This window comes from Theropithecus gelada, chromosome 4 (genome assembly GCF_003255815.1).
Source record: "Theropithecus gelada isolate Dixy chromosome 4, Tgel_1.0, whole genome shotgun sequence".
Classification (NCBI taxonomy): domain Eukaryota; kingdom Metazoa; phylum Chordata; class Mammalia; order Primates; family Cercopithecidae; genus Theropithecus; species Theropithecus gelada.
This window is the reverse complement of record NC_037671.1, coordinates 9,463,738-9,607,916: the sequence shown is the minus strand read 5'-3', so window position 1 is coordinate 9,607,916 and position 144,179 is coordinate 9,463,738. Positions and strand designations below refer to the sequence as shown.

Sequence of the window (144,179 nt, the reverse complement as noted above, 5' to 3'; positions counted from 1 at the left end):
AGATCACTCATAAGGGCTCTGCTTAATCTTCCCAGTCTCCTGGCTCTCATTAGCTAGAACATAGGCCTGCGTGTGGAAGGGACCCCCAGCATCTCTGCAGCAGCTGGGGAGGGCCGTGAAGTGAGAGGCAGATGGAGCTTCCCTGCTGCTGTGCAGCTGTTTGCTCACCACTTCCCCTTGCAGGCAGCTCCCTGCGGCTGGACTAGGGATGTGCTGCTACACAACATGGCCTTGTGCTGCGGACGGATGCTAGGAGCCACCTGGCCTGTAATGCAAGTGCTACGATTAACGGGAGCAAGTGTTTCACTTTGCATTCAGGCCCCAGGTTTTTTTGTTTTGTTTTTGAGACGGCGTCAGGCTGGAGTGCAGTGGTGCAATCACGGCTCACTGTAGCCCCGGCCTCCTGGACTCAAGTGACCCTCCCACCTTAGCCTCCTGAGTAACTGAGACTACAGCCACCATACCCAGCTAATTAATTTTAGTTTTAATTTTTAGCAGAGACGGGGTCTTGCTGTGTTGGCCAGGCTGGCAGGCCCCAGTTTTGCAGTTGTATTTGCTGACCTGGCACATCGCTTCTGCTGAATCTTCATGAAAACATTCTTGGACAGGGATGAGTCACAGATGCTTTCATGAAACCCATTTCAGAGCACTGTTGGCCCAGGTCCTCCGTGGATGCAGCACTCTTCCCATGGGCGCACGATGGCCATTTACTCCTGGAAAAGGACCTGAGGAAGTAAATGTAGGAGGAATGTCACATCTCGCTTTTTCTGCTCCATCTCTGGCTCTGCTGCTTTTGTTCTTATTTTAAGAGACAATATGACATTCTGCTGGAGAGGAGGTTCCTTGGGGAGTCATTTTCAGGGGGAGGAGATGAGGACACTGGCACAAGGAAAACCTGCTCTAACTGCAACTAGTTTTTCTAGACTCTTTTCTACTGTGGATTAAAAAGTTGGAAATGCAGAAACTCTTGGGAAGACAGGCCATGTGCTTTCACGGTACACAAATGGATCTTAAAACCATCCACCCCCCAGCTCATCTGTGTTGGAGAACCGTGAAGCCAAACAGCACTAGAAAAAGCGTCCTATGCAGCCACTCTGCCTGATGCTGCAGCTGCCAGCGACCCCTCTTTGGAAGGGCGGCTGCTGAGCGCTGGCACCTGCTGAAGTTACTGAGAGCCATTACTGTTTGCTTTTGCATGCCTCGTAGCACCTCCCAAAAAGAAAGTGCTCAGGTGCTGCGTTTGGCCTCTCCTCCTTCCCTGGCCACTTCCAGGCCTCTGCTGTGCGTGTTCTCTTACTTCCCTCTAGAACTGGGCTGGCGCTGGTTTGGGCAGCACAGGAAGTGTGTGGCACCCAGATGCGTAAGCGCCAGACGGAAAGAGGAGGCTGGATGGCGGAGGTGTCCCCTCTGCCATCCTGCCCTGCTGCCTTTGTCTCCCCGGCCTCTCTTCTGGGCACTTAGCACATTCTGCAGCAGATATCCACACACCTGGCTAAGTTCAGGTCCTCAGGGCACAGACTGGTAGGGTAGGTGCAGTAAGGCTGAAGTCCTGGACATAGCAGCCTCCCTGAGGCTCTCCCCAGCTCCTGGCGGAGCCCATTCTCTGCTCTGTCCAGGGCTTGTCGAGGACGTCTCCCGACTTCTTTGGGAAAGCAGTTTGTTTGCCTTTCTCTTTCAACACTCACCCATTTATCACAAACCCACAAGGGTTTAGACAGCCATGCAGCTCCTGCCTGGTTAGGACACATGGGGAACGGAAGAATTATGACTTCAGTGCCCCCAAGAGGTGATGCAAGTTGAAAACATAATCGGATGCAAAAAAAGGTCTAGATTGATTCATACGTGCTAGTGCCTGAACATTTTCAGGGGGACCCAGGAATTCCTTCCATCCAAGCCTCTGCTGTGTGCAGAGGGAACAGTAAGGCGGCAGCAGGTCGTTCACTGCTCATTCACTCCATAGAGGTTGAGTAAGCAGAATTCCAACTAGCTGCATTCATTGTGTCATCAGGGACCTCACAGTCCAGGAAGGAGGCAAGCTGCCTGCCCATGCATCTGGCAGGAGGGGTAACCTGCTGGAGGCTGGGCACCCAGAATGAAGCAGGCCCTTCCATGCACCCTGCTCCCAGGTCTTTCTTCGCAGAGGCTGAGCACAAAGGTGCATGAATCAGATTCCAGTCTTGAACAGTAATATGTGTGCTCACCAAACAACTCCTGTGGGGCTGAGCCTGCGTGGATTAACAGGGCGAAGATTTGCGGGGAAATCTTCCCTCACTCACCTGTCTCTCACATTCTGTGCCTCCTGGAGATGGTTCAGAATCTCTCTCTGTCTTACAGCCAAGCCTCCTGCTGTGTGGCTCTCTCATTCTCCCTCCCCTTTGTCAACCTCAAACCACATTTCCCCTGTCTCCCTCAGCCCCGTAGACATTTTCTTTACTTCTCCTTCCTTTTTTCAGTAGGTCTCAGTTCCCTTGCGAGTTCTTTCCCACCCCTCCCCCATCAGCTCATGGAAGCTTGGAGTGGAGCACAGCAAACCAAGGGGCCTCTTTTGGGACCCCGTGACAGTGCAGGGCTGCACCTGAGCCCTGTGCCTCTGGAAGACAGCCAAAGGCAATTGCCCACACTTGTATATCAGATGTCTCCCATCCTTTTGTGTTCCAGGAAATGACTTACTGCAAAGAATCACTCTTTCCCATGAGACTTCGAGAAGACCCACTGTCACGGACTGAGTTGTGTCCTCCTAAAATGCAGATGTTGGAGTCCTAACCCCCAGTAACTCAGAGTGTGACCGTATTTGGAGAGGTCTTTAAAGAGGTGATGAAGGTAAAATGAAGTCGCTAGGGTGGGCCCTAATCCAGCGTGACAGGTGTCCTCATAAGTAGAGGAGATGAGGACACAGACACACATGGAGGAAAGACCATGTGGGGAAACAGGGAGAAGACGGCCGAGGAGAGAGGCCAGAGGAGGAACCAGCCCTGTCCGTGTGCTGACCTGGGATTTCCAGCCTCCAGCATGGTGAGACGATGCATCTCTGTGGTTAAGCCTCCACTCTGCAGTACTTTGTTATGGCAGCCCTACTAGCAGACCAGTAGGTCCGTTCATAAATACTGTATACTTGTTCTTGCGATTTCCATAACAGTCATGGGTGATCCCCTTGTTTCCTGTGATAAGGACACACAGAGACCCTCCAAATTACCATTCTTTGTTTCTTAAATGATTAGCTGAACTATTTGTTCCTCCAAACAAGCTAGAAACAGAGCTAGATATTCCAGCTGATTGACAGATGCCTCCTGATGACATGAACATCCCAACTGTAAAATCACCCCCACTTGGAACGGGTTCACCGCTCCCTATGAAAGTCTAGACAAAACCAGCTGCCAGGACAGACTGGAAACCCATCTGGAGCCCCGTCTTCTCCACCCAGGGAGTGAGACCCCTTGAGCTCGTCAAGCTCCTTCTGTGACTGATCGGAGATCCCACTGTGAGTCCAGCTCCTGGTCCCGTGCTCCGGATATCGGTCCTTGGCAGCGTGGTAAGGATTTGATTTTGATATTTGCTTGAGTGCTCTTCGGGCTTTGTTTTGTAGTTGGTTTCTGTTTAACCTTCATACTATGGAAAATTCTCAATCCACTTCTCCCCCGCCTCCTTTAAAAATCCCTTCCGATGATATGTATTCCACTGTGATGAAAATTCAGTTCATTATCCCCCCAAAATGGCAAGATTTCCCTGAGGACAAGTCGGAACTGCAGTGACCCCTCTGAGGCACCTGGAATCTCCCTAATCGTGTCCATCTACAGCCCCCTTGAAGATCTCGTCTCTTCAAAGGTCAGCTTATTTTGCTTGGTATGAGGGCGCTGAAACATGAGGAAATGTCTCCAATCTACTTCAAACTGAGCAGTCCCTTAAGCACATCTCTCTTACTACCAACCTCTCCTCCCACTCCTTCTCCACCCTTAATGAAACCTCTCAACACTTCTTCCCCCCACCCCTCTATGGGCCCTGCCCTGAGGCTTTCCCCCTCCACCCAATATTCCTCCTTAGTCTGAGGGACTTCTTTTTTCCTCCTTTAGCCCCTGCTCCCCAAGCTTCCCTGCTCCCACTTCCCTACCTCATCCCGATTTGTTGGTGCTTCCCCAGTATGATGGAAAGCCCATGACCCGAGGGCCCAACTGAATAAGGACTCACTCAGGTCCATATGCAATTGTTAAGGGCTTTTCAGACAGTGAGAATAGGGAAGAGTTTAGTAATCCATTCGGTCTGGTCCTTGGGGTATATTCTCCTTGGTTCCCTGAACCGTATCAATTTTTGCAGCTGTGAATGGGTACCAGAGATGCCACTTTATGTTTTGAAAAAGCCAGATGGGTCACTCTTCATGAGGACTTTCAAAGAAATCAGAACACCCGGATGCAGGCCAAAACTCTAGGGGAGAGACTTTAGAATCCATTCCCACTGTCTCTCCTCAAAAACTGGTCAAAGATAAAAGATGGCAGACAACACAGAGATGAATTTGCCTCTCACTATAGACATAGATTAGAAAATGTTAGAAAGGATGACATTTTGATAGAGTCAGTTGAGACAGTTGCTAAAGTTTAACAAAATATATGATCTCATCTTATATTTGATGACTGAGCCACTTTTGCTTTTATTATTGCGTTAATGGCTTCTGATCAGAAATCAGAGCTATTACCCCAAAACAACGTAAGCAGGCAGAACGCTTCTCTCTCTGAAAGCGTACACTAGCCCAACATCCTGAAGACTCCATGAGAGAAGAGGCCAAATCAACACAGTGCAAACTGATGGCTACACAACTTCACTGGCCAGGAGGAAGCAAACCAGGCCAATCTGCTCATTCCAAACCCCAACTTGTTAGGCACACGTGCAGATATAAATAAAAACAATGCTCGGCTTGGGATTGCCTGGCTTTAAAACACAAAAGAGAGCAAGAGCTTAAAAATTCATCTTTTAATGACTTTCTTGGAGGGGTGTTCCCCTTTGTGTCCACACTAACTCATAAGAGGAGAGCATCTTCCACATCAATGGGCACTCCACTCCCTTCCTAGTGGACCCAGAGCAACACATCTCACCATGAACGCCTCTTGCCACTCTCCCTAAGAGCACACAAGTCATGCCTGTGGTGGGACTTGATGAGCATCCATGTGCTGCTTTTATCAGAACCTTATTCTGTCTTATTAGAGCCCTCCCCACCCAGTACAGCTTCTTAGTTCCACCACTCACTAACCCTTCTGGAAAGACAGTTACTTTCCAACTGGACTGCCAGTAGTTTTGCTCCCTTGAAGGCTTCACCCTTAAGAGCCTTGGGTCCCAGCCTTGCTTCTTTGCCCTTTCATGGCTCTCATTGACCATCACACTTTTCTTGCTTCTGTCAAAATCCCTGATCCCCCTTTAAAACCTCAAGTACAAACTATGCTAACTAAAATATCCAACTGCCTTCGAGCTGGTCACTTCACTGACACAGGCCAAATCAAGGAGGCTGAACCTCTCAAAGTAGAAATAGAACATTCCATGCCACTCTCAACATTACTGTAATATCCTAAAGACAAGAATTCTCCAAGATCTTCAACTTATAATTCAAGGTGTCCTTCACAAAACACTCCTAGTCTCCATGTCTAATTCCTGTGATACTCCCATCCCCTCAGTAAAGAGGCTCAATGGGTACCAGCTAGTCCAAGGCTTGCAAGCAATTATTCAAATAGACAATGCCAGGCTTTCTCTAAGGACCCCAACACCATTCTGGCTTCTCTCCATGCCACACTATTCATCTCATAGTTATCAACTTATGTTCTGTTTTTTTTTTTTTTGGACGGAGTCTCACTCTGTTGCCCAGGCTGGAGTGCAGTGGTGTGATCTTGGCTAACTGCAACCTCCACCTCCCAGGTTCAAGCGACTTTCCTATCTCAGCCTCCTGAGTAGCTGGGATTGCAGGCACACACCACCATGCCTGGCTAGTTTTTTTGGTGTGTGTTTTCAGTAGAGATGGGGTTTCACCATGTTGGCCAGGCTGGTCTCGAACTCCTGACCTCAGGTGATCCACCCTCCTCAGCCTCCCAAAGTGCTGGGATTACAGGCATAAGCCACTGTGCCCAGCCATGTTCTGCTTTTATCAGTATGCTTTTCAACCCTGACTCAAATATCCTTTTGCCTTCACCTGGAAAGGTCAATAATACACATGAACTGCCATGCCTCAGGGGTTTACTGAGGCCCCCACCTATCTCTCCAGGACCCCTTTCAGGCTATTCTGGGCACTGGCTGTTGAGGAGAAATGCCTTGGATTCACAGTTTTCCAGTTTATTTGTCTATAAAGCCCTAATGTGAACAGTCTTTTTCTTGATGAGTATTTTCAATGACAACCAAATAATCGAGTTTCCCCTAGATCAGTGATTCTTAACCGAGGGTGTCTTGCCCCTCAGGGGACAATCGGCAATTTTGAAAGGAGACACTTTTGATTGTCACAAGTGGAAGGGAGGAGATGCTACCAGTGCCTCGTGAGTGGAGGCCAGGATGCTGCTACACATCCTGCAGTGCACAGGATGGTCCCCACATCAAAGAGTGATCCCACCAAAAATATCAGCAATGTCAAGGCTTAGAAATGCTAATCAAGACAATGACCCTTTCCAATCTTATTTAATAAATAAAAAGAACTCAACCAGTTTGCTTTAGTGATGGAGGATGGTTCTCACAGCAGTGTCCTTCCTTTCAATTGTATGAGCTGTAGTGTAGAAATAGAAATGGAGCAGTTATCTTTTTGTCTAGTTTTCAGACAAAAAATTGGTCCAGAGCACACCATGAAGGATGATTCTGGGAAATCAGATATTGCTGATGAAAGAGAACTTGGCTGGGGACAAGCTCTGGGTTCTAGCTCTGGTTCCAATGCTACCTTGTTGGGTGTGTGGGACTGTCACTCTCCTCCGGGGGTGGAACTAAAGCACCTTCAGAGTTTTGCTGCCTGTAACAGAGTTTCTTCTAGAACAAGTCTATGCATGAGTCAGTTGGGAGAGTTACTAAAGTTTAACAGAATATAAAGGAATAAGGAAGAAGAAACCACCCCACCTCCGGCCTTCCACTTCCGTCTGCAGGGTACGTCCACTCATAGCACGGGCTCCCCGTGTGACCCACTTCCCTCTTCTGCATGGGCTTGGGGGAGGAGGAGGCCTGGCATGCCGGAAGGCTGGCCAGGGGTGAGGTCCGTGCCTGGGGACTGGTGATGTGAGAATGGGCTGAGCAGAGAGGAATTCTGTGGCATCTGTTTTTAAAATGGAGTCCAGGGGTGAGCAGTGGCTTACGAATGTTCTCAAGAAAGAAATGGTGACTAGCCTCGGACATTTTGATGTTGCTCTTTGAAAACATCCATATTCTCTTTTGGGATGAATTATAGTTCACTTGTGATATTTCTTTTAAATATATTTTTTAATCTTTAAATTTATTTTAATTTTAATTTTTTTTTAAGAGATGATGCCTTGCTCTGTTGCCCAGATTGAAGTGCAGCGGCACCATTAGAGCTCACTGCGGCCTCGAACTCCTGGGCTCAAGTGATCCTCCCACCACAATTTCCCAAATAGCTTGGGCTACACATGTGACTTACGATATTTCTTCTTATACAGGAAGCTGAATCTTTTTCTTTAACTTGCAGGAAGAAGTCTGTGGCATTTTTAAAATTTATTTTTGTCTTCACAAACAAGTAGAGTAAGTGATTTAAAAATGTATACATGTGAAATCTTTTTCATAGGTTATCCATATTATATGGTAAGCAAGTTAAACGCATAAAAGGCTGTAGAGAGACAAAAGGAGTCCTCCTCCCAGCTTGGGGATGGGTGATCTTTGTTTTCTTATCACTATGGTCTTCGAGGGCATTGAAGAAGTTGGAGAGTTGATGCCATAGTGAAGCATGCACCAAACTGAGAAGGCTCAGGTCTTGGGACAGCTTAGGAAAAGAAACAGTCTTCATGCAGAGGCTGAATGGGACGGCTGCCAGGAAGATGATATTCTGTTCTGGATGTACATTTCCAGGGCAATAAATGACTGCACACGCTTGAGGCAGTTGCCCTTCTGCTCTGTTGATGAAAGAAGAGGGGACAAAAATCAAGGGACAGGAACAAGGCAAGAAATTGAGGCTTTTGGAGTTATAGGCTGGAATTGTGCTGATTTTTCTTCTGAAATAGTTCACTAAGGTATATTAGCTAACCACTTATGTCTTTCCTTCTGTGTCATCATTTTCTTTTCTTTCTTTCTTTTTTTTTTGAGACGGAGTTTTGCTCTTGTTGTCAAGGTTGGAGTGCAGTGGTGTGATTTTGGCTCACTGTGACCTCCCCCGCCTGAGTTCAAGTGATTCTCCTCCTGCCTCAGCTCCTGAGTGGCTGGGATTACAGGCGTGCACCACCACGCCCAGCTAACTTTTGTATTTTTTGGTACAGACGGGGTTTCATCACGTTGGCCAGGCTGGTCTTGAACTCCTGACCTTAGGTGATCTGCCCGCCTTGGCCTCCCAAAGTGCTGGGACTACAAATATAAGCCACCATACCCAACCTATGTCATCATTTTCGTGTAAGTAGTTGTCTAACACGGAGAAGTAACACGTGTTCAAAAGAATAGAGTAGGGTTGCTTGATCTCCTGTGTTTTCTTAGAGTCCTACTGTTTTCTTTCTGTGTTCAGAGCAAGTTCTGATTTGGACACAAAGCATGGCTTCTGGGGCTGTCAGTGCTGCCACGTACTTGGTCGTGGGCTTACCACGCTTACTGTGCTGGCTTTGAGTCTCGCTGATTCCCATGCATCGTGGGTCCTTGGAATTCTGTGCTCATGGGGATCCCCAACATGACCTGTGCGTGGGACAGCAGGGAAGGAGGACATGTGCACTGCATAGCTCCCCTCTGTTCACATGCATCTCTACTGTCCCACAGGACTTCACTCATAAAACACAAGTTCACAGGTAAGACTAAGAATGTTAAGACGGTGATGGCAGAGCACTAAGCCAAGTGTGGGTCCTTCTAGGCAGAAGGCCCTGTGCAGCGTGACAGGTTGGCCACCATGAAGTGGACTCTGCCGATCTGGATGTGAAACCAGGAGGGCTGAGGGGTCTTGAAACATGAGATGAGCTGCCTAAGGCCAAAACCAATTCTCTGAGGATGGTAGAGCCAAGAGCTGGAAGGCATTTATGATAACAACGCTGAACCACTGGTTTTCATTTCCTTGGAACTTGCTGAACTTGTTATCTGAGATTAGAATATCCTTCTTTTTAAAGGTGGTTTGAGCTGAGTGTCTGTTACTTGCAGGTGAAAGCTTTCTGATGTACACAGAGGACATCTTGTCCATAATGAGTGAAGGCCATACTACTTTACCTTTATTTTCCTTACCAGGCTCCATCTCCGTAGCCTGCTTCTGACAAAGGTGGATACATAATTCTAGGGGCCACCTAGCTGGTTCTAATAAGACTCTGGAAGTCAAAAGCTAAAGAAGACCAGGAGACCAAGCTGGAAATCAGGCTCTTCAATCAGATTCCAGAGGAAATGCCAGTCCACCCAATCACCTAGCCACAACAGTTCCCTTCCTTCAAGATGCTGCGTTTACATGCACTGCCTCTTTAGGCAAATGGATTACCTTGTAAGAGTGACCTGTGACCTGAAAAAGCATTAGCCCAGTCACACCCAGGCTTCATTGAGCCATTTGAGTCTCACTGCCTCTCTGTGTTAGTTCCTCTTGCTTTCAGCTAAAGGGTCCTTCTGTTTAGGTGGTGAAAAAAATGATCGTTAAAAACAATTAATAAACCCGGGGACCTCTGATACTATGAGCCCAGCCAGAGATCTGTGTCAAGCAAATCCTTGCAGACAGTTCTGCCAGCCTGCAGATGTCTGTTTGCCTCTCGTGGATTTGATAAGTGCTCATTTATGCCAAGGTGGCTGTAATCATAGTACAGAGGCCTCTGGGAGATATTGTTCACGCTGACCTTGCAAACGGAAAACCATTATCTTTTCCTTACCTGAGATCCTGGGGAGTAGTCAGCTCACTCCCTGCCAATGGCCTAAGATGGTTGCTGATGTCATGGTTGAGGAATATCTAGGAGTAATAAACATAAGTAGCTGGAAAATGCCAATTCTGACAATTTGACAACATCGTTATCAACATTCTTAAGTACTTACAAGTCTTTTCTTTTCTTTTTTTTGGAGACAGAGTCTCACTCTGTTGCACAGACTGAAGTGCAGTGGCATGATCTCGGCTCACTACAAGCTTTACCTTCTGGGTTCAAGCGATTTTCCTGCCTCAGCCTCCTGAGTAGCTGGGATTACAGGCACACAGTATGGTTCCTGGCTAATTTTTATATTTTCAGTGGAGAAGGGGTTTCACCATGTTGGCCAAGCTGGTCTCGAACTCCTGACCTCAGGTGATCTGCCTGCCTCAGTCTCCCAAAGTGTTGGGATTACAGGCATGAGCCACCATGCCTGGCCATGTAATACTTAGAGTCACAGTAGTTTGTGGTTAGAGAATTCTCACAGAGGTGACCTGGTTCAGCCCTACCACCAAGGTCATTGAGACACTGGCACCTTGCCCAAGGTCATGCCAACCTGGGATTAGGCGTTTCCTGCCTGATGCCCTTTCCCCACTTCCCACACCTATTGTTCATACCAATTTATTGCAGGTCTTATTTCTATAGTCTTCTTTAATTGCTTTATGTTCACGGGATACTCTCTTCAGGATAAGATTGCAGGTATTTTTTTTTTATATTACTTCCCCTCGTCCCTGATGCTGTAGGGTTTCGAGCTGAAACCGGTCAAAAAGGACTTCCTGCTGAGTGACTTTTGCCCAGGCAGCAGGGCTGAGGAGCTGGGGACAGAGAGACCCTGGCTGTATTCTTCTGATATGTGTTACACATCAGGCTTGAGTTAATTTGGTCGGGTTCAATAATGCGCTGCAGTTACTCTGTACATACCTGGAATCATGGAGGGTCAGGTCTGGAAGGAGATTTAAAGACAACGTGGTCTTATGGTTCTCTAACTGTGCTCCAAGGAACCCTAGGGGCTCCTGTGTGGGGGTCGGGGGGTGCCTTCTGTTCAACCTCTAAAAGCAGGTGGGCTGGAGAGCTGAGCTGACTTAGGCCTAGGCCTTGGCCCCTTTTCTTGAGATATTTTATTTAATGGTGTGGCTGTATCAGATTTCTTGTAAACAAAGGGCTTGGATGATAGAGCATTGTTGACAGCTATGAATCCAGTCCAGCTCTTTCATTTTCATTATGAGAAAATGAGGCTTGGAATGAGGGAAAAGGGACTGGATGACTGCGTGCAGAGCTGCACACCTAGCTAGTGACAGGAGCCAGGATGGAAACTCCTTGCAGATGTCCCCTCCATACCTTGCAGAGATGGCCTGGTCCCTCCAAGAAGCTGTGTTTTTGGCTTGATTGAGAGGTTGAAGTACAGAAACCAATTCTATGGTGGCTGCTCATCTGGGAAAAGAAAGGGACAAAATCTACACTTACTGAGTGACTACCGTGTTACAGACATGGAAAATACATTGGCTCATTCAGAGCAGGCTTGTGGAGCGCCTCCTGCATAGCAGATGCTGCCTTGCCTGTCATGGGTCCTCTTTCCTGTAAACCTCCCAACAAGTCTGCAGGGGAAGCTCTCACATGCTCCAGAGCTGAAGGCTCTCAGGGTTACGCACCTCGCTCACCAGTGGCTGTTCACCACATCTGAACTGACACCCTTTGAACTCCAAAGCTGCTATCCCACATCACATCCTAATACGCTTTTAATTTTTTTTTTTAATGTCTCCAGAAGTCAGCGGCTGTCAATTGCATATGAGCTTTCCAAAGACTTGAAACTCAGTTTAAAAAAAAGAAATGTGAGTTTCCCTTTATCTGTTTGGAAAATGGCCGGGCGGGGAGTGGGCCCTCGGTGCCTGTTCTCCTGGGGAGATTGTCTTCGGTCAGCAGAGCTCCCTTAGAGTCCTAATCTGTTTCCTGATTTGGGCTTTCATGACTGACACACATGCAGCTTTACCCTTGTCTCCTGTTCACGGGGAAAATTCTGCTCGTCTTGCCGCTCAGCTGCAGGGCGGGTCTGGGAGCAGCTGTCCCTCGGGGAGATGGGTGAGGCCGTCTGAATGCCAGCGATGGAGAGATAGCAAACTGTGGTGGAGGGAGAAACTGTTAACGTGCACGAGGGCACCAGCCTTCAGTGGTGCAAGAAGTTTTCAACTGTCCTTGTCTTTCAAAAGACACTGTGTCTCAACCGAGTGTCAGCAACTTCTGAAGCCATTTCAGGCTGTATTTGTTAATCACATTTTAGAATTCTGCTTGGGTGGGCTCTGCCCAGCTTCTGGTGGTGTAAATATTAGAAATGAGACTGATGTGGGTGCTGGGAGGGGAAGGAATTATGGAAAGACAACATGAAGGGAAGTTCAGGGGGGTTTGAGGCAAGCTGTGTAGGATCTGGTTCAATTGTTCTGTCTCATACTGGGAATATGACGGCTACCATTCCTTGGAAAATGTGCATTTTCAGCATTAGTACACAGGATTTTTTTTTCCCTTGCTCTTAGAGTGTGTTGTTAAAAGTTAGTGGTAGTGATGGTTTTATTTATTTTAAAAATTTTTTAAGGTTTTTTTTGTTGTTGTTTTGTTTTTTTGTACAGATGAGGTCTCCTTATGATGCCTAGGCTGGTCTTGAACTCCTGGGCTCAAGCAGTCTTCCCACCTCAGCCTTCCAAAGTGCTGGAACTACAGGTGTGAGCCCCTGCACCCAGCTTCATTTTTATGTTATTAATTGAAGAGTATATTCTCTCCCACTAAAAAGTGGTCTTTTTCCAGACTACCTTTAAAGAAGAATGAAACACCTTCCTCTTCCAGGCAGCTAAATCTAAATATTATATTCTTTTTTAAAGCAACTCCATAGCAAAGATGTGGCAACTGCGGGCGAAGTATCTCTGAGCAGGAAATCAATGCAAAAATACAACTGGGGAGGGGGCTCGGGGGCCAGTTTCAGGGAGGTTGGAACTGCTGTGTTCTCATCAGCAGAAGTGGCTCCTGCCCACCTCCATCCCAATCCGTTCTCATGTGGGACGGGGTCTGTGAGCACCCTCCCTACTGGGTAGGTTCTATGGCAATGTGGGCACATACCCTGGGGCGGGGGGCCGAGGGACTTACTCACTTCGTGAGCGCCAGTGTAGTAGTGAAGGGAATGCCTGATGAAAACAACATTCTACCAGTATGCGCTGCTTTCTAACCTACAAAGTGCTTCTGTGTACACTGTTCCATTTGAGAATTCTAAGTAGAATCCTGAACAGGCTGGAGCAGATCGCCCACTCCAAGGGACAGATGTTGGCTGGTACTATTGGTATTCATGGAAGATTCCTTCTGACACTCCCTCCTTTTCTGTAATTGCCATGAACTTGAGCACTGGGCCAACATAAATCATCCAAGGATGAACACGCTGCACACGGACGGCTCCCCTTTGTTTGGTTTTGAAGGGATTCCATCTCTATTCTCTTGCCATGTGCTCCTTCACCCCCCTCTCCGCCCCCGTCTTTCATTTCTTTCTCTCTGGAAAAGATATTTCAACTCACAGGACTGGGATGTTGAAACGGACACCCAAGAGTATCACAGATGGGCCAGGCCTGGACCTCTTGGGACAACATTCCTCACGACTTTTAGAAGAGATTAGGGATTTGGGACTGGTGGCAACTGGTAACATTTTCAGTGTTTGGTAAACAGCCAGGGTCCCGAGCTCTGAGAACAGCCTGATTTAGCTCTTTGTTTAAGTTTTGGGTTAGAGGCTCCCAAGAAGCTGGTGCAGGGGAAAGAAATTAACAACCATGGCTCATTCACAGCCAGGCAGCCAAATGGACAGCTCTATAAGACTCAAGCTGACAGTGGAGAGAGCGCAATCGAACAGCCTTGGCGCAGCTTTCAGAGGAGAACGTTATTCACCCCAACTGCTCTGCATCTGCCTGGACGTCTGCCAAGATCTGTGAGCACTACAGCGTTGGTATGCTTTGGGTGAGGCCCGTGGCCATGGCAACGAGTTGGGAGCAACCCGGTCCCTGGGAATGAGAACAGTGGCTAAAATCAGGCAGGCGAGGGGTAGGGAGGAGAGGTAAAGGTTGGACTTGCCTGAAGATGGAGCCGTTTTATTGTTGTGGGTAAAGCTGCTACCGTCAGGGGCTGTTTACAGAGTAGGTGCAGCTCAAGCTGGGAGCATGTTAGACTCAGCGACTGCGATCAACCTATTGACTTGTTCCCATGAGGCAGAGTAGATGAACTGCTGCAGTACTGGTCATGTACCACCAGCCTCCTGTGAACCAGCCCTCATTGAAACATTGATGTGAAAGGCCATGGTGTTCCCGTAAGAGGATGCCTGTTATCTCCCTTGACTAACTCTTCAATATGCCTCATTCTCACACACTGGTGTGCAGGAAAGAGTCCAGCATACCCCATTGGCAGAGATGCTCTGTATGTGCAAAGTGTTCGAGTAGAGCACTGGGCTCAGGTTTGAAGATGTGAGTTCTAATGCCAGCAAGACCATTACCTCCCAGTGACCTCATGTCTCGATTTCCTCAACCACAAAACAAAGGCATTGGTGAGGTGACCTCCAAGGCCCCTCCGGTTCTCACCTTCTGTGTCTCTACAGACTGGAGAGTAGAAGATGATGAGGCACTTTTATTAGTTGAGTCTTCTTCATTTTCTGTTTCCATTTCTTTGAAGTCATCAGCTGGAGTTGAGGACAAGTTTTAACAATAGATAGGTTTCTTTTCTTTTTGTCTCTTTTTTTAAAAAAAATTTACTTAAAAAAATAAAGGCTGAGCATAGTGGCTCATACCTGTAATCCCAGCACTTTGGGAGGCCAAGGTGGGAGGATAGATTTTGAGTTTGAGACCAGCCTGGGCAACATAGTGAGACTCTGTCTGTACAAAAATTTTAAATTAGCTAGGCATGGTGGTGTGTGCCTGTAGTCCTAGCTACTCTGGAGGCAAAGGCAGGAGGATCGCTTGAACCTGGGAGGTTGAGACCACAGTGAGCTATGATTGTGCTACTGAACTCTAGCTTGGGCAACAGAGCAAGACCCTGTCTCTTTAAAAAAAAAAAAGACTATTTTTTTAAGAACAGTTTTAGGTTCACAGCGAAATTAGGAGGAAGGTACAGAGATATGTCACATGCCCCCTGCCCCATGCATGCACAGCTTCTCCCATTAGCAATGTCCCCACTCAAATGGTGCCTTTGTTATAATCAATGACCCTCTACTGACACATCATCATCATCCAAAGTCCATAGTTTACGTTAGGGTTCACTGTTGGTGGTGTACATTCCATGGGCTTGAACAAATGAATAATGACATTATCCACCACTGCAGGATCATACAGAGTAGTCTCACTGCCCTAAACATCCTCTGTGCTCCACCTATTTGTCCTTCCCTGCACTCTAACTCCTGGCAACAACTGATCTTTTTACTGCCTCGATAGCTTTGCCTTCTTCGGAATGTCATGTAGTTGAAATCACACATCATGAAGCCTTTTCAGATTGGCTTCATATCGTTTTCTTTTATTTCCTTCCTTCTTCCTCCCGCCACCTTTCCTTCTTTCCTTTCTGTATTCCTAACTCTTGGATGTATTTTCCAGCATCATGACTTGATGGGACTTTTGCTAAGGTAGGCAATCATAAAAAGTCACAAATCTTTTGTCAGCCTTATTGCCTCATCTCTGAGATGGTCCCAACACTCTTTAAGGCTCACTTTTCCAATCCACAGATTCCCCAGCAGAAGTCCAAGCTGCTGAGCCTCACATCTTCTTTTCCGCTAGTGATCTTTACCACTACTTCACTGGAGTATTGTAGCATTTGAAAATCTTCATATGAAGCCATAGTTCTGGGTTTGTTTTTTTTTTTTTTTTTTTTTTTTTGAGACGGAGTCTTGTCCTGTTGCCCAGGCTGGAGTGCAGTGGTGTAATCTCAGCTCACTGCAAGCTCTACCTCACGGGTTCAAGTGATTCTCTTGCCTCAGCTTCCTAAATAGCTGGGATTACAGGTGTGCCACCAGGCCCAGCTAAACTTTTTGGCATTTTTAATAGAGATGGGGTTTTACCATGTTGGCCAGGCTGGTCTGAAACTCCTGACCTCAGGTGATCCGCCCACCTCGGCCTCCCAAAGTGCTGGGATTAAAGGTGTGAGCCACTGTACCTGGCCTGAAGCCATCGTTCTTAACCTCAGTTGTGCAATAGAATTATCTGGGGAATTTAAAAATTAGAAAAAACCTACACCTGAAGATTGTGATCTAATTGGTCTTGCGTAGGGCCTGGGCACTGGTATTTTTTAAATGTTTCCCAAGTGATGCTAATGTAGCCATTCTGCAAGCCACAGTTGAAAGGCTTATTCAAGCATCCTGTTGCTGAATGCATGTCATCCTTACCATTTGACTCTGGAGGTTGTTTTCTTGTCTTCTGATGTGGCTGCCCTGTTGAGGCGTGCCCCTTAGTTTGGAGACTACTCCCTGCAGTAGGTCGCCTGGAATATGATCCCCAGTGATCCCTGCTTCCTGGTATTCTGGCCCTGGTGTGATTCCCTTCCCTTTAAGCCTGGACAGGATTAGGGACTTGCTTCTAACCAACAGCATATGGCAAAAATAAATGTTTATTGTTTTAAACTTCTATGTTTTAGGGTCATTTATTTACACAGCAAAGATAACGAATACACTTCTGAAAGAAGAGATGGCTCCTTAGGAACACGTTCCTGCGGGGGCCAGACCTTATGTTGATTTTGAAGAATGGAGGGTCTAAGAGTGTGTCCCCAGGGGAAGTATTAGGCAAGGCCCAGATTGCGGGGGTTGGAAAGGCAGGTGACAAATAAGCGGACTCTTGCTGGCTAGACTGGTGCCTCTCCTATGCGCACAGACACAGGAGAGCCTGGGCAGTCCTGCTAAGATGTGGAATCTGGTTCAGCAGTTCTCGGTTGTTGTCCAGGAATTATACAAGCTCCCAGGGGGTGCTGATGCTGCTGGTCTGGGGACCATATGTTAGGGGATAAGGAACTGTTCTAATTGAATTCATGTTTCTTTCTATGCTTACTTCCTTTTTAAATACAGCAGTCTTCTTTATTCCACCAATGACTTCGCTCGCGGTGCTTCCAGAAGCCAAGAAAGTGGGCTTTGCCCTTGGGGATTTAGGAGGCAGAGCGGCGCCCCCTGGAGGCCACATGGTGGAGGCGGCTATGAGGCCTGGAGTCTACAATTTAGATTGAATCACAGGAAGAAGCTATTTACACAAGTCAAACATGTTTCAATGTTGGCAATTTCATAAGATTCCAATCCTTAAGGGATCAAAGCCTGGCCACCTGCTTCCACCGAGAGGTGTACCTTTCCATGCCAGGCTTGGAGCGTCCCTCTTTATTTAAAAAGGAGAGGATTCCAAAGCAGAACTCAGGCTCTTCCACCCAAATCCCCTCACCACAGGGACAGAAGTCCTGTGCATGCAGCCTAAAGCAGCCAGGAGAAAAACTTTGACCTTAATTTTTTAAATGATTTCACATGAATCAATGGAATGTGTTTATGATAAAATCATCTCCTCCTGAAATATATGTGTAAAACTACTGCCCCAGTTAAATGCACTTAGTCTAACCAAGCCCTAGGATTGACCTCTCCAGCATGAGAAGCATTGCCAGCACTCCAGCTCCCAGGTCCCACTCTGGGATCCCACCTCCTCAGATCCTCCCACTTCCTCACACTCTCTGGCCTCTCGCTTTTGACCCTGCTCCCACCACGCTTCCTTTCCTCAGAGTCCATCAGTCCTCTCTTGTCTTCACCTTGGTCTCTGCCAAGTGTGGGTCCAAGTCACACATGTGGACTCTGATCACAGGAACTCCAAGCTCCAGACCTCCCAAAGCACCCTATGGAGAGACCTTACCTTCTTGGACAGACCCTCTCCCCACAGCTAGATCTCACCCTCTGGGTAGACCCATCTCCCCGACTAGAACTCACCCTCCTGAGTAGACCCCATCCCCCCAGCTAGATCTCATCCTCCTGAACAGATCCCATCACCCCAGCTAGATCTCACCCTCTCGGGTAGACCCATCTCCCCAACCAGAACTCACCCTCCTGGGTAGACCCTTCTCCCCAGCTAGACCTCATCTTCTGGATAGACCCCATCCCCCCAGTTAGACCTCACCCCTCTGGGTAGACCCCATCCCCCAGCTAGACCTCACCCCTCTGGGTAGACCCCATCCCCCTAGCTAGACCTCACCCTTCTGGGTAGACCCCATCCCCCCAGCTAGACCTCACCCTCCTGAGTAAACCCCAACCCCCCAGCTAGACCTCCCCCTCCTGGGTAGACCCCATCCCCCCAGCTAGACCTCACCCTCCTGAGTAAACCCCATTCCTCCAGCTAGACCTCACACTCCTGGATGGACTCGACCCTCCTGGAGATACCTTCCCCTCCTGGATAGACCCCAGTGGCTATACACCCCTCCTTCCACCAGCTTTCTCCCCCAGGGTTCTAGGCAGCAGAGTGTCTCTGTGAAAAGGATACTAAGTGATTCCCCAATATTTCCGTTTCCAGCCTCTGGTTGGCTCTCCCTGGGGCTAATGGTTCTTTCACTCACTATTTCTCCAGGCTTTGCCTGATGACAAGTATATTCTGAGGCTGCTCTAATGATACAGATTTTGGACCCCATCTCAGTTCTACTGAATCCGAGTCTCTGGGGGAGGAGTTGGGGTTCTGCATCTGGACCCTTCCTGCAGGGCCCCTCCTGGGAGGCAAGCCCGAGGAGCACGGCTGAGGCTCGCCTCAGTGCCCATCCTAGACCTTCAGCAGCCAGCAGAAGATGTCTCCGCCGTCCCTCAGCCCTGATTCCCACTGTCACCCTAGCCGGGCTTGGCACTGCCTCCTTTCTCACTCAGAAGATTAAGGCCATCTGTTCTGCGCTTCCCAAGTTTCCCACCCTCCACCCTAAAAATTTCTCCCTGTTTCCCAGTCTTTCCTCTTCTCTTAGAAAATAAACATCTTCCCAGGCTGCCTCTCTGGCGGGTCTGGGCTCCTCCTTGCTGTCTCCCCAGCACCTGGCCTTTCCAGCCCTCCCTCTGTATGTCCAGTGTTTCCCCCACCAAAGGACTTGTTTTGTTTTTCAAATTGGAGGTTTTGTCTTCTCCTCCCTAAAAACCAAAACATCTCCCTGAGAAGTAACTCCCTCAAGCTACCGATACGGAAGGCGGGCAGGGAAGTGCTGGGAAGGGAAGGGTGTGGTCCCTGGCTAGGGCTCCACCCCGGGGCCTGTACCCACAGACCTAGGTGAGGACAGGCATTTCTGTTTTCGTGCCTAAACGTTGCATTTCCCAAGACTACCCTGGCCTGCCACACCCTCATCCTGTGCCTACAAAAATCCCGAGAGCCCAGCAGGCATGCACACAAGCCTCTGGACGTCAACAGGAACACACCGGTGTAAGAGCACACTGATAGAGGCCCGCGGCAGGCTGGCAGGCCATCGACAGGCCGAACCACTCGGTGCAGTTGGAGGAGAGCTCGGCCACTGAGCGGTCCGACTTCAGAGGGGAAAACCACCTTCCCACTCCATCTCCCTTCTGGCTCCCCCATCTGCTGAGAGCTACTTCCACACAATAAAACTTTGCAGTCATTCTGCAAGCCCATGCATGATCTGATTCTTTTGGTACACCAAGGCAAGAAACCCTGGGATACAGAAAGCCTCTGTCCTTGGAAAAAGGCACGAGGTCTAACTGAGCTGACTAGGAATGGCTCAACTGAAATAGCACCCTGTAACACAGGCCCACTGGGGCCTCAGGAGCTGTAAACATTCACCCTTAGACATTGCCATGGGGTCAGAGCCCCACAACCTGCCCATCTGCATGCTCCCCCTACAGATTTGAGCAGCAGGGCACAGAAGAAGCCAGCCACACTCCCATCACAAGCCCTGCCAGGAGGATAAGGGAACTTCTCCCGTTTCACCCTGCCTTCCTGTCACTCCACTCGTTTCATCTCGGTGTATGTGTCTGGTCTTCCTCAATTCCTTCTCTGGCCTCACACAGTGCCCTGAATAATGCTTTGCAAGGCCTTTGCCAGGAGCCTAGGTGAAAGGCAGAAGATGTGCCCCTGCAGCATCGCAAGGTAGAGATGGTGGTTACAAGAGGAGGACTAGATTCCCAGTTTGCCCTTGGAATGGGCAGCCCCTTGGATTTTGTTTTCCCTGATACTGCTGTTCTGATCCAAGGCCTTGGGGCCTCAATACAGACACCCAAGGCCAGGCCTATCTTTGCATGAACAACTAAAGAAAGCCCAGAGGATGACTAAAATGACCACACTATATGGCTCTGGAGGACCGGAAGTTACTGAGGCCTATGAGTGGGTTTTTGCATAGACTGCAGTAAAGGTCCTCAGAGAAGACCCTCAAGAGCTACAGGGGGGTCTAAGTTAAATGCCACCTCTAGACTGGGCCCCAAAACTGGTGCTGATTATTTTTACTCCTACCCCACCCACCAGCCTGATAGGCGATTCCTGAAGTAGCAGTGGGGCTCTCAGTGGTGCTCACTAGGCCCAGAGCTCAGTACTTCCCCATTCTGCTTGATGGGGCTTGTGTAACCAAGGATGACAGATGGGACAATCCCTGTTGGTGAAGACTCTGAGTTGATTCTGACCAGGACCAGGGATAAAACCCAGCACCTTTATCTTTCCCCTTTGTACCATCTTCAGAAAGACCTTCTTTTGCAGCAGTTCTTGAACTGTGATCTGTGAGGTGTGGTTGCGAGAATCCTTTTTTTTTTTTTGAGACAAAGTTTCACTCTGTCACCCAGGCTGGAGTGCAATGCTATGATCTCAGCTCACTGCAACTTCTGCCTCCCGGGTTCAAGAGATTCTCCTGCCTCAGCCTCCTGAGTAGATGGGATTACAGGAGCGTGCCTCCACGCCCAGCTAATTTTTGTATTTTTAGTAGAGACGGGGTTTCACCATGTTGGTCAGGCTAGTCTCAAACTCCTGACCTCATGATACACCCGCCTTGGTCTCCCAAAGTTCTGGGATTACAGGCATAAGCCACCATGCCTGGCCCGGCGAGAATTCTTTTATAAAAAATTCTGGGTTTATAAAACTGATTCTTCAACTAGAACAGGCACACAGGAAAAAGGTTGACTAAAAACCCTTTTCTCTTGCCTCATTTTGGTGATTTCCAACTAGGCTGTTGGGATAGGCAGACCTAAGTGCCACTTCTATCTTTCCATAGGTATCTTGGAGAATCTTTGACCAATGGAGAGCTAATCAAAGACAACTTTAATAGGAGAAGAAAATACTTGGATTGGGAGTATGGCTGAAAAGTCCCACTGAACAAGGCCCTCAAGTGGAGTTCCTGTGGAGTGGTCACCTTTCTGATGACTTCAACTGGGAACGTCAGCACAGAACTATTGCTGGGTGTTCATTCCATCACCCCTTCCTATGTCTCTGCTCAGGACACCCTGCGTCTGTCTATATGCATTGCTACTGGTTTAGACAGTGAGTTACATTTAGTGCATTTTTGCATTGTTCTTTATTGTATCCATGGTATCTAGCACAAATCTGGTTCTTATTACAGCTTGGTAAATGTCATTGATTAATCCAGGGCAGATTATCTCTCTATTTAATTTTGTGAATCCTCTGTGTAAACAATTTGATTAAAAATGTATGACAAAATTCATGAGGCCTGGTGATGTATAGATTGATCAACTGATTTAGAGTTATAGGTGGACAAGATGCATTTACATATTTATGTAGTGTCTTTTCAGTGTGAAGTTTCTTCTTAGTGGCAAAAGTTCTGGCTACTTGTATTTCTCTCATGAAACATGATTATTACTGGCAGTGCCATGGCTCTTCTTTACTTTTTTGTATTGAAGCAACACAGATCATACCCCTGTAGTTCCCTGATACCACGTGTTTAATAGTAGTTACATCATCACTCAAGAGGCTGCCTTGTCCAGCGTATGTCTTGCATACTGGCTTCTGCTGACCCTCTGAAAGCTGTTACTGTGCTTTCCATTGGCGATGATCACAATTGCAAATCTTATCCAGAGCATGCAGGAAAATGTGAACAGTAATTCATCTTCTGGTCATGAAATGCACTGTTCAGAAATTTATGATGTAAAGGTAGAAGAACACATCTTCCAACCACATTTTCTCTTCACTCTTTACACTGGCATCCTGTGTTTTCGGACAGTTGACTCCATGCCTGCCTAACACAGAAAGTTAACTCTTTCTGTGTTAACTCCATGCCTGCCTTCTACACTCCATCACCAAAGGAAAGGACAGGCCAGAGGCCCTGGGTGGAGCAACAAGAGGAGTCCGATTCAGCAAGGAATGTTCATCCCTCCTCTGGCACAGCCTAAGCCCTGAGAGAGCACAATGTCATCACATCCACTGGAATCAAGAGCATATCTGGTGGGAACTTGGAGTAATGTCTCACAAGCCCTGGGTACTACCTGACACATGGCACAGAGCCTACAGAGGGGGTGACAGTGCCATTGATGGGGCACAGGGTAAAGGATGCTTGCCATTCCCTCTACCTCACTGTTTTTGGGTGCTGCAGACCAGAGCTGCCACTAAGTAGGAACACAGAGGAGGGAGAGCTGCTGTGAGGGCCACTGATGCTGCTGAAGATGAGGGTCTGGGATAGATCATCTTTAGCCCAGGACACTGTGCTCATCCAGTCCCTGATGTGAGTGAGTCACCCCAGATCAGTGTGTCAGCACTCCAATATAGCCATACATATGAACTGGGGCAGGAACCCTAGTTTGGCCATGGTGGGTGACATGGGGGTCTGGGCTACCAGCTTATGTGGATTACTCATGCATCTCCTCCGGTCCTGCCTAGGTTTGATCTTAGATACATGATTTCCATTCTGTGATGCATCTTGTCCCACTGCTGACACCTACAGCCTCATGAGGTCCACCAGATAACATGCCTCCAGTGGTAGGTGTGCTTGCACTACAGTTTGGACCTGTTGCAGAGCTCTTTCCTACTTCAGCTCCACTCAAGAGTCAGCACCCTTTTGTGTCATCCAGTATAGGGGCTGAAGCAGCATTCCTAGGTATGAAATGTGTTGCTTTCAGAAGCAAATGAGGTACACCATTCACTGTGCTTCCTTCTTTGTGGTAGGGAATGCAATATGCAGTGATTTTATTTGAATTTAGAGGGATATTCAGGAATGGCCCTGGCCATTGGACCTCTAAGGACTTTATTGACATGTGTATCTCTGGATCTTCATAGGGTTTATTTCCCATCCTCTCTAGTGCATGTATCTTACCAAAATCTCTAGTGAGATAGCCATCTATCATTGCTTCTGCCCCATCCCCCAGGTGTTGTGATGTTCTGTGGGACATTCAGGTAGTCCACATATCCTCAAGCTATTTTAGGATGGAAGGCAGTAAAGTTCATTTAACCCTGAGGCAAAACTTCAGTTTAATATTGTTTTCTATCCTACTAAATACAAACCATTTCTGATCCTCTTTCTTGATTGGAATGGAAAAGAATGCATCTCCCAGGTCAATGGTTGTACCAAAGGCCTCACTAATTGGTTCTACCAAAGATACTATGTCTAGTATAGCACCTGCATTCAGCGTTACTATTTGTTTAATCCTGGTGTAGATTACAGTCATTCTCCAGGGTTTATCTAGTTTCTGCAGGGGCTAGGCTGGTGAATTAAATGGAGATATGATTAATAGCATTGCCTTGTGCCCTTGAGGTTTTTAATGGTGATACAAATTTCTGCCATCCACTTCAGAATGCAATATTATTTTTGATTGATAACCTCGGCTGACAGTGGTATTTTCAGAATTTCCATTTGGTGCTCTCCGCTATGACAGGTCTTAGCCCATGGGCCAGAGACCCAATGTTAAGGCTAATCCAACTATCAAGTAGATCTGTTCCGTCTGTGCACTTAGGAAACAGGGCAATGCCCACAGCATGTTAGTGGACCCAGCAGGACCACTAGGAGCTGGACATTAGCTACTACTTCACTTAGTGCCTGTCCCTGGGGGGCCACACTCTAACAGGAGACTGTGATTACACTGTGGGTACCCAACTGTCCATGTCAACTCAGACCTGTGTCCAGTAGTCCTTGGACTGTCTGAGTCCTCCCCTTTCCCCAGTGATTAGCCACCTGAGTAAACGTCCATAAGTCCATTTGGGTAAGGACTACTTTTGTGGGTTGAATTGCATCCCCTCCAAAAAGATCTGTTGAAGTCCTAAACCCCATACCTCAGAATGTGACCCTATTTGGAAAAAGTTTTAACCACATGGAGATGAGGTCATTAGGGTGGATCCCACTCCAGTATGACTGGAGTCCTTATGAAAGGGTGAAATATGGATTGATTCTTGCTGTATGGAAGCCGTGAGGATTCCTGAGACAATGCATGAGTACACTCTACATTGAAAATGTCGAATCTGAGCCACCCCCCTTTCCACACCCAGGGCACACATTCAGATAGCATTTTCCCCCCAAAGGGACTGATTCAGCCCCTGAAACATTCTCAATACAGTGTAACAAGTGGTCTCTGAAATGAAATCTTATTCTCAAGCAGGACCTAGATACTGGCCTGGCCCTCTGTCTCCAGAAAACTCTTTGATGGGAGCCCTGAGGCATTTCAAGGGCTTATTAACCGGCAGCTAGGTTTAATGAGTATATTCTGTAACTTCCAGGTATTCTGTTAGGACACTGTTATCCAAACAGTGCATAACAAAACTTTGGTTCATTGGAAAGACATTCATTTCCTTGGGTTCTTTGCCAATTTTTGCTTTAGGGAAGTAGAGGGTGGAGGCTTTGGTCACCATGGTGAAGACAGCCAGAAGGACAGTTGGATGTGCCTGCATAGAATGCAGTGGGTGTGGTTGTGGGAGTGGGTTCTGAAGGGTGTGTTGTTCAGTGGGGTGAGAGGGAAGGCATGCGCTTCTCCAAGAATCTCAAAGATAAAGAGAAAAGGGGGGTAGATTTCTGTCTGCTCCTTTCTCTTTTACTATCCCAGCTAATCAGACTTGTGAGCAACTCTGGATGGAATGAAAATAAATTATCCTCAAAGCAGTCTGTGTTGGGGTCTACTGACCCCACATGTGCTCGCAATACATGCAACACATACATCCTCATGCATGTACACACATGCATGCACAAGCACACACATGCACACACAAGCACACACGTACACATATGTATCCCACCAATATTTTTAGCAGTGTTCATACAAGCAGTGTTGCAAAGAGGCTGGAAGCATTTCCATGTTCAGCAAAGCTCCAGGCTGTGCTGTGTATTAATAGCCTACTGGCCAACACATACACAGTGTTTTGTGATGACAGCATCTTATTGTTTTATTTGAGTTGTTTCTTTTCTTTTTGGCCAAGGGAGGAAATGGGCCACCTTCTCTTCCCTTTCTCCTTTCTCCTAATAACTGTCCACATGCACATTTCTCTATTTAACTCGTTGGTGTCCAGGAGAGGGAAATGTTGTAACTTTCTGGCACACTGTGTATGTCTTCTGTCTCTAATACCTGTTGACTTTGAAAAAGAATCCTACTTGCCTTTGACAGCCACAGGAAAATTTCTTTTCCTAGTGCTTTCATTCAGAAGCCTTGATCCTTCCTTCTGAGGAAGAATTTGTGCCATGGAGACTATAGTCATTCCCCAGGATTTATCCAGTTTCTGCAGGGGCAGAAGCTTGTTGTAGTCTGTCTTGTGTAGACTCTAAAGCCCATGCTGGTTACATGGTTAACAATTGGGATTTGTACATTTTCCTTATGTTTACTTTCCCCCTTTGCTCCTTGTATGACATATTCACATCCTCAATTTTTATTGATTATTTCAGATGAGAGCCCTTCTGTATATGTTGTGTGTGTGTGTGTTGAGAAAGGGAAAGGAAGGAAAAAGGGAGAGGAAGGCAAATACAGGGGAGCAAAGACAGAGTTTGCACAACTCCTGCTGGGCCAGCAACCCCTGCCAGTGAATGAAAAAAAAAACTGAAAAGGACTTTCACTTTCTAAAGCAGTGGTTTCAGTAAAGTACTATTTCACACCAGTCAGAATGGCTATTATTAAAAAGTGAAAAAATAACAGATGCTAGAGAAGTTGAGGAGAAAGGGAATACTTATAAACTGTTGGTGAGAATGCAAATTAATTCAGCTCCTGTGGAAAGCAGTTTGCAGATTTCTTAAAGATCTAAAATAGAATGAATATTAGACCCAGCAATCCCATTACTATGTATATACCCAAAGGAATATAAATCTTTCTACCAAAAAGATACCTGCACATGTATGTTCATTGCAGCACTATTTACAACAGTAAAGACATGTAATCAACCCTGGTGCCCATCAAATGTGGATTGGATTAAAAAATGTGGTACATATTTTCATACCACTTTTTTTTTTTTGGCCATGGAATACTATGCAGTCATAAAAAATAAGGAAATTATGTCCTTTGCAACAACATGGATGCAGTTGGCAGCCGTTATTCTAAGCAAACTAATGCAGAAACAGAAAACCAAATACCACATGCTCTCACTTATAAGTGGGATCTAAACACCGGGTACATAAGGACATAAACATGGGAATAATAGACACCAGGGACTCCAAAAGGAAGGAGGGAGAGGGGGGCAACGGAAGAAAACCTAACTATCTGGTATTATGTTGGGTGACTAGATCATTAGAAGCACAAACCTTATCATAACGCAATATACCTATGTAACAAATCTGAACACAAATATCCGTGAATCTAAAATAAATAAAGCAATGGTTTGGTGGAATAGGCTGGTGAGGCTCTTGGCCAGATTGCAGAGCTCTGGGGAGGGTAGAGCTGTCAGGACAAGAGGACCAAATATATAGAACTTGGAACCACACGATGAGAAATCTGCATTTAATTGGCAGTGAAGAGCAACGGAAAATATGTGTGCCAGGGAGCGCCAGGTGCAGGTTGACTAGCGAGGAGGGAGCCTGGGGCTGGGGAGGCGCACTGGGCTGCTGCTGGAGCCCTCCGGAGGGCGGAACTGCGGCGGGGGCTGTAGGAATGCCGTGGAGCTGACAGTCAGGAAGGACATTTCAGAGGTCTGTGAGTCGCCACTGACCTGATCAGGAGTCCAGGAAGCGGGAGGAGGCAGAGATGGCTCCCAGCCAGGATCCGGAGGCCCAGGAGGGGCAGATCTTCCAGCCTGGAGGGTGAGGCCTGGAGTGGGCGGGGCTCCCAGCCAGGAGGTGAGGCCTGGAATGGGTGGGGCTCTCAGCCTGGAAGGGGAAGACTGGACGGGGCGGGGCTCCCAGCCAATAATGGGAGACCTGGAGGGTGATAGAGCTTAAAAACGAAGCAGAAAGGCCAGGAGGAAGAGCTTCACTGGAGGAGGGTAAGTTTTGTTTCAGACTTGTGGGGCTGAAATTGTTGAAGAACACCTGGGAGAAAATGTCCAGTCACTGTCACTGCAAACGCGGGTCCAACCTTCAGAAGAGGGATTTGGACTGAGGATGTGGGTAGGAGCACCCTCTCTTAGACAAGAAAAATTGAGACTAAGAGGAGGTGAGATCCCTAGAGGATCACAATTAAGTAAAAAATTATATCTCTAAAATCCGTCCTGACATTTTCATTTATAGGATATACATATATATGTATCTGTTATAATCTGAAATGTGTTCCTCAAAATTCATATGTTGAAGCCCTAACCGCCTCATACCTCAGACTGTGACTGTATTTGGAGATGGGGCCTTTAAAAGGATAATTAAGGTAAAAGGAAGGCATTAGAATGCGCTTTAATCCAATATGTCAGGAGTCCTTACAGGAAGAGGAGATGAGGACTCAGACACCCACAGAGGGAAGACGGTGTGAGGACACAGGGAGAAGACGCCATCTGCAAGCCCAGGAGGGAGGCCTCAGGAGAAACCAGTCCCGCCCACAACTGGATGTGGGGCTTCCAGCACCCAGCGCTGTGGGGAAATAAAGCTCCATTGTGTAAGCTGCCCCATCTGTGGTGTTTTATTGTGGCAGCCCCAGGAACTAATACCGTATCCCTACCGATACATACGTATTTACTCACATGGAGCCACACACATGTGCATATATGTAATATTTTTGCCTAAAAAAAAGTAAGCCATGCCTAAAAGTATAGGCGGAGAGAAGGCTAAAGAGACTGCTCGAAGAGACTGCCAAGGTACAAGAATCCAACAAAGACACATCATATCAACAGTGATGATTTCCTGAATAGGAAGGCTATTTGGATGGCTGGTTTATAGTTTTCATGCCCAAGGAGTTTTCCAAGGCCCAGCGTTTACCCTTTGCAGCAGCTCACTCTCCTGAAATGTGCTTTCATGAAATTAGATAAACAGGGAGGAGATATGGAGCACCTCTGCCTAGCACTACGTTAGAAGAATCCCCAGGCATTTGCATCTCATGCGATGATGAGAAAGCAGTAGTTGCTGGCAAACCTCTGCCAACTTCCAGTCTTGTCCTTTTGACAGGGGACTGCTGTCTTGAGTACCCATCTCAGACATCATATCCACCTTGGCCCTGCCTTGGGAGCCTGTAGATGTGGACAGAAAAGAGGGATGCTGCCTTCCTGGCTGGGCCTTTCTTGACACACAGGCATATGGACCCAAGCTCTAAAGGATGAAGACTCCATGGTCTCTGAAGTTTTCATTATTCTCCCCCTCCTAAAGCTCCACCTTGCAGGCAATGCACTGTAACAAAAGGACCAGCACAGTGCCCAGCACACAGAAAGCTATCAATCAATGTCAGCCTTAACCATTATGTTGGTTGACTTGCCATCCCTCTTCCTCATCTGCAAGCTATGTGAGAGCAAGATTCAAGTAACCTTGGTATTACACAATTCCATCGTGATAGGTTCAGTTACATTTGTCAAATGATTCAGAGTAGGACAACGGGAATTTTCTTGACAACATCACAGCATTGTAAAGTCTTTGCTTTGCACGGAAGTGTGGGACTGCAGCAATGATTGTGCAAGTTGAAACTGTGTGAAGCGATTTTAAGAAGTAACAAGAAAAATTATGATTGTTTCGTGATCTTCAAAAAATTTTTAAAATGTTAAGAACTGTTTTACTACTGGTTGTAAATGTACAAGAACATTTAAAAATACCAAAACGAATACTTATGTAGCATGTCATAATTTAAAAAATTAGAAACATTGAGAAACAGTGTTTTATTTCTTTGTAAAAGACTTATGGAGAGTAAATTGAACAGGGCTTTGCCACCTTCTCGTTGTAAAACTTACAGTATGGACCAGGCATTTTTTCTATGCCTTGGTAAATTGTCACATTCCTTTCTATATTTGGATAGGCTTCCTGCATTTTGTCCTGCACACTTTCAGTGCTGTGAAATATCTCCAAGATTTTCTTTATTATGAAGTTTTTGCCAGCATCTTCATCCTGAGTCCCTCTCACTGCACATCCAGAATCTCTCAAAAGACAACAGCATCAACGTTTCCACCATCAGCTCTTTCTTCTCTAAACTCATTTACGTCTGAGTCAACTTTCACCTCCTGCATTCTCACTTTTTGTTTCTTTGCTATACTTTCATCTTCATTGGCTACCTCCGTCTCTTGAGTATTCATTTCTGTAAAATGTCATGTGGGTTTGTCACTGGGAGCCAAGGAGGCAGCACGAGCACACGCTTTGCTGTCTGTGTGTGAACTGATAACACGGAAGGACTGAAGGATGTGATGAGGTTAATCACTGATCATGATGCACATCTGTTATTATGTGGTAGTCTGTGGACTGCAGAGCAAGCAGCAGAGGTTGTCCCCCATGCAATCACTCACAGTTAATGGTGACTGAAATTGGAACCATGTTGGTAGGGGGCTGGTGTTATTTAACTTCAGTTGCCATGGGACAATGAAAATTTGTGTGTTTGGGACTATGCAAGGTGAGGACTGCCTGAATGTTCCATAATGTGATGAGTGCCTCACAAACAGGGCATATATTATCACTGAGTTTTTTCATTATTCTTGACCTTCAATATATAGACATGCATGTTGATGGTATCAGGTTGTTTCTGCGTGAATGAGCTTTACTCCTCTGAGAAACGGCATTCCTGGCCCTCCTCCTTGAATCAATTGCACAAAAGTATCTGAAGGAAATTTGCTTACCTGCTGCTTTAGATGGAAGCTTTCCTGCAGTGTTACCCGGTGTCTGTTTCTGGCCGATGATTAACCATGGGGAACAAGCGTTTGGGATAAAGAAGTTGCAGAACTTTTAAGAGAATGTAATATGTTCATGTGCACTGGGACTCTCCTTGAGCTATATCAAGTTTCCTGGATTCTGAAATGCTATAATTTTAGAAGTGTCATAAGGTTAAAACAGCTTTCTAGGAAGTGCCTTTGTTGAAAGAATACCCAGGAATGGTGCACTGGACAGCTTTTGGATATGCCTTGCATTTTCTCAGATCTATCTCTCATCTTGGCCATGGCTTCAGTCACATCCTGAGTGACTCACCTCGGCTTGGGCTGCCTCCTACTGCAGTTCTAAACTCTGGTGGGGGACACGGGCATGACCCACCCAATACTTATATGTGCTTTAGCTGGAAATAAGGAGCAGAGGGGCTAGGGGAAGGACCCAATGGCTAAATGTTCCTGCTTTTTTTCCCTCAGGCAGACAGTTCTAAGGTACATGCTGTAGGTTGCTTGGACTACCCTGGCAAGATCTTCTCCCAGAAATCCACCTTGGTGGCTGACTTATTAACTCATTGGCCTGTTGACTTTTGCTCCTTGCCTCACCCCTGCTCCCTGTGCCTTCTTTCTAATAAGCTACCTCCTGGTAAGGCTCTGCTTTGGGGGAAACCCAGACTGAGGTAGGTGGGATGTTGTGACCAGGGAGGCCTGAGTCCTGGATCTTTGCCTGGGGCCCCCAAATAGGAGAGGGATTGGAGGTGGTATTGTGGGGGAGAATGGTGCAAAGCCCAAGGGAAAGGGGTGCTGTTACCACAGCAGAGGAGATGTGAACCTGCACAGACCAAAAACAGGAGAGAGACAGGGAAAGAGAAAGAGAAGGGAGAGAAAGAGAAGGGAGAGAAAGAGAGAAAGGGAGAGAGAGAAAGAGAAAGGGAGAGAGATGGGGAAAGAGGAGAAGAGAAAGAGAGGGAGGGAGAGAAAGAAAAGAGATGGAGAGAGAGAAAAGAGTGGGGAGAGAGATAAAGAGAGAGGGAGAGAGAGAATCATCTACTATACTACATGATTTCTTTTTTCTTTTCTTTTCTTTTTTTTCCTGAGATGAAGTTTCGCTCTTGTTGCCCAGGCTGCAGTGCAGTGGCATGATCTCGGCTCACTGCAACCTCCACCTCCTGGGTTCAAGCGATTCTCCTGCCCCAGCTTCTCAAGTAGCTGGGATTACAGGTGCCTGCCACCATGCCCAACTAATTTTTGTATTTTTGGTAGAGACGGGGTTTCACCATGTTGGCCAGGCTGGTTTCGAACTCCTGACCTCAGGCGATCGGCCCACCTTGGCCTCCCAAAGTGCTGGGATTACAGGCGTGAGCCACCGCGCCTGGCCGTGATTTTTTTTTTTTTAACCTATAAAAGCCTTGAGTGGTGATGGAAGTGATTCCTAGGAATGTGGTTTACTAAAGGGTCAGGCTGGAAGTTCACCACAAATACGCCACAGTAGTGTCTGGTACTCTCTCAGTGTTCCACCCATCAGAGCATACAAAACAGCCACATTCCCCAAACACTTAATTCTCAAAACGTACTTGTAGAGGAGGGAAGCCTATTACTCCCATTAGAAAGATGGAAAACCAAGGTGAAATGGTTAACTGAGCTAGCAGGTCCTCAAAAGAGAGTCACTGCTGAGTTTGGGGTTGTGTTTTCAGCTTCCTGCCCACTGTGGGTGAGCTCCACCTTTTACTGGAACCAACTCCAAGGAGGAAGGTTTGCTGGTTTCCTGGAAGGCAGAGGTTTGCATCTGCATGCCCTGCGTGTAGACATTGTATTTGGGGGCAGGCAGGAGAATGCTGCAGCTGGTGTGCCCGCAGAAAGGGAGGGAGAGAAGCCACTGGGAGTGATCTGGGCTTGGGATCGGGCTGTGTCATCACCAACTGTCTGCCCAGGCATGAACTTGCCACTGCTGTGGAAGAGTCTGACTGCGCCCAAGAATGCCCAAGGGTGTGGCTGAATTCACTTCTCAACAGACTTGGGTCATGTTCATATACTATTCTTTAAAAGATCACCATTTGTAGCAGAATGTCAAAAACCCAAACATGTTGCTCTCGGCATTGAGCTGTAACTTTTTTCTGTGTTGGTGGAAAAACATGAGAGAATTTGTTGCCACTCATGAATCTCAGTGACACACAGACAAAAGCATGCTTCAATTTTGTGTCTTTGTTTTTGAGTGGTTCTGATTTATTTTCAGCTTTTGGGTGATGTCTGCAGCTGTTTACTGAGGACGGGATAAATGTGGGGGGAACCAAAATATATTTGGCATTTATTGATGGCGTTTCACATTTGTGACTTGATTTACTCCTTATCACAACCCAGTGAGACACATACTATTATCATCCTTTTGATAGATGAGCAGCCTGGAGCTTGGAGAGGTTAAGTAGCATGGACAGCATCAGTCAAGTTAAATGAGAAAGCCGCCACCCATTCCCAGCTGGGGCTGACCCAGCGCCTGTGTTATTTCTGTTGCCCTGAGCCTCCCCAGGCTTCTTAACCCACATGCACGCCTAGCTTCCAGCAGTGCTAATTTACACTGTGTACCAGCAGGAGACATTCTGGAGTGTAGACTGACGCAATAATCTCCAATCATAGGTTTGCCATGTTTTTTTTAAATGTGTTTTTTCCTACTTTTTATTATAGATGTCAGAATTTTCTCCTTCCCTAAGAGTTATCTTTGGACTTAGATGTATATAAATTTATCTGGTTGGAGGTGGGGGGAAAAGTGGAAGTGGAAGACCACAAAAGTAAAAATTAAATTTGAGTGTATTTCACCGATTCTAAGAGGAACGCTTTCTCGTGCTCCAACCACTCTGAAATCTCTGGGTTCCGTACTCCCATGGCCGCTGTGTGACATGGTTGCCATGGCCTCTGTGCGAACATCAAAGCTTAGAGGATGGGTGTCAGAGGCTTAGATGAAAATCCCGAAGACAGTTGTGTGGCACTTTTAAAAGCAATACGGCCTCGCCAAAACCCTTCTGGAAGCTCTTGATGGCTCAAGGTTCAACAGTGTCTGGGAAGACGCAGATATAAAAGATCCAGAATCAAAGAGTGATTCCAAAGAGTTAGAGTCTGACTGTGAAGTTTTAGGCATACGGTAACCCAGTGATTTACCTATCTTTCTTTTCTGCACATGCAGAAGAGTGATGGATGATTAATACATTCTAAGTTCAATTAGGCCTAAAAGAGCTCTTGTAATATGCTTTAAAAAGCCTAAATGATAAGAAAGCAGTGTGACAGATAGAGTTCTGTCAGTGTTTATCTTTTCTTAGTCCTTCATTAAATAACAGTGTGTCTTACACCAAGGCAGTTTTGAATTCCATAAAATATGGTAGTAGTTATGTTTTATGTTTCAATAGTCATCAATCTGTTTCTAATGTATTCATGGAAAAATATGTGGGCCATCTTGCTATTTAACTATTTTTGAAATCTCATGGAAGCCTGCCAATGTTTTTGCAATTTAGCTAAGAAGCTGTCTTGCTTTTTGAGAGGGGAAGTTCCAATATTGTAAGCCTGTGTTTCTGAATATATTTTTGTTTTTTGCTAATCTGGCATCTATCTAGAGCAAAAGCAAAATAAATGAAAGGTGAGGAAAATTAAAAGGCTTGCATTATAACATGGGCTGTCTAGAGAATAAAAATTCGTTTGTGCAAAGTTGGTATGGCTTTTATGAAAACACTTCAGTTCAAGCACCTTGTCTGTTTGCTCCAGTGCTGGCTGACTCATGATGAGGGATCCGTGCTGCCTTTATTGCTCTTGGTTTGCCCCATGGCTTGATTTATTAATATATTTAAATATATAATTTTAACTTTATCATTGGTGTGCAGGTGTATTTATTTATACTGTCTTTGCTTTTAGAAAAACACTATTATATCATTAAAATATTTTAACCTTAAATTTCTTCCCACAGGCTTCAAGTTTTATGCAGTTCATATCTGGACATAAAGAGAAATCTAAATACTGTGGCCTGAAGGGCACCGGCCTTTGGTTTTTGTCAAACGTTTCCAGATAACTAATGCCCCACATAAAATAGATCCATTCTTTCCATCCTGCACCTTTTTTTTTTTTTTTTTTGTATGGCCACTGCCGTGTAGTCATCCTGTCTGGACTGATAGTAGTTTCTAGGCTTGGAGGAAATTGCATTTTCACGAAAGCAGGATGCAGACATCCCCTAACTTAGAACACCTGCATTAAACCCAGCCTCCCACCTAAAAAGAGCTCTCTGAGCTGGGATTTAGTGGGATTTAGTGTGTTATTGGCCTCTCCTTCTGGCCTCTCCCACTCTCTCTGCCGAAACCAAGAGCTTCGGGGCTCCCCTCCCTGCCCATGTTGGCAGGGAGCCCAGGGCCCTCATTGCTCTCCCTCTCTCCTCTGCCGTCCAAGAACCCCTACAGCTCCAGGCCCTGGGCCAGCCATAGAGTTTACTTCGACTGTTGCAATACCTTGAAGGGAGAAGCGTTTCAGCCTTTTTGATCAGTGGGGCTTCTACTTAAAATCCTTCCATGACACCCCATTATCTCAGGGTAACGTTCAGACTCCTAAAGTGGCTTCCAAAGTCCTTCATTATCTGATGGGCCTCTGTGTACTTCTCTCTCTTCTCTCTCCATTCCTGGCCCTCCTCATCAATTCTCCAGCCATTTTGAACAGGACTCAGTCTCCCCAGTGTGCCAGGCTTTCCCTGGCTTCCCGGCTCTGCGGGAGGATGAGAGTGGGCTCCACTGACTTTTGAGGGAATCCTGGAAACACAGCCACCCTAAGAGTCATGTTTTGACGGAAGTGACATTCCAAACCAACCTTTGCAACCAAGTCCTGTAAGCCAGAGCCTGCACAGGTTTTGTTAAAGGAATCACTTTGGGCCTGACGCTGAACTCCTTTCTGCTGTAAGACTCTTTTAGAACTTTGGAAGTTTCCATGCAGGGGGCTGATCCATTCTGTCCCTGCCTGGTTGGGCATGAGAAGTCACTTGGAATAGGCCTGGGTGAATGCTGATGAACTCCGACTTGGCTCTGGTACATGGTGCAAGTTCCCATGAGACTGCAGGGCAAGAACAAGGCAGGCTGCACACCGTGGGGAGAGGCACACCTCGTTCCCATCAAGAGACACCTGGGCCCGGTGCAAGCACATTCTCCGTGGTTAACGGGTGTGAAATCGGCGTTTATCATCAGTGACTTTTCATTGTGTGGCTTCTGTGAGTTCCCACCTTCCTTCCAAACCTCAGCAGGACACTTTCCCTTCCCTGTAGTTCAAATATGCACCACAATCTCAGCTTGATCTCAAGCTTTCCATTGCCATGTAAATAATCAGGGGAGCCCTGGAATGGTGAGCTCCAGGGGTGGGTGGGTCAGGGCCACCCCCAGGGGTGCAGAGTCTGAGGGGGCTGAACCCCAGGCGGAGGAGGGGGGGCCTCAAAAGCATTTTCATGCAGGTGAGAAAAGGAACATTTCCAGGGCATCTTGGCTGAAGCACAGAAGTGACTCCCAGAAGACCTGGCATGTGTGAGATGTAGGAGGGACACTCAATGCCTGCTTGTGCATGTGCATGAGTGTGTGTGTGCGTGTGTGTGTGTGTATGTGTGTACGTGTGGCGGGTATGATGAGCCTTGGGGCTCACTTTAGCATCTGCTGGTGAGCTTGCTGTGCCTGCTGACCATTTCCCAGGTCAGGCCTCCGCCCGTGATAACTACTGTTTACCAAGCACTTACTGGAGGTCAGTGACTCACATATGTGATCTCATTTCATTCTCCCAACAACCCTGACGTAAGGACTATTATCCCTGTTTAACACACGAGGAAATGGAGGTTTGAGAGCTTTGGCTACTTTTTCACATTCTGAAGCTACGTCCCTCCACAGCACGGAAAATGTTCTGCCGTTGTTCATCTCCTTGGGACCATGTGGAAAAGGAGACTGCTTCCCCTGGGGATCACAAAGGGCTTTTGCAGTAGAGAAAGGAGACGAAGAGCACCGTTCTAGACTTTTCTTTAGCATTCTTCAAGATGTACTATCAGAAGTTCAATAAAAACAGCCTAATGTTGAGATTCATGGATAGAAAACTGATTGAACTTTCTACCTTCCTACTAGCTTATTTTCTTCTTAACCATTTCTAAATTCATGGAGCCATGTTCCTCCTTGGCTTAGACATTTTTAATGCTGCTGTTGCTCTCAGGTTAAGGTCTGGACTCCTTGTGGCTCTCCAAATCCTTCAGAACGCTTCACTGAGCAGGCACAGTCATGTTCTGTAATTTAAAAGGTGGCAGTGGCTGGGTGCAGTGGCTCATGCCTGTAATCCCAGCACTTTGGGAAGCCGAGGTGGGCAGATCACCTGAAGTCCGGAGTTTGAGACCAGCCTGACCAACATGGAGAAATCCCGTCTCTATAAAAATACAAAATTAGCCAGGCGTGGTGGTGTATGCCTGTAATCCCAGCAACTCGCGAGGCTGAGGCAGGAGAATCACTTGAACCTGGGAGGCAGAGGTTGAGGTGAGCCGAGATCTCTCCATTGCACTCCAGCCTAGGCAACAAGAGCAAAACTCACTCTCAAAAAAAAAAAAGGGGGGGCAGTAATGCCATGTTAATTAAACGTCTTTCAGAAAAGAGTCTATGAGATCGATGTTTGCAGGCTAAAGACAGGTGTTGCTGCCAGAAAATGATTTGGTTCTTGAGGACTCAGGACTTGGGAACATCACTCTCACCTCAACAGAACCCGTTTTTCGGTTCCCTGCTGTTTCCTGCAGAAACTGGAGGAATGTGCTTGGCCTCGCTGGAGTTGGAATTGTCTAGCAGCTTGGCTTGCTTAATCCCCCTTTCCACACCTTCCTGCCACCCTGAGGGGGAGGCCTGATGGTGCATGGGCTTCTGCAGAAGGAATTTGCCCATTCTGCGTCCGAAAATGTGCAGCTGCATTTTGCTGCTGGGAAAATATTTATTGAAGGTCTGGAAGAGTCTGACAACTTGTAAGGAACACACAGTTTTTTATCTGCAGGATGAAGTTAGTTTCTGTTTGGGCCTGGTGTTTTTGAAAGGAGGAAATCACTTTCATAAGCATCAGATTAGATCCAGGAAGCATCCGCAGGACAATGAGAAGCTGATAGAGGCCGTCTCAGGATTTTGTCATTGGTTACTATCGCCACCTCCTGGCTGAAGTTGTGAACTACACAGCATGGGTTTCCTGGGCAAACTGCTTTAAGAAAAGGTAGCCCGTTTTCCCCCATTTTCTGCAAGTTCTCTGTGGCACAAAAGGGAAACGAGAAGACTTATTGTTTAGATAGAGTATTTATTGGCATATTTTATATTAACTGTGATGATAAAACAGACACAAGAATGAGAAATAAAATCAGAGTGGACTTCTCTCAACTGAGGCACTAGGGAAAATAATTCCCTGGGACAAGCCTGTGACTCGGTGTTAGCTTTGCCCAAAATAAGTGTCAAAGCCCTTATCTGAGTTTCCAAGACCCCCTGCCCACTCTTTAAAGCTGACCTCTTAGCATATGGAGGGAAATCTACCAATCATTTTGGAAAATTAGTACAAAATTAAGGAATTAAAGTGAAAATTGCAATGTAAAAAATTGTTAGGTCTGAGGCATGTCTTTAGATTGTACAATGAAAAGGTGTAAGATTTGGTATCTCTCCTCTTCATTATTTTATATTGGTTTTATACATAAGCCATTACCCTGTAGAAATGTAAGTTCTAAGTTAGGAAAAGGATTATTTGTAACATACGTGCAATACACATACATTGACAGAAATAGAAACAGGCTTTTTCTGTCATTTAAATTATATTTTTGGAGTAGATTGGTTTCTTGTTTGTTTGTTTGTTTCTGATATGGAGTCTCACCCTGTCGCCAGGCTGGAGCGCAGTGGTGTGATCTCTGCTCACTGCAATCTCCTCCTCCCGGGTTCAAGGGATTCTCCTGCCTCAGCCTCCCAAATAGCTGGGACTACAGGCGTGCACCACTACACCCAGCTAATTTTTGTGTTTTTAGTAGGGACGGGGTTTCACCATGTTGGTCAGGATGGTCTCTATTTCCTGACCTCGTGATCCACCGTCTCAGCCTGCTAAAGTTCTGGGATTACAGATGTGAGCCACTGCGCCTGGTGGATTGTATATTTAAAATTTTATTTAGAGATGGGGTCTTGCTCTGTCAAGCAGTCTGGATGGAGTGCAGTGGCGTGATCATAACTCACTGCAGCCTTGACTTCCTAAGTCAAGCAACCCTATCCCATCAGCCTTTCCAGAGGACAGCAGCTGGGGCCTTCAGACAATTACATTCCCTGAGTTGGAGATCTGAGAGGCATCATTTCATGGCTACCACAGACACTGAGGGCAAATATTACATTTCTCATCCCTCCTTGAAGCTTGGGTCTTGCTGAATATTGTTTCTATAAAGCAAGCTGCCATACTGAAAGGGCCATGTAACGAGAAGCTGTGTGCAACCTCCAGCCAAGCAGCCAGGAGAGAACTGAGGCCTCAGTCTTCTCAGGTGGCCTACTGGCCAATATGCATATGTACAAGTTGTATGTACAACTTCCAGGAAGGGTCCTGAAAAGAAGAGGGCTATCACTTTCTTGGCTTCTCTTCTTTCTTGCTCGCTGGAATGTGATGGGATCACTGGATCTGAAACAGCCATTTTGGACTAAAAGGCAGAAGCCACAGGTGGAGGATGATGGAGTTACAAAATAAAAGAAGCCCAAGTCGCACTGATCACGGGCCACCATGAACTTCCCGGGTTCACTGGAGAGAGAAATACGCTTCTAACTTGTGTATGTCTCTGCTTGATTTTCTGTTACTTATAACAGAACTTTATCCAAACTGAAAAAACATTTACATTTTACATGTAAAGTCCAAAGGTTAACAGAGTTAAGTATTTCCCAGAGGATAAATCATGGGAAAAGTAGAAGTTGAATTGCCTAGGACTATTCCTGGGAGATGACATTTGCTGCTTCTAGTCAAGGTGCTAGCAAACCTCCCCATTTTGATGCTAGCAAATCTCCCCATTTTGTCGCTAAGAGGGCGTTCCACTTAGCAAGGGCGAGAGAAGGAAACCATTGATATTCGTCACGGAAGAAGCCTTTGAAAACAGCACATGAGACAGCAGCTGAGAGTCCCCCCACCGCATTCCAGGCTAACAGCATTGGCTCCAGCGGCTAACAGTTTATTGAGTGAAGGGACCAAGGAGGAAACCAGCTTGATTTTAATTGTCTGTCAAGTCTGTTGGAAACTAACTTTCTCTAAAGGAATGCTTTTAGAAGCTTTCAAAGCTCGAGAACATAATAAATATTACCCTTTGCTGGGTTTCCTCTTTGGCTATAGCACAGGGGTGTATTTTCTGGAAGGATATGGTTATCCTCTCTGATGACTTTCAAAATCTGCATTTAGGCTGGACATGGTAGCTCACACCTGTAATTCCAACACTTTGGGAGGCTGAGGCAGGCGAATCACCTGAGGTCAGGAGTTTGAGATCAGCCTGGCCAATATGGTGAAATCCCATCTCTACTAAAAATACAAAGATTAGCCAGGCATGGTGGTGGGCGCCTATAATCTCAGCTACTCTGGAGGCTGAGTCAGGAGAATCGCCTGAACCTGGGAGGTGGAGGATGCAGTGAGCCGAGATCATGCCACTGCACTGCAGCCTGGGTGACAGAACGAGACTCCTTCTCAAAAAACACACACACACACACACACACACACACACACAAGAATTTAGCCATCAAAGCACTTGAGCTATTTTATCCACAACATTTTTAGTCCTCACATGTATTCTCAATGTGTGGAAATGTCATACGTTTAGTAACTGTTCTGTAGGTTAGGAAGAAGCGTTGCAGGAGCGATAAATGCCTGAGCCTGGAAACACACCAGTCTGCTAGCTTTGGCTCTGCCACTCAACAGTTTGTGTCACCTTGGGAAAGTGCATAATCTGTGAGGCTATTTCTTTATTTACCATATGGGATTAATAACAGTCCCCAGCCTATGAGATGGCTGTAAGAATGAAGTTTTGGAATGCACGGAAAGTCTCCAGGGCTCAGGAGCGTGCTGGGTGTGTTGCAAGTACACAGTAAGTATTAGCTATTATTATTTTTATTACTACTAATACCTAATTTCTGGTCATGTGCTATTCAAGACAATGTCCACTGGCTCCTGATGGCCGTCACACACTTGAAATGAAGCTAGTCCAAATTGAGATGGGCTGTAAGGATTAAATACAGCCTGGATTTTGAAGTCTTAGAGGAAAGCAAGAATGTAAAATATCTTACTAATAAATTTAAAAACTATTTATTACATATTAAAATAATAACATTTTAGATAATTGAAATAAAAGGTACTATTACAATTAATTTCATCTTTTTCTTTTTCTTTTTTTTTTAATGTGACTACTAGAAAATTAAACATTTCCTCTGTGGTTTGCACATCAGGTATTTTTGGGGTAAGGTTTAGACAGACAGATGGGGCAGGGGTGATAAAGTGAACTAGGAAATCATGGTTTATTTTATCAGTGTATGATGGTTATTAGGGGGTCGGAAGAAGGAGGCAGAAGTTTGGGGGAGGCAATTGACTTCCCAAGGGTATTGTGGATCCTGATATAATTCACCTCCACAGATGCTGAGTGAGGTCGGGGGTGGTCATGTGTGGAAGCAGCACTCAGTCACACAAGTCTGAAGAAAGGATGGAAATCTAGTGGTTCACACAATGGAAGGTTAGAGCAGTACGAGTGTCATTAACTTCGATCCAAGGTGGAGTTTAAGATCCAGCAGGGAGCATATTGTTGACGAAGAACCCATGGCAGGTTGTCATCAGGGACCTCGAGAAAGGAAGCAGAGGTAGAGGGGTAGAAAATCCCTTCCAGAGGCACTGCTGTTACTCAAATTCAATTCCACAGACCTTGATTAAGAACCTACTGTGTTCCAGAACCTCTGATAGAAACTGGTGAAGACATAGTGCCTGCCTTCAAGGTACTCACCATATAGTGGGAAGACAGGCAGATAAACAGACAACTGTAGTACAACTGATCAAGTTCTGTAATAGGGTGCGATGGATGCTCATGGTAAGGAAAGCCAATCCATTCTTGTGGACAAAGGAAGTTTCTTAAAGAAAACAATATCTCTATTAAGGTCTATGGAAAAGTAGCTGGGGAAAGAAGGGAGAAGCACATTCTAAGTAAGGGAAACATATGTGCCAAGTTTGGGAGGTCAGGAGAGCACTGCATGTTCCAGGAGCTGCACATGGCTCAGTGTTGCTGCTGAGTAGGGTGTGAGGTGAAAGTGGCTGGAAACTGGAGAGAGGAGGAAAGGCCAGATTATGGAGGAGATGGCATCACAGATGGAGGCATCCGAAGGCATGGGGGAGAAGGGATTTAAAGGCTTTAAGCAGGGGGGTGACATGCCTAGATGTGTGATTTAGGAAGATACCTCTGATCATGTTGTGGGGGTTCTGGTTCCAGGTAAGATAGATTAAATACACTCCATCCTGTCTCTCCCATCAAAATCAGTTATAATATCTAGACAGAATGTGGGGAGCAGCTATTTGAAGACTGAAAAGTAAGTAGTAGCAAGTGGTTTGGAGAAAAAGACTAGATAGAGCTTGAAGACCTGCTGGACTAGTAGTTTACATTTCCCCCATCTCCCAAATTTCCTGGACTCAACACAGCCTGAAGCATGAAAGGAGGCATTGGCATCCAGACAGGTTCAGGGCAAACCAGCTGGTTAAGGTTTGAGGAGTGGGAGATGTGTCACCTAATGCTAAGAAAAAGTTGGATAATTTTTCATTTTTACTTATTTTCTCCAATCTCTTGCATCCCAGTCCCCAAGAAAGCCTGAGGTGGCAGCAGAGATAGTGGCAGCAATGGGGACGCACAGGAGCCTAAAACTCCTGGAGGGAGGGGGTGGAAACCTCCTCTCCAATTGAAGGAACTGTGGTCTCAAGAGTGTGGGCTGAACTCTTGTTGTTTTGAAAATTACTTCTTCCATTGTTTGGCCCCAGATAAGTGTTCAGTTGCAGCAAATGTGTGGCAGAGTAAGATAAATAAAGCCCCAGCTTTCTGGCTGGAAACTAAAAACAGAGAGCCCCAGGAAACCCCCACTGGGGAGATTGTGGAGAGGGAGGAGCTAAGAAAAGCAACCTTATAAAGTTGTATGTGAGCTCCTGAGCTTACCCCTGAACTCATCCACATGGATCTGACTCTAAGCAGAATACCCGACTTTGAGAATTGAATTATGGGATAGACTACAGCCCGGAACCCAGAGTCACCACTGGATGGCACATGTGTGGGATGCATCTGAATAGCACTTCAAAAGTTTTGAAAATGGTGCTAACCTGGAAACCGCATAAACAGAAAGTTGGTTTCTCTCAGATTAATAAGTCCACAAATTAAATTTTTTCTCATTCCTCCCTAAAATAACCAGAATTTGCTGCCTGAATTCAACAGTTTGCTAAACAAAGCATTTTGGCTGCCTAACTGAAAATACCAACATTTCCCATAGGGTTTGAATAAGACCTAGAGCTTTATAACATAATATCGAAAATACCCAGGAAACCATTCAAAATTAGTTAACATACAAAGATCCAAGAAAAATCTCAACTTACAAAGGAAAACAAAAAAATGCCAAAGTCAGGATGTCACAGATGTTTAAATTACCTGACAAAGACTTTAAGACAGTGATTACAAAAATACTCAAAGCAGTAAGGGCAAATCCTATTGAAATGAATGGAAAGCTAGAAAATTTCAGCATACAAATAAAAATATTAAATGGAAAAAAGAACCAAACGGGAACTTTAGAAGCAAAAAATATAGTAACAAAACTTTAAAAAGCTAACTGGTTTGGGTCTGTGGAAATGACAAAAGCAAGCACTGGTGAACTTGAAGATAGATAAATAGAAATAATCCAATGTGAATGATAGAAAGCATATTCAGCTTCTGACATTCAAAACTGATTGTAACAGTCTGATAAGAGGACTTGGGAAAGGAAAACATTTTCTAATATTTCTAGCTTCTACTTAGCGCCTCAAGAACCAAACCTTAGGGAGAAGGGGCTCAGATCTTAGAGTTCATGCCTTAAATGTAGAGAAGCTGCCTGTCTTGGCTATGCAACTTGCTGCTCTGGGTAGAAAACAAGAGGGAATTTTCATCACTTCTCATCCTGTGAGATGATGAGGGAAAAAAGTAGGGAGAAAGAGGCAGGAGAAGTAGCTGGTTAGAAATCTGTTGCAACATTCTGTCTTTATGCTGAAGAGTGCCAGACAGTGGTGTGTTGGAGCCGGTTTGTACCAGCTCTTGAGAGCTGATAGTTAAAACTTCAGGAATTTTGCAAGCTAATTGTTAAATAGCTAGCATTTTTTTTCTTAGTGTTTTTTTTTTTTATTTCAATAGATTTTTGGGGAACAGATGGTCTTTGGTTACATGCATAAGTTCTTTAGTGATGAATTCTGAGATTTTGGTGCCTCCATCACCCAAGCAGTGTACACTGTACCTAATGTGTAGACTTTTATCCCTTACCCCCCGACACATACCTCCTGAGTTTCCAAAGTTCATTATGTCATTCTTATGCTTCTGCTTCCTCACTTAGCTCCCACTTTTAAATGAGAACATGCGATGTTTGGTTTTCCGTTCCTGAGTTACTTCACTTAGAATAATGGTCTCCAACTTCATCCAGGTTGCTGCGAATGCCATTATTTCATTCCTTTTTATGGCTGAGTAGTATTCCATTGTGTATATTTAATACATACCACATTTTCTTTATCCACTTGTTGATTGATGGGCATTTGGGCTGGTTCCATATTTTTGCAATTGCAAATTGGGCGGCTATAAACATGTGTATGCAAGTGTAAGTGTAAATAATGACTTACTTTGGGTAGATACCCAGTAGTGGGATTACTGGATCAAATGAAATATCTATTCTCAGTTCTTTTTTTTAATCCACAATTTTCTCTTCTTCTTCTTCTTCTTTTTTTTAAATTATGCTTTAAGTTCTAGGGTACACGTGCACAACGTGCAGGTTTGTTACATAGGTATACATGTGCCATGTTGGTGTGCTGCACCCATCAACTCATCATTTACATTAGGTATTTATCCTAATGCTATCCCTCACCCAGTTCCCCACCCCCAGACAGGCCCCCTTGTGTGATGTTCCCCGCCTTGTGTCCAAGAGTTCTCTTTGTTCAGTTCCCACCTATGAGTGAGAACATGTGGTGTTTGGTTTTCTGTCCTTGTGATAGTTTGCTGAGAATGATGGTTTCCTGCTTCATCCATGTCCCTGCAAAGAACGTGAACTCATTCTTTTTTATGGCTGCATAGTATTCCATGGTGTATATGTGACACATTATCTTAATCTAGTCTATCACTGGTGGACATTTGGGTTGGTTCCAAGTCTTTGCTATTGTGAGTAGTGCCACAATAAACATACGTGTGCATGTGTCCTCATAGTAGCACAATTTATAATCCTTTGGGTATATATCCAGTAATGAGATTGCTGGTTCAAATAGTATTTCTAGTTCTGGATCCTTGAGGAATCACCACACTGTCTTCCACAATGGTTGAACTAATTTACACTCCCACCGACAGTGTAAAAGCATCCCTATTTCTCGGCATCCTCTCCACCATCTGTTGTTTCCTGACTTTTTAATGATTGCCATTCTAACTGGCATGAGATGGTATCTCATTGTGGTTTTGATTTGCATTTCTCTGATGACCAGTGATGGTGAGCATTTTTTCATGTGTTTGTTGGCTGCATAAATGTCTTCTTTTGAGAAATGTCTGTTCATATCCTTTGCCCACTTTTTGATGGGGTTGCTTGGTTGTTTTTCTTGTACATTTGTTTAAGTTCTTTGTAGATTCTGGATATTAGCCCTTTGTCAGATGGGTAGATTGCAAAATTTTTCTCCCATTCTGTAAGTTGCCTGTTCACTCTGATGGTAGTTTCTTTTGCCGTGCAGAAACTCTTTAGTTTAATTAGATCCCATTTGTCTATTTCGGCTGTTGTTGCCATTGCTTTTGGTGTTTCAGTCATGAAGTCCTTGCCCATGCCTATGTCCTGAATGGTATTGCTTAGGTTTTCTTCTGGGGTTTTTATGGTTTTAGGTCTAACATTTAAGTCTTTAATCCACCTTGAATTAATTTTTGTATAAGGTGTAAGGAAGGTATCCAGTTTCAGCTTTCCCATGATGGCTAGCCAGTTTTCCCAACACCATTTATTAAATAGGGAATCCTTTTCCCATTTCTTGTTTTTGTCATGTTTGTCAAAGATCAGATGGTTGTAGATGTGTGGTGTTATTTCTGAGGCCTTTGTTCTGTTCCATTGGTCTATATACCAGTACTATGCTGTTTTGGTTACTGTAGGCTTGTAGTATAGTTTGAAGTCAGGTAGCGTGATGCCTCCGGCTTTGTTCTTTTTGCTTAGGATTGTCTTGGCAATGAGGGCTCTTTTTTGCTTCCATATGAACTTTAAAGTAGTTTTTTTTTCCAATTCTGTGAAGACAGTCATTGATAGCTTGATGGGGATGGCACTGAATCTATAAATTACCTTAGGCAGTATGGCCATTTTCATGATATTGATTCTTCCTATCCATGAGCATGGAATATTCTTCCATTTGTTTGTGTCCTCTTTTATTTTGTTGAGCAGTGGCTTGTAGTTCTCCTTGAAGAGGTCCTTCACATCCCTTGTCAGTTGGATTCCTAGGTATTTTATTCTCTTTGTAGCAATTGTGAATGGGAGTTCACTCATGATTTGGCTCTCTGTTTGTTATTGGTGTATAGCAATCCTTGTGATTTTTACATATTGATTTTGTATCCTGAAACTTTGCTAAAGTTGCTTATCAGCTTAAGGAAATTTTGGGCTGAGCCAATGAGGTTTTCTACATATACAATCATGTCATCTGCAAACAAGGACCATTTGACTTCCTCTTTTCCTAGTTGAATATCTTTTATTTCTTTCTCTTGCCTGATTGCCCTGGCCAGAACTTCCAATACTATGTTGAATAGGAGTAGTGAGAGAGGGCATCCTTGTTTTGTGCTGGCATTCAAAGGAATGCTTCCAGTTTTTGCCCATTCAGTATGATATTGGCTGTGGTTTGTCATAAATAGCTCTTATTTTGAGATACGTTCCATCAATACCTAGTTTTTTGAGAGTTTTTAGCATGAAGGACTGTTGAATTTTGTCAAAGGCCTTTTCTGCATCTATTGAGATAATCATGTGGCTTTTTTTCGTTGGTTCTCTTCATGTGATGGATTATGTTTATTGATTTGTGTATGTTGAACCAGCCTCGCATCCCAGGGGTGAAGCCAACTTGATCATGGTGGATAAGCTTTTTGATGGGCTGCTGGATTCGGTTTGCCAGTATTTCACTGAGGATTTTCACATCAATGTTCATCAGGGATATTGGTTTAAAATTCTCTTTTTTTGTTGTGTCTCTGCCAGGCTTTGGTATCAGGATGATGCCGTCCTCAGAAAATGAGTTAGGGAGGATTCCTTCTTTTTCTATTGATTGGAATAGTTTCAGAAGGAATGGTACCAGCTCCTCTTTGTACCTCTGGTAGAATTTGGCTGTGAACCCGTCTGGTCCTGGACTTTTTTTGGTTGGTAGGCTATTAATTATTGCCTCAATTTCAGAGCCTGTTATTGGTCTATTCAGAAATTCAACTTCTTTCTGGTTTAGTCTCGGGAGGGTGTATGTGTTCAGGAATTTATCCATTTCTTCTAGATTCTCTAGTTTATTTGCGTAGAAGTGCTTAATAATATTCTCTGATGGCAGTTTGTATTTCTGTGGGATCAGTGGTGATATCCCCTTTATCATTTTTTATTGCATCTATTTGATTCTTCTCTCCTTTCTTCTTTGTTAGTCTTGCTAGCAATCTATCAATTTTGATCTTTTCAAAAAACAAGCTCCTGGATTCACTGATTTTTTTGTAGGTTTTTTTGTGTCTCTATCTCCTTCAGTTCTGCTCTGATCTTAGTTATTTCTTGCCTTCTGCTAGCTTTTGAATTTGTTTGCTCTTGCTTCTCTAGTTCTTTTAATTGTGATGTTAGGGTGTCGATTTTAGATCTTTCCTGCTTTCTCTTGTGGGCATTTAGTGCTATAAATTTCCCTCTACACACTGCTTTAATTGTGTCTGGAGATTCTGGTACTTTGTATCTTTTTTTCTCATTGGTTTCAAAGAACATCTTTATTTCTGACTTCATTTCGTTATGTACCCAGTAGTCATTCAGGAGCAGGTTGTTCAGTTTCCATGTAGTTGTGTAGTTTTGAGTGAGTTTCTTAATCCTGAGTTCCAATTTGATTGCACTGTGATCTGAGAGACAGTTTGTTGTGACTTCTGTTCTTTTACATCTGCTGAGGAGTGCTTTACATCCAATTAAATGGTAAGTTTTAGAATAAGTGCGATGTGGTGCTGAGAAGAATGTATTTTCTTTTGATTTGGGGTGGAGAGTTCTGTAGATGTCTATTAGGTCCACTTGGTGCAGAGTTGAGTTCAAGTCCTGGATATCTTTGTTAACCTTCTGTCTTGTTGATCTGTCTAATATTAACAGTGGGGTGTTAAAGTTTCCTATTATTGTGTGGGAGTCTGAGTCTCTTTGTAGGTCTCTAAGGGCTTGCTTTATGAATCTGGGTGCTCCTGTATTGGGTGCATATATATTTAGGATAGTTAGCTCTTCTTATTGAATTGATACTTTTACCATTGTGTTATGGCCTTCTTTGTCTCTTTTGATCTTTGTTGGTTTAATGTCTGTTTTATCAGAGACTAGGATTGCAACCCCTGCTTTATTTTTGCTTTCAATTTCCTTGGTAGATCTTCCTCTATACCTTTATTTTGAGCCTATGTGTCTCTGCAGGTGAGATGGGTCTCCTGAATACAGCATGCTGATGGGTCTTGACACTATCCAATTTGCCAGTCTGTGTCTTTTAATTGGGGCATTTAGCCCATTTACATTTAAGGTAAATATTGTTATGTGTGAATTTGATCTTGTCATTATGATGTTAGCTGGTTATTTTGCCGGTTAATTGATGCAGTTTCTTCAAAGCATCAATGGCCTTTACAATTTGGCATGTTTTTGCAGTGGCTCATACTGGTCATTCCTTTCCATGTTTAGTGCTTCCTTCAGGAGCTCTTCTAAGGCAGGCCTGCTGGTGACAAAATCTCTCAGAATTTGCTTGTCTGTAAAGGATTTTATTTCTCCTTCACTTATGAAGCTTAGTTTGGTGGATATGAAATTCTGGGTTGGAAATTCTTTTCTTTAAGAATGTTGATTATTGGTCCCCACTCTCTTCTGGTTTGTAGAGTTTCTGCCGACACATCTGCTGTTAGTCTGATGGGCTTCTCTTTGGGGTAACCTGACCTTTCTCTCTGGCTGTGCTTAACACTTTTTCCTTCATTTCAACCTTGGTGAATCTGACAATTATGTCTTGGGGTTGCTCTTCTCAAGGAGTATCTCTGTGGTATTCTCTGTATTTCCTGAATTTGAATGTTGGTCTTCCTTGCTAGGTTGGGGAAGTTCTCCTGGATAATATCCTGAAGAGTGGTTTCCAACTTGGTTCCATTCTCCCTGTCACTTTCAGGTACACTAATCAAGCATAGATTTGGTCTTTTCACATAGTTTCATATTTCTTGGAGGCTTTGTTTCTTTTTACTCTTTTTTCTCTAACCTTGCCTTCTTGCTTTATTTCATTAATTTGATCTTCAGTCACTGATATCTTTTCTTCCACTTGGTTGAATTGGCTACTGAAGCTTGTGCATGCGTCACGAAGTTCTCATGCCATGGTTTTCAGCTCCATTAGGTCATTTAAGTTCTTCTCTACACTGTTTATTCTAGTTAGCCATTCATCTAACCTTTTTTCAAGGTTTTTAGCTTCCTTGCGATGGGTTAGAACATGTTCCTTTAGCTTGGAGAAGCTTGTTATTACCAACCTTCTGAAGCCTACTTCTGGCAACTCGTCAAAGTCATTTTCCGTCCAGCTTTGTTCCATTGCTGGCAAGAGCTGTGATCCTTTGGAGGAGAAGAGGCACTCTGGTTTTAGAATTTTCAGCTTTTCTCCTCTGGTTTCTCCCCATCTCTGTGGTTTTATCTACCTTTGTTCTTTGGTATTGGTGACCTAGAGATGGGGTTTTGGTGTGGATATCCTTTTTGTTGATGTTGATGCTATTCCTTTCTGTTTGTTAGTTTTCCTTCTAACAGTCAGGTCCCTCAGCTGCAGGTCTGTTGAAGTTTGCTGGAGGTCAGCTCCAGACCCTGTTTGCCTGGGTATCACCAGCGGAAGCTGAAGAACAGCAAATATTGCAGAACAGCAAATATTAGTGCCTGATCCTTCCTCTGGAAGCTTCATCCCAGAGGGGCACCTGCCTGTGTGAGGTGTCTGTTGGCTCCTACTGGGAGGTGTCTCCAAGTTAGGCTACATGGGTGTCAGGGACCCACTTGAGGAGGCAGTCTGTCCATTCTCAGAGTTCAACACCATGCTGGGAAAACCACTGCTCTCTTCAGAGCTGTCAGACAGGGATGTTTAAGTCTGCAGAAGTTTCTGCTGCTTTTTGTTCAGCTATGCCCTGCCCACAGAGGTGGAGTCTACAGAGGCCATAGGCTTTGCTGAACTGTGGTGGGCTCTGCCCAGTTCGAGCTTCCTAGATGCTTTGTTTACCTACTCAAGCCTCAGCAATGGCAGACACCACCTTCCCCCCACCCACCACCCCCTGCCAGGCTGCAGCCTCGCAGGTTGATCTCAGACTGCTGCGCTAGCAGTGAGTAAGGCTCCATGGGCTCCTGCCGAGCCAGGCATGGGAGAGAATCTCCTGGTCTGCCAGTTTCTAAGACTGTGGGAAAAGTGCAGTATTTGGGTAGGAGTGTCTTGTTTTTTCAGGTACAGTCTATCATGGCTTCCCTTGGCTAGGAAAGGGAAATCCCCCAACCCCTTGTGCTTCTGGGTGAGGTGACACTCCACCCTGCTTCAGCTTGCCCTCCGTGGGCTGCACCCACTGTTCAACCAGTCCCAATAAGATTAACCAGGTACCTCATTTGGAAATGCAGAAATCATCCATCTTCTGCATCAGTCATGCTGGGAGCTGCAGACTGGAGCTGTTCCTATTTGACCATCTTGGGACAGACCCCTCAAATAGCTAGCATCTTGAGATGGACATGGTGGGAATATTTATATCATGGTAACTGGAAAACACTATAAATTTCTGGAAAGCCTGTTGTTACACTACCAGCACACCACTGTGACAGATAAAGCAAGGAGAACACAGGAATGGATAGAAGGGTTGGGCATGCTTTCTGTGTTTGCCATTTAGAACACTGGGGAAGAGGCCTTGCAGGGACTTAGGCCAGTATGCAGGGACTTAGGCCAGTATGTAGGGACTTAGGGGTGATCTAACATGATGGTGTGAGATGGTTGAATACAGAACTAGTCTACTTAACACTCTCAACCCCTATGTTGATTCTTATATGGCATAAATGCTGAGTGTAAAGTCAGTGACTCTGCCATAGGGCCAACTGTGGTAAGATGTGAGGCTCAGCTGTAGAGTCTCGGCCAGGGTACTCGGCCTCAGTGGTCTATTGACCAGTGACAGCTGAGAGAAGACCAAGTCAATGGAGACCCTATTGGGAAAGAATGGGCACAGGTTTGTGAGCCACATACGTCATCAGCATACTGGCAGATTCAACAGACAAGATTAAGTCAACTGTACTATACTGCCAGTCTACTATACTACTATACTGCCAAGACAATCAAGTGAGGAGCTGAGGATAGTCCTATGTCCCCAAGCCCTTTCATCCCACCATCATGAGGTCACGAGAGGCCTCCTCCCCCATATACCAGACACCACCTTGGAAGGTATGGGCATGGCAAAAGGGCACGGACATAGCATTCCCCCAAAAATGAGTACCAAAGAGACTATTTAAATTACTGCATCTAAGGTTAAAAACCAGTCTCTATATTAACTATCTTTCCTCTGCCCCAATAGGTGGGAGCTCTGGAGGAAGACCAAGCCAGTAACAGACCAAAACTAAAGAGAATACATTTTCTTCTTCCTGACTAGTAGTATAAATATGCAACCTAGTGACACATGTAAAGTAAACGAATAGTATAACTTGTGCTTACTCAAATGTATAATTCATGAGGTTATTTTTTGAATACTCAATCATTCTTTGCAAACTGAAGTTTGGCTTCACTTTTATTTTTCAGATGGAAAAGAGGCTGAGATTTTTGTATTTGAAGAATTTAAAGACACAATGACTCAATTTTGGGTGTCCTTCCAGGAGGTGGGGCTTTCCTCTCAGTCTAATAAGTCCACAAACTAAACTTTTATCATTTCCCCCTGGAATAACCAGAGTCAGAGCAAGCGGGTCACTTAAGTCAAATTCAGGACAGGCCAATTAATAAAAGGAGAATACTGAGTTCATATAGTTTCTGTGAAAGATGTAACTGACAGTGGACTGGGATGTTCACAGTTACAGGATGTTAGGGCAAAAGAGATACTTTGAGATAATTTAGTCTAAGAAACAGACCCAGAGAGGTCAAAATACAAACTCAGAGTTAGGCAGCTTATCGATGGCAGGATTGGAACTCCGACCTTGAACCCACCTCCAGTTTTATAGAAGGACTCCAGGATTTGACACTGCGCCTGCCCTCCTCCTTGGCAGGAGTTCATGTGGGAAACCAAGTCACAACTGGAAGGCTGCTTAGCGATCACAGAATTAAAACAAGAACCTTCATTCCACTTGGTGATTCCCCTGTGGGCCCATCTTTCAGATACACAAATTCTGACTCCTCTGGTTCTCTTTTTCTAAACTCTGTGAAGAAAGACCACTGGGTCTGTAGTTGGGTCATAAAATGCTTAATTAAGGTATGCTATTTTGGGGTTAAATGCTGAGCCCAACACACATTCTTGATGGGATATAAGTACATCCCAGGTCATGTGATAGTTCCCATTGCCGAGTGTTTATTTGCTGTGAATGTGTGACGTGACGTGTTGTACTGAGCACTTTGCATTCTCTATCTCTTTATCCACAATCTTGCAAGCCATCTCTGATGGGCTGCTAGTTTCCACCTCCTAACGTGGTCTTTTCCCCTTGTCTGCGACCCTTTGTCTGGGCAGAGCCATACGGCTGCTTAGACATCCCACCTCTTCTCTCTCAGCCCCCAGGATCCCCATACGTGTGATTATGGAGAGCTAAGAGGGCCCTGGGAGCACATGGGACTGAGCCTGGCTCAGCCAAGTTCCTATTTATCCTCTTAACGTGGATTTCAGCCTCTGTGTTGGCATGAGAGTCCATCTGGTAAGCTGTTTTCTACAAGCAGAAGGGCAGAATAGAGGCATTGACTAAAAATTGGAAACGTTTAAGAGAAATCCAATCTTCCAGGGATACGAACATAATACTGTGTGTAAGTGATCTGGATGTATTGTCTAAACCTGAAGACTTGTAGCCCTGTGGGCCCCTTCACGAGTAGATGGCAGTCAAATCACCTTGTGCTGTCCAGGAACTGTGAGGGAGGTAGATTAATTGTGTAGAAAAGCTACCGCTGCAGATGCTTACGGGGCAGCTGAGCCGTCGAAGAGCTACTGGAAAACCGACTAAAAAGGGAGATTTACAGGGGAAAGTGACAAAGAAAAAAAGACAGAAAACCTGGCTTGGATCCCAAGCCAGAGGAAGGCGCGTTCAGACAGGCTGGCCTTTTGACCTTCCTTGCCTAGTCTGACCATTAGAAGCAGAAGATCTGATTAAAAGTACCTAAGAATTTACTAAAAGACTTCACACTTCATCAAAGCTTCTCTTTTCAGAATTTCTATTTTCATTTCTTAATCAATAGTTGAAATAAAAAATCCACAAAGACTTTTTAAAATGTGGTAAAATACACATAACATAAAATTTACCATCTTAACCACTTTAAGTGTACAGTTATAAAGAACAAAGCAGGGCAGGGTGCGGTGGCTCACGCCTATAATCCTAGCACTTTGGGAGGCCGAGGCGGGTGGATCACCTGAGGTCAGGACTTCAAGACCAGCCTGGCCAACATGGTGAAACCCTGTCTCCACTAAAATGCAAAAATTAGCCGGGCATGATGGCGGGTGCCTGTAATCCCAGCTACTCAGGAGGCTGAGACAAGAGAATCGCTTGAACCAGGGAGCTGGTGGTTGCAGTGAGCTAAGATTGTGCCACTGCCCTCCAGCCTGGGCAGCTGAGCGAGACTCTGTCTCAAAAACAAACAAGCAAAAAAGCATTTTGAGAAAATGTAAAGAATGCATTTGAATAAGTTTCTATTATAGTGTCAATGTCTGTCAGCATTTTAGGATCAAAGAAATTTGAATAGGCTTATACAATAGTGAATGCTTTGTAAAAAATGTTAAATTATAGGGGAAGTCTTCAAGTATTAATCATTCGTGGATCCATTTTCTTCTTCTTGCCCAGTAAGGAAAAGGAAAATAAGCTCAGAATGAACTGTTGTTTTTTTGTTTTTTTGTTTTTTTCAGTTAAAGCAGTTTTAATTTAAATATTTTAATATTCAGTACTTTACATTTTGGTAAAATATGTAGAACATAAATTTACCCTTTTTAAGCATTTCTTAATGTTCTCTGGCATTAGGCACATTCACATTGTGTAACCATCACCACTGTCTCCAGAACTTTTTCATCTTCCCAAGCTGATCTTTCTATTTTTTTAAGATACAAGTTGCATCAGTGAATGTAGAGTCCACATTTTCTTCTTGACTATATTTACAATTGTTCTAATGTTGTATGTAAATATGTGCTTGTTTTAATGCATGCAGTTAAAAATGACTTCAGGAAAAGGAAGAGGGAATAATATCCACTGAGTCCTTACCAAGCTTGGCATGTTACATATTCCACACAACAATCTGGGAGGCAGAAATTATGAGCCCATTTTACAGATGAGGAAGTTAACACATAAAAAAATTAAGTAGCTTTGCCTAAGGTCACACAGCCAGCATGTGATGGAGGCGAGACTCAACCCCTCTCTGTTTTTCATGGCAACATGCTCTCAGGTTTATACCGCTTTAAGAAAAGTGGGAAAAGAAAGAAAAAAAAGGCATAAGGACGTGGGTTACATGCAATTTTAGTACTGTACGATTGCTATTACTAAAGATACCACCAAAGAAATTATGGGTTTTGCTTTGCTGGGAATTTTAGAGGTCTCGGTGGTCAGTTCTCCTACTTAAGGTATCCTTTATCTGAAAGGACCTCTGAAGGGTTTCTGTGATTTGTGGTTGCATGAAGGTCACCCCATTGCTACTTGTCTTTATGAAACAGTGACAATAGGGACTAAGAAGAGAATGGGGCAGGTACAGAGAGCGCGTGGAATGCTATGGCAGCCGGGAGGGGTCTGGGCTGGGCAGCTGCTCCTGCCATTCTTCCTCTCCTGAGAATATCATATCTGAGCACAGAGTGCTGGAGGAGGGAGGACGGGAAAGGAAACAGATGGCCTCTGCATGCACAAAAGGACAGCTGGGCTCTATACGTCTCACCCTCCACAGAGGTAAGCTGGAGGCTGCGGCCTCATTTCTAACTGAATTCCGCTACTGTCCCCAGGACCACTCCTTGGGAAGACCTAGTTAGAGCCATATCATGATATGATATGAGCCAATTTTTGTCAGTCTCTGTGCTGCACATGATATGGCCATTGTCTTGTCATCATTTCTGCTTAACAGATGAGGAAACAGATGTCTCATGGCCTGTAGGTGGCAGAGGAAGGACTTGAACTGAGGTCTATCTGTACTCAAGCCCTGGCTGTCTCCACCACGACGGTCTGGTTGTCTAGTGCTGAAGTCACCTACATGGGTACTAAACCCGGCTTCACCAATGAATACCCTGTAAACTCTCACTGAGTTTCAGCTTCCTAATATTACAAATAGTGAAGGTTATAGTACCGACTTTGTGGGATTGCCATGAAGATTTAGTAAAATTACCCACCTGAAAATCTTGGCCAGATCATAGGTGAATGTTACGGCTTGAGTTGTGTGCCCCTCCAACAGTTATATTGCTGTCTTCAGCCCTAGTGCCTTAGAATGTGACTGTATTTGGAAATAGAGTCTTTAAGAGGTCATCAAATTAAAATGAAGCCATGAGCGTGGGCCCAAATCCAGTATGATTGATGTCCTGGCTAAAAGGGGAAATTTGGACACTGAAATCGACAGGCACATAAGGAAGATGAAGCAAAGACACACAGGGAGAAGGCGATAAGTGAAGGATTGGAGAAATACATCCACTAACCGAGGAATGCCCGGGGCTCCCAGAAGCAGGAGAGAGGCGGGAGCAGGCCCTTCCCTCGCAGCTCCAGAGGGAGCATGGCTCACCCAGCACCTTGATGTCAGGCTTCTGGCCTCCAGAGGGATGAGACAATAAATGTCTGTTGTTTAAAGCTACACTTTTTGTGGTATTTTGTTGCAGCATCTCTGGAAAAGTAATACAGCACACAATCCAATGTTCTCGTTCTTCCTTAGGCCATTCGTTCAACAAATATTTCAAACTAAGTGCTGGGGATTTGTTCAGAGGTGAACAGATCCTGTTTCTGCTCTCGAGTGGCTCATGTCCTAGTTAGGGACACAAACACATCAACAAGCAATGATAGTAGAGTGTGGTTGGTGCCTGGCCATGGGCAAGGCAAGGGCAGGGTGCTTCGGGGGCTTCAAGGAGGGGCCCTTAAATTAGCGTGCGCATCAGAGAAGCACAGCTGCTTCGAGGGAGTGATATCCCAAAAATGATGGAGTAGTCGTTTTATTTGGAAAAGAACATGCCTGTTATGGTGCAAGGGCGTTAATGACTTTTTGTTGTTATAATTGAACAAGGACAGTTCCAAGTATATATAAAAAATGACAGGAACAAGCGAGATTAGAAGGGAAGCCAACGTGTTTGTTTCACTTAGCAGTTCTGCCTCCAGGATCGCTTTTAGCTGAGATGTTTCCTGATTAAGGTTGGGGGATGTTTGGTAGTGACAAGTCGAGGTTGAATAGGGTGGGGTACTGATGAGATCAGGGAACATTTATCAACAGGAAAGACTGATGTCTTCTAAAGGCAGAATACTCCCTTTATTTAACCCTTCCTCTTTCATCAACATGTGCCACATGGCAAGAAAAGATTCCAAAGCCATTGCTGCTGGGTAAGGTTGTGTAGCCTGTGGACTGCACAAGGACCCCTGACCAAGGGGAGAATGGGGACTGAAATCCAGCATATGCTCCCTTGCACAGGCTGTGTGTCTTGGGATACCTCTTTGTTTTGCACAAACATACCATCTGCCTGCTCAGTCATCTGCCACTGACTCAGGTTCTACCCAGAAAGGGCACCTTTTTCTAATTCATGCAAAGTGCCATCTATGTAGCATGGTCTTTGGCTCTGGCTGCATGAGGAAGCATTTGTTTCTTTTGAAACCAAGGCCATTCTACCAGCTGGAAGTCTGCCAAGGAGTCCCTGTTACACAATTGGAGCCTGGTTCTCTGGCAACCCTAATGTGTACTCCCATGGCATTAGCTAAATTACCACCACCCAGTTAACTTGCTAGCCTGCACTCTTACTCAGGGCTTTCAGCTTATGCACCTGAAGTCAAGACCATATGTGGTTTTTATGGAGCCAGAAAGTTAGGGATGCAATAAAGCGCTAAGTAACTGGCTAATAAATGTTAGTTATATGTTTTGTCTGGGTTGCTAGGACAATCTTCTACAAATTCTACTTTGTCATATATTTAAACATTGAATACTTTGTAAATTACTTTGAGCTTCAAGCTTCTTCTCCTTTAGGGCCCTCTCCCCCCAATTTGCTTTGGGAGTGAGGTCAACGGATGTGCTGTGGGGGCTCGGGGTGTGCTCCAGTCCAGAATATGAACAGACAACAGGTTCTAACGCTGATTGTCTGGAGGATCGCAAGCAATGCAGCCTGTCTGTCTGAGAGCAGAGGAGAAAATAACAGTATAGGGATAGTGCGGGCATTACAAGTAGATGCGCATGGCCTTCCAGACGGCAGCGCGGGGAGCGGAAGGAGCTGGGGTGGGGTGCTTGGTAAGGAAATAGGATCCCCATTCTGGGGTGGCTCCAAGGGAGGGAAAACCTGTTCACCAGGGAAATAGGGGTTTCTTTTGTGTCAACAGTCTGTGGGTTCATATGAAGACATTTCAGCAATAATAACATAATTAAAAATCACTGACTTATAACCCTACTTGCATGCTACAGAATCTTCAGTTTCTCCTCGCTCCCTACCCTGCTTATTTCTGGAAGCCTCATGTCAGCTCAAGAGCACTTCTTTCCTATTTCACCCTTTAGCTCCTTCCTCCTGAGGCTGCTGTCCAAGCTGCTTAAGGTGCACGCAGACAGAGTCTCTGCTATGGTGTGTACCGGGGTAGCAAAGGGCCTGTGTCTAGGCCTTGCTGGCCTTCCCTTCCCTGTGTTCTGGGTCCCTTCAGGTTCATGGAACAAGTTATGCTGTGCCCTACCCTCCTGCCCTTATGCCACCTTGCCACTGGGACCCCATGAAATGCTGCAGGTGCTCTGGCATTTCTCTGAATCCCTCATAAAGTTAGCTCCTAGCTGTTGCTTCTCTCTGCAGGAGGCTCTGCCACAAAACCAAGGGGCTAGGGAGGGAGATGGGACCCCAGGCCATCCTTCCCACTCTGCCTGTGCCCTTAGGAGATTGTCCACAACATGTAGGCACCAGGACCTCCAGTGTCCCAGCCAACCTTCTAGGGCCAGCGTGCTCCCTCCTTCTACCATGAAGCCAAGCCACGTGTCATCCCCACCTCAAAGCCACCCACAGTGCTTTGTTCTTGTCTTGTGTTGCTTACCATGGTTTCTCCATCACAAGAGATTTTTGATACTCTTCTTTCCTTTTCCTAAAAGATAAGCTGAGTTTGAATTGGGATTATATTATATATTATTCATTTTTTTATATTTCATGTATTGTGCTTAACACAATGCCCGGCAAAACGTAGGTGCTGAATAAAGATTTATGAAGGGAAAGAAGGAAACGGTGAAAAAGCCAGACTATGCTTTTATGGCACGTTCACCCAGGTGGGTTTGACAGTGAGTGACCAAAAGTTTTTGTGGAAGAGCGTGAACAAATCATGAAACTGACTAGTATTCGTGATCCCTTTTCCTTCTGTGCTGTCATCAGTGAGTTAATCTAAACTGTCATTAGCCTACCTTTGTTTTTAGCTTGTTTGCTGCTTGCATTAACACATTCTGCAAGCCTGCAACTAAAACCATGAAGTGTTTCTTTATTACATGGTGTCTTTCCAAACAGCCCAGCAACATCAGGTAGAAAGAGCCTGGATCTGGAGTGAGACAGATTTGAATCTGTCTGAATCTCACTGATGGAGCTCACAAGCCTGGGGAACCTTAGGCCAGTTCCTCAACTTCTCTAAACCCCGACTTCCTCTTCTGTCACGTGGACAATCGTGTTACGCACCCACAGGCTGTTCTGGGGATTAAGTATTGAGATGCAGGCCGAGCACAATGCTGGCGCAGAGATCCTGCACAAATCATTGTTAGCTTTTACACAATTATTATCCTGGTGGTGGTTCTGCCTTCTCAGATGTTATCTTTCTGCACTCACATATTTTAATCTTTGTAGTTTATCTTTATGTGGAAACCTTATTGCATCCCCTTGATTATGTCAAAGATGTTCTCTGGTTCTTTCTTGAATTTTCTTCTACCACTTCTGAGTGAAGAAAAGGAAAGAAAGCTACAATGATACGATAAAGGCTTTGGTGGCAGGGGTGTTTTCTGTCCTTCCGTGCTTGGCTAGGTTTCAGGGAAATCCAGAAAAATACCAGCTGGCAGAAGGTATCATTGTGTTTGGTTAAAGGAACATTGATGTATACCCTTTTCCAGAGAAGTGAGGAGACCAAACCACCGGAGGAAAGAATGTGGTTTTGTGTCACACGTGAAAAGAAAGCTGGGATCAAGGGGAGAAGAATATTTCAGGCCAGAGCATTTGAATGCAACTGAAGGCTTCTGTTCCAAACTAAGTGACTGAAGACATTTACAAACTAGATGAAAATAACTCTTTTATAAACCCTATAGGACCCCTCCTTGCCTGATGAAATGATTGGAAAATTAGGTAGACTAACTTGTTTTGCTGATTGAGAAAAATATAGCCAATTTAAACCTGTGATTGAACTCTTGAGATAATAAACTCCCCCATTCTAATGAGTCTGGGTTATAATCAGGATGTGGCCCTTTCTGTTCTCATGCTAGCTATTTTGGGTTATCTTTCCTGAAAGCAGATGTCATTGTTACATTTGTAGATGTCACATTTAGTTCTGCACGCCTTGGGTGTGTGTCTTTGTGTGCAGGAAACAAATTTAATTTAAAAAAATGCAGACTTTCTTTTCTTTTCTTTTCTTTTTTTTTTTTTTTTTGAGACAGAGTCTTGCTCTGTTGCCCAGGCTGGAGTGCAATGGTGTGATCTTGACTCACTGCAAGCTCCGCCTCCCAGGTTCAAGTGATTCTCCTGCCTCAGCCCCCTGAGTAGCTGGGATTACAGGAATGTGCCACCACACCAGGCTGATTTTTGTATTTTTAGTAGGGACGGGTTTCACCCTGTTGGCCAGGCTGGTCTTGAACTCCTGACCTCAGGTGATCTGCCCGCCTTGGCCTCCCAAAGTGCTGGGATAACAGGAGTGAACCACCACACCTGGCCCACATTTTCTTTCATAGGCCCTTTTGGCCTGGTTATATTGTTTCTGTTTGGGGGGTGGGGGAAAGTGTATCCAAATGTTTTCCTTAAATTCTTTTCAGAGTTCATGGCCCAGGGAACATGCCCCCATGCCAGGTCTAATAAAACTAGCTACACTTAGAAGAAATCAAGATGCCAAGGGACCATCTCAGGACCCAGAAAAGAATGTGGGCTTATGGGTGAGGGCTGGGCTTCTAGGAGTGTTTGCCCTGACGATATAGGAGGATGGGAGAGGTAAATTAGGAAAGGAGGCTTTAGCACCACAAGTGAACACCCACCTTAACATAATAATGACTCATTTTAATTGAATGACATGCCAGGCCCTATTCTCAGCATTTTACATGCATTCTCTCATTAATTCTCACAGTGTCTCTACAAGATAGGTACTATTTTATAGTCAGCACCTACAGATGAGGAAACTGGGGCTTAGACAATAAAAGTCACTTGCCCAGTGAACAGCTAGGGGAGAATTAGAACTTAAAACTGGCCTAATTCAAGACATGATCTGGACACGTCCTTTGGCCTAGTTTGAGACATGCCCTTCCTCTCCCTTTACCCTTTGGCAACTTCCCCAGTTTCCACTTACGGATATGTGTGGTTCTAGTGGAAATAACCCTGATCCAGCTCTAGGGGTGGGGCATGTGACATAGGCTAAGCCAATCAGGACAGGGCCAAAGTGATTGGTCAGGATGTTACTGAGCAAGCAATGGGCTCACTGCCTAATGTGCATAGTGGCCAATACCACTGCACTGGCTTTTAAGAAAAGAAAAGGTTTACTGCAAGTCTAACGGCAAGGAGACAGGAGGAAACACTCCAACCTGTCTCTGCAAGTTGGAGTTTAGGTCGGGTTTTATAAGCACAGGGTCATGAGGCATGATCTGATTGGATCTTGCTATGAGGTGATGCTGGGAGACATGATCTGATTGGATCCTGCCATGGGGTGATGCTGGAAGCTGATATGATTGCATCCTGGATCCTGACATGCCATGTTCGCTTCTTAATGAAGTTCCCACTCCTCAGTCTTGCATTTAGGTCCCTCTGTAGTTGCACACTTGGTTCATCTGGGCATGCTCGGGTTACATAACCTTCAACCTGGGGTCCATGGCAACCGAAAAACAACTCACAACTTTATGACCTAAAAGTTGAACCAGATTGGTCTGATGTGGTTACAAGGAGAGGTCATGTGACCCAAGCCATTCTAGTCAGAATGAGTGACAGGGTTTTGGGATAAAGGTCTCTTTTGCCTTCTGTAGTAGGGACAGTGTGGATGTGATGATCTTTTATTGTGGGACAGACTGTCTGAGGGTAAAGGCAATATTCCAGGAGACCTGAGGTGGAAGAACTGTGGAGAAATGGAGGTGAAGGGCTGATGATGAATGAGCCTCAGCAGCAAACGCTGGCTGACACCTAAACGACCCTGGGACTCAGTGGTCATGGGAGGCAACCTAGTCCGCTAAGCATATGCCAGATTCAGTTGAGTTCTCTGTTCCTCATAGCCAGAACATTCTCAGAGATGCAATCACACCGTCCTGAGAGGCTTTTCAACATTCTGCCTAGACTCTAGCCTGACAAAGCTTCCCTTGGGCACTGGAACGTCCCTCAAAAATATTTTTTAAAACGTTCTATACATAACTATTGAAATTGCCCTCCAAATATAAAGAAGGGTGGATGGGCACTCAAATGTCTGAAGCTGGCTGATTTTCACAATAGTTCCTTAATTGCGGGGACACTGGGTCATCCTGAACCAAACTGTTATTTTTTTCTTCAGAAAAGTTTATTGAGGACAAATTTTTGGAGTTCTTGATAGTGATTTTTGAAACAGTAGCAATTCTCTTTACGGGAGAAGTCAATTTAGTTTCTTTGGTAGATTGTCTGGGCACTTTGACACCCGCCCCCTCAGTAACCGCACAATGGCTAGCCCGAGAGGACTCGGCTTTGGGTCACCCACCTCCCCTGACACCCCTGCTTTCTGGGCTGGCACTTTCAAAGTCATCTTAGTTACTACATCCTGCCAGAGTGTTAAATAATGACAAAGACTCCAGCATTTCTCCTACCAGGGCTGTTCGTATTCCAAGAGGAGACTCCTGAACATTGAAAAAGGTTTTCAACTTGCTGGAATAAAACTAATGGTGAAATTTAAGGCCCAAGACAGGACACTAAGAAAAAAAATATTGTGGGACAAAGAAACATTTTTTCCCCCTCTCAAATCATGTCCTTAGTGAAACTGCTGTGTACTTGTATATTCAGCGATGACTAGGATAGGCTCCATATATGGAAATTCCAGTTTAACACAGACCTATAGAATCTGAAACTTTCTCTCTCCCTCTCTCTCTCATGCACACACACCCACATAGTCAGTTTAAAGGAGAGGGCAAAGGGATTGGGAAGGGACTGGCTGAGTTCCACCTGTGTCTTTGGAAGGCTGTGACAGCTGTCTTGTACTGTTAGAACATGTGCGTACGCAGAGTCTAGCCAGGGCCTTTACTACTCGTAGTGATGATTACTGAAAAGGGAGGGAGGTGAATGTCTCAAGCTAGAGGGAATGGCCCGGGGAGGAATCATTTGCTGTTCTTGTGCATAACACTGTCACCCCCATGTACGTTCAGAGGTTTGTTCCTGAGCCTAGTATGGCCATGCACGTCTTTTCTCTCAGCATTATGGCCAAGGCGAGGACACTGCTGTAATTTTGCCTCCTCATAACCCAGAAAACCTCAGATGCTGGTTTTAAAGTTCGCCAGGCATTTATGACCTGCTATTCTAGGTGGTTTAATGATGTATAAATAGTGATTAATAGCAACTACCGTTTTTTAAACTATGGAGTTTTTTCTCCTTTAATCTCTAATATAGTGGCATTTTTATGAATGATAGTGTCAACTCACCCACCTTACTCCAGCCCCTTAGCAGGAGCAAGAGGGCCAGCAGGGACACTGGAAGGACAGGGGCATTGGATGGTGAAGGGGCCATGGAGCCCACCATGCGGTCGGTGCATCCCACGAGAGAAGACAGGGCCGCAGAAATGACTCTGGAAGTAGGATAGGCAACATGCTCATTTATGGAGAGCAGCGTAAAAGACAACTTAAGAACACAGTGCCTGATACACATTAAATGCTCAGGAGTTATTCCTTGCATTAATTAATAAATGCAGTAATGAATGCCATTGTGTGCTGAGGTGAAGTATAATCACGCTTTGAGGGATGAAGGTGAAATGACTGTTTGGATAAGTGAGAGGATGATGTCCCTATTCGTGAGGTTGCATCAGCTTCTCGGCCCTCATGGTCCAAGGGTGGGGGCCTGGCCAGGAGAAGCAATGGCACATTTTCCCAGCGCTCTAATTTTAGCCAGGCTGTCATCCTCCTGAATTTCTTGGAACTGCTTATGCTGCACCAGCATCCGGCACTGCATCTGGAGGAAATGACTTTTTAACTACAGCATTGTAGTAAGATTCTTTGAACAAATCACAATGAACAATGGTGGCCAGCTTCCTTTATTCTTGGTAACTGTGAGGAAGCACTCCTAAGAAGTTGAAAAGCAGGTGAGTCTGGTGTGAGGCGACCAATTAGACAAAAAGGATGGACCCACAAGACTGCTTAGGGACTGCCAAGAGGCTCCTTAGAAACAGATACATTCGAGGACTTCATTACATCTGTGGATTCTGAGGATGTCTGGTCCTGGGACTAAAATTAGCAGCTGCACTTTTGGGGGGCTTCTTTGTAGAGCCTCTGTCTGTCATCGGCTGCTTCTTCTCCCACAGCAGGTTCAGTCAGAGGAGCTTGGAGGTCCCGTGAGATGAAGCTGGCTGTGAGTTTTGCTACAGGCCACGGTCAGGAGCACATGATGGTAGCATTGGCACAGGCCACGGTGGACCTTTTTTCAGTATACAGTTCCAGCAAAACCTGGTATTCTCCCTGCAAGGGGCACAGGTCAAGTATTAGACGTGTGACCCACGGTACAATTAATCATTTAACAAATATTTACAGAGAAACTTCTATGTGCTGGGTGATGTTCTGGACATTGTGGCTAACGTTAGAACAAGACAAGCCAACCGCTGCCCCGCGGAGCTTCCAGCATCTCTGGGAGAGACAGACCAGCCTTATGATATGTGACTACGTATGGTATGTCAGGTGTTCGTGTCATGGAGAAAACTCATGCAGGAAGGGAGTGGATGGAAGCACTGGGTGGGTCAAGGCGAGTGCTGCTCTGCAATTTTGAGCAGGGTGGTGAAAGGAGGCCCTGCTGAGATGACGACGTTTAGGTAAAGACCTGAAGCAGACGCAAGAAGGTGCAGTCCTGCTATGAGTTGGGGCCCCCACCTTAGAGGGGCAGAAGGAGGCGAGCGGGGCTGCAGGGAGAGCGGGGGATGGTGGGGGTGAAGTTAGGGTGACACAGGAGGCCAGACTCTTAGGACCTCAGAGGCTGTGGTAGGGACATCAGCTTCCACTCTGAAAGGAACTGGGGTCAGGAGAGGGTGGCCTGCCCTGGCGCCTGTGTCAGTAGCATCCCTCTGGCTGCTTCGCTGAAAAGCCCAGGTGGGAGGTGATTACAGGAATCCAGGTGAGAGATGAAGATGACCTGGATTAGAGGTGGAGGTGGGGGAAGGGTTTGGGTGCTAGAGAAATTTTGAAAGAACAGCCGATAGGATCCGCTGAGGACATGCAAGTGGGTGGGAGAGAAAGAGATGGGTTAAAGGTGACTCCAGGGCTCCTGGCCTGAGCAACTGGAGGGAGAAAGGGTTGTATGCTGAGACAGAGAAGGCCCCGGGGAGCACAGTTCACCAGCACAAAACCAAAATGCCCCATCACAGAAAGAATGGCTGCCTTTGGGGGTCCTTGCTGGCAGCAACGCTGTGAAGAGGTCTCCCTTCCTTTGCAGTCAGCTTGGCAGAAGCCGCCGGGCAGCCAGGTCCTGTGAAGACCGTGGAAAAGCCATGCCGGTTTTGTTTGCTGCCAGCGCCCCAGCCCTGCACCCCAGCAGCCACGGAGCGGTGACGTGTTTGTAGACACTGATCTGGAGAGGAAAATGCTCTGGGGTGGTGGGAGGGTCACAAGCAGAGCAGAGGGACTGTGGCAGAGGAGGCCAGGAGACTGCTGGCACATCTTTGAACTGCTTATCACCCAACGGGGGAAGGCGTTTAATCTGTACAAAGCAAGAGGGAAGGAGTAGGTGAGACCACCGGAGAGAAACTGCATGAGAGGTGGCTTTTGTTAGAAGTGAACAACTTTCTAGCAATGAGCAGAGCTTCCAAAGAGAGTGGAGTCCCCGACACTGAAATGTATTCAAGAGAGCCAGGCTGTGCTCTGGATGGCGCCTGGGGTGTGATTCCATGATTCTAGAAGCTCCCATGAGTCATACTCTTCCAATATTGAGCAGCTGTAATTTTAGAAACAGTGTTAGGAATATAACCAAAGCAGTCCAAATGTTAGAGAATTAATTATGAGTAAAGACCGGCTCAAATTTATATCGCATTGTGTTTCATCCTTCTCCTCCTCCTCATGTACTTTTCTTTAAAATCTCTATGTGCATTTAGGTACACACCTACAAATGTATTGAACACCACATGAATTTTTCATTACTATGTTATGAGCCTGAGAGGAGCTGTTGTATTTGAAGGAAGGGGTTCTAGATTATGAATTACAGACATCGCAGACTCTGGTATAAGAGATAAGAGTATTTAGGCAAGCGTGCCAGGCTGGAGGCCGGTGGAGGTGTGTGCTGGGAGGCCAGGAGGCCAGGGTAGGGAAGGACTGAGTGCAGCTTTTCTGCTGTTGAGGAGGGCACAAGTTTGCAAGTTAGGAATTTGTAGGTGCACCTTTGGCGATACACAGGTCAGGCTGTGCCTATGAGTTGTGGTCCACATGCTTCGGGGGTCTAAAGGATCCCCTAAATTCTCATTCAGAAAACAGGAGGCATAGACAGAGGACGCCAGGGAGGGCTTCAATCTGTGCCAAGGGGTTGGATGAGTTCAGAGGGAAATAATACCAAGGCCCTGGAGACTGAGCGCTGAGTGGGAGCGTTTTTGGCCACATGGGAACTGCCATTAGCCCAGAGCCCATCCCTGGAGGATTTGGTTGGAGGAGGTGATACAGGGTAGGTCTTTTACAACCAAAAGGCTTTGAACTGTGTCTGTTCCATATTAAGAAAGCAAAGCCTTTGTGCATTGCGGGCCGTCCACGGCTGACCTGCAACCAGTGTAGGGAGCCCATTTTGGGATTAAGGCCTGCAGCTCTCTCTGCTGTACACGCGATGCCCTCATACTGGGTAATATCTGCTTAAGTACCATCAGCAGTTGAAGAACTTAGGTTCTGCACTTCCTTCCTGCATAGTAAGGTGATTCAAATAAAGCTTTTTTACATATCTGGTCAACCTTTTTTCTTTTTTCTTTTTCTTTTCTTTTTTTTTTTTTTTTTGAGATGGAGTCCTGTTCTGTTGCCCAGGCTGGAGTGCAGTGGTATAATCTCGGCTCACTGCAACCTCCACCTCCTGGGTTCAAGCGATTCTCATGCCTCAGCCTCCCGAGTAACTGGGATTACAGGCACGCACCAACATGACTGGTTAATTTTTGTATTTTTAGTACAGATGGGGTTTCACCATGTTGGCCAGGCTGGTCTTGAACTCCCAACCTTAAGTGATCCGTCCGCCTCGGCCTCCGAAAGTGCTGGGGTTACAGGCATGAAGCACTGTGCCTGGCCCCTCAACCTACTTTCAAAGGGGTTTTCTGACTTTAAGAAGTTCTTTTCCGCTCTATCTTATAACAGTTGCTGAGTTAACTGGGTTAAAAATAAGCCAACAATGCAAAAGTGAAAGTCAATTGTTAGTAAATTTTAAGTCAGCCTCTAGTCGGGAGGAGGGTCAGAAGGACAATGGGGAAAGAAAAACAATTCGAATAGCAAAGATTTAAAGAAAAATGGAACTCTCTGGGACAGTTTAGGTACCTTATACTAGAAGTGAAGAGAGGTGTAGTTTTTCTTTCTTGCAAAACTTTTGTATTTTAATGAAAGGCCTGAGGAGAAAACTCTAGAGATTTCCAGAGAGAGAAGCCTGGAGACTTCCCAGCTACAAGAGCAATGCTAGTGGAAATCTGAGATGGTAGCAAGATGGCACTCTGACATAGGAACACAGAGGCTGGGAAAGAAAGGAAACAAACCCAGAGGTGAAACTAAGTTAGAGATTCTTTACGGAGAAAGAGACCTACCTTTTTCTTCAGCCATATACAGGTTTTGGAGAACTGAAAGGATGAGGTTGTAAACAAAACTATTTAAAGTGGTTACATTTTTGCAACTGCACCCCCATGCTTATTGCAGCACTATTCACTACAGCAAAGATATGGAATCAACCTAAGTGTCCATGTATGAATGAATGGATAAAGAAGATGTGGTATATATACACAGTGGAATACTATATGGCCATAAAAAAGAATAAAATCTTATCATTTGTGGCAACATGGATGGAACTGGGGGTCATTATCATAAGTGAAATAAGCCAGGAACAAATACAAATATTGTTTATTCTCAATTATCTGTGGGAGCTAAAAAACATGATCACGTGGAGATAGAGAGTAGAAAGATAGATACCAGAGTGGAGAGGGAGGGGAGGAGAGGGAGAGGATAAAGAGAAGTGGATTGAAGGGTACAAACACACAGTTAATAGAAGACATAAATTCAGTGTTTGATAGCAGAGTAGGGTGACTATAGTTAACAAAAATGTATTCAGTGATGGACATCCTAAATAGCCTGACTTGATCACTACATATTATATATGCATAATCAAATCTCACAGGTACTAAATACATCAGCATGCATTTTTAAAAGATCACATTTTTGTGATCCTTTCCATATTATTCCATAAGACTCTCTGAGGGGCCTGTAATCCCAGCACTTTGGGAGGCTGAGGCAGGTGGATCACGAGGTCAGGACTTCGGACCAGCCTGGCCAATATGGTGAAACCCTGTTTCTACAAAAAATCTAAAAATTAGCTGGGCGTGTTGGTGCATGCCTGTGGTCCCAGCTACTCGGTAGGCTGAGGTGGAAGAATAGCTTGAACCTGGGAGGCGGAGGTTGCAGTGAGCTGAGATCATGCCCCTGCACTCCAGCCTGGGAGACAGAACAAGACTCCGTCTCAAAAAAAAAAATTATCTTAGGGGTAGCATATTGAACATTTATTGCTTATAGCAGAGTGATGTAAATTGAGCCATTTAATAACGTCACATTATCTTGAACAGAAAGGAATTAGTGGAAAATTCTACTCTGAGCTGTGAGCTTTGCCAGCAAATGCTAAGGATATGGGCATTTTATTGACTTAGTGGCAGCTCATGAGTAACAGTGAAAGGACAGTAACCGGGGGATCTTCACGCCTCCGTGGCTTGTGCATCTTCCTTTCTCTGAACCGCCAGCCTCCTGAGCACAGTCCCAGCACATGCGTGGTGCCGCCCACACAGCCCAGCAGCACTGCCATATGGAACCCCACAGATGCCGCAATCCTGCTGGACAAGACGCCGGCATCCCTCTCAGTGGGAGGTTTGTATTCGGAGGATTCCCTAAGGTTCACCGACATGTAAAATATTAAATACCAAAATGACAAAGTCAGCGTGTCAACAAATTTCAAGTGCCCATGGTGAAGCAGCAGTTTTATGAACAAAGGGTTTTTGCAGGGATGGCCTATGGATAAGTTTTAAATTGTTTAACTCCTCTTCTTTCTTGGTTTCTCCTCCTTTCCCTCCCCCTTCTTCTAGAATTCTTCAAGAAACAAACTATTTAATACAAGAATTAAGTAATATCTTACCTGAGGAATAGTAAATTCAGGATTATTGACAGGCCCAGCATAGTAAATCTGCTCTGAAAAAATATGTAAAGCATACATGATATTATTCAATCATTTAAAAAAATGATTCATTCATATGTTCTGTGGTCACACAGATGTGTGGCAATTGTTGGCACCAAAATAAGAGCAGCTATTGATAGAAATGTTCTCATTCCCTGATCTACATCTGATCTACATTCATTCACTTATTCATTCATGCCACAAATATTGGTCGGGCACCTTCCATGTGGCAGGCGCTGGGGATCCTGGGATGGAAAAAAGAAGTCTCTGTCCACGCATTGCTTATATTCTGTTATGGTTTGGCTATGTCCCCACTCAAATCTCCTCTTGAGTTATAGTTTCCATGATTCCTGTGTGTCATGGGAGGGACCCAGTGGGAGGTAATTGAATCATGGGAGTAGGTTTTCCCGTGCCGTTCTTGTGATAGTGAATAAGTCTCATGAGATCTGATGGTTTTTTAAAGGGCAGTTCCCCTGCACAGGCCCTCTTGCCTGCCACCATAGAAGATGTGCCTTTGCTCCTCCTTTGCCTTCCACCATGATTGTGAGGCCTTCCCAGCCCTCTGGAACTGTGAGTCCGTTAAACCTCTTTTTCTTTATAAATTACCCAGTCTTGGGTGTTTCTTCATAACAGTATGAAAATGAACTAATGCATATTCTACTGAGGAGAATGATGGTACAGAAATAACTAAACAAGACAATATCCAGATTGTAACAAGTGCTGGAAAGAGACACCAAGCAATATGAGAGAGGCAGGAGGGTGTGGTGGGGAAGGGGCCAGGCTGGATCCAGGTTGCACAGGGTTAAGTCCCAGGATTAGTTGACTATGGACAGTTGTTATCTCTTTGGGCTCAGTTTCCTTGTTTTTTTTTTTTTTTTTTTTTTTTTCAAGATGGGTAAGATAATGACAATAAGAGTACCTGCTTCCTAGGGTGGTAGGAATTAAAAGAGGTAATCAATAAAAAGCACTAATAACAACACCTGGGAAGCACTCCATGAATACTCGCTAATGCCAGGAACTGGGAAGCACCATGTTCCACAGGGTGGCAGGTCATGGAGGCATCTATAAGGAGGTAGTATTTGAGCCAAGCCCTGAAGGAGCAGAATGGGCCAAGCATTTAAAGAGCTGGGGGAAGATCATCTCAGAATAACAAAGTAAGGACAGAGGCCTTGATGTGGAAAAGAGTTTAGGAAATTGGAAGGACAGAGGGAGATGGGTCTGCTGAAGCACAGTGAACAAGAGGAACTGTGTTGAGAAGAACTTGGAAAGATTAAGGGGTGACATATTTCAGGACCTGCAGGAAATGGTAGGGAGTTCAGATTTCATTCCAGTGGAAAATGTGTTAAAAGTCATGTCAAAATAGCTAATTTATGTTTTGCAGAGATATTCTGCTGTATAAAGAATGCAAAGAAGAGGCCAAGTGTGAAGGCTCTTCCGTGGCCAAGGTAAATGATGGATTGGTGAAGGGTGGTGGTGGTGGAGGTAGAGAACATGAATGAGATAATATTTGTGTTGGCCGATAGCACCCACCGATGAGTGGGTATAGAGAGTGGGGGCCAGGAAGGTTTTGGTTTGAATATCTGGATAGATGGGGGTGCCATTTATTGAGATTAGAGAAGCCTGGTGAGGCAGTGTGTGTGTGTGTGTGTGTGTGTGTGTGTGTGTGTGTGTGTGATGATTGAAGAGCTCTAATTCTGGGATATGGTTAATAAGGATCCTTGGAAGCAGTTGGCTATACAAGTCTGGAATTTTAGGGAAAAGGTAGGAATGGAGCTATGAATATCAGATTTATTAACATGTGGTGATTAAGCCATGGGACAGGATGAGATGCCCCCCTCACCCCAAAGAGATAGAATTAATCAACAGAGGAGAGGACAGGACCTCCTGAGGCCCTCCAACATTCAGAGGTTGGGTTGAGGAGAAGCCAGCCAAGGAGACTAAGAAGAGATGGTCAGTGGAGTGAGAGGGTAGCCAGAGAGTGAAGGAGCAAGGAAGCCAGGAGATGAATGTTTTTCAAACAGGAGGGTATTGCCAGCCATGCTGAATGCTGCTGTTGAGAGTTTGAGTAAGATGAGAACAGAACTGTGCAGTGGATTTGGCAACATGGAGGTCATTTGATGACCTTGACAAGAACACTGGAGAGGTGAGTACAGATGCCTGAATGGGGTGGACTGAAGAGATATAAGGAGGTGAGGAAGTAAGAGTTTTGTTATGAGAGGAAGCAAAAGCAAAAAAAAAAAAAAAAAAAGGATAACTGAAGGAGAGTGTGGTATTAAGAGTGGTTTGTTTCTTTGTTCAAGATGGGAGATACTGTACCATATTTGTTGTTCCAAAGGAATAATCTTGTAGAAAGAGAGATTGAAGCTGCAGAAGAGGGAATAACTGAAGACATGAAGGGTTTAAGAAGGTGGAAAGAACGCTATTAACACTTCCTCCTGTATTTGAGAGAAGCATGAAAATTACTCCCACAATTGTAGGAGCGAAAACAGAGCAGAATGAGTTCAGGTGTAGATATGTTTGTAGATGGGCCAGTAAACCAATAGTGGGGCTCTTGTCTGATCTCTTTGGTTTTTGCAGTGAAGTCCACAAACTTGTAGGGGGCACTAGATGGCAAAGGCCTGCGCTGTGTTGAGCAGCAAAAGGAGGAATACAATATTCATAGACAGTGGGGAAGAAATTTACTTGAGAAATATAGTAAGATTTCTAGGCAGTGTTGAGTGCTTTTCTTGAGGTTTATGGCCATAAATTTAAAGATACTCCAGTCAGCCCAGATGTATATTTTCTTAGAGACGTTCCGTAGCTCCAGTGCTACTGAAGGTCAGTGGTTGGGTTGGAGTTTCACTGGACAAGAATGAAAAGGAGAGAAGGTCAAGGCTGTTGGATTAGATGCAAGGAAAAGATTATAACAATAGACCATAGAATCTAACATGGGTAAGGAAGAAAGTGAAGGCAGGAGGGAGTTGTTGATGGTAACAGTCGGGGAGAGAATTGAATGGAGTTTCTATTATTGCAGTCAAGGTGCTAGAATTGGTGAGCTGGCAGGATATGAGGAAGCCACATGGCAGAGGGCTTGACATTTAGATTTCAGAAATGGTGCATTTTTACAGGCTCTAAGATATCCAGGGTTGACATGAGAGATGGTGGTTGAGGTGTAAAGATGGAAATGGTTGTTGGAAGTAAGGGGGTGAATAAACTGAGACATTATAGTGCTTGGTGGGCTATCCACATCAGTATTGAAGTCAGCAAGAAGGATGACTCCTTGCCCAGCCCCTCGGTGATTACTGCCTCCCCTGTGATTCCCCAGCACTGCAAACAAGCATCGTGGCTAAGAGCACATGTCCAGCGGTCAGACTATCTGGGCTTGAATCTGAGTTCTTTTTTCATTAATTGGGCAATTTACTTAACCTGTCTGAGCAGCACATGTAGGCACTGTAACTAATATGTGGTTACATATAGAGGGTTCAGAGGGACAGCCTGCCCGGGATTCATTTGTCATGCTGGTGCTTTGCCCAGTCTGAGGATGCACCCCGTGCATTGCAGTCTATGCTAATTGTGCCCCTAACAGATATGCACTGCAGTGGTTCAGCTACTGGAACATGATTTCTTTTTTGGAAGTTATCTTTTTCCCAGTAGATACTCTCTAACCCAAGCCAAGACAATCAGAGCAGAGAGACAAAGAGACCCCTTCTCAATCTGTTCTGGCAAGAGAAGCGTTCACTGCAGCTCACCAGTCTCTAGAGCTGCCCACTTTCTGCCTGGTGTTCCAGCTTTCTTGCTAATTCTGTGACTCCTAAATGTCCTTTCAAGAAATTCCCTTTGCTTTTGTTGGCTGGATTGGGTGCCTTCTGCTTGCAGCTCAAGGATGTGGCTGCTACAGGCATGAATAAGCCAAGAGCACTCCTGCTGGCTGTCAGGGTTTGGACACAGTGTGGCTCAGGAGCAGAGTCCAAGAACAAGGACCGGTGTGCCATCCCTGTCTGATCTGGCTGGGTTCCCTTGGGCAGGTTTCATACCTGCTTTATGCTTCTACAAATTGCTGTATGGTGGCACAGTGCAAATGACTTGACCTAGGAAGCAGACAGACTTGGGTTTGAGACCCAGCTCTCCGACTCACTAGCTAAGTGATGTTGGGCAATTTGCTCAGCCATCCTGCAACTCAGTTTTTGCACTTGCAAAATAGAAATAGCAATGCCTCCCCATAGGGCATTGAGAGGACTAGAGAACTTGTGTGTAAAGCCGCTGAGCAGAATGTGGTCCCAAGGAAGGGTAGAAATGGCAGTTATTAACTGTATTATTATTCACCCAGGTGTGAAAAGGAGTAACAGAATGGACGTTCATTTGGTGGAAGCTGAAATATGCAATGAGACTAGGTTTTCTAGCTTCTTGCTTGAGCCAGTGTATGTAACTGCTAAGTTCTGTCTGTGCCTTTTTTTTAAACTTTTGTTTTAAAAAATGGACGAGTATGACTCTTTGAAGAACAACACTCTAATGATACCTAATATTTTATTGTGCTCATTTAATGCACCCAGGTTTGCTCATTTGTGTTCTTCACCATTAAGAGGTCCTTCACTTGGCTGAGAGGTTTTCATTAAATTGGTCTCTTACAGTTTACAGTTTCAATTGGAGCTTTTTGGGGGGGCTCATGAAGTTCTTGAGATAACTGCAAGTAACTAATGAAATTGTCTTTTTTAAAATCTGATAAAACAATACCTAAAATTAAATTTTCACTCTGTCCTTTCTCAGATCCTCTCCAATTCTGAGATTCCTTTTATTAACATTCTCACACTCCAGGACTATAAAAAGAACCCCAGTATATTTGCACCCATTTCTTCTGTTTCTTTCATGTGCAATCTTTATCAGTTTTTAATGTGCAGTGGATTAAAGAAACTCACCTCCCTGGTTCTGAATACTTGAAGTCATTTCTGAGTATCAGCTTTTTTTTTTTTTTTTTTTGACCCAGATCTTTGGGTGATTGTCATTGAGTGCCTTTTTGAAGAGAAAATTGGTTTATAAATTGTGGAAATAAAAGGTCCCAAGGGTTTTGGGTGACATCAACTTGATATGAGGGCCTGTGTCTTTTTTTTTAATATTATTTTTGAAACAGGGTCTGGCTCTCTCACCCAGGTTGTGCAATCTTGGTTCATTGCAACCTCCACCTTCCATGTTCAAGTGATCCTCCCATTCTCCCACCTCAGTCTCCTGAGTAGCTGAGACTACAGGTGCATGCCACCACGCCTGCCTAGTTTTTTGTAGAGATGGGGTTTCGTCATGTTGTCCAGGCTAGTCTTCAACTCCTGAGCTCAAGCGATTCACCCACCTTGGCCTCCCAAAGTGCTAAGATTACAGGCATGAGCCACTGCACCTGGCTGGTCCTGTGTCTTGGTCTGCCTCTTTTTCTTCTCAATAACCAGCGCACATGCAGCCTGCTGACTGCATGAACTCTTTTAGGCGACCCTCTCCCCATTTCCTAGCCCTTTCTAGGATCTTGCTGGAATTCCTGCCAATTTCCCAAATTTATTATAAAATGTCATTAATACTTAAGCATTTTCAGGGCAATTAACAGCATAAAAGTACTCAAGAGTTATAATTATGATGACTAGGCCAATTGGCATATCAAGAACAAATATTTTGTTTAAAAAATCATTCATTCATTTACCTAGCATTTTGTGTTCCTTTCCCACCTGCTGGGCCCAGTAGGGCAGGGTAGAGGGGAGGCAGTGTCCTTTTTTGCTCCAGTTATATTGAGAAATGATTGACAAATAAAAGTTATATATATTTAAGTTGTATATTTAAGTTGTATAATGTGGTTAACATATCCTCACATAGTCACCTTTCGTGTGTATGTTTGTGTGTGCATGTGTGTGTGCCTGCATGTGTGTGTGTGCATGCGTGCATTTGTGCGTGAATGTATGTGCATTTTTGTGTGTGTGCATGCTTATGTGTGTACATGTGTGTTTGTGTGTGTAGTGAGAACACTCGAGAGCTACTCTGCTAGTAATGTACAATACATTGTGATCAACAGTAGTCACTGTGCTGTACGTTAGGTCTCCAGAACTTACTCATCTTCTAACTGCAAGTTTGCACTCTTTGACCACCATCTCCTCTTTTCCCATACTCCTTACTCTGCCAACCACTCATCTACTCGGTTACTGTGAGTCTGACTTTTATTTTTGGATTCCACATGTAAGTAAGATCATGCAATATTTGTCTGCCTTATTTCATTTAGCATAATGTCCTCCAGGTATGTCCACGTTGTTGCAAATGGCAGAATTTCTTTCTTTTTTAAGGCTGAATCATATTCCAGATGTATAGACCACATCTTCTTTATCCATTCATCTGTCGCTGTTGTTTTCACATCTTGGCTACTGCGAATAATTCTGGGGGAAATTCCCACTGTTGGTGGGAATGTAAATTCGTACAGCCACTGTGGAAAACAGTGTGGAGATTCCTCAAAAAATCAAAAATAGAACTCCCATATGATTCAGCAGTCCCACTTCTGGGTATATACATATCCAAAGGAGATGAAATCAGTATCTGGAAGGGATACCTGCACGCAGGGAGGCAGTGTCAACCTGGGAGGATGCAGCCCTCCCTCTCCCCTCCAGGTGAGGCCAAGAGTAAAGTGGGAGGGAGCTCAGAGTCTGTGATGGCATCTGGCGTGTGGAGGACCAAGCTGAGGGGCTAGAGGATGAAGAGGAACATGGGGAGGACGTTCCAGACCAACCAAGAGCATTGTCTCTGGAGGAGCGGGGAGGGAGTGCATGGCTTTATTCTAGTGAGCTCTTTATTCCTCTCCCTGCCTCTGAGTATTTCCCAGGAGACCCAAATCCAGAAGATGGAGAAGGCCCAGGCACTGATCCTCATCATGTTCCCTCTGATCTGTAGCTTTGCTTTCTTCAGTCTCTCTGACCCTTGAGGATGTAGTTCTTCCTGTTCCCTTAAGCCTTGGAGCTGGTAGGTTAGGGCTCTCATTTAAGGTAATAATAAACTTGCCTGGGGTAGGGACAGATCAGAGTGTCCACTGCCTTCAGGGCGAATGTCACTGTAGCGAGATCCCAGTAGGCCCTAAAGGCTGGAGGTTTCTTCAGGTTTCCATGGATTCCCGGCATTGTGGGTAGGTAAGCTCCAGGCTAGGCCAGGCCTAATTGTAACTTTTTAGTATTATTTTTCAGGGTGTCCTAATTTGGCAGCTCCTCAAGCTCCCGGGCCATTCAACTCTTATCCTCTGAGCCTCTGAGTCCTTTGTGTCTCTCCTGGAGGGGTCCTCCCGGGACTCTCAGTGCTGCAGGCTTGGCTGCTCCATTTCAGAGGGGGTTCTGCCGGTCCTCCACATGCAGTTGCACAGAATGTGCCTGGCTCAGGGTTGAATGGGATCAGAAATCCAGCTGTGCCCTATTGGGTCAGGGCCTGCAGCCCAGGACTGGGCTGGGTCCCACCAGTGTAATCTTTTAGTGATCTGGGCTGGGTCCCACCAGCATATGCTTTTAGTGGTCTGGGCCACATCCTCTCAGCCCCTGGTGGAATCCCGGCTGCTGGAACGGGCGTCAGCAGGGCCTCTGACATTACTCCGTGTCAAGGGGCTGCCCCTCTGCATGCTTTCCTGCTTCAGAGAAGCCCATGCAGGGCAACTGGGAAGTGCAGGGATGTGAACTCCTGAAGCTTCCTGACCCTGAGAAAGACAATTCTGAGGCACTCGCTGCAGCTCCCCAGGGGTTGCTGAGGGATGGAGCCCTAGTTCCCTGTGCTGGTCATCAGCTCCCTGATGCATCTCTCACTGGCTTTCCCCATCACCCTTGCTTCCTGGCATCACGGCCCAGAGTACTACCCACCCCCAAGTCCTTGAACCTGGCTTTACTTGGGGGTACCCCACACTAAGAACACTTCCTGGCAGAAGGTTCCCCTTTTTCTAATGTATACCAAGGCCACGGATGAGCTAGTGGTAGCCCTAGCCACCTGGCTGCTGAGACATTTGCACCTGTTTCTTGTGATGGAACCACCTAGTTCAGAAATGATACCCGAATGCCCTGGAACCTGTTCCTTGACTTTCATGCCAAAGACCAGGAAGGAGAATTTTCATGCCCTGGATTATCTCTTTGAATTCTGTGAATCTCACACTCTGGGAGAAGACAGGAGCTGAGTGACAGGGACAGGAGGTGAAGACCTCAGCTGTGCTCCAAGGGGAGGAACAGAGCATGCGAGGAAGCCTGTGAGTTTTAGTAAAGAGGGACTGCAGGAAGGAGGAGGGGGGCACAGTCAATCTCTGTCTTTGTTTTCTTCATTCAGTTGGATAGAGGGTTACTGTCCCTGATTAGTGCACAAGTGTCCAATAGTGCACAAGTGGAATAACCTATAATAAGTCAAGTTAACTCTAATAAAGTGTATTTGAAAACTTTGGGACTCTTTGGCAAGTCAAGTGACCTTTTATTGGAGGATTATTTCTGTTGCTCCATAATTAGAACTTGCTCAACTTGATTTCTAAATGTTTCTTGGGGATGTCCAGCATTTGGTCTCACCCCACTGGCTGTGTGAAGGGTCAGCATGTTCTGGGAATAGTTGCTGTCGTGTTTTTGGAGTCACAACTGTACTTTAGAATTCATAACTGTATCATTTGAGTTTGGATGACTTTTTCTATTCGTGAGTTATCTTAGTTTTGCTTCCAGCTAACTCTGCTTTGATATCTTTCCCCATCCATTCGACGAGGCATGTGAGATTTTATTTTATGGCCTTTCACTACCTAGAGAAATTTAATGTTATTTACAACTTGAAAACATTCACTGTGTACTTGTAATGAATCATTTACAAAATTAGAATTTTTCCTGGGTTTCTTCACTCATGGTCCTCTCCTTAGGCCTCTGCAGTGATTCAGAGATGTGCTCGTTATCTCTACCCTCCTTTTCTTTTCTTTCTTTCTTTTTTTTTTTTTTTTGAGAGAAGTCTCACTCTGTTGTCCAGGGCTGGAGTGCAGTGGTGTGATCATAGCTCACCACAGCCTTAAATTCCTGGGCTCAAGTGATCCTCCTGCCTCAGCCTCTCAAGTAGCTGGGACTATACCACCATGCCCAGCTAATTTTTAAATTTTTTTTTAGAGATGAGGGTCTTCCTATGTTGCCCAGGCTGGTCTCAAACTCCCAGCTTCAAGAGATCCTCCCTGCCTCAGCCTCTGTAGCTGCTGGAATTACAGGGATAGCCACTGCACACAGCTATCCCTGCCCCTTCCTGCCTTTAAAAATTTTTTTTTTTTTTTTCCCCAGAGATGGGGTTTCTTTCTCTGTGTTGCCCAGGCTGATCTGGAGTTCTTGAGCTCAAGCAATCTGTGCGCCTCGACTTCCCAAAGTGCTGGGATTACAGGTGTGAGCCACCATACTTATTCCTAGTAGAAGCTGGTTTTCTCTCCATGACAAACATGATGAAGGACTCCTTGTCATCTTACCATCTTTCTCTGTCAAGAATGGGCATAATACATGGGCTGTCATTGACTGCTAGCCAAGTCATTTCTCCTGTGGTTAGAGGGCATGCAGGTGGTGGTTTTATGGGGGAAAGGTGACAATAATGGCCCGATAAAGCAAGCCCTTGGGAACAATGATACAATCTCCTAACAGAAAGACTCATCTCTTGCCTCAGCCTCAGATTTGTGAGCAAGTGCATTTGAGAACTGTGACGTTCTCAGAGTTGTTGGACTTCTATGAAAGCATTTTAATGGAAAACCTATGGAGTTTGAGTTTTTCCCATATTAGACACAGTTTTGGGCCTTTTCACATGACACACGGAGGTCAGCAAGGCATGCTGGTTTTCCAGATGGGGGTTGTGCAGGCTAGTAATGGCCCCCCAAAGAGGTCCAAGTCATAATCCCCAGAAACTGTGAATATGTTACCTTACATGGCAACAGGAACTCTGCAGATGTGACTAAATTAAGGATTTTGAGATGGGGAGATTACCCTGTGTGGCCCAAGGGGGCCCAGTTGTAATTACAGAGGTCCTTATAAGAGCGAGGTAGGAAGTCAGAAGAAGGAGAAGGCCAGGCAGAGATGGAAGCAGAGAGTAGAGTGATGTCACTAAGGGCTGAGGAATGCAGCAGCCTCTAGAAACTGAAAAAGGCAAGAAAGCTGGCTCTCCCTGGGCCTCCAGAAGAAACACGATTCTATGATGCTTTGACGCTAGCTTTCTGATATCTAGACTGTAAGAGAATAAATTGATGCTGTTGTCAATGGCGACGTTTATGGCGATTTGTTACAGCAGCTATAGAAAGCTCATACAGGGGTCTTGGATTAAGAAAGGAGGGACAAGGTGATGAGCCTGAGAAGGGACAAAGGTGATGGTTTGTTTGTATTTGTGCTCTCCACAAAGGGCCCTTCAGAACTATGACACAGATGTAACCTAGGATTTGAGCAGAAGAGAAAGTACTTGGGTTTAGGGCTAGGCCAGAGAGTAGAATTTCTAACATGAACTCACAGATGAGCTCAGGATGGACTGTTAAAAATACTTCAGAGCAGTATAGATACTACCAGGTCAGATCTGAGCAATAGAACATTCCACAAAGATGGGAATGTTCTGTGTCTACACCATCAAATACAGTAGCCACCAGGCATGTGTGGCTATTAGGAGCTTGAAATATGTCTGGTAGGACTGGTGCACTGAATTTTTAATTTAACTTAAATGTAAATTCTTTCAATAGCCACGTATGACTGGTGGCTATCATATTGGACAGTGCAATTCCAGATCAGCACTGGCTAAGAGAAATATAATGTGAACCATATATGCAACATACAATTTTCTAGTAACTACACACAAAAAAGGAAAAAGAAATAAGTGAAATTAATTTAGTAATATATTTTGTTTAACCCACTTACTAAAAATATTACCATTTCAGCATGGAACCAATATAAAGAGTCTTAATGAGATATTTACATTATTTTTTTCATACTTTGTACCAAGTCTTCAAAATCCGGTGTGTATTCTGTACATTTCACTTTGGACTGGCCATGCTCCTAGTACTTAATGGCTGCAGGGGCCAGTAGCCACTGTCTGGACGGTGCCGACTATTTAGTCATTGATGAGGAAGCGGGGCCTAGCCAGGGAAATGACTTGCTTTCAGCAGCATTCCTTCTGCAAGGCCTGTTTTTCTGCTGTCCAGGTTCCCCCTCTGAGAGAGACATAACTTCCAGCAGCAAAGCAAAAAGAATTTAAGTATTTTTGTCCCACCTACCAACCAATTCCTAAATTTTGTGGATAAATACTTTATACAACATTCAAAATACAACTTATAAATTGGTGGGCTGATTAGATTCCTAGAAATGGAAATGAAGTAGATGATGATGGAAGCAAAGAGAATAAATTGACTTGATCCTCCGAAACCTGGGCAACCCTGGGAATGAGTAATGCGACTGGAAAGCTAAGCAAACAGACATCACAGAGGGGTGCGTTTTTCACACTGGGGTGGGCGTCCGGGCTCATGCACATCAGGGCTCTCGGGATGTCTAGTTTTTTAAAATGCAAATACCAGCGGCTCTGGGATCCGATTGCGTGATATGGGGGAGCCGTGAGTTGGCCTTCTTAATTAGCTTCCTAAACAATTATTACATCAAAGTATGTCACTGAGCTGGATTTATGAAATTCCATAACTGTCAAGGATTTGTAAAGAAGCTTGTCTTAGAAAATTAAAAGTGTTTCTGGTCCTAGGTCATCCTTAGTCATAGTATGCTGGGCTCAAGGAACATAAAGAATTGACTGATGTCAAAGTACAGTTGCAGTACGGTTGGCTCATTTACAAACGTGCTTGAGTTTGAGGATGGGGAGAAAGCACCCAGGGCTCTAGAATTCCTTAAAAACCAATATGCTTCCTTTCATTTCATTTAGCAGGAAAAAGTGCTCTTTTGCTTAGTCATTACTGGTGCCCTCTGTAGAGTGGCTACCGCTTTTAGTTCTGTTTTTTTTTTTTTTTTTGCGGTTTGAGGGTAGGAGTTCTGCTAATACAATAAGTAAACCATTGTTTTTGGTGATTCTGCATGAATTTGCTGCAGCAGCAGCCGCCTGGTAATCACAAGCAGGAAATCTACCATTGAAGTCTGGAGACAAGGAATAATACATGAAAAGAAGAAAGGAACGAAGGGGAGATGATGGTGCTTCAAATTTCCAATTCCATGAGAGATGCAAATGACGCTCTCTCCCTACAGGGATAAGAGGGCCAGGGAAACTTCCCCTTGTTCAGCCATCAGAAAATATGCAGGCTTGGACCAAAGGCATCTTCTTGCTACCTGTAAGGAAAAGGTCTTAAACTTCTAAGCCTCAATGACTCCACTGCCTCTTCATGCGCCTTGTTAAAATGCAGACTTTCAATCTGAGATGGATGATGACTTGAGGGGCTCAGAGCCCTTGCTGGAGAAATCTGTCATCAGCTGCACAAAGTTGCTGCCATGGATCACTTATTGAATGCTTGCTGTGTGCAGAGCACCATTCTATGGGCTTTATGTGTATTATCCCATGTTATCCTTATGACTGTCCCATGAGGTCACTTGTATTTTCTCTATTGTACAGATGAGGAAACTGAGGCTCAGAGAGATTAAGTTACTTGTCTGAGGTCACATAAATGGTAAGTGGCAGTGAAGATTTAGCTCTGTGTAGGTCTGCCTTCAAATCTTGTGCGTAACCACCAGGCTAGTGGTTCTCAAAGTGTGGTCCCTGGGCCAGCATCATCAGCCTCACCTGGGGACATGTAAGAAATGCAGATTCTCAGACTCCTCGCCTGATGTGTGGAACTGGAAACCCTGGGGCTGGGTCTAGCAACTGTGGTTGAAGTTGGGCTCCAGGTGATGCTGATGCCTGCTCAAGGTTGAGAACCACTGGACTGGGCTAAGGTCCCTGCTCTCCGGCAGCAGTGCTGCAGTCTGATGAGTCAGGGGACAGGAAATGCTTCCAGAATAATATTGGTTTTGGTAACATGCTGCCTGCAGCTGCAAAATGACAGTGGGGATAATAATGGCAGGAGAAATAGTGCAATTTTTCAGGTCACAGAAAGTCAGCACTCCCTCCACGGGTCTATAGATCCATCCATGAGAAGAGGAGCCAAGACACATGAGTTCCCATCTCAGCCACTTTGTCACTGGGGATACCGGTAGCGGTTGAAGGACAGGACCAGAAGGTAGGGCTGGGGGAGGTTGGGAAGGAAGTGTGGGGATGGAAAGCCTGCAGCTTCTGAAGGAGCAGGAAGTCTAAAATGGCCCAGAAATCAAAGGTAAGCAAACAAGTATAACATAGGTGATACCCTAGAAAACATGTACGATAGACAGTAGTCCCCCTTATCTGCAGTTTAACTTTCTGCAGTTTCAGTTACCTGTGGTCAATTGTGGCCTGAAAATATTAAGGTATTTTGAGAGAGAGAGAGAAAAAGAGAGAGTGAGAAAGAGAGAAAGAGAGACCATACTCACATATTTTTTATTACAGTAAATTGTTGTAATTGTTCTACTTTATTAGTTGTTATTGTTAATTTCTAACTATGGCTAATTTATAAATTGAATTTTATCATAGGTATATGTATGCATGGGGAAAATAGTAAATATAGGATTTGGTATTATTCATGGCTTGGGGGTCTTGCACTTATTCATGCACTGGGGGTCTTGGAACATGTCCCTATCAGGTAAGAGGGGACTACTGTATTTTAAATTTTAGGCTTCTATTAAGCTGCTTATTCCCCTTCTGTTATAGCCTAAATCAATGCCTGAATTCCTGGGGCTTGCATTTGTTAATGTATGTGCAGTGAACATGAAACAGCTGAATCATGAAGCCCATGGTAGTGGGGCCATGGCTGGGGGCATGCTTTACAGAGGTTGTCAGCTCATCAGCATAGATTAATTTCTTCAAGGTGGCACCTGCTGGGAAGGTGGTTTAGCCCTGTCTTCTACTCCAGCAGTGCAGGGGTAAGGCATTTTGCAGAAAGCATTTGTGGATTTTTTCCAAATCTAGGCAGTAAACAGATTGCATTCCCAGCACTCCCCCCAAATTCCCTTCATTTCCTAGATCTGTGGAAAGGAGCACATTGAAACAGAAATAGAGGAGGTCATAGAAATCTAACTGATGGAATCTGACTGCTGATCTAGATATTATTGTTAAGACAGAATTTTGAATTGATACAGACAGTGAGATGGAGAAGGCTCTGCAGTGAATGATGCTGGGAGGATCACCGGGTCCAAGTGTTCAGCGTGAACCAGGACCAGAAGAGAAACATTTAATTAGGGAAGGTAACGAAAAGGAAGGGAGGATGGGCAGCCACGAGCACCCACTCTGGTTACACCTTTGACTTAGTTGTATATGTAAAATCAGTGAGTATTATAATAGAATCCCTTAGCTCTGTCAGAAAAATATCTGCCTTATGGGCAATATTATTCCAGACTTTAAATACAGTTCTCAGGGGATCTACTCTGTTTTATATTGAAATTCATCTAATTATAATGTGTTTCTCACTTTGGTCAAACAGTAGGAAAGCTCAGATTTACACAAAAGATAAACCAAGAACCAGTTATTTTCTCAACTAGAGGATTCTTCAGATTGCAAAAGATGTCATCATAATATTTCCTTTAATTGCAAGCTTTAAATATTAATGCATTTAAAATCAAGTTTAAACCTGATTATTTTCTCTAGCTTGCATATTGCACACAGGGAGGTACGTTTATCTGTTGAATGTGTTTCATAATGGATTTTGCTCATACTGAGAAGTGGCCTGTGCAGGCATGGATGCACCATGATTCAGCAGTTCTTGTGGTCACCATTGTCTTCTGCACCTCTCTGGGATCCTAACATGAATAAGGCATCATTAAGTCCTCTCAGCTTTTCATTGGTTGGACTACATCAGTCACAGCTTTCAAGGTCTCAAAGAAGATTCCTTGACCTACAGATACTCTCATTTATAATCATACACACCCAGTGTATACACACATGCACACACACACACACAATTTGTTTATCTAACTCGCCTAAGCCTTTATTTTAATTTCAGCTGATTTTGGCAGTAGGTTGTGTACAACTGATATCTGCAAGTCAATCTGTGAATCAATACACAAATTATTTTTGAAAGAGTATTACTCACTTGGTGCTATGGAACCAAGGCCACTTTGCCTGGGTTGACCTACCCTGGTCAGAACTCACAGAGGTTTGGCCAGAACCAGCTTTGACAGTTGACATGTCTCTTATTATCAAGTGTGAAAATCATGTGTTCCCTGGACACATTGGGGTGAACAACACACACTGGGGTGTGTTGGAGGGTGGGGGATGGGAAGAGGGAGAGCATCAGGAAAAACAGCTAATAGATGTTGGGCTTAATACCTAGGCATCATCATGGGATGATCCGTGCAGTTATTCACTACGGCACATGTTTAACTATGTAACAAACCTGCACATCCTGCACATGTACCCCTGAACTTAAAATAGAAGTTGGAAATAACATAAAACAACTTTTAAAAAGAAAGAAAATCATGTGTTCATTCTATGTACTTTATGGTTTTAATCCGAGTCTTTACCCAAATCTCCAGGTTCACTTCCAGTTGAGAACCTCACATCTCTGTGGCCCTACACAATATATTCTTGACGGTCCAAACATGAGCCACCTTTAGGTCATTTCTCCCCACTTTTTATTTGGGTAGAGCTTGTGGAGCAAGCATGAAATGTTGCTTCTACTTCCCAGGGTGATACCTGAGTTTCAGGCGCCACAGTACATCTTACAATCAAATTTTGGCTCTATTTAACATATCATTTTATTCTCATCTTCCTGATGTGGGATATTCTAGGGAACTGCTTGAACAAAATGAACCTCATTGAGAGTGGACATCAAGATGTGTTGAACGCTTGATAAATCAGAGACTGAAAGAGACTGGAGGGAACTTGACCCGATTCCAAGTTAGACAGGGCTGTGGCTGTCTCATGTGTGGTGCTGGTGAGTGTTGACAAGCCCAGACTTTGGGAAAAGTCCTTATGTCAGACAATTGTGGGCTAGGGTGACAGATTACACTTTGATGGATGTCACGTTCCTTGAAGGGAGTAGACATTCCTAAGATTATGTATTCTGGGTGGAAGTCAAGCCAGTGGCAGAAAATAAAAATTTTAGAGGCTGACCTTAGATCAAAGGAAGAAAACAAAACAGAACAGAACAGCATAGCTGTGAAAGACTTGTTCAGTTACTGGTCAGGAAATTCTGGGATCCTGAGCAGGTTGGCAGTGTGCGATGTTATGGACTGGCTGCTCTTCTGGCTCTACAGTGAGCCAGTTTGAATCTGAATCCTCACCTCTGGCCTGTTTCTATGACAGACCTACCAGAGTTTATCAATCAGCCCTGCAGTTTTCACAAAATGCTTCTACCTTCTGCCTCAAGGTCCCTCAGGTAGGGGAGGAAGCCCAGGGACTCAGTGCTGTGATTCCTAACGCATCAGACACGTTGCATATCTTATTTAGTCTCCGCTGTTACCCAATCATGAATTATGGCCACTCTCATTTGATAGATGCAGTAATTGAGAAACAGAGAAATGAAATGGCCCTCCAGACTGTCCCTGGCAGCTGTGGGGAGGGAAGGAGACCACCAGGGCCACTCTCTGGCTTTTTCCTAAGGTGCCCTTCCTCCTGCCAGCTGCCACTCTGCCCAGTATTTCTGTTAAGTCCCCTTTGCCCCAAATCTAATTTGTTGGCACAGGCCTTATAAAGCAGAGTCAAAGCACAGGTGCAGCATTATCCTTCATGTCCTGGATCTGAATTTATGCTGCAGCTCAGGTCAAGTGTCCACCGAGTGACAGCCCAAGCGTACCTGTGCTCAGTAACTCTGGCGGAGAGCCCTGGATTCTGACTTAGCTTCTAGCAGTGGTTCACAAAATTTAGTATGCCGCAGAACTACTTAGAGCAGGATCCATCAGTCAAAAGAAGAAGAATATTTCACCACATGTAAAAATTAAATGAAATTTAAATTTCAGTGTCCATAAATACGTTAAACAAAGCCAAATCAATCATAAAATACATGCAGCAGATATAGACATACCTCACTTCATGTAATCTGGGCACACAGCCATGTCCACTCATTTTCATATTATCTCTGCAAGGGCAGAGTTGAGCGATTGCCACAGGGACCATATGGTCTGTAAAACCTAAAATGTTTACTATCCTTCCCTTTCCAGAAAAAAGTTTGCCAACACATGGCCCAAAGGGCTTGTTAAAATACAGATCACTAAGCCCCAACCCCAGAGCTTCTGATTCAGTAAGTCTGGGTAGGGACCAAAAATTTGCCATTTCTAATAATTTCCTAGATGATGGTGATGCTGCTGGTCTGAGGATCACACTTTGAGAACCACTGCCTTATAATAATGGCTGGTTATGCCCAAAGAAGATCCTTTGGTTTCTATAATTTTGTTATGCCCTTCCTTTAAATCGAAAAAGACTGTCTTAGTGGAGAGCTGAAAGGAATTTACTTCTTCTCCAGCAAAGCTTTCTTTACGTTTATGGAAGATACACAGCAGAAGGGTTTGGAGCTGGACAGAAACCCAGTTCCACAGCCTGCTGGCTTTGTGACCTTGGGTAAGTTAGACTCAAGTTCCTCATCTGTTAAGATGAGGGTATATATAGGAAAAAACAGTTTTTCCTCCTATATTCTCAACACAGAGCACTTCTGGTCACCACCTGGCTTGGCTCTTACTCCTAGAGATTCTGATTTCATTGGTCTGGGGTATGGCCTGGATGTTGGGATCTTCAAAACTATAAATGGAGATAATAATGTAGCACTGTCCAATAAAAATATAAAGAGAGTCACACGTATAATTTTATGTTTTCTAGGAGCCACATTTTGAAAGGTGAAATTAATTTTAATATAATATTAATATCTTATCACTGATAAATAATTAAAATAATATATTAATGATAAAACCATGGAACAATGACAGAGATATTTTACATTCTTTTTCTCAGACTAAAGCTTTGAAACTGAGTCTGTACTTTAAACTTATAGCACATCTCTAATCAGACTGGCTGTATTTCAGGGTTCAGTAGCGACTTGTGGCTTGTGGTCATTGCTTCAGAAAGCACAGGAGTAGTTAATGTGCAACCAAGATGGAGACCCACTGGGGTAAGGGCACGCTTGGTGTTCGCAGACCAGACCAAAGCTCCCGGACCACACGTGGGTTCTATCGGCATTATTATTCTTGAGGATTGAGGGAGTTGACTGCAGCTTCCCTCCTTTGGGCTAAGAATTAGGTGTGGTCATTAAGGACATTCAGTGAAGCTCAATTTTGTCTTAAAATTGGATGTGCAGCTATGGAACCTGTTTGAAAGCATGGCGATCAACTAAAGCAAATAAATCTAAATGACTTGATGCTATCAGAGAAGACAGAAGGACCAGTGCAGCATTAACAGAGCAGGAGGTAAAACTGTGGCCAATTTTGTCTCCTTCTGAGTGAGCCCACAGCCTGAGTAAATAGGGCTGTGGGAATCCCAGGCAAGAGGATGGCTGTTAGATCATCCCTTGATATTCTACGCAACTCTTTGATTCAGAACTTTCTATTCAAGTACAAATATCACTGGATATTACATAGGCTGTCATTCTCTTTGAAAACTCTTAGGTTTATTCCTAGGGGAACAGAATTTATTCTCTCTATTCTTTCTTATAATGATAAACTAATATTTAAAAGAATAACCTTGCAAATTTATCATAAAAGCAAGCAAGATTTCCGAAAAAGACAAAAATAAAGATCTGCAGAGATAAGCGCTCTTAGCACTGAAGTGTGTACTCTTTCAGAGTATTTTTTTGGTGTATATACTTACACACATTTTACACAATAGGATTCAACAGTGAATACACTTTTATAGCATGCTTCTTTGTCACATAATATTCTTACAAGTATATTTTCATGTAATTTAGTAATCTACAGCATCATTTTAAAATCACAGCCATTGTACCATTGTTTGGCTGAATAATGACCTACTTAGTCAGTGCCCTATCATTGGCCATATACGCTATTTCCCCCACATTGTCAATCATAGCATAAGTAATCATACTGAAAGAGCATCAGCTCGTCTTTGAATCCAATGTGATGCTTGCCTTAAAGCTAGCTGAGGACAAGGCAGAGGGAAAGGAGGCAACATTTCCGTCTCACTAAGTCTGACCCATTTTGTAGTTTTATCTGGCTTGGAGAAAAGCCAGCGAGATGCAGTTTGCAGAGGAATGCATAGTAATGCTCTGACAATGATACCAGACAGCTCAGCTGCGAGTGACACCACAATGTGCCGCCCACAGTGGACATTAGGTTTTCTCACCGCTCTGCTAAGAAGGACCTGCAAGCCCCACAGCAAGCCTTAACGTGTCAACAGCAGCTTGTGCTTGGATTTGGATTGACTTTAGTTCTTCCTGGTGCCATTTTTCCCCTTCTGGTCTTAGTATTAACCACTTCTCTGGAACAGAATCATTCCTGCAGTAGGTTTGTGGGTGGGTTAAAAAAATTTAATAATCCAAAAAACTTCTGACTTTAAGATTTTAGTTTCTCTGCCTTATGTAGTTTACATAATTATTTGTTCATGCAGCATTTATATATTACTTTTCTGATAATTTTATACTATACGATATTTTACACTATATGAGGTTTTCTGGCAATTTCCCCAGTGCCACCTTCTCAGTTTGCCTATGCAGTCATCACTCCCATTGCAATAAAGCAAATAAATAGCTGCAGAGCTGCCCAGCATTCAAATAAGGCAAACGCCAGCCTTTTGAGCTGCTAAACTGAATTGAACACCTCAAACTGATTTAGGGAACCGTCTCTCTTCTCTTTCATCAATCCTATTAAAACCATACACAGGGAAAAATAGCAAGGTTTTCTTATACTTGGAGGACCAGGAAAATGTACTCTCTGCTAGGGTTTGATGCATGTTATGTCTTTATGTCATGCACAAGCAGTCTTAAGTAGTCATTTTAAAGGTGAACTGGTAAAGTTGTGTTCAATCCATCATATGTTCACATGCAAATACAACAAAACAAGTATCTATTGTGTCTTTACTTTGTGCCAGGTCTCTTTGCCATGTCAGCAGTGACGGATAGGAGCAAGAAATATGCCTTCCTTCAAGGAGTTTGAAATTTAATTGGGAGGGACACACACACTAACCATAAAATTCAGTTCCATCTGAGATAAGAACTACAGCAGAAATAGGAACATGATGCTCCCAGAGCACCCAGAGGGAGCACTTCATCTGTTGGCGTTGGAGGAAGTTTCAGAGAGAGAGAGAGAGAGAGAGAGAGACAGAGACAGAGACGGAGAGAGAAAGGGATACTTGAGCTAGGTCTGGATGAAAAGCAAATGGCGATTGGGCCACACATACTAAGGGGACCATCCAAACAATGTTGCAGGTGTTAAAATGCAGGCTCTGAAGAGAAAGTGGCAAAGGATTCCTTAAGCTGATGCCTAAGGTATGTATGGGGGGTGGAGCAAGATGTAGCTGAAGAAGGGAGGAAGGGAGGGAGGAAAGGAGGGAGAGAAGGGAGGGAGGGAGGAATGGGAGGGAGAGAGGGAGGGAGGGAGAGAGGGAGGGAGGGAGAGAGGGAGGGAGGGAGAGAGGGAGGGAGGGAGGAAGAGGAGGNGAGGGAGGGAGGGAGAGAGGGAGGGAGGGAGAGAGGGAGGGAGGGAGGAAGAGGAGGGAGGGAAGAAGGGAGAAAGGACTGACTGTGGGTGAAGAATTCAGAGTCGGCCCAGCTGAGGGCAGGTCGAAAAGGTTAAACAGGGACGGACTAATGACGAGTTCATCATTCTGAGGAAATGCATGAATATACTTGATTAATCAGAAATGTCTCCAGTAAGTTGAGAGGAAAACTGACTTATCATTTTAAGGTGGGCTAGCTAAGAAAAAAAAAAAAGGTCCCAATTTGAAACAAAGTCAGATCACTGGGCAGAAAGATTCCTGAAATGATAATTTTAAATAAACCCCTGGTCAAAAGCAAGACACATTCATTCGTTGTCTTGTTTGTTCTTTTATTCATTCATTCGTTAAAGCTAAGATTGGAGTCAGCCTGCCTGGGTTCAAGCCGTGGATCCTTCCAGCTCTGTGACTTGCTGCAAGCTCCTAAAGCCCTCTGTCCTTCAGTTACACATTTATAAAGTTGGAATATTAATATAGTATTAACCTGTAAGGTTGGTGTGGGAAGTAAATGACTTAGTGGATCGAAAGCTCTTATAACAGGGCCTGGTACGAATGCTCCATCGTGTGAGGCATTTTGCTCTGTGTGTCTCTGTATTCAGAGCTCTCTATGTATCAGCCACATTTGAAATACTGGGAATAAAAAGACAAAGGTGATATGACCCTACCCTCAAGAAGCTCGTAGTCCAATGTGGAAGGTACACGGGAGCAAACCAGGACAGCCCAACATGGCAAACGCTAGGATACAGTGATGTGCCACACAGTTGGCGGGGATGGCGAGGGTGGTGAGGGAGCCAGGCTGAGTCTGTCCTCTACAGATCCCAGCAAAGTTCCCCTGGTTCCATCTGGTCAATCCTCCCTTAAGTTCCTTGTTTTCTTTTGTTTGCATCCCTTAGTGTAGGAAGGATATTCCAATTTCTTCTAGATCTTTCATTTTTTTTTTTTTTTTTTTTTTTTTTTTTTTTTTNTCTGTTCCATTGCTTTATGTGCCTGTTTTTATGCCATCCAGTTTTGATTACTATTCCTTTGTAATATAACTTAAGATTAGGAAGTAGAATACCACAACTTTTTTTTTTTTTTTTTTTTTTTTTTTTTTTTTTGAGACAGAGTCTCGCGCTGTGTCACCCAGGCTGGAGTGCAGTGGCGCGATCTCGGCTCACTGCAAGCTCCGCCTCTCAGGTTCACGCCATTCTCCTGCCTCAGCCTCCGAGTAGCTGGGACTACAGGCGCCCGCCACCACGCCCGGCTAGTTTTTTTTTGTATTTTTAGTAGAGACGGGGTTTCACCATGTTAGCCAGGATGGTCTCGATCTCCTGACCTCGTGATCCACCCGCCTCGGCCTCCCAAAGTGCTGGGATTACAGGCTTGAGCCACCGCGCCCGGCCTAGATCTTTCATTTAAAAGGAGTAATTGCCTCATTTCACAAGGAACTTTACTGTTTAAAATTCTAGCTCTCTTGAATGGGAAAATAGATAAAGGGGTATTTCTGAGATGTGAGGTGAGGGGTGTATTGGGAGTATGCCCCGCCTTGGCCAGTGGGAGTAGGAAGGAGACCCTGGGAGGGGAGAGCAGCTGGGAGAGAACCACTCCTGGGGAAGGACAGTCAGAGAATAGAGCCAGGTTTTAACTACACCGCGGAAGCATCTCAGGGCCTTGGTGAAGCTGTGGTAAAGACAAGGAGGAAAGGAGAGGTGGGGACAGGTGGCGGAAGGCTACCTTCTCTTTCTTCAAGGCTGTAAGGCAGGGAGTAGAGGGTTGGTGCACTGGAGAAAAGGTAGCTAATGTAATGGGGTTTCTGCCTCTCTACTTCTAGTGTAACTACCCGATGCCCCTGTTAGTCAATGACCCACGTTGGGAAAGGTGGTGACATATCATAAGCTTCATTTGTTTTTCTTTTTTGAAGTCCATTACTACGTTCAGGACACCCTGCCACTAAGGAAGTTGTGGAGGGAAAACCTGGAACCATTCTGAACCGCAACGGATTTTTGGAAGCTCTTGGCTCTTTCTGCTGCCAGCCCTGTTTATAAAATGCTGCTACTCATGTATACTTGTGCCTTGTTGGTGTGCTGCACCCATCAACTCGTCATTTACATCAGGTATAACTCCCAATGCAATCCCTCCCCCCTCCCCCCTCCCCATGATAGGCCCCGGTGTGTGATGTTCCCCTTCCCGAGTCCAAGTGATCTCATTGTTCAGTTCCCACCTATGAGTGAGAACATGCGGTGTTTGGTTTTCTGTTCTTGTGATAGTTTGCTAAGATGTAAATGACGAGTTGATGGGTGCAGCACACCAACAAGGCACAAGTATACATATGTAACAAACCTGCACGTTATGCACATGTACCCTACAACTTACAGTATAATAATAATAAATAAATTAAAAAAAAAAAGAAATGCATTTCAAAGATAATAATTGAATAACAGTAATGATAAAACAGAGGTAACAGAGGTTTTAAAGATGTGTAAGAACACAATTCCCTTAAGCCACACTTAAACTTAATTCTGAATATAAAAAACTTGTCTCTAGCCAAACACAAGTATAGCAACATTTTCCAACATTAGCATCACATTTCCAACTTAAAGCGAAAGACACAGACTAAAATATAAAATAAGAGTTCGTCAGCCTCCTTCAAGCAGGCTTAGATGTTCTATGCTCCAGTCGCCCTTTAAAGGTAATAACAGCAAATACCACACTGTATCTTATCTGTCACTTACCACTATTTTTTCCCCTAAAAGCAGAGATTATGTCTTACGTCTATGTATTCTACATAAAACTCTGTATTTACCAACCCCTGGCCCTCAGCAGGGTCTCAAACACATTTGTTATATTATGAATGAATCAAAGAAGGAAAATCTGCACTGTAAGTTTAAAAATACAGTATGTTAAGTCTTCTAAAGCATAGGTACTATGAGATTTAGAATAATTTTAAATAACTCTTAAAGATATTTCAAAAGTAAAAAATAAAAATATAATTCAAAAAATAAAATAAAATAAAATAAAATAAAATGCTGCTACTCACAGTAACAATGTACTGTTTTAAAGCATCTCATACGCGTCATTTCCTTTTGATAGTCACAACAGCCCTGTAAGGTAGGCCTTATGGAATGGGCCTTATTGTTATTTTTATGCAACACATGCTGATAAGTGAGGATAAACTTGTCCAAAGGTGAGGGGCAGAGACAGAGCTCTGGTCTGGGTGTCCTGGCCTCAGATGCAAGTTTGCATTTATCTCTCTGCAGGCCCCTGCAAGCAGTAAGCAAGACAGATGGCTTACCTCCTTTCCTTCTTCCACAGAAAGAAAACTTGGGCAGAGCCACCTCACAGATGGGATAGGAGAAATTCAACACAGACGAGCCTTGAGACATGAGAGCTAGGTCAAGAAATAGCTCTTTGATGTCCTCTCCTGGAGGAAAGAGAAGAACAGCTTTACTCTTACTGTGTGTTTCACTGTGTATCAAAGGCATTCACAGTATACAGCAGCATGAGCTAAAGAACCTTTTGTTTCCATTAATCTGCTCTGCGTGGGGAACAGTTTACTTCTTTCCTTAGTAAAACAGCATTTAGGCAATGCTGCGCGGGATTATGACGAGACCCGGGGTATAAAAGGTGGCTGTTTCTGAAAATACCTGCTTGGAGCAAGGTAGTTAATCGGCTGAGCTCCCCACCCTGGTGCTATGGCCTTTTCATGTGAAGTCTGCAGGTCTGGCTTCCGGAATTTCTCAGCTGCAGAGTATCATTTGTTCCCCATGATGGCGGTGGGGTGTGGTCACGCCTACATACACCTGCTGCTGTCACCAGGGAGGTATTGCAGCACAGGTACACAGGAAGCTTCGGTGGGTCCCATGGTGGTGGCTCCCAATTCTCTCTGCCTTTTTCTCCATTCCTCCCTTTTATGTTCCACCCACTCTTCCATTTCTCTTTTCTCTCTTCTTCTCTCCCCATAACATTTCTCAAGCTGCTGCTAGAGTCCAGATACTGGATAAGATTCTAGAAATACAAAGTTGCGTGAGAGTTCTTGATTTCTGTGAATGTTACTTCCACTTTTCTGGAACGATTCCACATGCTAAGTTTATTAAACCTCTCTACTTTGATTTTGATATAACTGTTTTGGAAAAGGAGATAGTCTAGTAGCTACAGCAAATATATTGACTGACTATAATTGCATGATCATATGATGAAAATTAAACAATCAGAAAGTGCTCTAGCTTATTGATTGGGTAGGGGAGAAAATATTACATCTCCTCCTTGCCTATGTCAAGGTTTAAGAATTTGTATTAACTATTTGGGGTACAAAATAACACAAATGACAAACCGTACTGCTGGTAGTAGATTTATTTGTTGCTGAGAGAACTAAAAAAGTTAGGAGATCCTGAGTAGACATTAATAGCTAATCTCAAAATATTCCCCCCCCCTTTTTTTTTTGCTGCGTATACTGATTCCAGATGCTTATATCGTCCAAATGAGTGCCTAGAGTCTTTTTAATACAAAAGTACAGCTTTAAGTGAGAGTTCTACCCTACCTGGATATAACCTAGAGAGAGATTTGAAAATGAAGATGTAAACAGTGTTAATTCTAGAGAGTGGTGAGGGAACAGCAGTTTAGCCAGTCATTATAGTTAATGTAAGTCATTGGGGGTGTGGAGTTGGAAGAGGCTGTGCAATGTTTTATTTCATGCTAATCATTTTTTTTTACTTACTCAGAATTATTCCAAATCTAATGTTGATATTTGATTTTAATTGCTTGGAACACTTTTCAATAGAAAAGCCAAAATCTTGTAATGGATCTGCGAAGAAGAAAACAATAGATTAGTTGTGAGTACATTGTATATTCTGCAAACATATTCAAAATTTGCACCAACATTGTTTTCACACGAATTACTGCATTTATTCAAAAGCATATTGCCCAACACTTTTTAAAATAAGCCTGTGATATTTTCATCAGCTCCCCCCAGTGTCTTCAAAGCCAACGTCATGTTCACTCTGACAACAGGGCCTCCATCCATGGAATGAACAGTGTCTTGCTAGTTGGGTTATATCTTTACTTGTTAACGTTTTTATCATAGAAAAATGTTATCATTGCCCAAATTCTTCTAGTTCCTGAACATTTGGCTTTAAAATTGCTCATGGATTGCATAGAGCCTTTAATAAAGTATCTATTATTATTATCAAAACAGAGGGAGGTACAAAAGTTAGGAGAGCTTGAGTAGACATTACTACTTAGGCTTAAAATATTTTCTTAAAAGATTTTCAAAGTTAAGATCTGCCTTTGTAATTCCATTTTATCTCATCCCATCCCATCCCATCCCATCCCATCCCATCCCATCCCATCCCGTCCCATCTCATCCCATTTAATGTAATACTTCCCCCAAAAAATATTCCACTATGTACAGGTATTGTGCTAGATATGATGAAGCTATAAAGATAATATTTTCTGCATATAATTTCTGCTCATTCACAAAGCTTCAATGGTTTATCTATGCCTCAGAATAAAGTCCAGAAATGAGTGACTGGCTCCAACTTCCATCCTCCACATCATAAATCCATCCTCCATTCCTTGAGACCAACACACCAGCACATTCCCACCATGTTTGATTTGCTTGCGTGCTTTCTCCCATTTACAATGGTCTTAGTCTTTTTGACTATTATCTAAATCCTCAGGTCTTGATCATTCCCATCTTCTTTGTGAAGGCTTCCCTGACCCCAAATATTCTCTTGGTTCCTTGAATTTTTAAAATGGTGATGTCTGGCACTCTCGGTAAGTGTACAAACATGTATCACTCTGTACTTTGCTACATGGCTTATCCTGCAACACTGAATCTAAACATGACATTTATTAAAGGCCAGAGCTAGTTTCTTGTTTTGTTTTGTTTGTTTTGTTTTCCATTTCCTTTTCCTTTATGTTTCCCACTGGGCTGGAGACAGGAGAGCTATTTTTAACAGAGGATTACCTTGTACTAATAGCCGAGCCTTGTACTTTATGAGTGTTTTCCATTTAATTCTCTAGGTTCCCCAGCACCTAGCAGAGAGTCTCACAGCCTCACAGTCTGACACACAGTAAGCACTCCATAAATGTACACGTTGAGTGAATGGATGGGCCGTGTACTGGAGCTGTTTCTCAGCTCCAAATCCAGCCCTCTTTCCTCTGATTTTTAACTGGGCTCTCGGTAATCATGTTTCTCCTTCGCTGTCTGCCAGTCAAGATAGCAGGGAGATGGATGCTGGAGTTGAAGAAGGGACTTACTCCTTCTTGAGTACTTCCTGGGAGTGTCACTGGTGATGGACCAGCACCTTGGCAGTGGAAGTTGGTTCCAGTTGGCTCTCTTTTGCACCTTCCCAGCATCAGCTGACACTCAGCTCTGTGGAGCCCTAAGCTACTGCAATAACAGCACATCAGAAGCTGTTACCCCTTCCTTAGCAGTCTGTCTCAGCTCCATAGGGTCCTTCTGTCAAGCATCCAGTTTCTAATCCCCACAACCTCTGCCTTTTGCTCTCCCAGCCCTCAGCGGTCCTTTCTTTGCTCTTTTGGTTCTCCAGCAACTGGTTCTCTAACCAACTTCCTATGTCAAATTCTCTCTGTTAAAATAACTGATATGGTCTTCGTTTTCCTGACAGGACCCAGACTTGCAGAATAAATAATAATCTGAAGAGATAGGTCAGAGTTACCTCATTTTACTGTTATGAAAATGTAGACTGGGAGATGTTGTATTAACTTATCCAGATCCCCACACTAGAAAGTGTCAGAGTCAAGATTCAAAACCAGAGTTAAAAACAAACAAACAAACAAATCGCTCCCTGGTATTATGCAGTGGAACTCACAAAGTAGAACCTCAACTACATATGTTACTTATTTGATTTGTAAGATTGCCCAGAATATTTTGTGTGCAGGCATATGGCATCTGGTAGTTCTGTTTCATAACTGATTTCCATTTCAGCTTAGCTATGAGCTCACATTTGCCAATGATAGTGTTCCAGACAGTCTTATCATCCACATTGCTGACCTGGAAGATGCATCATTGTCTATGATATCTGCAATGGAAATGATCACTAGGCAATTTCAGCCTTGCAAATCTAACGTAAGTACACTTTCGTTTGATCAAAACCCCTTTGGTCCAGTCACTAATTTTCCTAAGGGTGGGAAAGAGCCCTCTTGTCTTATGCTCACTGGACTCCTTCCTAAGTATCTCTGTGCTGTCCCAGGGTTTCTTTCAGCCTGGAAAATAGGAGCAGGGGGTTGGAGACGATAGTTCCTGCTACATCCTTGGCACTCAGTATTGAAAAAGATAGAAGCCAATGAACAGATGCTTAGGAAGGTGCATCCTCAAAATTGTGGATAAATTTAAGTTGCTATCCAGGCAAAATAAAAGAGGCTAAGTATGTATTGTGTTGTTGATTAGCAGCTATATAATTACACTGTATGTTTATCAATATTTTAAAGGTATAGATAGGAAGAATCAACTAAGGGTGGGAGAAGGAAATAAAGCATTTTCCTGGTACTAGAAACACATTGTTGTTAGGAAAATAATCTCAATAAAGAACAAAGTCACAAAGAAAGCTGTAGGCTGCATCTCTCTGAGGATATGTATATAAAAGTAGAAAGACAGATTGCTTAAAAAGCGCTTAAGGGTTTGGTGAGCTTTCCTAGCAGCTACTTCAAATTTATATGCAAGGCTGATATCTTTGAGTGTAAACATGCAGTTTGTGGTCCTCTTGGGGAAAGTGACATTGGTTCCTCCTCCTCCCCCAATCCCACCCTCTCAAACTCATCTCCTTCTCTGTATTTATTTGCATTTCCACTCAGGCACTTTGTATGTTCTATACTACATTATATTTGTTTGTATACCTTTGTCATTCCTCCACTAGATAATGCAAAGCTGACTCCCCAGTGCCAGGGCTATACATAATCTCTTAAGATTATACTAGATCTCCAGTGATTGTCTGCTGGATGAATAGTAGTGGTTATTTGTAGTAAATTTGCTGAGAACCTTAAAGCAGGATTCCTCAATGTTGTCACTATTGACATTTTGTTTTGGATATCCCTTGTGGTGGGTGCTGTTCTGCGCATTGCAGGATGTCTAGCAGCATCCCTGGTCTCTACCCACCAGATGCCAGTAGCACCCCCATACCCTCTGGTTGTGACAACCAAAAATATCTCTAGACATTACCAAAGTATCCATGAGGGACCAAACTCACCCCTGGTGGCGATCACTGCTTTAAATAATCGCTTTATCAATTTCCAGGGTTTACTTATACTGCAAATGCCTCAGAATCACCTACCAAAATAAAAGATGGTAGGTTGCATTTTAAAGCAGTTCTCCTTCTACAGTATGAACCGTGATGGGCAGGCTGAGAGTGGAGAGACTTTCCCTTGGACCCTTGCTTCAGTAACTTTTAATCATATAAGATGGATCATCTGACTTTGGACTTTCTGAAACAATAGCATCGGAAAGTTAATCAGAGTTGGTGTTCTGAGAATTTGAGGAAAGAGATAAGTGTTTCCTCTGGATACTTCACTGTATTTCAGCAAATGAGCTCAGGAAAGAAGTCAAAGCTTCATCATGAAATAGAAGACTTCATTTTCAATATTTCTTCCTTGGCCTCTATGTGGCACTCCCTTTCTCTCTGTTCTGTTGACTTCTATGGCCTCAGCCCAACGGAGGACGGCATTATAGTGGGTGAACCCAGCAAACCCCAAACTGCCCCTGCTCCCTTCTCCCCTGGGCAGGTGTGCCCTCGAAGGCAGGCTTCTCCAAACCAGCAGCATGTGAACCCTGCCGGAGGTGAGGAAGAGCTCCAGGAGAACAGCCAGCAGCATCTGTTTTGCATACTAAGGGCAGCAACAATCAAATCTCTCCTAGAAAGGTTTTCTTGGACATTCATGGAGTAAAATAGAGTTGGATAAACAAGCTGGGTTTAGAGTGAGCAGCATTTGAACAGATCTCAGCTCCAAAGGTATTTTTGTGCCTTCCACCCTCCATTAGTGGCCTAGGCTGGGCTAGACCTGGGCAGCTGTCGAGGGGAGGACAACCTTGTCGGGATGTCTTCTATTAACAGCTAGCAGTAGGCTTTCAAATGGAATCAGTAGGAAGAAGACAAAATCCAATGACACAAACTCTGGGAGTGAAATTCCTCAGCAGAGGATGGTGGGGGCCTGGGTACACTCCACTGGACCAATCCTCAATTTGACTTCAGGCAGCGGGAAAGCTTGGATGTGTGTCTCTAAGTCCTGGAGTCCACGGATGTAGCTCCGCCCCCTGTGGCCTCTGCGTTGCTGGCTGGATAGTTTGAGGCATAGAGAAGGGCCCAACTCTTACGCAGCTAGTTCCATTTTCTATATTCTAGCTCTACTTCAGGTTTTTCTTTAGCTTTATATTTTGAAATAATTATATTTTCACAGGAAGTTGCAAAAAGATACAGAGAGGTCTCGTGTATCTTTCCGCATCTTCCCCCATGGTAAGATCTTACATGGAGGACAATACCCAAACTGGGACATTGACACTGGTACAATCCACAAAGTTTATTCAGATGTCAACAGTTTAGCAATCGTCTGTGTGTGTGTGTACAAGTGTGTGTGCCTATTTTTTACAGTTCTATTGCTTGGGTTTAAAATGGTTAGAAATTGGTCTTCCTCCTCTCAGGGGAGGGTAGAATTCTTACAGCAGAGTCACTGTGGAAAGGAGCTGACTCCCCTCCAACCTCACTTGCACCAGCCTTCCACATGCTCACGGCCAAGTGCAGCCCCAAGATTGCAATGTCCTTCCTGCTTTGTAAAGGTAGTCTTTCTTCCTCTCCCTTTATCCTATGCTCTTCTCTTCTCTCTTCCTGTCCCTCATTCTCTCTCTCTCCCTCTTTCTCTTTTTCTTCTTATATCAGTACTTAGATCTGGCTACCATCCTGAGATTAAGAACAATGATTTTTCTTCAAACACATCTTAACCTTCATGGCTCATTCCCTGTGGCCCACATTACTCTAAGAGCTGGTATTGCTTCCTGCATGTGCTATTGGCAGAACACAGGCTGGCCCCAGGAGAATGTTAAGTATTACAAGCATGCTTCCGATAGAGGCACGACCTGGGGAGGGAGAAAGGGCATAGAGGGCCCAGGAGACCTTACCAGTCACATACAGCTTAGCTGCACTGGCAGGACTGCCTCTCACAAACAGTTTATGGAAGGAAGGAAAAATTGGGTTAACAGAATGTGAGTAAAGCTGGTCTGCTTCTGAATGCTCAGTAAAATAGTACTGGATGGTTGTTTAATAATGGGGGGTGTGTTAGGGTTCTCTAGAAAAACAGAACCACTTGGCACTGGAGACTGAGTGTCTGAGTGTGGTTGAACTGCTAGTTCCGGGTCAAATGGTAGCAGATATTCCTCTGCATCTTTCAGAATTCTTCCCAAATGTAACAAAATAACAAACAGACCTTGCTTTTGATTTCTTTTTTTTTAGGTTGGCTGATGGCCAATTCTGCCAGCTTGTGTTCTGTTTATCATACAGATCTAGCTGGGCACAGATCTGGAAGTCTGTCTTCTTTCAAGGCTGTACTTTTACTAGAGTGTCTTAATTTTCTTGGCGAATTCATAGGATGACATTCAAGGGTCACTGTAGACCTTTACAGGAGGATGATGCATAAGGCTTCAGTAAAATCGCATTGCTGGAAATCCATTAGCAGCACAACGCAAAATTAACTTTCTTCTTTTCTGTCCTTAATGCCACTGTGTTCCCTCCGCCTCCTCCCCTCATACTCCCTCACACCTTTATGGAAAAAGAAATAACTTACAATGTGGTAAGTGCATTCTAGCTGTGTTTTTCTATTATGTCCTGATCTCTTCTTTTTTTCTACCTGCCAAATCTTATTACTGTAGCACAGCAAGGCTCCCCAGTGGGTCATTATTTCAAATAATAGTAGTTCCACTCCCATTTGACTCTCTTTGGCCAGCATTTCCTCGGGAATTGACTCACACATTCAAGTCAACTGGCTTCTTGTTTCTTCATCTCAGATATGTAAACAGTGTGTTCAAAATACTTAAACATGTTTCTTGCTTTCAAATGCAACAAAAATAAAATTAACACGATCACAATGGAATATCGACTATTTGTGATATAAGATGGTAAAAACTGCAACATCCTGCCAGCTGCCTGGCAACCCTGATGAATGTGTTTTTGAGTGAGATGGTATGTTGGGGCTGCTAAACTCAAAATTCTGGATCCCTAGCTTGTCTGCTTTTAATTGCAAAAAAACCAAAAAAAAATTGAATTCATAATAAGCCTTTTTATTGACAGAAAAGGAGTAGGAATCTTGCATGGCCCCTCTGGCCTCTAAGTTCCACTTTCCCAGAATAACCTAAGTTTGGCTTCCATCAGCATAGGAGGAGATGGCTTTTCTATCATGATATAAATATGACAGACCATAAGAGATGAGTGGCAATGAAGACAGTCTTCTGCCCAAAATATCTTGCCAAATGTCTTGATGAAAACAATGACCTAATTGAGGCAGTTTTGTCTGATCTTTACATCTTAGGAGTAGATCAACAATGCACTGGTCGGGCATGGTGGCTCACACCTATAATCCCAGCACTTTGGGAGGCCGAGGCAGGTGGATCACCTGAGGTGAGGAGTTCAAGACCAGCCTGGCCAACATGGTGAAACCCCATCCCTATTAAAAATACAAAAATTAGTCGGGTGTGGTGGCACGTGTCTGTAGCCCCAGCTATTCAGAAGGCTGAGGCAGGAGAAACGCTTGAACCCAGGAGGCGGAGGTTGCAGTGAGCCGAGATCACACCACTGCACTCCAACCTGAGTGACAGAGTGAGACTCCATCTCAAAAAAACAAACAAAAAAAACCAAAAAACAAAAAAACAAAAAAAACCCACAAATGCACTAAGTGCAAAATTCTATTGTATGTTACCAAGAGGGTGCCATGGTGCCACATAGCATAAGATCCTAACACGAAGGTGAGAGGAAACTGGAACCTGTCTTATGGGTGAGAGACAGTGCACCTTAGTGGCTGGAAGATGCAATAGGAAGAGCAACTTGGCTCATCATTCATTACCCTGTAATAGGAAGGGGATTAGGTCTTGGGGATAGAAAGACAAATCAGAACTGCTTCTGGTATCATCGTATTTATAATATTTCCATCATCTGATTTTGATAGCACACTACTGAATAATAAACTCAACAAAAGATGCATGTGTACTCTATACTCTAAATCTCTTATTTATAGTCAACACAACACATTATAGTCTCATTATAGTCAACATTTTATAGTCTTCTGTAGGCAAGGCATGTTTCCCATGGATTCACTTTATACTATCTTGCCTGGCCTCTCTTCATTTTAAACACCATCTTAATAACAGTGTCACTATTCTTTCTTACAATATGTTTATTAACTGTCTAATATGTGCTGGACACTGTGCTAGCTGTGGTGGAACCGAGGTGGAAAGGGAGCATTTTGACCAGACCAGTTCACCCAAAGCCCTACTATTGGTTAAGTAGTGATCAGATTACTAGAGCTCCCTCAAGTCTAGAAGCATCAGGGGAACTTGCCTCTTCGGCTTGGTGTTGGTAATCGTTTAACTTTCTGTTACTAATTTGGAGGCAGTCCACGTGGGATAGAAAAGTGGATAAATGCTAGTCTGTTCTCTTTTTACAATGGAAGATTAGACTTTAGCACATGCTTCTCCACTGCCAATGTGGATTTCACCAGCAGGCAGACTCCTTCTAAGGGAGAGCCTGGCTTAGAGACAGTGGGAACCATGGCAATGGTGACACCCACACAACCAGGATACACCTGTTGTATTTAATGTCTGCAGTTCTTACAAATTTGTCTGTCTCTTGACAGTCTTGACAGGGGACATAAACAGGGCCAGATGCACAGGGTGGTTTACTTGACTGTACAGCTACAAAGATGATCCCTGGGACTTTTATTGACATGCTGCAAATGCTGAAAAGGAATTCCCTTCTGCTTCTAGAAGTCATGAACTAGATATGATTTAAAAGAAAAAGCTAAGGTGTTTGTTGTCCTTGGCATCTGATGTTGTGGAATATGACGGTTGGGTGAGCAGGAACTGACAAACTGTCTGGGAGGTAGCAGCTGAGGCCAGCCTAGTCTTTGCTCACTGATGGTGCTGGATTTGAACCAAACATACCAGGAGGTCCTCAAACGTTATTTGAATTGTTCTCATTAGCCTTGAGAGTGACCAGGGCATGGGGTGCTAGTTAACATCCCTGTTTGCTAAGGAAGAGACTGAGATTTCAGGCAAGGAAGTGACTTCCTCTCATCTCCAGACTCAGCCTCCAGGGCCCTGAGCACTGCACCCTGGTTCCTGTGTGGGTCTCACCCTGGAGCAGGTGAGCGAGGCAGACAAACGACAGAAGCAGAGCTTTAGATGGAGGCGAAATGAGTCCAGACATGTGTGCCAGGACCTGGTCCTCCTAGGATTCAAGTTGCTTACAGAGAGGGACAAGACCCAACAAGCTTCCCAATTTTGATAAAATTCTTCACTGTGATTGTGCAGGTCACTGTCAGTCAGCAAAGGTGCTGCTTTTCTCAACCCAAAGGAAACTGGGATAGAGGAAAATGCATTGGAAGTTCTTTTATTAGGAATTAAGAAAAATAATGCATGGAAAGCATCTTGGCCAGTGTTAGGCACATAATAGACAGTTAATAATTGGGCAAAAGGAGGATGGAGTCTATTAGAAAGAAGATATTACAATACTGACTATTCTCATTACAGTTGCAGAAAATGAATCCAACTTTTTTTTTTTTAAAACATTTTTCTTTTTAATGTAAGAACACCCTAGGTTTAAAATAATTTAGTTAAGTTCATACATATTTTTTGTATTATTATTTTTCTTTTGAAATAGGGTCTGGTTCTGCTGTCCAGGCTGGTATCAAACTCCTGGATTCAAGCGATCCTCCTACCTCAGCCTTCCAAACTGCTAGGACTACAGATGTGATCCACTGTGCCCAGCATTTTTTTTTTTTTTTTTGAGACAGAATCTCACTGTCACCCAGGCTGGAGTGCAATGGCACAATCTTGGCTCACTGCAACCTCCCAGGCTCAAGGGATTCTCATGCCGCAGCCTCCCCAGTAGCTGGGATTACAGGTGTGTGCCACCACAGTGGGCTAATTTTTGTATTTTTAGTAGAGATGGGGTTTCACCATGTTGGCCAGACTGGTCTTGAACTCCTGACCTCAAGTGATCCACCCGTTTTGGCCTCCCAAAGTGCTGGGATTACAGGTGTGAGCCACTACACCTGGCCTTCAGCCCAGCTTTAAGTTAAATAGACATTTCTGAGATGAAACCTAGACGCCAGCTGGGGCGTCCCAGTCCTTGAGATTAAACAGGATTGGTGGAACATAATCTCATGGCTGGGATGCTCTTTGCTGATGGTTCTCAATGTGGCTGCACGTTGAAATCACTAGGAGAGTGCTGTGAAAATACCCATGCCCGAGTTCCACCCCAGACAGTCTGATTTAATAAGTCTGGGTGCTGCCTGGTTTTTAAATGCTACCCAGGTGATTCTATCGCCCTGCCTAGTTTGAAACCCACTGTTAAAAGCCACACCAAGTTTTTTTGCTCATTTCCTGGTATATGATCTTAAACGTGAGACCCTACGTCTACCGTGTATCACTCAGGCTCAAAGTTTAACCCCTTCATAGACGTCCTAAGAAATCTCCTTACAAACCATTTCATAATGTGTACAGAATTTATGAAGCGTTAGGAGGCAGCCCCCTCCGCTTAGCCCCTTATGACCTGGTGAGATGCTCCGGCCTCTCCCTCTTTTTTCACGTCTCTGGCTCCTGTCTCCACAGGACACCATGTTTGCCCTGGCTCAGTCCTGAGGAGTTGGAACCTTGGCAGTTACCCAAGCTCCTCTCAAGAATTCTTTCAAGAAAGGCACGGCTCTGCTGAGGTAGGATTCCTGCAACAGCCCCTAAAAGCATATTTTTTCTGTTTCATTTCCTGAGCATTGACTCTCTGCCAAACACGATCTTAGGCATGAAAAGATTTGAGATGAGAGTTCAGGGACGAAGAGAACAAAGCTGACGAGATGAGCAAGGAGAGCTAGCGGAGGATGGGGAGCATGAGACAGGACACGCCTGCAAAAAACTCCCAATGTGGAGACGAACGTGGAAGAACAGCAGAGCTTGGCAGCTGTGAGTGGGCGGCGTGGGGCTGGGAGAGCCAAGACCAGAGAGCCCGGGATGCGCAGGAGTCCTGGGCTGCCTGCAGGCTCGCGGGAGCTCTGTGCTGGGCGGAGAGAATGATTTGAAGATGGGAATGCAAGCACGCGCTCAAATTAAAAAAAAAAAAAAGAAAAAAAAAAGAGTTGTGATTATAAATAAAAGGCATTTGGCGTCAATGAAGGAACTACTTAAGAGATCAGCAGCATCTTTTACAGCCGAATAAGCTTTACCTCCCTGTACGGTCTGTGTTTGTAAGGCAGTCACGGTTCACGCTCTCAGGAATTTTGGGTGTGGTTCTTCCATGACTGTGACTTGGGCGGATTGTGTGGTGTTGTGTGTGTTTCGTGACTCTCCATAAGCCACCATGACTTTTGGAGATGGAAAGTCAACTCATCCATTTTCTTTGTTTTCCTAAACACTGATTTTCTTCTGGACAGGCTGCCTGTGTTCCTGAACAGGGCCACCAATACAGGCTATAAAGAACAACTTATTCTTTTAGGGGAGAGAAGTAGAGGGTTCTAAGGAATAAACTCTGTGAAAAATATCTCCGTAAGAATTTGATAATGCGCTAAAAATTCCCTTCACTAATCCTGAATTCCCCGCTCTAGCATCACCTTGCTTGGTTCATTGCACTGCACTGTGCGAGCCGGTTAAGTGTTCGAGGAGTGAATGAAGGCAGGCGGATAAACCATCAGGCAGGGAAAGTGAAGGGGCTGTATCATCCTAGCAGTCGGTGAACTGATTTTGGACACAATCAGCTTGCTCTTGGATCTCCTCAAATGTTTTGGTAACACATTGGCCTTTTAATAAATCTTAACTTTAATTTGCCCTCTCCTAATACAAGAGGCAATAAAGATTATTTTCATCTTCATAGTGTTCAGTACTCAGTTAGAAGGGTAAATATCCCTCCAGTTAGACAGTTTGGGACACGTGCTTGAAGTCAGAGCAGCTAGCAGAATACAGCAGCAATTTGATTTTTCCTATTTTTGGTAGGTGCAGAGAAAATGGAAGGAGAGATGCTACTTCGACAGGAGAGACAAAAGCCCTGCTATTTGTTTATTGGTCCGATTGTAAAGCTTTTTGAGCCCCTGCTGTTTGCTAGGCACCATGCTAGATGTGGGATACGAAGATCACTTGGTCTTAGGCATAGCCCCTGACTTTCAGGAGAAAGAGGCAGTAAACAGACGACCGGCACGCAGCCTAGCCACAAGGTGCAGTGAGAGAACAGGGGGGCACCAGTGTGCTAGCGCTTTGCCGTGGAAGCTGTGGAAGCGCTTTTGTGACCATTGATCTTAAGTGTATTCCTATATATTTCCAGTAGTTACAGATGGGTGTAAAACAGTGGTCACTTCTATAGCTCTTTCCACAGCAGGTGCTGTTCTAAGCCCTACATGTGTATTAGCTGAAATCCTCACCAAAGCCTTAAGAGAGATGCTGTTATCATCTGTGTTTTAGAATGGAGGAAACTGAGGCAGAGACAGTTTATGGAAAGTGTGCAGGTTGCAAACCTTGTACGGGGCTGGAGTAGGAGCCTGTGTATGTAGACTCTTTTCTACCAACTCAGGCACAGAGAACAACAGATACAAAAAGTCTCAGGTCCCAAAGTCTGTGTATTCTGGTCACTTCACGTCTGTCAACAAAACTCTTCATAAAATCAAGCCAGTTGTGCTTTTGTGAGCTTCATCTTGAATCCTATAAATGCAATCAGTCCAGCTTCTTTCTTCGAAAGGCTGGAGGTGGGAGGTGGCTGGTGTTTGCTCAGACACGGACAGACCTTAAAGGTCCTACAATCACCCCTGGAAGGATAGTGGACAAACGAGATAATTTTCTTTTCCTCTGTTGCTTTAAGTGGTATCAGAAAGGTAGATTTCTGTCATTTTCCTATATATTTTCAAAGAAGGAGCCTTCCTTGGCAAAATACAAGTTTCTGTGGCTGCTGGGGTCAGAAAGAGTTTCCACCATCATCACAGGCCTTCATCTTGCAGGTAAGCTCAGACATGCTCACCCTCTTACTGACTTTGCTGAGCATTGCTCATGATGTGGAATAGAATTTCTACATCATCCATGCCCACAGTGTGACATCAAAACCAGCATGTCCTTTGCAGCCCTTAAATACACACATGAGAATGCACACACACACAGACACACACAGACACACACACACCCCACAAAACAAAACCGCAGCCCTGCCTTGCTTTGGCCTTCTAGCTTGACCATTTTAGGGCAACCTGTCTTGGTGTGTTCCCAGGGACCAGAAGCTTCTGTGTAACTTAGGCAGTAAATCAGGGTGTCAGCTAGCACTCACCTTGTCCCCCTAAGCTTCCATTTCCTCACTTGTAAAAGGAGGAACTGAGTACTATTTTAGGCTTCATGCTTCCTTCCTGTACCAGGCTTCTCAGATGCCCCAGAGGCCAGGGCAGTGGAGCCCAGACTCTGGGGGCCCGGGGCCTGCACTGTGGGTCATAAAGGCAGAGGGAGATGCACAGCCTCAGGCTCAAGAGCTTCAGGCCATTTTTTTAAAATAAAATCTTTTTATCTTGAAATAATGATACACCTAGGAAGCTACACAACGAGTACAGAGGTGTCCTGTGTACTTTCACCCACTTCTCTTCATGGTAATATCTTACGTAACCGAGTATCAAAACCTAGTCATTGACACTGGTGTACTCTACAGACTGTATGCAGGTTTTAGCAGTTTTCACATACACACACGTGTTTGCTCATGTAGTTCTATGCAGTTTTACTGCATGTAAGCACCACCATATAGATCCTGGCTGGGCGTGGTGGCTCATGCGTGTAATCCCAACACTTTGGGAGGCCTAGGCAAAAGGATCGCTGGAGCCCAGGAGTTCAAGACCAGCCTGAGCAACATAGGGAGACCCTGTTTCTACAAAAGTAGAGGCCAGCACCCTTCCTTGCCAGTGCAAACGTTTCTTGCAATGTTCAGGGCCCTGGAGCCAATCTTGGCCATACACAGAAACCTACAGAACAAGCATGAATTCTTTTTTTAAAAAAATTTTTAACTTTTAAAGGACACACAATAATTATCCATATTTATGGATTTGCTTCCTAAATGCTTTCTAGTATGAGAGCAACTTAGCTTATTTTTCTCCTTGGCCTCCCTACATGTGCCAATGAGTTGTCTGTGGCTGCCTCCAATCCCCCAGCAGACCAACAGGAGGAAAAAAATCAATTTGCACTTTTCCTAGGAAGCAATCCTGTTGGCAGAGCGGACTCATAAAGCCCCTCCTTTTCTGTGTTAGCATGCTGCTGAGGGGCCCACGTGACACTGCTTCTGAATATGTCCTCCTGGATTTAAGGTGGAGGAGGGCCTCAACCGAGAGGCCCTCGAAGGAAGAGAAACCGTGTAAGGAAGTGCATAGAGAATAAGAGACCCCGTATTTCCAGGGTGTGGAATCCCAGGCTTCCTTCCTAAAGATACCATGGAGCTTCCCCAAGAAGGCAGAGTGGATACCCAGCGGGAGTTCCCACCTAGATGTCTTGAACTGGAACCAGGGAAGTCAAATTCTACATTCCCAAAGCCAATTCGCCATTTCTTTCTGCATCTCTTACGTCAATGAGATGAAGCCAGAACGGGTCTGCTGGATGCCAGAAATCTGCAATAGAACTCTCCTGGATAGGAAGGAGGGAGGTGCTTCTACGGGAAACCCTGAATTTGCTTGTACTTTATCTTCATGTAACACAGACCATCTGGGAATAGGATCCCGGGACCATGAATAATGTGAGATTACAAGCTCTTACAGGTGGATGCTGGAGGGGAAAAGCAGAGCTGCCATTGGCTTGGTCTCTCTGCCAGCAAAATAAATTCCTGACCAAGGAAAGGACTCATTTTTCTGCCTCCAGAATCAACACACCCTAGCATTCCCTTCCTGATTAGAGGAATAAAAAATACTTCTGCTAAAGATATAAAAAGAATTACATTGAAAGATAGCAAGTTGCCACGAAAAATAAGACAGGAAATTGGATTTCAGATGAATAAAGGAGACGAGTGCACCCGTTGAACAATCACAGCCTTCCCCCGCAGACCTGCACACAAGTTAAACACCACGTGTGAGTTTCTTCTGCTTCACAGCAAAGTTTAAAGGCCCTGGCTCAACACTGTGCCGTTCTCTGTAACACCATTGCTGTAACCATTTGGATATTGTTCAGCCTTTTTTGCCATCTGTTCATGTGTCTTCAGAACATAACATTTAAAAACTGTTAATGTGCATGGAAATATTACTAGACAAAACTGATACAACTAGAGCAATTAGTCTAAATACCTTTGCCTAGGCGTAAGCTGCTGAAAACTGGAGAAAGAAAGAAAGTACTGGGCTGGTAAACATTTTCTAACACAGGAGACATAAATAATGGGTATTCATAAGTTTGTAATTGCAAAAAAGTGGAAATAACCTAAATTTTTATCAAAAGGAGGAGGGACACAATTGTAGTCGATACATATAATGATGTACTGTACCTCCATGAAAATGAATTAACTAAAGCAATGCATGCTAGCTATCTCTTGAAATAATGTAATAAATTAATCTCCAAATAAATTACTAATTCAACTTTCATTAGTTCCAGTAATTTGTAGGTTAGCTTTTTCTGTGTAGACACTCATATTGTACGCACATAGTAACATTTTTGTTTCTTCCTTTCAAATCCTTAAACATTTTCTTTTTCTTGTCTTTTACGCTGGTGAGGTCCTTCAGTACAACTTTGAATACAAGTGGTAGTGATGGGTGTATTTGTCTCACTCTTGATTTTAAAAGGAGGGTTTCCAGTGTTTCACCATTAAATGTATTGTTCACTGTAGATCTATATTTAGGTGTATTTCTTTAAAAAGCAGACAGCTAACTTATAAAATGCAATTTGTCATTTTTTGTTTTGTAAGATCAGGTTAATATAGTCCATTTATATTTATTAGGGCTTTTGATTTATTTATTTTATTTTTTTTTATTATTTTTTTGAGATGGAGTCTCATTCTGTCAGCTGGAGTGCAGTTGCACTATCTCGGCTTACTGCAAACTTTGCCTCCTGGGTTCAAGCAATTCTCCTGCCTCAACCTCCCGAATAGCTGGGATTACAGGCACCCACCACTACGCCCAGCTAATCTTTGTATTTTTGGTAGAGACAGGGTTTCACTATGTTGGCCAGGCTGATCTTGAACTCCTGACCTCAGGTGATCTACCTGCCTCAGCCTCCCAAAGTGCTGGGATTACAGGCATGAGCCACTGTGCCCAGTCAAGCTTCTGATATTTTAATAATTATTTTATCTTATTTTGGGTTTTCTTTCTTTATGCCTTTTTGGCCTTCTTTCCAGCATTCTTTTGGATTAATTGGAATATTTTAATTTTTTCTTTTGTTTTTATTGTTTTGTTTATAGTTTGGAAATCATGTACTATATTTCTAGTCTTGTAGTACTTACCTTTGAAATTTTAACATGAATATCTTAATAAATCTTAAAAATAAACTTGCCTTTTTCCTACCTATTTTAAAAACCTTGGTATATAAGTATGTATGTATTTATTTGTTTGTTTTTATTGTGGCAAAAAACACATGACATTGAATTTCCCATCTTAACCATTTTCAAGCGTGCAGTTTGGAAGTCTTCCATATATTCACATTGTTGGGCCACAGATTTCTAGAACTTTTTCATTTTTCATAAATAAACATTGTCTTTACTCTCCTCCCTATAAAAGACCAGGTCAAGGACGTGAGAATGCTCTATGTTCACTCACCAGCCCCTCCTCCGTGTGCTATTGTTATCTGCCATTTTGCACTAGGCAGCCTCCGATATGGCCCCAGGTATCCTCTCCTACATTGCACGTCCTGTGCAATCCCCTCCTCTGAAGTAGCCCAGTGACTTGCTTCTAAGCAGTGGAACATGGCAAAAGCATTGGGATGTTGCTTCTGAAATTAGGCTGCAATGTCATGAGACTTTGACAGCTATCTGTCATGTCCTGTCTCTCATTCTGGGAAGCACGTTGCCATGTTGTGGGTAGCCTTGTGGGAAGACCCCCATGGTAAGGCACTGATATCTCTGGCTAATAGCCATTGAAGACTTGAATTCCACTAACAGCCCTGTGAGTGGGCATGGAAGCGGATCTTTGGAGGTCTGTTCATTGCCATGTACTCACATGAATTTGGAAGCAGCTGCTCCCCCAGCCAAGCCTAGAAATGACTACAGTCCACCTTCATCACCCTTTGTCAGAGACCACCAACTAAGCCACATCCAAATTCCTGCCCCAGAGGAAAAAAACTGCGAGGTGAGGTGATAATGCTTATTGTTTTAAACTGTCAAATTTTAGGGCATTTGTTATGCAGAAATAGACATCGAATACATTCTTGTTCCAAATTCATCATTATCATCATTATATTCATTGATTGTTAAAATTGCCACCACTTTGCTTCTCATTCCATTTTATATCTCAAAACTGACTTCTAGGGTCATTGCCTTCTCAAGTACCTTTACAATTCTTTTAGTGAGAGTCTTTCGGTGGCAAACACTCTAGATTTTTTTTCTTCAAAAAGTCTTTAATTTACTCTTATTATTGAATGACTTTTAACTATACTGTATATAGAATTCTAGGTTCTAGGTTGATTGTTATTTTCTCTTTTCTATGATAGTATTGCTGAAGCCTGCTGTCAGTCTATAACTTCTTTTAGGTAATTCCTCTTGCAACTTTTACCATTTTTTTTCCTTTGGTGATTTGTGGTTTTATCCTGGTTGGTCTAATTGTGAAATTCCTTTTACGAACCTCTGTGGGAAACTCTGTGGGAAGCACGTTGCACATTGTGGGTAGCCTAGTGGAGAGACCCCCATGGTAAGGGGGTCTCTGGCTAATGAACATTGAAGATTTATTGCGTTTATTGAACCTGAGATTCATGTCTTTTTGCAGTTCTGGAAAATTTTCAGCATTTTTTCTTCAGAAATTGCCTTTTCCCCTATTTGTTCTATTTTCTTCTCTAGCTGTAGCTCCATATTTTTTGTTTTTTTATTTCTCTGTGGTAGATTTTGAGTCATCGCTCTAAACCTTTCATCCAGTCCATCAGTTCTCCCTTCAGCTATTTTAAAATCAATGTTTTAACATATCCATATTTTTTATTTCAACAATTAAATGTTGCATTTTAAAGGGTTTTATTTTATTCTTTTTCACACTTCCCTGATTATTTCGATATTATTTTTTTCTCATGCTTTGATTTTTTTTAATTAAAGAAGTTATACATTTTATTTTTATATTCTGTACCTTATATTTCTAAAATCTAATACCTTTGGGAGTAGAATTCTACAGTTTGGGTTTTCTCTGCTGACTCTTCCTCATGGTGGTTTATTTCCTTGTCTTTTTAAATTTTGGACTGTGAGCTTAGCTTATGGTTAAAACTTTAGAGACCCAGTGAAATGTGAATTGAGGGTATATGATCCCATAGAGATAATTAATATTTCCTTCTGCCTATATGCCTCAGATGTTCCCAATGAATAACCACTCTAAATTTAATTTCTAGGCTTGAGTTTTTTTGAACTAGGAAGGTAGTACATACATTTGGGGCCCAAACCTAGATGATAATATGCTTAGATGGCATATTTGCATGGAAGACTTATTTTCCCAAGAGATTAGGCAGAGTTAGATAAGTTTTTCTTTCTTTTATTGACTGTGACTCTTAGAAGGTTGTAGCTTCATGGAGGGATCAGCTTTCCATCTCGCACGGTGAAGGGCTTGGTTACCAAACTCACGCATAGCCATTAAAGCCTAAGTTCTGGCTAACGGAGATTGACACATTTTCTGTGGGTAGACACACAACTTTATTGTTGGTTTTCCACTCTGTGTTTTTTTGGGTTTTTTTTTTTTGTTTTTTTTTTTTGTTTTTTTACTTTAGCTTTGGCTTTGTTTTGACTTCTGGAGACCTCTCATCATTTTTTTTTTTTATTGCAAGCTCTGCTATGTATTTAAAAGATTTGTGTCATATCTTATCCATTATTTTCAGATATTTTATAGCAAGGCAGTTTTTTATGATAGAAAGAAGTTTTTTATGTAGACAAGAAGACTGCCCACTTCAGACAGTTTCCTTAGATGTGTGGGTAATTTTTTTGTGCACTGTCTTGGTTTCTCTTTTGCCAGGGTCCTGTTCATGAATGCTTTAGTGTGATGTTAGAGATCCAAGTGCACAAGGACACTGCAGGGTACTATGGTCTGAATGTTTGTGTCCTCCCATGTTTATATGTTAAAACCTAATTCCCAATGCAATCATATTAAATGGTGGAGGCTTTGGGACATGATCAGGCCATGAGGGCAGCACCCTCATGAATGGGACAAGTGCCTTCATAAAAGAGGCCTGAGGGAGCTTATTTGCCCTTTTCGCCATGTAAGGACAGAGTCAGGAGGCACCATCTGTAAAGCAGAGAGTGAGCCCTCCCCAGACACTGAACCTCCTGTCACCTTGATCTTCGACTCCCTGGCCTCTAGAACTGTGAGCAATGAATTTCTGTTGTTTATGAGTTACCCAATCTAAAGTACTTTGTTATGGCAGCCTGAATGAACTAAGACACCAGTATTTATTTTCCTCAAAGATTTCTTCCTGTAAACACCTATGACTCTTTGCTTGAGGGCTATCTGTGACTGTGGGAGTAAGCTTGTCCAGTACAGAGTTAAGCCGAAAGTGCTGACAGTTGATGCCTCCAGGAACAGCTCTCAACAAATAACAGGTGGGAGCTGATAGATCAATACCCCAGTTTCTTCCCCCTGGAGATGTGACATCTCTAAGGCGTGTTCCACAAGGGCTCCCCAGGGTCCCCAGAAGGACTGAACCCCCGTTACCCACAGCAGTGAGCTGCACTGGCTTCCTTTTCTTCCCTGTCTCGCTTCTTCACTCTCCTGCTGGTGCCTACCAGGATCATTTCTCAAACAAACTTGCACTCAGTTCTTTGTGCCAGGGTCCATATCTGAGGAAACTCTACACTTAAGCAATATTTAAGCAAATTCCTATAATTCACATTGAGTATGGACTATGTATACTGTACTATTTCAGATGTGGTTTCATCACCAGAGTAATTTACACCAGTTTTCTTGCTTTCGGCTTTGTTTTGGAAATGCATGTTTCAGTGGTGTTTGTGGGTATCAAGAAGAATTTTTAATAGATTTGGGTCTGCTAGTTATCAAATTTAGCAATTCCAGATGTTCAAATGGTGATGGGACTGACATGAACTAGGTATCCTTGAATACTTGATTTTTGGGCTGATGAGAATATTCCAAATTGAACAAGTGGGTACATAATTATCATATAATTAGCATTCTTTGGGACTCATGTGGTGACCCCACTTTGATACAGAGGGTGGTGATGGTGAAACTGAACTGAAGGATGTTTCCTGGAAATGCTTTGAGTCAAGAAGGGGAAGGAAGGTGGTAGGGTCAGGTGGCATAAAAGGCATGACCTGGCTAAACCCTTTCTTCTCCATAGCAGAGGCTGCAAATGGTTAGCCCCTGTACTGTTCCTAGCTTCCAGATGAGTTTTGTTGGTCTGCACAATGTTTAAACACACTTAGAATAGCTGCCATATTTATAAACTAGGAGGCTGCACCTCTAGATGAAGAACTTTAGCTTCTTTTGAAAAATGAGGAGATCAGGCATCCCAGTTCCTGCATTCCCACATGGCAATCAGATGGAGGGAAACAGAAGTTTCCCTCTTGAGATGAGGCAAGCACCATGGTCCCTTCTGCTTTCCATTGTGTATTTCTATTGTATATTACAACTACTTTCTATTGTATATTGCAACTTACCCTCTTTGTTCATCATCTGCCCTTTCCATGAAGATATTTTCGTGTTTGACCCTCGCTTTCCATCTTCTGGCATGGGCGAGATGTAGGGGATGACTGTGATTTAGTAGGAAGGGAACTGTGGCCTTCTCTCTCTGTTGCCTGTTCTCCTACCACTGCTTCCCCCAAATGCTGAAGATCCACTCCCTCAGGAAAGAAGCCCTGCTGAGATCCTGAGATCAGGTAGTATTTACGTAAGAGTCTCCTGCTCATCGTTTCTGTTATTGGCTCTAAAACCTCAGGCACATTTTTGTTAGGATACCTGATACTTGCTAGCAAGCCTGCACTCTGTTCAGCCACTGCTTCAAATAAAAAAAGAGCCACTGGCAATTTTCTCCTCAGGTATTTTTTGGAAATGTGCACACTTATTTACCCATGAATTGCCCTTTAATTTAGTCAAAACTGAAGCCCAGTGTGAGGCAGAAAAGCTATTGTGCATCCTGGAAGAATGATGTTCCTGTCTTCTCTCCAAAAACCTCAGTGTAGGTCAGTCTAGAATTTATTCTCTGGGGACTTGAGGCTCCTCATACTTCCCTTTAGGAATATCCTCCATCCAGTTATCTAGACCCGTGGCAGATGATCCCAGTGGAGAGAAGTGGAAGGATTTTGGTGTTTATCTGATATATGAAGTTGGTTGTATGCAGCAAGCTTTTCTACATTTGGAGAAAAGACCAGAAGAATCAGGCCCCGGCATCAAGCTTTTGGGTGTTGGGGGCCCAAATGACCTGCTATATTTTCTTTTCTTTTTTTCTTTTTTCTTTTTTTTTTTGAGATGGAGTCTCTGTCTAGCTCACAAGCTGGAGTGCAATGGTAAAACCTCCACTCACTGCAACCTCTGCGTTCTGGGTTCAAGCAATTCCCCTGCCTCAGTCTCCCAAGTAGCTGGGATTACAGGTGTCCACCATCACACCTGGCTAATTTTTTGTATTTTTAGTAAGGAGAGGGTTTCATCATGTTGGCCAGGCTGATCTTGAACTCCTGACCTCAGGTGATCCGCCTGCCTCGGCTTCCCAAAGTGCTGGGATTACAGGCATGAGCCACCGCGCCCAGCTGACCTGCTGTATTTTCATCAGGCATCCCCTGTCATGGTTATGTGTTTACTAAAGGCTGTTGGAGTCCTTAATGAGGCTCCTATCACAGAGGAAAGCAGCCCTTACTCTAAACAAGCTCTTGCTTTCACTGCCCTATGAAAATGCCATTTCTATGTAAAGTTTACAATAATAGCACATTTATGGAATTCCTTATCCTCTCAATATTATAAAGGAGCCCCCAGTGGTCTCTTGCATATTCAAAGACCCTATTTTGTAGGGTCTTGGGCAAAGCAAGACATGGGGAAATTGCCCTAAGAGGAGGGCTTCCTAGAGAGAGGGTCCTTTTGTGCTGTGGGGATGTGGGTGTGCAGGAGGGGGTCTGGTCTTGCTTTATGTGGCATCTTTCGCCTGACATTGGGTGAGTTTGCTTCATGTGATGGTTTTTATGCTTGAATAAGAAGCAGAGCTTGCCTGGGAGGGTGCTGTTGGGCTCTGCTGCTGGCTGGCTGGCTGGCTTTGTGACCATGGTTAGGACACATTGCTTTTCTGGCTCGGATGTTCCTTTTCTAAACAAGGAGACACTTGGAGTGAAGCCCTGAGGCTCTATCTTGCCTGAACATTTTCCAGTACTATAAGGGAACCCCGTCTGCCTGTGGGCAGGGACTGGCAGAATGCTGACCCCTCGCTCTGTGCCTGCAGAGCACCAGGCTTGTGGGGAAATAGGTCGTCATGTGACAGCTCCCTGCAACCCAATGTTTCACCATCAGCTGCAAGGCAGACTGTCAAAAACCAATCACTCAGCCTCACAGGACATCAAGCTGATATTCAGGAACCACTCCAGTGTCTCACCCCACACTGGGGCATGCTTCCCTCTTATCCCTAGCCACTAAGAACTGACTGAAAAGACCAAAGTCCACTACGACTGCATTGATGGAATGCTAGAGGTTAGGTTAAGGGAAAGTCCTCAAGAGTCCTCTTCTCTGCTGGTTGGGGTGAACGGCATTAACAATACCAGGCAGTTCCTAGAAATAGGAAGACAACTGTTTTGAGCTCCTGAAGACCTCATCTCTCGTGATTCTGTCTTTAAAAATTACTTAGCAGGCATGTCTGGGTGATAACAAAGGTGGGAAGGAAATTGGGTCGTGTCCCAAACACTAGATGAACACGGAGCCTCATTCTTAGTTATTTGGAGATTCCAAGCATTTCCATCCATATGGATAGATCAGAGACAACTAGGCAGTTTTTTCTATCTTTGTAAGCAAGTAGGAGTCAGGACAAAGAGTTGTGAATGAGCCAGATAGTCTTGGGAAAAATGGAACAGGAGGACTGATCAGCTCAAGTGGTCCCATATAAACATTAGGCAGAATATCAGGCAACAGTCAAATCAGCACCAGTGATCGCACAGAATGTACAAATGGAAAGACAGGTCAATGCCATGTTCTAAGATGATGAACTAGCTAAGTGTTGTAAGGATTAACCCTGACCATGCAGACAAAGTTCATCATGTCCTGTAAATCACTCCTCTAATGATATGTGGAGAAGGCCAGGGCAGGCGTGAGTTTCCAATGATGCCTGCAGGCCAGGTCAATATACAATAAGGGTGGGACAATGAGTTACAAGACACTGACCTAGCACAACTTAAAGAGCATGTCACTTGAGAAAAAAAGCAGCAGGGTAGAGGGAACTTTTTGAAAGAAGAGGCATAAATTATCTTAAGCATGTAATAGGTAAACTTTAAGTAAAGAGAGCTCAACTTGTGGACTGTCCACCAAGCCCAGAATTAACTGGTTGGTAAGTCAAAACCTGCATCCTCAGATGATCTGAAGAGGTAGCCTTTATCTTTGGTCTGGAATGTATTAGACACCCAGAAAAATACTGAGATAAATTTTACTGTAATCTTGGGAAAGTTTAAGAGTATAGGTAAAAATAAATGTCAGTACAAAGATAATAAAGAGATAAATGTAAACTCATGGTATCAGTATTTTGAAATGACATTAAGAAAAAGAATAATGGGTTGAATAATCTTGTGATAATTTGTGTGTGCTTTGTCTGCTTTTGAAATTTATAAAGCAAATTTTTAAAAATCTGCTATATTCGATTAGATGTTTAAGACAAATTTGTGGCCAGCGTATGTATGTCTGCAAAAATTAATTTGTTAAATTTACAAAGTTTTGACTTATTAGTTGTGTAAGTAGTGTTGAATTGTTTAAAGGGATATTTTAAAAACACAATATAAGAAGACTAAATTGAGCACTAAAGCACACAGAGAAGCCCTTTGAATAAGAAAGATCTCAGCTATACGGGTGGATTCTAATGGTTAGGAGGCAAAAGGAATCCTGATAATTCTATCCTAGATTTCTCACTGAGGCTGGTGTAGCTTCCACTGGCCAGAAGGGAAGGTGTCAGGTTTCAAATAAGAGAGCCCTTGGAGGGCATTCTGGCTGATCAGGCAGCCTATGTGAACTATAAATTGTGCTTGGAAATGTGAGTGGAGATTTCCGGGCTGGAGATTTTATTTTTCTTCCTGGCCACTGGGTTGGTTACCACTCACTTCTGTTCTGAGGGCAGGGAGCACACAGTGATGCCTTCCTGGATCCCAGGCAGGGGCTGGTGGATGCTGACATGCACACTACCTACTGTACACGAATCCCACAGACGGAGGTGCAAATACTAGTTTCCCGATAGATAGACCCCAGCACGCTTCTTTTGTTGCCCATTTGGTGTCTCTAGAACCCCAGTCAAAGCTAATGGATCAGCGGCCTCAGATATTGCCTTACATGGCATTCCAGAAAAGGAATGAACACCAACCTAGATGGTACGTAGGTCGCGGATGGGTCACCCTTTTATTTCAGTGAAAACCCCGCCTTGTTGTTCAGGTTTTGGAAGAAGCACCTGCCTCTCTATACTCCATCCTCAGCCCTGCTCCCGTTCTGTGCCTTCCGACTGCTCTAATTAAGATCGACAACCTCTGTCCACCTGGAGCTCCTGCATCATGGGTTACCTGGTGCTGTCGGGTTCTGCCTGGAGCTCTGGCTGCACTACTGGAGCTGGGAATGGGTTCTTCCACCTTTGCTTTCCTTGGGCTCTGGAGAAAACAGAAACTGCTCTGGTCTTTACACTCCCCCTCCCACGGGCCTGGGTCTGAAACCATGCCCAGGACCTCACAATCGCTGCTGCTTTAGGAATGTGTTGTCTGTGCTGTAGTTTCTACAAAAATAGCTGCTGGGCTGGAGGACAGCCCTTCCCATCTCTACCTCTCCAAAGATTCTCCTCCCAAAACATGAGCAGAGCTGCCCATTAAGATTTTGCCTGAGGATGGCAATAGCGGTGAACAGTGTTTGGGAAAACGTTCCCTGCCTGCAGAAGAGGCCTCTTTAGGACTGCAGACTCTTGGCTTTTTTCCCTCTCTAGGTTCCTATTCACTAAGTTACTTAGCATCTCGTTTAAAAAGTGCTTTGGAGAATTATCTCTGGCTTGGAGGTTGGGCTGTAAAATGTTCCCACCAATGGAAACCCAGAAGATGTTGGTGGCGTGGTCACAGGAACACACCTACGTGGTTTGCTTCCCTTCTGGCCGCGTTCACTTTCATCTAGCATCAAAAAAATCTGCACCGCAGTGTGAATATTCTTGTGTTTCTTTATCAACTTCCTGTCTTTAAATTTGGGCCAAAAGGCCTTGCCCTACTCAAGGAAGCTAGATGTTCAATCCTGCACGCTCAGAGTCATCCTTCTGAAATTGCATCTTTGTCTCTCCAGCTATTTGTCTACTTTTCCTTAATTATAGTTTTAGATCCTTGTTAATCTGGGAAAATAAACGAAAAGAGAAATTGCTGTCTGTGTGCAACATTTGAAAGTATTCCTAAGTGACTAGATGACCTGTGTTTTTCTTTTCTTTTCTTTTTTTGATGCTGTTTCAGGCATGCTTGTTTTATGCTCCATTTCCTTCAGAATTATTAGGTTCTGAGGAAAGTGGCATTTTCCCCATCCATTTTCTCCTGGGGCAGCTTTTAAAATGTTTTCTATGAACATTTTTATCAATATATCCTGTTGGTTCTGCTACATGGCAAGGTTGTTTGCAGCTTAGCCTCTATTCTGTATGGAGATGTTCTACATTCTTGAAGTCTGATTAATTGTCCTGTTTGACCACTTTGATGGACAATTCAGGCACATGTGACTTGATTCAGGCTTTGTAATTAAGAGGCCTTTTTGGAGGTCAGCTAAAGCACCTGCCCTGTAGCAAATATCAGCAACATGGGAAGCCTATTTAGGCAGAGGTGGACTTAAAGGCCGACTGTCTTTAAGGGGAGGAAAGCAGGTGCTGATTGCAAGTGTGAAGCCTGGTGACCAGATGCCATGGTAAACTGACCCTGGATGCTTCCAGGGGGCTGCCAGGTCAGCCCACAGCCCTCCACACACTGCTGAATAGGGATTCCTCCCCTCCCTGCTCACCGACTATCCCACAGCGGAATGGTTGGGCGTGGTAAATAGGGCTTCCTCAGGAAATTAGCATGCCTCCTGTGCAGGAGGGCTCTGACTATAAAATATGCTGTTCTTAATGATAGGAGAATGGCCCTACATGTACTTCTTTTAATTTGGAAGATGTCATTTCTAGACACCACTTTGCAACAAATAAGAACTTGGTGCACATGGCTGAAAAATGGAGATGTGGTGGGTCTCCTTCTCCTCTGAGGCAGCCGTATGTTCCCTCCTCTGAGGGATACTTGGGAAGAGCCAAATTGGCCCAGCTCTGGATGTGTGTAGAGAGGATGGGGCTGGGGTAGGGTGGGGCAGGAGGGAAACAATTCTTTCATCAGGAGATGAATCTCGCCCCTCCTCTCCTCTCCCTCTCTTCTTTTTCCACTTCCCCCTCCTCCCCCTTCTTTCTCCTCTTTCATCTTCTTTTCCTCCTTCTCTTCTCCCCTCTCTTCTTTCTTCTCCCCTCCTCCTTCTCCTCTCCTTCTCCTCCTTCCTCTCCTCTTCTTCCTCTTCCAATTCCTCCTCCTTTCTCTCCTCCTCTTCCACCCCCTCCTCCTTCTCCTGTCTTCTTCCCCACCTCTTCTTACTCATCCTCCTCCCCCTTCCCTCCTTCTTGTTCCCTTCCCTCCTCCTACTCCTTTTTCCCCTTCCTTTCTTTCTCCCCATCTTTCTTTTCCTCTTGTTCCTCCTCCTTCCCCTCTTTCTGTCCTCCTCTCTCCTTCCCTCTCCCTCGCCTCCTCCCTCTCTTCCTGATCTCCTCTTCCTCCCCATCCTCCTTCTTTTGCTGGTCCACACACTGCTTAGGGTTTTCACTTTTTTACCTGAAGACTTATCGTCTGAGCTGTGCCTTCTGCCTGGTCTCACCCTGTATTTCTGGGGTCTGAGGGCATGACTTACTCCCTACTAGAGTTCTGTGACATAGCTCTACGTCACTGAGCATGCAGTAAGGACACGTAGGTTTGTATCATGGCTCAGGTATATTACTTTATTAAAATGCTTAATGTGTGTATGCTTCAGTTTCTATATCCAGAAAATGGAGATAAACATCCTATCTACCTCTGTTTGTAAGGATTAAATGAGGCTTTGTCAATGGAAGGACTTCATAAATTTTAAAATGGCATGCAGGAGGGAGAGATTATTCTGACAATGATGATGCTCTGAAAGGGATCTTATACATTCCTTGCAATCATGGTGGGTTTGCCATTGAGTTCATTTGCCCATGCAGCTTCTCTGTGGCTAGAATCATCTGGAAGGCCTGGAACTTGAGACTCTGATCCAGTGAAGAGCTTAAGAGATTCCTTCCTACTCTTGGCCAGGGATCGGCAAGCCTTTTCTATAAAGTTCTAGATGATTAATATGTAACGCTCTGTGGAGCCTTGCCATGTGGTCACTATCGCCCTACCTTGCCATTGTAACACAAGAGTAGCATAAACAACACCTAAAAGAATGGGTGCAGCTGTGTCAAATAGAACTTTATTTATGGACACAGAATTTTGAATTTCAGATAATTTCCATGTGTCATGAATATTCTTCTTTTGAATTCTTTAACATTAAAAATGTAAAGATCATCCCTAGCTCACAGGCCATACACAAACAGGCACCAAGTGGGGTTTGGCCTGCAGGCTCTAGTTCGCAAGTGTCTGCCTTACACGACATCTAGGAGCCACTCCTATGTCCAGGTAGCCTGTGAGTATCAGGGAAACCAAAGGGGCAATAAGTCATTTGAGCATGTGTCACAGGTCCTCCTCTGCCTGGTTGATGTCAAAACATGTGAAATTACAACACTGGGCTCTTGCCAAAAAATACAATCCAGAATTCTGCTATCTGACCCTATGAACATCCAGTAACAAAAACAATGGCAACAATAATATTTATGGAGGATTGCCCACAGGACGTGCAGCTTATCCATTCCTGTACACAATCTAACCTTCTCCCTCAAAGAAGCCTGACCTGTGATTGCTGTATTCATGGAGGATTCTGCCTTGGCCCTTTGCAGAATGTATCTTGATTCTGGGCTCTTGACCTGCACCAAGGGGCATCATTAGAAACAGCGGGTTTGAGTCACCATGGCATCTCAGTAGAGACGCCATCCAGGATGCCATCTACTCTGGGGAGAAATTCCCCTCATCGCTCATCCCTATATCAGGAAAAGCTGGGCATCTTAAAAACTAATTTTATTTTAGAAACAATGCCATTTCCTTGCTTGATTTGGCTTCAAGGAAGCTCAGAGTCTATTATACCTCAATCAGTTGTAAAATACCATACAAAGTCATCAGCAGCTAAGATGTATTGAGTGCATAGTATGTGCTAAGCACCTTTCATGTAGTCCTTCTCACATAATCTTCACACAGCCCTTTGGGTAGGTAATATGTTCTCCCTATGATATTGGGCTAAATAATGGTCCCAAAAGATGTCTACCTCTTAATCCCTGAAACATGTGAATCTTATCTTATGTGGCAAAAGAGACTTTGCAGATGTGATAAAGGATCTTGAGTTGGGGAGATTATCCTAATCACAAGGGTCCTTACAGGAAGGAGGCAGAGGGAGCTTTGAAACAGAACAGGAAGGCCATGAGATGATGGAAGGAAGCAAGATGCTACACTGTCAGCTTTGAAAATGGAGGAAGAAGCCTCAGGTCAAGGAATGCAGCTATACAAGTTGGAAAAGAAAAGAAAGGGATTCTCCCCCAGAGCTTCTAAGGGAGCAAGGCCTAGGCCCTGCCCACCCAGTGAAATTGATTTTGGACTCTGACCACAGAACTATGCGTGAATGCATGTGTTGTTTTCAGTCACCAAGTAGAAATTTGTTACAGCAGCAACAGGAAACTAATACACCCTCCTTATAAACAACAATGTGAGATCTAGAGTGTGGCCCAAGATTAGAATGAGCTTCGCTGACTCCAGATTCTAAGCTCTTAACTCTCATGCTGCCTCATCTGTTACATGTGTCCTAACCTTTCCTGCCTTTATGATTTCCCCTTAGCCAACTCAGGCAAGTTTAACAAATTATATAGACTGCGGGGCTTAAATAGCCAACATTGATTTCTCAGAGTCCTCGAGGATGGAAGTCTGAGATCAGGGAGCCAGCAGGGGCAGATTCTTGGTGAGGGCTCACTTCCTGGTTTACAGACAGCCACCTTCTGACTGTGTCCTCATGAGGTGAAAAGAGGGAGATCTCTGGCCTCTTCTTTTAAGGGTATTGATCCCATTTATAAAGTCTCCACCCTCATGACCTAGTCACATCCTAAAGGCCCCATCTCCTAATACTGTCACACTGGTATTAGGGTTTAACACAAATCTTCAGGGGACACAAACATTCAGTCCATAGCACTTTCCCTTATGCTTCCCCTCCCCCTGCTTCTTCCACTGCTGCCTATTTCCCCTTCTAATCATAAGTATTTCTGTCATCTCCTCATATCTTCGTGTATATGCTGGAGGCAGCATATAAATAAATACATTGGTGGCTGTTTGTGGCGTGTGCATGGGGTGGAGTCCCTGGGCTTTTGTAACCCTGGGACTTGGGATTTAGCAGACCCAAGGCCCTGACTGTGTTTGTTCCTCCTTTTGCTTTAGTAAAGAAAGTGGCTCTCTTCTTTCCTTTGTCACTGACAGTTGGCCAGGTCAGGACTTCTGCTTTTTCAGAAAACTGCTTACTTCCTAGTCAGTATTCAGAGCCCAGTAACTGCTTGTGAATTTCCCTTCTCCTCAAGGTTATCAAGACTGCGGAAATGATGTCAACTCAGGCCTTAGTGGTTTCTTTCCTGAATTATTGCTCCACCTGGAGAAAACCTTATTTTCAGCCTCAAATAGCTTCCAATTCAAAATCTACACTCCTGTTTACTGCCTGAGGATCTTTCCAAAATGCAACCTCCTCCTGCCCAAAGAGAGGCAGCCCACCATTGTATGGGGTCCTGCTCATATCTCCCACTTCCTCTTTCAGCCCTTTGTGTTTTCAGCTCTCCCGCAGTTCCCTGAACCCTGTGCCTGGTCCCATTTTCCTGCCTTCACACGTGTCATTCTCTCCGCCAAACTTCTCCCTTCACTCCTCCTTTAGTCCACTTTGCCTGCTGATGAAACTCTAGACCACAGGGAGTTTTAGAGCATGGGCTCTGGAGTCAGGCAGGCTGGGGATCAATTTGTTTTAATTCCATCAATAGTTCCTCAATGTCTTACCTTCTCTGTGACCCTGGGGATATAATTCTGCCGTTATTAGCTGTGTGGCATTGGAAAAGTTAACTATTAATGACATCTTTATCCCTCAGTTTACACATCTGCAACATAAGAATGATATGTGTAAAGCACTTAGCATGGTGGCCTCTACCAACATGAGGTGCTATCATTACTATTTTAATCAGTCTTTAAGCCTCAACTTAGGCTTGGTGACTCCTTTCCCAATAGATGCAGATGCCAACCTCACCATCTTCTGACTACCATGTCACTGGTGCACAATGCCTGCTTTCACTACAGCCTTTCACACAAAGCATTTATCCTGTTGCTAAACTGTCTGATCTTCCCACCCCTTGGATGAGAACTGCATCTCTTCCATCTCTAATTCTGAGTGGCTTGGCTAAGACATTCACTGACTTCATGGAGCAACTTCACCTACAGAGGAAAGAGCCATCCTCCGGTGGGCAGGTGATGTGTCCTTGTTCTTTCCCTGACATGCCCAGTCCTCTTGCAAGTGACTTGAAAGGATGCACCGGCCTGGCTGCAGGCAGAGGGGGAGTCTGGGAGACAGATCAGCTGTGGCAACCTTTTATTCAAGGATGAATTGGAAAAACCAACCCTGACCAGTCCATTTATCTCACATCTTGCTTCTCATCCTACACCAAAAAAGAATGGGATGCTAGTGGTTCTGACCCCATGGGAAAACCTAGAGTGACAACATCAGCACTGCCAGCATCCAGTCATTCATTCTCTTTTACTTATTTTTAATTTTTGTGTGTGTGTGCACTTCAATGTCCCTTATTTTTAAAAGAGTAAGGTCAAATTGAACAAATGGCCCTGGTGACTAGAGTGACCATCTGGACCTCTCTGGGCAGCTCTTTGGGTGGCAGTTGTAGGATCAGGTACTCGCTCAAGCACCACAACCCCAGCTTAGAGTGAGACCAATTCAGATGCTTAATCAACTTCTCTTTCCTACTTCCTGCAGTTCAAATGGCATTTTGCCTCCATCTCCCTCCAAAGTGGCAGATATCACAATGCCATGCATTTGCACAAGCCAGTCCCTCTAACAGCAGATGTGATCCTGAGGCTGGGCTCCTGAGTTGCTCCCCACTTGGGGGCCCTGTATGGGATGAATTGCATCCCCTCAAATTTATACGTTGAAGTCCCAACCCCCAGTACAGTAGTGCCCCCTTATCCAAGATTTCACTTTCCAAGGTTTTGGTTATTCTCAGCCAACTGCAGTCCAAAAATATTAAATAGAAAATTCCAGAAATAATTCGTAAGTTTTTCATGGAGCATCCTTCTGAGTAGCATGATGAAATCTCATGCTGTCCAGCTCCATCCCACCAGGAACGTGAATTGTCTAGAATATCCATGTTGTCTTTACTACCTGCCTATCCGTCACTTAGTAGCTGTCTCATTTATTGGGTCCAAAAAACATAGTATATGTAGGGTTCAAAATGATCTGTGATTTCAGGCATCCACTGGGAGTCTTGGAACTTATTCCTAGCAGACTGGGGGGACTATGGTACCTTAAAATGTGACTGTATGTAGAGATAGGGTCTTTATTTATTTATTTACTTTCATTTATTTATTTATTTATTTTTTTAGACAGAGTTTTGCTCCTGTTGCCCAGGCTCAAGTACAATTGCACGATCTTGGCTCACTGCAACCTCCACCTCCTGGGTTCAAGCGATTTCTCTGCCTCAGCTTCCCAAGTAGCTGGGATTACAGGTGCGTGCCACCATGACCTGCTAATTTTGTGTTTTTAGTAGAAACGGGGTTTCACCATGTTGGTCAGGTTGGTCTCGAATGCCTGACCTCAAGTGGTCCACCCTCCTCGGCCTCCCAAAGTGCTGGGATTACAGGTGTGAGCCACCACGCCCTGCTGGAGGTAGGGTCTTTAAAGAGCTGATTAAGCTAAAGTGAGGCCATGAAGGTGGGCCCTAATCTGATATGATTGTGTCCTTAGAAGAAGAAGAGATGAGGACACAGATGTACACAGAAGGAAGAGTATATGAGAAGACAGGGAGAAGATGCCACCTAGAAGCAAAGGAGAGAGGTCTCAGGAGAAACCAGCCCAGCTTCCACAGTTGTGAGGAAATAAATCTCTGTTATTTAAGCCCCCAACCTGTGGTACTTTGTTATGGCAGCCCTAGCTGACTAAGACACAGCCCAGTTGGTTGGTTCTGACACTTCTTACCGCAGTTCACTGCATTTTCTTCACTGAATTGCAATTTATCTGTTGGCATATTGGGTTGGCCCGCTGGGGTGACAGGCCTGGCTTATGCACTTTTATTATCTCTAGCACTGAGAAACGCTGGCATTGAGAGCTGCACGCGAAGTGTTTGCTGAATTCACGAGAGCTGCTCCTGCAGTGAAAGCTCTGCAAGTGTCCAGAGAGGGACAGGAATCTTCTCTTTGGGCAGGAGTGATCTTTTCACTTCACTTGCAAAGTACATCAGATGGGAAGGTAGCCCAGGTGTACAGTGTTGGGGAAGGGCCTACTGGAAGTTTCTTTCCTAATTTTCAACTGGTGAGATTTGATGATTTGGTCGACTCACTGATCATTTTGTTCTCTTTTGGGTTCTCTGGTGTTAGTAAATGACTGTATTTATATTCAGTTTCTCTGTCTTGTACTCTTTGTAGCTCTGCCATTCTCTCTTCCGCTCCCAGCCCCAGCCCCACCTCTCCTTCTCCCAAAGGCTCCCAGTGGCCCTCCCAGACTTGCTGCCGGTGGAGAATGTGTTCAGCTGCTGGTCCCCTCTCCCCTCACCCACCCCAGCTGAGCACTAACAGCTCACATCTGTGGGCCTTACTTTCCCCATAAACACACATGGGTGTACTGCAAGGGCTTACCGCAACTCTGGTAGAGCACTTCCAAGCCACTGTCACTGCAGACCGTGTGTGTGGGCCAGGCTCTCCCACCGCTGCCACCACTGCAGCTGGGAAAAATCAGAGTCCAGAGGAAGAGAGCAGCTGTGAAACCCTTCATGGTGAGGGCCTGTGTGGGATACACAGAAAAATAACCGGCCAATAAAAAGCCCGTGAAGTTTCTTCCTCTCCCCTCACCAAGGCGGTGGGATGTTCAGTTTCACTTCTCAAATTTTAGGCCCCCTGGGAACCACAGTCAGAAGTAAAAGGCAGTGAGCAGAAGCATTTGATACTGTCCCCCCGGGACCTTGAATCTACAGGTGAGGCTGGTCTATTCTAGGGTAGGATACATGTTGACTTTCTGCTTTCACAGGGAGAGGGGCAGTAGTGAGGCATGAACTTACCTCTCGGGGCTCCTCAGAACAGCCCAGGTGAGGTTGTAAACTTGGGAAAGGCAAAGCACAGGCCACCATCTGTTTCCCATCTCCAGCCTCCGTGTCTCTGCAGGCTTCCGATCCAGGCTGTGTGTGGACCAGGGACCTGGCTGCAGCCAGCAGGCAACAGTTGATAGCAAGAGGGTTGCAGAATGATATTTGGAATCTGGAATGAGGCTTTGGCCCTATGGCCACTTTTGTCTCCTCTGGCTTTGGCTCTGCTCTTCGGTTTGGGATTTTAGCAGTGAATTGTCCAGCTGCAGAACAGACCTTGTTTTGGGAGCTGCAGATGTGGTCTCTGAAGTTGAGGCAGAGGCAGTAGCCCTGAGAAGTGAGCCGTGTTCTATTTCTGGGTTTGGCTTGGTAGAAAAGGCAGGAAGGGTGGGGAGGTGGGGCCCCCCTTAACGAGGCTGGTTTAATGGTTTTGGTGTTAGCGGGATCATTGACATCACATCTCACTTTCTCTTCAAAGCCAAGATTCTGTCTTCGTTCTTCCATGTATCTCCGTTCTGCTGCAGGACAGCGAGGTTTCTCAGTCTTGATTCCCCAACCCTGCCCCAGCTCCACCTTAGTGTAAGAGGACCAGAGTCAGTGCCAAGGTCAGCAGATTTCAGGAGCAACAGAAAACACGTTTCCTTGGGAGGAACAGCATTTTTCTGAATGCACTAGGTAAATTTACTATTTCTGCTGATGGCTAATCAAAAATGAGAGTCAGCTCAGAACTTTTCTTGAAATAGGTGGAACTTAATTACCAATAAAGTAATTGGTAAATAATTTGGATTTCTTGACAGACATCAGAGAGTAGTCATTTGGAGAAGGAGCAGCTCTGGACTGATTATTTTTAGGTGCCTCTGCAGGTAAGTTCAGTGATGTTGGCTTTCAACAGCAGTTCTCCAAGCGTGGCCTAAGAAGATGACAGTCTCGGCTTCCACTGGGGGCTTGTTAGAGATGCAAATTCTGGGCTACTCACAAGACCTACTAAATCAGAAACTCTGGGGGCGGGACTCACCATTCTGGAGTTTCACAAGCCCTCCAGGTGTGCCTGATGCAGTCTCAAGCTTGAGAACTGCTGACTTTTACAGAACACAAAGCAAAGGTTGAGCCCCAAGGGAGTGGTGGGACGTTGCTCTAAGAGGAGACAAGGTAGCTCCTCTGGCCTGTGTGAGCGGAAGGCAGCTGTGCTGTGAGCAAGATCTTGGGAGATGAGAGTCTGAAGCTCATGGTGAGAGTGGGGGCCCTGGTGGAAGGGTGGTTGCCCCTAGTAGGTCCAGGATGGAACACAGAAGCTTTCCCTTGGGATATTTGAGTGCTCCAGCAGTTGTAAAGAGAGCTCTGAACATGTGAGTGAGGAGAGCAATTGAAGGTGAGACCTTCCTTCCCTGCAAAGTGCGTGATGATTGACACTGGAGGAGGAGCCCAGGAGTGCAGGGCAGGGAGCAGACAACCTGGCAGAGAGCTGTGAGCAGCTGTGGCAGGGAAATGGTCTTTCTGGCCGTCTGTTCTGCCTGCCAGAACAGAAATACCTTAGCCTGGGTGGCCGAAATGACAAGCATTTCTTTCTCACCATTCTGGAGGGTAGAGGTCCAAAGTCAGAGATTGGGGTGCTAGAAGATTCGGTGTCTGGCGAGGGGCTTCTGGTTCACAGATGGTGCCTTCTGGCTGTGCCCTCACATGGGGGAAGGGCCGAGGGGTTTATCCTAGGCTTTTTTATAAAGGCACTAATCCCACTTATGCGAGCTCCATTCTTATGACCTAATCACTTCCCAAAGGCCCTACCTCCTAATAACATCACCTTGAGGCTTAGGATTTCAATATATGAGTTTGGGCGGGGACACAAACATTGGCTTTATTGAAGAAACCGTGCCATCTGAAGACAGGGCTACGGATTTCTGAGAATCAAAAGACCTGGAAATGAAAGGAATCATAATTCAGGGATTGCACTAGGATTTAGAAATATTCCATATGGACCAATCAGGAACCTTGTGATCATGGTGACCCTAGGACAGTGGTCTTCAGGGCATCAGCATCAGCTGGGGGACTTGTTAACATGAGCAGATTGCTGGGCCCTACACCAGAGTTTCTGTTCCTCTATGTCTGGTGAGGCCTGAGAATCTGTGTTTCTAACATGTTCCCAGGTGATGCCAGTGCTGTTGATCTGGGGTTACATTCTGAGGACCTCTGGTTTAGCTTATAGAATTTGGTTGTGTGCAGAAAGTACAATTAAAAAAAATCTTCTTAATAAAATGTTTTGTTTTATGACAGATGGTATTTCATATAACCCATATATAACACATCCAAATGGGATAAAAGAGTAAGCCACATTCTCCAAGGAATTCTACGTACTGGTTCTGCCTACTGAAAATGGGATTTGGTTGAAATCATTAGTCATGGCCCATCTAGTTCAGAAATCAACCCATAATGATGTCTTGAAGAGTTCTTTAACTAGAACCTTTATAAAGACAGCCAAAGTGTTCTTTGAGAATGTCCTGTTCCCTAATTATAGAATAAAATTAGAATCAGTTTATGATAGTTATTTAAAATATGGTTATGTCTATGTAAAGGTAACCAAACATAAACATACTGTCAGACTTTGATGCTGACTTCTAATCTCTTAGCAAGCTGTAGCTGAAGAAGCCATGCTCTGGTCTCATTCAGATTTCTCTCCTACTTTTTGGTCAATCCTCCTCTTCTTCCATGTCTCAGGCTGCTCTCCATACACACACACACACACACACACACACACACACACACACACACACATATATATCCTTTTTTTTTTTTTTGAGATGGAGTCTTGCTCTGTCACCCAGGCTGGAGTGCAGTGGTGCAATCTTGGCTCACTGCAAGCTCCGCCTCCTGGGTTCACACCATTCTCCTGCCTCAGCCTCCCGAGTAGCTGGGACTACAGGAGCCCACCACCATGCCCGGCTAATTTTTTTGTATTTTTAGTAGAGACGGGGTTTCACCGTGTTAGCCAGGATGGTCTCGATCTCCTGACCTCGTGATCCGCCCGCCTCGGCCTCCCAAAGTGCTGGAGATTACAGGCATGAGACACCGTGCCTGGCATATTTTTATTTTATTTTATTTTATATTTTATTTTATTTTATTTTATTTTATTTTTTGAGATGAAGTCTCACTCTGTCACCCAGGCTGGAGTGCAGTGGCATGATTTCAGTTCACTGCAACCTCCGCCTCCTGGGTTCAAGTGTTTCTCCTGCCTCAGCCTCCCGAGTAGCTGGGATTATAGGCATGTACCACCATGTGCAGCTAATTTTTGTATTTTTAGTAGAGACAGGGTTTTGTCATGTTGGCCAGGCTAGTCTTGAACTCCTAACCTCAGGTGATCCACCCGCCTCAACCTCCCAAAGTGCTGGGATTACAGACGTGAGCCACTGCACCCACCCTTGCTTTCATTTTATAGAGGTCTTCTTGGGGATGGTGCCTTTCTTTTCTTGCAGAGTAAAAATATTCTTATCAAGATGACCATCCCTAAAGCTGTTCTTAAGGAGAAAATGTTTGTTTGAGGAGAGACTTTAAGAATCAAATGTGAGACTCTAGGGGCAGAAGTCCAGTATGTATGTAAGCAAGTAAGGGTGAAGCTGTGTCACAAGAGAAAATACAATACTCCAGGGAGTGAGGGGAGAAAAAAGAAAGGACTAGGGGAAAGAGAGGAAAGGAGAAGAGGAGAGGAGGGAGAGGAGGGGTAAGCAGGTGAATAGCTGGTACGGAGTGGAGGGAAGCAGCCTGCCAGCAGGTGGAACAAGCAAAGGTCCCTTAGGAACAGATTCTGCATTACTTCCTGTGCAGTGTGCAATGTGACAGCCCTCTCCTCTCTGTGACCCACAAAAGTTTAGAAGAGACTTAACAGCCAGGAATGCTCTATATGTGCGTGCGCATACACACATGGGAGAAAAGGCCAGAGCTTTATGCTTGCGTCAGTGTGGTGTGCAATAGAACTGAGGGCCGTGGCAATACGCCCTCCCTTGGGAAAGTGATTCAATAGCTGGGTGAGCATCCCACTTCCCTAGGACAGGGAAGGGGGTTTGGGCCAATGTAACCTACATTACATGTGCCAGTAGATGGCAGACAGTCCTAACTATTCTTTGACGCTACACAATGATGATGTAGCACTCTGTCTCCAGTGCAAATGTACCTTCCTCATCATTTGTATTCAGCTGTGGCTGTTCTCCTCTAATTTCCCTCAGATCTTTATTATATTAGGCAAAAATTTCCCTTTGCATAGCACTGCCACTTTGCTTTTTTCTCTGTGGCCTGTCTCTGAGTTTCTGCCACACTGCAGTGGGAAGAGACAGGTTTGATGACATCCTGCCTTTGTCTTCTAGATCAGGGGTCCCCACCCCCTGGACCACAGACCAGTACTGGTCTCTTAGGAACTGGGTGACATGGCAGGAGGTGAGTGAAGCTTCATCTCTATTTATAGCTGCTTTCCATTGCTCGCATTACCGCCTTAGCTCTGCCTCCTGTCAGATCAGCTGTGGCATTAGATTCTCATAAGAAAGCAAATCCTATTGTGAACTGTGCATGCGAGAGATCTAGGTTGCACACTCCTTATGAGAATCTAATGCCTGATGATCTGTCACTGTCCCCCATCACCCCCAGATGGGACCATCTAGTTGCAGGAGAACAAGCTCAGGCCTCTCTTTCATTCTGTATTATGGTGAATTGTATAATTATTTCATTATATATTATAATATAATAATAGAAATAAAGTGCATGATAAATGTAATGCACTTGAACCATCCTGAAACTACTCACCACCCACCCTCCTATCCATTGAAAAATTGTCTTCCACAAAACTAGTCTCTGGTGCCAAAAAGGTCGGGGACTGCTGTTTTAGATTGAGTGCAACCTGAAAACTGCTCCCCTCCTGTGTAGGAGTCAGGAAACCATGCTACTTCCTGTGTAACACTGTTTCACAGCCCCCTTGACTGACTGCTGAGGTTTTACTTTTTAGTTAGTTTCAAACCCTGTGTTATATAGGCTACACAAATATTTTGTGGAATTGATGCCAGTCTACAGAGCTTTTCGGTAGAGTCTTTCTCACGATCTCTCAGACTTCTGGAAGATTCACTCCACAGAAAGTGTGAGATGCCCCCAAAGTTGCTTGGGCTCTTGATGTCACATACTCTGTGTATGTATTTAATAGAAATATATAGAAACCAACTATATGCTTTCTACACAGCTAGGAAAAATTCATCTGTCTGTCTACTTGCTTCAGGTTGTCCCACTCATTTATCCAACAAATATTTATTAAGCACCTCCGAAATGTCAGCTACAGTTCCCAGCACCAGGAATACAGCAAAACAAAGTTCTTGTTCTCATGGAGATTACCTTCTAGTGGAAAAAGACAGACAATAACATTTTTAGTACAATTGTTTAATGAAAGAGAAGGGACTTTGCTTTTTGAAAGGCTTCTTGGGTTTCCCAAGGAAAATTGGAGTAAGTGTTCTGAAATATTTTCAGCTGGCTGTTTATTGTGTATACACAATAAGCTTTTTTTCTTTGATTTGCTCCAGACTGGTAGCTCATCAGGGTTACCAATAACTGTTTGCTCCAATGGGCAAACTGTAGCAGGCCTATCTGGGACACTACCATTTCCTTATTTCCTTGTTTCCCCATTTGTTATTAATATTTCATTATTCTAAGGACATACTATACAAAGTACTTGCTTTTCAAATAAGTCTGCATATACTATGGCAAACTACAAACAGAAAGGTTTTTGTTGGTGTGAGGAACACGTATGCTGGGCCAGGAAAGAGGTGAGCACTTATAGATCAGTCTGATCAATTTTCCAGTGATGAAAAGAGCAACACATTGCAGCATTCGATGATGGTCAAAGAAATTGCTCTGAGCTTCAGAGAGGGGAGCTGTAGCATGAAAAGACTGACGACCATTGTATAAAATTCTTCTGCAGCATGGGACAAATTAGCAACTTGTAGCTACGACTCTGTTCCTCAAATTGAGAACGCTCTCAAGATCTCACCTTGATAAGATTGAAGTGATTTCAGTAAGTCGAAGGAAAAACACTGGGGAGGGAACCAGAAATGGGATGAAGAATGCAAAGAGTTCTTTTACGTGCTATGAAGAAGGGGTACTCATTTGCTGTTGTAGGTAGGATCCCAGGCTCTGGCTTCACTGTGTCCCTCCAGTTCTGGCGAATTGCAGAACTTCTGGCTGCCATTATGGGATTTGCACTTGCCACGTTTAATCCAAAGTATTGGAGAGCCTGTTTTGCTCGACTGGCAGGTGGTATTTGGAATAAAATAATTTACTTTTCTCTGGATCAGACCCTTGGGGATGTTCTTGAGTTCTCTCTCCTGGCAGTGGCCGGCAGATCCACCCAGAATTCTTCTGAAGAGGTCTGATGAGGTCTTTCTATTTCAGAATTCTTCTGAAGATGTCTTCTAATTCCCTGAAGTGGTAAACATCCCAGCAGTAATTTTGACATACAAATAATGGCCTTTGAAGTAGCCTGTGTTTTTTTCTTTTTTGGAATGAATAAGAATATCTGAAATGCACTTCTGTTGTGTCTCAGTCATTCTTCTATGTGCTTTCCATGTATTCTTTGATCCATTTCATCCTCACAGCGACTTACAAGGTAAACACAGTTCTGTCATCTACTCCTTGCCCCACCTCCCTACCCAACCCCTGGCTCTGCAACTCTGAAATAAATTCCAAAGTCTTCCAAGTCTGCAGAGGAGGAAATTTTTTTTTAAAGGTAGTTCTTTTGGTGGAAAAATTTTATCAAAACTGATGAGACTGTTTATAGTTTTAATTTATCTCACCTGGGTGTAGTTCACTTTGTTTCGTGGCGGACTATCAATGATTGATTTGTGGTTAATGGGTACTGCACCAGACTCTGTTACAGGTGTTATAAAATGTAAACTCTGTCACCTTTCTAAAATCAAGAAATTCTGATTTATAAAATGCATCTGTACCCAAGGATTTCAGGGAAGGGATTCCTGGGCCTGTTGTATGATGATTCTTGTTCTTCTGATGAGGAAACTGAGGCATACTGAGTGACGCATCCAAGATCACACACACAGTAGGGCCACTGGAGGTCAGACAGTGAAACTCCCATCTTAAATTCTTGGTCTCTGAGAAAACGGCCTCTTTCCTACCACGCCCAGTAGTTTGCTTATCTTCCACTGTAGTGATATCCCAAAAATGACCCTCAAGCACTTGGAAACTGATGGGACTTGGACCGTGTAGCTTCAAGAAGCAGGCCTGGCCCATGCTTCTGTCTCTCTCAGATGGAGGGAGAGAGGAAAGGGTGAGGGGAGGGGGCTCCAAGTGAATGGCCTGTGTGGTCCTGTAGGCCTGGGCTGAATCTTGTCTCTACTCTGTGGTATTGGTAGGTCACATAAGTTACATTCCCTTAATGTAGGTTAATTTACCTACAAAAAAGTCAGTCATAATCAATAAATGGTAACTGCTTTATTACTATTTTTATTTTTGGAGGAATCTAGATATCTGGAGGTGCCTTAACGCTGAAAACTTCTTTGTAATCTAGTGTGCAGACTCAGCTGGGGCCAGGTCCTCCATTGCGAGGGACTACATGGATGAACCTATGTGATACACAATAGCTTCTCAGAAATGTAAAATAGCCACGGAAAACAGGACTCAGTTCAGAAGAGAGAGGTTTGGCAGATGGCTCCTGGAGGAGTCTGATAAGTGGTGCTTTTCCTGTCTCCACTGCACACGAATGAAAACAAAGGGTCAGATGATTTCACGGCACGCTGCTTCATAGACACAAATTGAGCTCTCTGATTTTACTTTGAAGCTTGGATATGTGGGCTCCAATTGTAAGGTTATTGATGAACAAAGTAGGCTTTCAGCAGAGAGTGGAAGGGGAAGCAATTTGTACTTTTCAGACAAAATGGTGCTTCATTGGCTGTGGCCTCTGCTCACCTGGAATTTGTATCATAAAGTCTCTGGTCCTGAGCTGTCATTTCTTGCCCAAAAAACTGGTTTTTCTTTTGTTACTGTTTTTGTTGTTGTTTCTTTGTTTTAGAAATGGAGTCTTGCTCTGTTGCCCAGGCTAAAGTGCAGTGGTGTGATCATAGCTTATTGCAGCCTTGAACTCCGGGGCTCAACTGATCCTCCCACCTCAGCCTCCTGAGTATGACACTAAAGGCATGCACCACCATGCCTGGCTAATGTTGTATTTTCTAGAGACGAGGTCTTGCTGTCTTGCCCAGGGTGGTCTCAAGCTCCTGGCTTTAAGCAATCCTTCTCCCTGCCCTGGCTCAACCTTCCAAGTAGCTGGGACTACAGGTGTGAGTCACTGCACTCAATCTTTGTTACCGTTTGGAAGTACGAGATTGGAAACTCCCCATCAAAGTCACTGAAAAATAGTATTTCCACTTGATATGCTTTGACTGTGTCCCCACCCAAATCTCATCTTAAAATTTCACGTGTTTTTGGAGGTAATTGAATCATGGGGGCAGGTCTTTCCCATATTGTTCTCGTGATAGTGAATAAGTCTCAGTAGATATGGTTCTCTAAGGGGGAGTTTCCGTGCACATGCTCTCTCTTTGCCTGCTGCCATCCATGTAAGACATGACTTGTTCCTCCTTGCCTTCCACTATGATTGTGCGGCCTCCCCAGCCATGTGTAACTGTAAATCCATTAAACCTTTTTCCTGTATAAATTACCCAGTCCCTGGTATGTGTTTATTGCAGTGTGAAAACAGACTAATACACCACTTCATTCCACCCGTGTGTCACTGCCCTAGATAGGACTCCTCATGGTCTCCTGGGATCCACCATGGCCCCCTCCCAGATCCATTCTCCAGTCCACACCCAGAGCTATCCTGTCTGAAGGTGCATCTGCTAAGGGATGCCCTGCCAAAGCCTCTCAGTGCCCCCTGCATGTGACTTTGAGGCCTCGCGTGCTTTAGTCTCTTCCCATCCAGCCTCCCTGGCTGTGGGTGCTCCAGCCTTGCTGCCTGCTCTCCCCTGCCCTGGCATCTCTAGTGCCTATCCTGGAATGCCCTTCCTTACCCCTTCTTTGCCATGTCCTTGAGAGTTCAACTCAGTGCTTGCTTCCTGAAGAAAGATGCTCTGTCAGGGCTGGGCAGCTCCCACTAAACTCAGCTCCTATAGCCCTGTGACCCTGCCTCTGCCTAGCATGGCTCAGAGTCAGTCATCTGATGAAGGTCAGACTCCTGCATAATATGCCAGGGAAGTTTTCTTCCTCCCCACCTTCTTCCCATCCTTCCTTCCTTCCTTCTCTTCCTTTTTCTTTCCACCCTCGCTATTGTGTGCCCTATGCCTAGCACATAATAGGTATTCGGTAAGATATTTTAGGCTAAATGGACAAAATATAGAGGATGAGGACAGCCCCACAAACTTGTCTTTCTGGCTGTGCCACTGGACCTCTGGATTTGGCAGGCAGGGCAAAGTAAGGTGGGGCAAGGAGCTTCCCTCCCAGGCGGTCTGGCCCCCAGGAAGTTAACAGAGTGTGGGTGTCGTCTTCCCCTGAAAGTAGATCACAGTTCCTTTTTCCTCCGTTTTTGCTTCTCATTCTTAAAGTAGTATATTCTAATTGAAGGATTTGGGGGATATACAGGCCAACCCTCCTGTGTGGGGCAGGGAAACTGGAGAGACAGGAAAAAAAATCACCCATAATCTCAATACCTAGAAGTCACCGTTATTTACATCTTGTGAAATATCCTTCCAGTACACACGCACACACACACAGAACCATACTGTACCAACTGTATAAGCTATAACATATTATAGTACTTCCGTTGGTTACTTAGAATTCTCCCATTACTTGACTTTTTTGTTTGTTTTGTTTTGTTGTTTTGTTTTGTTTTTTTTGAGACGGAGTCTCGCTCTGTCGCCCAGGCTGGAGTGCAGTGGCCGGATCTCAGCTCACTGCAAGCTCCGCCTCCCGGGTTCACGCCATTCTCCTGCCTCAGCCTCCCGAGTAGCTGGGACTACAGGCGCCCGCCACCTCGCCCGGCTAGTTTTTTGTATTTAATAACTACATAGTATTCTGCTGTATGAGTTGACCACAACTTATTTAAACAATTTACATGTAGACACTTAATAACAAAATAATTAATAGGAGATGATGCTACAGAGTTGCTTTATTGCTCTATTTTTGTGCAGCCGTGCTGATTTTTCCGTGTGATAAATACCTGAAAGTGAAATGCTTGGTGAAAGAATTACCAGATTTTTCAGGAGTTTGATACATGCTATTATGTTGTTTTCCAGATACATTGAAAAATTTAGCCATCCCATCAGCCACTAGACATTATAATTTTACAGTATTTTTTGTTAAACATTGTCAGATAAATGTTAGGTAAACATTGGTTCTCCTTATATTCACTTGGGGTTTCTTTCAGCACTAATGGAGTTGAATTTTTTTTTCACATTATTATTACTGGACATTTGTGTTTCTTCCTTAGTAAATTTCTGTGCAAGGCTATTGCCTATTTTGTATTATAAAATCAAATTTAAAGGAAAGAAACAAAAGGTAAGAGATTGCTGAATTTAAACCTTCATGAAAATTCAGTTTAACCAGCATTTATTGTTACCTCCTTTTTGCACAGTGCTTTTTATTCTTGGACAAACATTGTTACGATCTGGTGCAGTTAAAGAAAATCTTGCAACGAGATTTGTTTGAGACTTAAGTTTACTCTGTGGATAATGCCTGCTATTAATAAAATATACAGTGCTTATAATATATAAATAAAAGAAAAAGAATTCTTGACCTAAGGTATTGCATTTTCTTGGGTGATTTGTCTATATTTGTAGATGATTAACTTGGAAGTCATGTGGGAAAAGGTGAATTCAGGTACATTGTTTTAGTTGTGACTGTTCAAGGCAAACACACGACTGTAGACTGCTGCTGCCGTTTCAGCTGCAACTTGGAGTACACGGTCTTCTGGAGAAGCTTCTAAATGTTTGGTAAAGGCAATTGAAGTTGTGTGACCAATTCCTTATATGTTTTTTTAAGTTTTTTATTTTTAAACACAGGTGTCACTCTGTTGCCCAGGCTGGAGTGTAGTGGTGTGATTATAGCTCACCGTAGCCTTGAACTCTTGAGCCCAAGTGACCCTCCCACTTCTGCCTCCCAAAATGTTGTGGTCACAGGCATGAAACACCATGCTTGGCCATCAATTTCTTATATTTTGAACAAATACAAAATAGTATTACTCAACAATTGCTCTCTCCTGAGCACTCACCAGCAGAGGACACTATATAAGGGAGGCTGCATGAGGTGGGTGGAGTCGGACAGGCAGACCTGTGTCTGCATTCTGGTCTCACTAATGACCACTAAATGACTTTGGCAAGTCACAGACTCTCACCAGCAAAATGAAGCTTATTAAATCCATATTTCAGATTTGAAAACAAAACAAGATAAAGATTGAATATGTATCAAAGTGTTTTATGTACACACACACACACACACACACACACACACACACCCGGAGGCAGAGACTTAAGTTTACTCTGAGGATGACGCCAACTATTAATAAAGTATACAATGCTTACAACACGTAAATAAAAATAAAAATAATTCCCGACCTAAGAATAAACACACACGACTTACACACACATACACACCTGGTAGCCTTCATTAGGAAATAATTCTCAGTCTCAATTAGAATTAGGGGTTGGCACAATATGTGAAGGAACACAATAGTTTAAAAAATGCTAGTGAAGAAAATATCAACAAAAGAGTAGTTTCTAACAGTGTTGAATATGATTCAGAAGATTGGAGCCTCTTGGTGAACAAGTAGAAAACTACTCTTTAAAGTTAAATGAGAATGATTTACTTCCCACTCATTGGTAGACTAAAACCTACTAATTTTTGGAGAGAATGGCTGGATCAGAACTATATCCATAATTTTCCAGGCTGCTTGGCTGCTGTGTTTTGCCAAGGAAAAAGATTACACATCATAATACAGACACTTATGTAGCAACATTTATATTTTTACCCTAGTGCTTCTGTCTGCTTTCTTATTTCTGCCTCATAACAGTCATTTCAATAGGCAATCAGATATTACAGGTATGGCTTCTCTGTTAAGGAAAAGGTCTTTGTCATACACCCTTGAATGCTTTGTGTCTTGAATGGTGTCTGGACTATAGTTCACGGTATTAAGAGTTAGTTAACTGAACAATAATAAAAAGAAACAACTAACTTACCTTTTTGAGAGCTTCTAGGATGCTAGGCACTGTGTTTTACAGGGATTTGAAGCAGGTATTGTATAATACCCATTACACAAATGAGGAAACTGAAGTTTAGGGCCATTAAGTAATTTGTCTAAGGTCTCAAAATGACAGAGCCAAGATTCAAATCCAGAGCTAATATCCAAATCCATTTTCTTAACTATAACACTCTATTGCTCCAAGTGAATAAATTAGCAGGGAAACAAGCTCTATGGTAAAGGAATAAATGCAGGATAAGAAAGATTAGGTTTTTTGTCCATGTTCACAAAGCTTACCATTAGTGGGTTTTAACTAAATGTCTTTGTTTGCATTACTCCATCTGCCTCGGCTTCCTTGGCTGTACCCTCTTCCAGCTGGAGAAGATAAGAGATTAATCTGTCATGCCTAGAAGTGTTATTTGTCCTATCTACTCTTTGCTTTTTTTCATTCCCACCTCCTTCTGGATTAATATAGTATTCCTTTGGTATTCTATTTTATCTCCCCTAGCAGTTTTTCAGCTATACCTTCTTGTTTTATGTTGTTAGTGGTTGCTCTAGTGTGTTGTCCAGTAGGCTAGCCATTTGCTACGTTAGCATGGGAAATACGGCTGAAATGAATTGAGATGTGTGGATGGTTTCATACACACTAACTTTTGAAGGGCTAATGTAAAAAGTGTAAAATAAATAGCTCACTAGTATTTTTTTATGTTGATTATATACTGAAGTTATAATATTTTGAAGATCCTAGGTTAAATATAATATTACAATTAATTTCCTCTATTTCTTTTATGCTTTTAATATGGCTTCTAGAAAATTTAAAGGTATATTCATGGCTTGTATTTGTGGTTTATATTATATTTCTATTGGACAGTGGTGCTCTCAAGATATTATATTAATAATATAAGATATATTGTATTAGAATAACATAATAATACAAGTAATAATTATATAATTATCAATAATTATATAATATATTACATAGTGTAATAATTACATAATTAATACATTAATTATATAATAATTATCTTATAACATAATAGGTTAATAATAAGAAGACATATTAGAATAATTAGAATATAATACAATAATATAAGAAACTTACAATAATACATTTCCACTTAACCACTCCTATTTCTTATTCTATTGCATGTATTTAACTTCTACATATGTTGTAAATCTCACAATACATTGTCACTATTTTTTGCTTAATTAGTTATTAAGAATTGTGAAGTTTCAGAGACTTCATCCCACTTGCAAGCTAATAGGTACCCTGTTGCTGTTTGATGGATGTTGACAGGAGACATGAGACTCCTGGGTCAGAGACAAAGGACTTTATTACTCAAAGAACAATGAGCAACATGATCATCAGTATATTTGCATTGATTCCTCTTTCCCCTAAGTTCTACATGGGTGATGTGATGGGCTCAGACAGATACTACACAAGCAGAGGGTTTGTGATGAAGCTAAGGAACTCAGGGTCGAGTGCTTAGCATGTTTTGAGCAAGCAATAAACATTGCAGACAGCAGCTAACAGGCCTGTCTTCCTATCATTAGAAAGGGAGTAGTTTCCTAGTATTTACACTGTCATTTCCTTGCTACTTAGTCACCTTTGTGATTAGCTACAGAAATTACTGCTTATCGGGAGGCAGATAAACTTGGAAGTCTGGCACATGCTGCAAGAACTAGCATAGATGCTCATGGTGCATGGCAGACTGCCTCTTTCAACACAATCAATGGCCTTAAAAAAATGAACAAATGAGAAAAAAATGATTTCATATTTACCCATATGTTTACCATTTTTGGTGCTCTTCATTCTTTTGTGAGAATCCTAGTTTCCATATATTGTTATTTCCCTTCAAACTGAAGAACTTCTTTTAATATTTTCTGAAGTGTAGATCTGCTGGTAATGAATTCTCTCAGCTTTTATTCAGCTGAAAATGTCTTTCTTTCACTTTTTATTTTTGAATAATTCTTTAACTGTATATAGAATTTTGATAACAGTTATTCTTCCAGAACTTTAAATATTTTGTTTTACTATATTCTGGTTTACATTAAATCTCATAAGAAGTTAAGGATTATTTTTACTTTTGTTCCTCTGTATCTAATGTTTCTTTTTTCTTTCATTGTTCTTAAAATTGCCTGTTTATTTTTGGTTTTCAGAAATTTGACTGTGATGTACCTTGCTGTGACTTTATCTGGGTTTATTCTACTTGAAGTTCTTTGAATCTCCTGGAGCTATGAGTTGAATTACTTACAGTTTGGAATATTTAAGGCTATTATTTCCTTAAGTATTTTTTTGCTATATTATTTATCTCCTCTCTTTCTGGGACTCTGATTACTTGTATATTAGACTGTTTGATATCATCACACAAATTCTTAGGCTCTGTTTTTTTTTTCTTCTTATTTATCTCTGTGTTTCAGTTTGGATAATTTCTATTTGAAATTCAAAATATAATATTTTTTATTTTAAATAATATGTTTTCAGTTCCAAAATTTCCATGTGGCTTCTTTTGATAATGTCCATTTCTCTGCTGAGACCACTCATCTGTCCACTTATTATGTTTATCTTTTTCTTAAAGTATTTAATTATAGTTATAATAGGTATCTTAAAGGTCTTTGTCAGTTAAACTTAATATATGAGACACCTCTTTGTGTTTCCATTAACTGATATATTATGGGTTCCATTTTCCTGCTTCTTTACAGTGTCTAGTGATTTTTTCATTCTATCCTGGGCATTGTGAGAGTTTGAATTATGTCAAGAGCTTCTTTACAGTGTCTAGTGATTTTTTCATTCTATGCTGGGCATTATGAGAGTTTGAATTATGTCAAGAGGTTGAATTATGTTGACCTGCCTCAAAGAATATTGAATGTTGTTAACATAGTCTTGTTAGCAAAAATCTTGGGTAGTGAACCCACGACAGCTCAGGTTGATTATGTTGAAATTTGATTTAGGCTTTGTTAGTGTAGGCCTAGCATAATCCTCACTATAGGGCTAAGAGGGGCTCTGTCTCTGAGATGTGTCTTTTCTTGGGTTTCAGTTGAATTCCTACAGTCTCTTTACTCTGGCTGATCAAATTCAAATGTCTCTCAATAATGAGTAACCTCCAGGATCTCTGTCATTCTTTCTTTAGTTGTTCTTTGTGAGGCTTTGCAGAATTTTGCCCTGCATAGTGTACAATAGTATTTAGCCAAGGAGTCAGGAAGGCTCATGAAAATCCAGTTATCTAAGTATCCCCAAACTCCAATCTTTGTTTTCTCACTCCAGTTAGACTGCTGCTATGTTTGGGGTGCTACTTCCCTGTGCCAGGCCGGAAGTCAGAATAATGAGGATATAACTTTGTGTTTCTCTTATTTCAAGTATTAAAGCCCCATGCTGCCTGTTGTCTAATTCTTGAAAATAATTGCTTCATATATTTTACCCAGTTTTACAGTTGCTTAGGGTGGTGGGTAAGTTTGATGCTTATTACTTCCTCATGACAAAAAGCCCCTAGAAACCTTAGAAGATTATTTCATTTGAACCTAAGTCTGCCTGGGTCCCAAGCTGATCTTGCCCCTATACCAGCAACTGGCAGATTTCACAACTAAATGAAATAAGCAACTTTTAGTCAATATGTGAGAAACTCACAGGTAACATCACACTCAACTGTGAAAGACTGAAAGCTTTCCCCCTAACACCAGGAAGAAGACATGGATTTCCACTTTTACCATTTCTATTCAACATAGTACTGGAAGTTCTAGCCAGAGAAATTAGGCAACGTAAATAGTAAAAGGCATTCAAATTTGAAAGGAAGAAATAAAATTATCCCACTCAGCAGATGACATTCTTATATGTAGAAAACTGTAAATATTACACAGATGCACACACACGTACACACCATACACACATGCACATACTGTTAATGAATTCAGTAAAGTTACAGAATACAAATAAGCACACAAATACCAGCTGTATTTCTATTCATTAGCAACATACAATCTAAAAAGGAAATAAAGAAATCAATTTCGTTTACAACACCATCAAAAATAATATAATACTTACAAGTAACTTTAACCAAGGAGACAAAAGCCTTATACACTGAAAAGTACATAATATTTTTGGAAGAAAATTAAAGAAGACATAAATAAGTGGAAAGACATCTGTGTTCTTGGATTGAAGAACTTAATATTGTTAAGATGTTAATACCACCAAAAGCAATCTACAAATTCAGTGCAATCCCTATCAAAATCCTAATGACATATTTTGCAAAAATAGAGAACTTATCCTAAAACGTGTATGAAATCTCAAGAGACCCCAAAAATCCAAAACAATCTTGAAAAGAAAGAACAAAGTTGAATGACTCACACTGCCTGATTTCAAAAATTACAACAAAGCTACAATAATCAAAATATGTGTTATTGGCATAAAGATAACATATAGACCAATTAAACAGAATAGAGAACCCAGAAATAAACACTCGAGTACATGGTGAATTTCAACCATGAATTTCAGCGCTGCTAAGACCATTCAATGGGGAAAGACAGTTGTTTTGGTTTTTTTTTTTTTTTTATTATTTTTTTATTTTTTGGCAAATGATGCTGGGAAAACTGGATATTCATATGCAAAAGAATGAAGCTGGACCCTTACCTTATGCATATACAAAAATTAACTCAAAGTGGATGGAAGACCCAAATTTAAGATCTAAAAATAAAAACTCTTAGAAGAAAACATAGGGAGAAATCTTCATGACATTGCATTTGCAATGATTTCTTGGAAATGATACCAAAAGCATAGGCAAGAAAAGAAAAAAACAGA

General features: G+C 43.9%; 1 protein-coding gene across 1 annotated transcript; it reads right to left on the bottom strand.

Annotated features, from left to right (window-relative positions):
• Nucleotides 1-63,241: 63,241 nt before the first annotated feature.
• On the bottom strand, nt 63,242-127,495 carry LY86 (lymphocyte antigen 86). The gene is made up of 6 exons (XM_025383130.1): nt 127,171-127,495; nt 126,752-126,896; nt 93,922-94,008; nt 92,500-92,628; nt 68,550-68,602; nt 63,242-63,679 (listed from the first exon to the last, which is right to left on the bottom strand). The coding sequence occupies exons 1-6, from the start codon at nt 127,237-127,239 to the stop codon at nt 63,596-63,598; spliced, it is 567 nt and encodes a 188-aa protein (XP_025238915.1). The 5' UTR covers nt 127,240-127,495; the 3' UTR covers nt 63,242-63,595.
• Between the last annotated feature and the right edge of the window lie 16,684 nt (nt 127,496-144,179).

What these genes read in the sequence shown, in the direction of transcription:
- LY86 (XM_025383130.1), bottom strand. Translation starts at nt 127,239, where the DNA reads ATGGTGGCCTGTGCTTTGCCTTTCCCAAGTTTACAACCTCACCTGGGC. An exon ending in GTTCTGAGGAGCCCCGAGAG is followed by an intron (nt 126,897 to 127,170) that starts GTAAGTTCATGC and finishes TATCCCACACAG; the next exon opens with GCCCTCACCATGAAGGGTTT. An exon ending in AGTGCTCTACCAGAGTTGCG is followed by an intron (nt 94,009 to 126,751) that starts GTAAGCCCTTGC and finishes TCTTCTTCGCAG; the next exon opens with ATCCATTACAAGATTTTGGC.